This window comes from Fundulus heteroclitus, chromosome 14 (assembly GCF_011125445.2).
Source record: "Fundulus heteroclitus isolate FHET01 chromosome 14, MU-UCD_Fhet_4.1, whole genome shotgun sequence".
Lineage (NCBI taxonomy): Eukaryota > Metazoa > Chordata > Actinopteri > Cyprinodontiformes > Fundulidae > Fundulus > Fundulus heteroclitus.
This window is the reverse complement of record NC_046374.1, coordinates 27,457,787-27,601,965: the sequence shown is the minus strand read 5'-3', so window position 1 is coordinate 27,601,965 and position 144,179 is coordinate 27,457,787. Positions and strand designations below refer to the sequence as shown.

Here is a 144,179-nt window from a genome sequence, read left to right as displayed (position 1 = left end):
GCCAGCTTTCTGTTTATACTTGTGTTCTTTGCATGAAAACCCCAAAATAACATCCTAATAACTTTGAGAAAATGTAGTATCAATATTACAAATTATAAAGCTGTCACATTCCTTCCAAAATTTCCCCATGATGTTGCAATTTCAAAATAAAAGACTGTTTACAGTGGGGTTCAATTGTTTCAATATATTTTATAAAGTACAGGTATGTGTTGTGTTAACAAATGGTGCCTCTTCTAGGCTCAATCTTAGTTGAGTAATTAGGCAGGGCTGCCCAATTTCCCCTTATCTCTTCCTTTTAACCACTCAAATTCTGGCTGATTACATTTCTCTAAACCAACTGCAAAGTACTTCTGTTTTTGGTAAAGACATCCGAATTAGTCAACTGACCATACCACTTTTTTTTTTTTTTTTTTTTTTTTAAGAGACAGCAGTCAAGTTTCCCCGGCTTTAAACTTAATCCAAGCTTTCTCTGATGTAGAAATGATCCTAAGTATAAAAAACTGAACTTCTTCCGGTTAAAGATTGTGCTTTACAATCCATATGTAATATTCCTGTCAAAGAGTGTCACATATATAGGCATAATTATCTCCAAGAATAAGCCAGAAAGATATCTATTAAATTTTGCTCCTTTAATCAATAAAAACCAAAAACATCTTAATTTATGGCTTCAAAGAGACCTATGTTTTAGAGGATGGGTAATGTTATAAACAGTAAAGTGGATATCACAACTTACTTCTACGATCTCCCTGCATGTATAATATCAAACTCTTAAATCTATATGACCAGATATTATTCAATTTCTTATGGAAAAATTGTATACCTTAAAAAAATCAGTGGTAATGAACCCTTCTGAAAAATGAAGGTTAAACTTTCTTGATTTCACAACTCTAAATGATACCTTTTAAAGTGAATTGGATGAAATTGTGTCTAAATAAAAATCCATTCTCCATCGGGAAAGATTTTCCCAATTACATCTGAAGCTTAGGTGGCCTTGACGTCCTTCACTGTAATCACAATGTAGAGAAAATACCAGTTAAATTCTCTGCATTTTACAAACAAGCACTTCATTCATGGGCATCTATATATGTATAAATATATTTTTCTCCTAATAAATTCTTTATCTGGAATAACGAATACATCCATTAAAATCCTACTGGTGTGTCAGGTATTTATTTTTTTTAAAAAACGGCTGTTTACTAAGTTATAATAAATGTAACCTTGATATAATTTCTAAAGAGTGACATTGTGTTTGATGCTGTAAATTAATGAAATGTGTGAAATAATGCTGTTAATAAAGATATGTAAAGATATATGAACTTGTTTTTCTTCAACCTTTAAGAACAACAAAGTGATTGGTTCCCTCTTTCAACAAGATATTATTTCTATACCTTCAGCTGTTTTCTACTGGGAAAAAAATGTTGTTCCTGATTCTCTCTTGAAAAAAAGGTGTGGACATTTCATCAGAAACGTTTTATTAATAAAATTAAAGTTCCTTTAAATTGTTGCACAGAATAACGTAGCAAACTATGAAAAACTTTTTTCCTTTTGCCATCAGACTGTTGAACTGCTGAACTATAACCCATAGACTCTGCACAACATTCGCATATCTGCATTTTGCATCATTGCATCTCCATCCAGCATTACAAATGCTGCTGAACTCTTAGTTTCTAAATGCATTCTTGCACAAATGACCTCTGCACAAATCAAATTCTGTACATACAAATTTTTTTTTTTTTTTGTTTTTTTTTTTTTTAAATACTCACCGGTACACTGTGACTTTCTCCTGTATTGTTTACACTTAAATTGTTTACTTTTAAATCACTGCTGCACCTCACACTGTAATTTAAATTTACTTTAATTTACAAACTGTATTCTTGCACAAATGCCCTCTGCACAATCAATTCTGCACATACAAATGGTTTTAAAAATATTCACCTGTACACTGTGACTTCTCCTGCATTGTCTACATTTAATTGTTTAACTTTTGAATCACTGCTGCACCTTATACTGTAATTTAATTTTTACTGCAAATTACAAGCTGTATGCAACGACATTTCGTTCTGTACGCACTCTGTGCATACAAAATGACAAATAAAGTTGTCTAAGTCTAAGTCTAAAATGTGTTTAAAGTCAGTTGTGACAAGCTCTCCCGATCAGCAGGTGGCGGTAGTTCTAAATCCTACCGAGCGGACTTACTTACAGACGAAGAAGAATCGTTGCCAGGCCCCGTTCTTAGGCATTGAATCCGGAGCCGTCCATGTAAACAGTGCAGGAGAAAACCCCAAATAAAAGGTAAAACGAGTCATTAAACAGTGTTGTTCACTTTGCAAATATTTGCCCGCTAACAAATGTTTTTATTTGACCGACATTGACGGTAGACTAACGACCACGGGTAGCTTGTTAGCTAGAACTTGCATCCAGCGGAAGAATCTAGACGACAAATAACTCCCCAGAAATTAGTTTTGCCGATAAGAAACTTGCTTCTGATGTAGAATAAGGTCATTTTTCTGAGCTGGCATGTATTCCCCTAAACTTAAACGCGACAGAATGTGACAGTAAATACTTTGAGCTGGTTTAAATCGAGCAGGTTTGCATGCATCAGTTGTTATTAAGGGATTTGATCTAGTTTATAAACAGTAACTTGGGGTTGTTGTCAACAGAAATTAAGCGGATTCACCGTAATTATCACCACGTGGTTTGCAGCAGGGGCGAAACTACCTACTTTCTGAGGAGTATGCAGACACAGGCAACCCCACCCCATCCCACCCTTCTTGCCTTGCAGCAAGAAGGTTCCAGGGTCAAGTCCTACCCATGGGTCTTTCTGCATGGAGTTTGCATGTTACATGGTACTCCACCTTCCTCCCACAGTCCTAAAATGTGACTGTTAGATTAATTGGCCCCTCTAAATTCTCCTTATTTTTTGTGTGTGAATGGTTGTCTGTCCTGTTTGTCTCTGTGTTGCCCTGTGATAGACTGGTGACCTGTCCAGGGTGTACCCGCCTTTCTCCCATTGACAGCTGGAGATGGGCACCAGCACCCCCATCACAACATTTCTGTGGGTCGTTCTAAACCATGTACTGCTCAACCAATGTACTAATGTAAGGTGACCGGATTTCGCTTATAAAAAACAGGGAAATCTCTCATTTTGTTGAGCTCGGGGGTGGTGACAGGAGCCCAGTTCTTCTACTACATCAGGGACAACAGCAGGCCCGGATAAATTCTATTCAATTTTATTTATATAGCGCCAATTCATGAAATATGTCATCTCAAGGCACTTTACAAAGTTGAGTTCAATCATGTTATACAGATTGGATCAGATTATACAGATTGGTCAAAAATTTCCTATACTATAAGGGAACCAGTTGATTGCTTCAAAGTCCCGACAAGCAGCATTCACTCCTGGAGAAGCGTAGAGCTACAGGGAGAGTCGTCTGCATTGTCCATGGCTTTGCTGCAATCCCTCATACTGAGCAAGCATGAAGCGACAGCGGAAAGAAAAACTCCCCATTAACGGGAAGGAAAACCTCCAGCAGAACCAGAACCAAGCTCAGTATGAACGGTCATCTGCCTCGACCGACTGGGGGTTAGAGAAGACACAGCAGAGACACAACAAGAGAGACAATCAAGCACAGAAGCACACATTGATCCAGTAATCTGTTCTACATTAGATGGTAATAGCGGGTGATCTGTCTTTCCTTGGATGATGTCACATCTAGCAGAACGACAGACCAGGTGTACCTACTATGAAGGAAAAAAGAGAGAGGACAAAAAGTTAAAAGCAGAAATAATGACAAGCAACGCAAAACTGGAGTAACAGTAGGACAACTCAGCAGTGAGAAAAATAGACCCTGGTGTCCTCCAGTAGCTTAAGCCTATAGAAGCATAACTGTAGAGGTAGCTCAGGGTAACATAAACCACTCCAATTAAAAGCTTTGTCAAAAGGGAACGTTTTAAGACTAGTCTTAAAAGTAGACAGGGTGTCTGCCTGACAGACCAAAACTGGGAGTTGGTTCCACAGCCTGATAGCATTCTACTTTTAAAGACTCTAGAAACCACCAGCAGACCTCGGGACATGCAGCGCTGGGATGAAATGTCTTTAATGGAGGGTAGGGGAGCCCCGATGAACCCTTCTGCTGTCCTCACCACTCTCCTCACGTTGCTCCAGTCAGAGGCGCTGCAGCCTCCACAACACGCAGAGAGACAGCTGCTCACAATTAGGGCTGAACGATTTTGGAAAATAATCTAATTGCGATTTATTTTCTTAATATTGCAATTTAATGCGATTTTTTTTTTTTTCCCCCAGTTTAATTTATCATGTGTTTTAAAATATATACAAACATATATACAAACAACAAATCAATTTGTTTCCTCGCCATGTGGGTTAGTTGCTAAAAGACCCACAGCATCTAAACTCGGAGCAGAAATTATTGTGTTCTGCCTACGATATATTTCAACCAAAATTGCAATTTTGACTTTTCTCCGCATTAAACACAAGCAACAAAAATGGCTTCTAAATAAAGATGTTTGTAAACAAGGACTATTTTAAATATGAACTTTTAATGTTTCTATTGATCAGAATATTATTCAAGAGAACAGCTTTTAATCTAATTGGACATCAATCCTTGTTGAACATAAAGTGCAAAGTCCAACCAACAAGCAAGTCTATGTATTAAACTGATTGACCAGTACTTAATGCTATGTATGATTATACAAACTCTAAAACAAGTAATAAAATTAGATTGTCTCACAGCTGCAACTGTCTTCCCTTCCATGTGGAGGCAAACCCACTTCAAACATTTTACTGACACCTAATGGACGTGTCTAATTCCCTAATTGTTACATAGCCAAAAATTGCAGACCTCTGCGATTTGGAAATTGCGTTTTTTTTAAATCACGATTATACTGAATATGCGATTAATTGTTCAGCCCTACTCACAATGCTCTCTATGGTGCTTCTGTAGAAGGTCGTGAGGATGGGCGGGGGCAGGTGGGCTCTCCTCATACTCTGCAGTAATTGCAAGCGCTTCTTTGCCCTCTTCACCAGTGACATGGTGTTTACAGACCAGCAGAGGTTGTCTGTGATGTGCACCCGAGGAAGTAGGTGCTCTTGACCACCTCCACAGCTGAGCTGTTGATGAGCAGTGGAGCATGGCGAGGCCGGTTCTTCATGAAGTCGACGATGATTTCTCCACGTTCAGGATCAGGCTGTTGTCTCTGCACCGGCCCACCAGCTGCTCCACCTCCTCTCTGTAGTCCTGGTCGTTGTCGTCTGTGATCAGGCCCACCACCGTTGTGTCGTCTGCAAACTTCACGATGTGATTGGTGGTGAACCTGGGGACGCAGTCGTGTGTCAAGAGGGTGAACAGCAGGGGGCTCAGGACGCAGCCCTGATGGGAGCCCGTGCTGAGGGTGATGACATCAGAGGTGTTCTGTCCGACCCGGACCAACTGAGGTCTGTTGGTGATTAAGTCTAGCAGCACGTTGCGAAGGGGTGTGCTGAAGCCCAGATGTTCCAGTTTTTCCACCAGATGCTGTGGGATGAGTGTGTTGAACGCTGAACTGAAGTCCAGGAGCATGCTCAAAGCGGGCTTGGAACCCGTCAACTGCTTGCAGTTCTAGTATATTTTTTTGTTCTTTATTTTCAGTGCAAAACCACATGTCTACTGACCAATTGTGTTTCTGTCTGAACTTATCTGGTTGGCTAGGACACAGAGACCTGCCTGATAACTGGTTTCATTTTCCAGGAGATCCATTGCTACGACGGGGAGCCTCAGGAGTCTGCTGACACCATGTCTCATCCCCTCTTCAACGCTGACCTTTTGGGAAAACAGCGATCCACCCAGATTCATAATGGACCACCAGTGAATGACCTTCCCAGTGGATTTCCTAGTATTGGACCAGGATCTAGATTGACTTCTTCTGGATCTTCATCTGCAACTCTTCCCAACTACATGTCAGGTCAAAACACAGCCACATCACATAGCAATCCAGGGACTTTATCACACTCAATCCTTCAGAGTGTCAAAAGCGTGGAACATCAACCTGTGACGGCCAATTTTACCATCAATCAAAGTAATGCATTTCCTTCCTCCTCTGCAATACCATCAGCATCTCAAGACCACCCACAGGCCATCGCTGCCATTGACAGCACTTCCTTGGACTGGTTGCCCGTCTCCAAACCAGCTGCAAAGACTGAAGCACCAGAAAGTTCCTATTCATACTTTGTAACTGGTTTCAATAATAATCAGAGGGTTTCTTCTGGTGAACAGGTGGACACTCGTGCCTTTGGTCATCATGACAATCTAGCTCCAGATAAATCTGTTTTGTCTGAGTCCGCTCAGCCAAAGCACCGTACAGAATCAGCAGCTGAGATTCTTCAGAGGTTTGGCCTCGATGTAAACGACTTGAAAGAACTTCAGTCTTATGATTTGGGTCATATTACTCCTGAAAATCTGCCTCATATTTTGCAGCAGATTTTTGTTCAGAAGCAGAAAAGAGCTGCTGGAAAGTCTTCTGAAGCGCACCCTCAACTACGAGGGATTCTGAAGCCTAGTAAAGTGTCTGACTGTGGGCATTCTGAGATGGAAAGGACCAGTAGTGAAAACAGTGGTCAGGTTATAGACAGCGTACCACTGGATGAGCAAAGGGCGAGTGCTTTGCACTCAAAACAGACATCTTCAAATAAACCAGATAGTGGCCCGTCTGAACCATCGGCAGCAGAGTCCAGGGAGCAGGCCACGAAACGTCTCGGACCTAATGTCCTCCAAGCTTGTCCTTTAAAGAAGCCAAGGTTGAGTCCCCTACCAGTTTCAGAAACCCAAACATCCTCCTCCAAGGTGTTTGATATTCTTTACAGTCGTGTAAATGTTGACAGCTCAGGTTTGAAGCATCAAGGTTCTTCTAAAGCTTCATCCAGCAAACTGCCTGAGTTCAAGGAGTCTAGTGCCAAAGGTTTGCCAACGCTCGGCATGACTGAAGACTACAATGGCACCCAACCGAGAACAATGCCCCACCAGTGCTCTCTCTGTTTCAGGATAATTGCTGACGAAAAGGTAAGTTCCCCAGGTCATATTTATCACAAACTAGTTTAATTATGATTATTATTTATAATTGGATTATTGAAATGATTTTCAGCTGATTTAGTGATTTGGGTCGGTAATATTTCATCTTTTTATTTTTTTAATATAAAGCTCAATGTCATTCGAATTAAAGTGAGATGAGTACTCCGATGGTTTGAAAGCTTCGGCACTGGCCCCGGTCATTTTTACTGCCAAAATGGTGTTCCGAACACTGGTAGTCACGTGGGGTCCGGATCTCTATACCAGCCGGTGGGGGCAGGGCTGTGATCTGACGGTGCCACAGCTGGTCAGGTCTAGGTTCAGCAACATTATAGACCCAAAGATTGAGATCAGCCAAGTGGCACAGGGCCATATTCCTGATGATCCTTTCCAGACATGGATGGGCCACCATGGAGTCCAGACCTTCCCCCCACAGACTCTTTGGGACGTGATAGAGAAAGCTTTCAGGCAGTGGTCAGACTCCCATCATCAATACAAGATCTTGGTGTAAAATTAATGTAACACTGGATTACGTTTTTCTTTTCATAAAGTATTTCTAAAAAGTCATCTCTGAATCAAAACTTTATCCCAAAAGTCACACTGGCACATTTTGAACAAACAGCTGTAGATAATTATGATAAACAGCTGAAAAATAAAAAAATCATTTTGAATAATTTTTTTTCTTTTATTCTGCAAGAATTGGCTCATCCACCGGTGTAGCGAGCTCCACCGTGAGAACTGCAGACTCTTAAAGAAAAGGTCAGTCTTTACTTAGATTCTTCTCTCAGATTTCTGTTCATTCGTCTACATATTTAAACTGGTTTCTTTCCACACAGTCCTTTGACATTAAGCAGTATAGTAGTTTGCCTGAGGCAATGAGTTTTATCTTTATGGCACTTCATCATGCTGAATGATTTATTTTATGGGTTTAATAAATATTTTTGGCTCCCACAGATATCCTGAGTGGTTTGGTGAGACGCAGCCGTCCCACAGGTGAGTCTTCATCTAGGATAAAAGTAAACAGGAGCAGATGTGAGTGAAAGCTTTTTTTTTTTAAATCATCTGTTGCTTTACCTGTTCCCCTTTTGTTTTTAATTTCTCAAAGCAAAAATGCAACGGGATCCTCTGCAACTTCTGACAGTTCGCAGCGTCGTCGTGAAGAAAGTAACCCTGAAAGCAGCTCCTGTTTAAGCGGTGCCAGCCGCAGCCAGGGCTCGGAGGCTCTAAGGGACGAGTCCAGCTGCAACGACCCACACCGGCACCACAGCAGGGGGTCACGTTCCAACTCACACAGCCCTGGGTCTAATCCAGGGTCTGAGGAAAATAGGCCAAGAAGCTGGTCCCCTTCCAGCTACAGCCCAGAGTGCACATCTGAAGACGAAGGACGATCCAGATCACCTCACAGCATAGGTAAAGCTGACCCATCTGTGGGGAGAAGAGGTGGTTATGAAAGTCCAGAGACTTCTGTTAGTCCTGTGGAGACCCATCAAGCTAAATATACTCCAGAATCCGCTGTTGAGATCCTTCAGAAGCTTGGACTTGACAAAGAGGACCTAAAAGAGCTCGAGTCTTATCCCTGAGGATCAGATCACTGTCGAAAATCTGCATCTGATTTTGAGTCAGATCGCCCTCCGGAAGAAGAGGAGAGCCACGGCTGCCGGGATGAGTTTGGATCAAAGGCCTCAAAGTCCTGACTGTGGCCCTGCTGCTAAATGTACTGGTGCTGGAGACAAGCTAAAGGAGAGCTGTGCAGGCAACAGTGAGGCAGGCGGAGCTAAATTACCGCTGGATAATCCAAGTCTCAGTTGTTGCAAAAAGAAACCGTTAAAAAAATGTGTGAAAGGCGTCAAAACTACCGGTTTGGACTCAAAGAGTCGCCCCCTAAAGAAAAAAATGAAACAGAAAGACGGACAGCCTCTCAAGGCTCCAGCATCCAAACGCGTTCCTTTGAAAAAACCTCAGTCGGCATCAAAAATGGAACAAGGGAGTCCTCCCGGCGCTTTGGACCCGGACAATACAATGAAAAAAGTTGGAGCAAAAGCAACGGCGCCTGCTGGTCAGAAGTCAAAGCTGCAGGCGAAGCAAAAACTCATCAGGCAGAAGTTGAAGCAGAAGAATCGACTGAAGTGTGACGGTGAAGCAGAATCCAAGAAAGCTTTCCTGTACAATGCTGCTTCTGCAAAACTAGCTCCAACCAAACCGCCCGTCGTCAAGGCTTCAGTGTCCAGTCGTATGCCAACCCAAGCCAATGTTAAAGACTACGTAGGAATCACGCCGACAACCTTCCCACATACCTGCTCCATCTGTAACAAGAAATGTTGGGACATGCAGGTGAGTGAACCCTGTTTGCTGTGTCTTGTTTTAGTAAAGGTCATTTTCCTGTATTTTCTCAAGGCTTTCCTTTGAGCCATCCTGGTACTGTTGCTCTGTTCATGCCAGACAAATTTTTATTTTTTACATTTTGTGATTTATTTATTTTTTTAAGTAGTGGACCAACATAAGAGGAAAATAATTTACAGATGTAAGGAAAATGTTGGATTTTCTGCTCCGGTAGCAGTGTAGGTCTTTGGGTCTCTGCCAGTTTTGTATATCTTTTTGGCTGTCTTGTTTTCTTTGCAAAACAAAGTCTGTACTTTGACTAGGCCATTCTAACGGACAAATAGGCTTTGATCTCAGTTAAACCAGCATTGGCTCAGTGGGTAGAGTAGTCGTCTGGTAGTGGCAAGCATTAGGGTTTAATTCCAGCCTCCGCTTCTTGCATGTGGATGTGGCCCTAAGCATGACGCGTAACCCCAAGTTGTTTATTGATCTGCTTAACAGCGTATGAATCTGCATTTGGGAGAATGTGCGTCTAGTGTAAAGCACTTTGACGGTGCGCCTCCACACCAGCCTCAGACTCTTAATAGATTTTCTTTCAATAAGGTCCTGTATTTGGCTCCATCCATCCTCTACACACATTGTAATATTGAAACCTAGAAACTTTAGTTGGGACTAATTGTGGTTTTCTTTCAACACTTGCTTTCTTTTTCCACTCTTCCATGAAGGTCAGATTTGTAGAGAGTACTAGTTGGCCCCTCAACCAGCACCACCCAGCTCATGTTGGGAATTTTTGCAGCTCTTCCAAAGTTACCCCAAGGATCTGCATCCTGTGGCCCTAGAACCACAAGGGACTCTTTGAAACCTCCTCTTAGTAGCTTTGGCCATAAATGCTCAACAATAAAAGAAAACATTTTAAAATGAAGGTCATTTAAAAGGAACGCTTCAGGGTTTTTCCAAAGTCTTTTCGTCGAATACACGAGTGGCATTATTATCAGTAGAACTATTGTTATAGGGCTGTTCTTTAGGGAAATAGCTCTGTTACAGCGATTTAACAATAACGGTGTAACAAATATTGTTCTTTTAAAAAAACTTCCCTTTTTGCCTTTTAGTTGCAAACTGTGTTTTCTTAATCATATCCTATCAAAAAATAACCTGCCATTTAAAAAAGGTTTCCTTTCACTTTTATGTACAAGTTTAAATTCTTAATTTTAAAACAAAAATAAATGTCCTTTTAATTTTAAATATTGTTAAAATAGCCAAAACATTATGTTTGATGTACTGGGGAAGATTCTCAGTCATCCAGGTCATGGTCATTCCAAAAAAAAAGGAAAAAACAAAACAACTGGACTTGTTTTCCGAAGTTTGAAGACGTTTCGCTTCCTATCCAGGAAGCTTTCTCAATTCAAAAAGTCTGGAGTAATGTGGAGTATCAAGTTTTATACTACTGTCCAGCAAAGGCCTATTAACATGCAAATTCAACATAAACAGGTCCACCCCCTTAGTAATGGGCAGTCGTTAAAGTCATTAAGGCAGTTTCGGTTCAATCTGCTGGCTGGAAAACAGGTCCAGTTGTTTTGTTTTTTTACTTTTTTTGGTATGTTTGATGTAGATTTTCTGGCTCTGGACTGGTTTAGTTCACCTAGATGGAAGCAGAAATGTCTCTATGAAGGTTTCTGATGCCTGGTTTAGATGGACAGTTGTGTCTTGGTAGGTTCACTGATGTTTCCGGCTGGATCCATTTTCAGATGAGGGATTGAACAGCTCTCTGGGAGGGTGGTAGATTGTTTTATATCCTGATTTACTTTTCCCAACAGGTTTTTTCCTGACCGGTCTGCTGTGTTTCTTGGTCTTAATGATATTGTTTGTTCCCTAATGTTCTATAGAAGACTTCTGAGATCTTCACAGAACAGTTGGATGTATATTAGTTGGAATAAACTATACACAGGGCCTGGAACTTGTTTAGTAGATGTCAAAGTAAAGGGGGTTAAATAAAAAACACATTTTTTATTTAATAAAACATTTTTGTTGTAGTTTGATATCATGAATTCTTTTGTGTTTGTCAAATAAAACCTCATTAAAATTCATTGAAGTTTGTGGCTAAAATGAGACAAAACGTGTGAAAAGTTCAAAGGAATACCTTTGTAAAGCACCATATCTAAAGCACTATAATGTTGAATTACCATATGTAACAAAAAACATTAGGTACCTGGTTTTGATTTAAGGTTGTGAAATGTGTAAAGACAGAGACGCCTCTGTACTTAAGCTGTGATTTTGGCTCCCAGGCCTGGCTGTCCCACCAGAATAGCAGCTTTCACCTGGAGAGCTGCGGGATCCTCCGGACACAGTAAGTCCTCTCCTGACCTCTTCCTTTTAAATGTCTGTGCTCATAATGACCTTCTGTTGGTTGGGGTCGTTGGCCGAGAGGCGGGGGTACACCCTGGACAGGTTGCTGGTCCATCTCAAAGATACACAAGACAGACAACCATGCACGCAATTACACATAAACCCAATTTACAGTGGCCGGTTAATCCAACGGTCATGTTTTTGTAGCCTTACCAGACTGATTTACTCCATAGTCTGGTAAGGAGCCGGTAGAGCCCGATTTCAAAGACAGGACTAAAAGGGTCAGCATCATCAGGTTAGAATCAATCGGATAACTACGGATCAGACACAAAAAACTCCAAACTCCTCTGTTTTTTTTTTTTTTTTTCAATTTGTAACATGTCATGTCATCGAGCAAACTCTCCAGTGAATGATTTTTGTCCATCCCTCCACCTTCTTCCGCTTATCCGGGGTCGGTTCGTGATGGTAGCAGCTTCAGTAGGGAGCCCCAGACGTCCCTCTCCCCAGCCACTTGGGCAAGCTCCTCTAGGGGAATCCCAAGGTGTTCCCAGGCCAGCTGAGAAACGTAGTCCCTCCAGTGTGTCCTGGGTCTCCTTTCGGTGGGACGTGCCCGGAACACCACACCAGGGAGGCGTCCAGGTGGTATCCTAATCAGATGCCCGAGCCACCTCAACTGGCTCCTCTCAACGTGAAGGCGCAACGGCTCTACTCTGAGTCCTCCCCGGATGACTGAGGTCCTCACCCTATCTCTAAGAGAGAGCCCAGACACACTACGGAGAAAACTCATTTCGGCCGCTTGTATCCAGAATCTCTTTCTTTTGGTCATGACCCAAAGCTCATGACCATAGATGAGGGTAGGAACGTAGATCGAGAGATTTGCCTTTTGGCTCAGCTCTCTCTCCACCACAACGGATCGGTACAGCGCCCGCTTTACAGCAGACGCCGCACCAATCCGCCTGTGGATTTCTCCCTCCATCTTCCCCTTTTTGTCACTTTTGTCTAAATCAGAGGATACATACACTTTCTTGATCTTCCAAGGCACCAAGCAACATAAATCTCCGTATCTATCTGGACTGTTATGAGAGCTAACAAAGGGCTAATGCATTAAGGGTATGGTGGTTGTGTGAGGGGTCCCTGATGATGTTACGGGCTCGGGACACAGAGCGCTGAGAAGAAATGTCTTTTATGGAGGGAAGAGAAGCCCCGATGATCCCTTCTGCTGTCCTCACCACTCTCCTCATGTTCTTCCAGTCGGAGGCACTGCAGCCTCCACACCACACAGAGAGACAGCTGGTCAGAATGCTCTCTATGGTGCTTCTGTAGAAGGTCGTGAGGATGGGTGGGGGCAGGTGGCCTCTCCTCATCCTTCGCAGGAAGTACAAGTGCTTCTGTGCCCTCTTCACCAGTGACGTGGTGTTCACAGACCAGCTGAGGTTGTCCGTGATGAGCACCCCGAGGAACTTGGTGCTGCTAACCACCTCCACAACTGAGCTGTTGATGAGCAGTGGAGCGTGGTGAGGCCGTTCTTCTTGAAGTCGACGATGTTCTCCTTCGTCTTCTCCACGTTCAGGATCAGGCTGTTGTCCTGCACCAGCCCACCAGCTGCTCCACCTCCTCTCTGTAGTCCTGGTCGTTGTCGTCTCTGATCAGACCCACAACCATTGTGTCGTCTGCAAACTTCACGATGTGATTGGTGGTGAACCTGGGGACGCAGTCGTGTGTCAAGAGGGTGAACAGCAGGGGGCTCAGGACGCAGCCCTGATGGGAGCCCGTGCTGAGGGTGATGACATCAGAGGTGTTCTGTCCGACCCGGACTGACTGAGGTCTGTTGGTGAGGAAGTCTAGCAGCCAGGTGCGAAGGGGTGTGCTGAAGCCCAGATGTTCCAGTTTTCCCACCAGATGCTGTGGGGTGATGGTGTTGAACGCCGAGCTGAAGTCCAGGAACAGCATCTGCACGTGCGTGTTCTTCTCCTCCAGGTGTTCCAGGCTCAGGTAAAGAGCAGAGGAGATGGCGTCCTCAGTGGAGCGGTTCCGCCGGTAGGCAAACTGGAAAGGGTCAAGTGTTGGGGTGAGACTGGAGACGATGTGTTCCTTTACCAGCCTTTCAAAGCACTTTATCATGATGGGAGTCAGTGCAATAGTCCGGTAGTCGTTGAAACAGGTGACTTGAGGTTTCTTCGGCACCGGAATGATGGAAGCAGACTTAAAGCACGCTGGCATTGTGGCTTGGTCCAGCGAGGTGTTAAAAATGTCTGTGAGGAGACCAAACCTCCCAAAGAAGTTATTTAGTCCATTGAGTAAGTCAGCATCAACGTCACCCACCGGGGCGGGGGCGGGGGGTATTCTGTTATTGCCCGTATGCCTTTCCACATGCTCCTGGTGTTGCTGGCGTCATGGAAAAACTCCTGGATTTTCTGACTGTGGTTCCGCTTCGCTAGCCTGATGGCACGGTTCAAGTTGGCTCTCGCTGTCCTCAGTGCCTCCTTGTCCCCAGACTTGTCGGACCTCCACAGTAATCCAGGGTCCATGGTTGGCTCGGGTGATGATGGTCTTTGTGGTACTGACGTCCTCAATGCATTTGTTGATGTAGGCTGACACAGTCATGGCGTACTCGTCAATGTCAAGGGACGAAGTGACACTCCGGCAACTTGGGAATAATATTTAGTGTGCCTTATGTGTCTGAAAAAATACTTTAGTGTTCCCTCATTGACTTGATTTGAGTTCCATGGAGGCACAGCTGTTGATTTATTTTAGGGCAACAGATCCAACACACTGCTGCCTTGTGAGATATTGTGCAAAAATCACCAGGAATCACCGGGTAACACAAGGGAAAGACCTTGTGACAGTGCTGGCTGAAACTGCTAGGAGCAGATCCTTAAATCCCAACGGATGTGGGCTGAACGGTCACTCGTGTTTTCTCCAAAAAACAGTATTACAGTTGGTGTATTGTAATATTAAAGGGCATTTAGCAAATGTATGGCTTTCCTTATGTGAGTGAGCATCTATTACTGTTCATGGTCAGTCACTGACTAGTGGTTTAAGGACGCTTTTGTTTGGAAGAGTGTGGTTGGAATGGAAAACCATAAACCAGGAACTCTGCCTACATTGTTAGTTGGTGGTCAGTAACCTCTGTTTTAGTTTAAGATCTACATGACAATATTTTGTTTTCCCTGCTCCACAGATATCCCCAATGGGATGGGGAAGTTCTACCACTACTCAGGTAAAAGTCCCCTACTAAGGAACATGTATTCATAAATTTATTAGTGCTAAAATTAAAACTTTATCCACATCACCTTTCCTCTGGCATAACAGCAGTCGTTCCCCATCAAGTAGCCCCTACCTGGATTATGGCTCAGACAGTCAAATGAGCAGGTCTGGAAGCAGGTCCCGTTCTCCATCATACAGCCCGCCTCCGGGTCGTTTCTTCAATAGAGAAAGGTCAAGGTCCAGAAGCAGATCATGGTCCAACTCCTACCACCATAGTGGGCCCAAAGGCAGAAGAGAAGGGAGCATCAGTCGATCCAGATCACCTTACCACTATGGACACTATCAAAGGTTTGTCAGAAGATAGGCAATTTAGAAATAATTGGAATCCAATTAAACAGTAGAATGTTATTGTGGCTGAAAAGGTTATTGTTGAAGATCAATGTCATAAATAACTCTACCAAGTCATATTTTTCTTGTCTGTTAGGTTTCAATCTCAATATTGCTCTTCCCGGTACATGTGCCCATCTTCCCCTCACAGTCACTTACGTTCAAGGAGCCGTGAGAGACTGTTTTCATCAAGGAACATAGACGAGAAACCCATTTCACCGAAGAGAAGCCAGGAGAGACTGTATTTGTCCAGGAACATTGATGAGAAACCATTGTCATCGAAGAGGAGCCAAGAAAGATGCTCTTCATCCAGAAACATAGACGAGAAACCACTGTCACCAAAGAGGAGCCAAGAGAGAGTGTCCTCATCCAGCAAGATAGATAATGCAGTCTTTATTGATCTCACAGTCGAGAAACCTTTCTCACCGAAGAGAAGCCAAGAGAGATTGTCCTCATCCAGCAAGATAGACGAGAAACCTTTGTCACCGAAGACGAGTCAAGAGAGAGTGTCCTCATCCAGCAAGATAGATAAAACAGTCTTTATTGATCTCACAGTTGAGAAACCTTTCTCACCGAAGAGAAGCCAAGAGAGAGTGTCTTCATCCAGGAAAATAGATGAGAAGTTGTCCTCACCGAAGAGGAGCCAAGAAAGATTGTCCTCATCCAGGAAGACGGATGAGAAACCGTTGTCCTCATCCAGGAAAATAGACAAAAAAACATTATCACAGAGGAGGAGCCGAGAGAGACAGACATTGACAGAACAGGGCGACGAGAGACGGCCGTCCAAAGAAAGTTCGATTCATCGTAGTGAGAAGACGGGCAGTGCAGCGAGAAATATAAGAAAACCAACAGAATCATCTGGTAAAATAGGCGAATCATCAGGTAAAGTAAAATAATATATATATATATATAATAGATAGATAGATAGATAGATAGATAGATATGCAGAAGCCTAGATCTTTTGTTTGTTTTAGCTTACAGTTGTTACAGTAACTTTTTTATGTTCTGGAAGGATTAGGACCAGGGCCCTAAGCAATAGCCTTGCTTGCCTACAGTATCACAAGGGCTCTGTTTCTAACTTCAGCCGTGTTAGCTAGTTAAAGGGGAACTCCGGTCAACAAGGAAAAATCAGGCGATCATTATTTATAACTAAAACTAATACGTTTGTGGTGATTTAATGAATTTAGCGTTAATCAATAAGAAAATAAAAGCATAAATTGTCGTCTGGATCACTGTCTACTGATATTGCCCATATTTGGGCAATAATGGCCACCTAACATCACATCCTGTGACGCAACATCGCGGTGAGCTGAGGGTAGTTCTCTACGCTTTACAAGCAAACTCAATAGGAGCTGTTGCACACAGCTGCGATTAGCAACAAGTATTTCGGATTTCGAGAGGACTTCACTATTGAAATTCGCGAGAGCTATTGTTGAAGCAACAATGCTCATGTGCATGGCCGTTGGATGTTCCAATACATCGGGTAAAGACAGAAAAAACATTAGTTTTTTTCACCTTTCCATTTCATGATCCACTGGTTCTTTTGTTGAAATGCCTACTTGAAGAGGATGGATTTACCATCGTGCTTCTGGCCAGAGAGAAAACATGTCATCTGTAGCCAAGATTTGAAAGAGGAATGTCTTCAGGATGACATGAGAGCGAGACTTTTCGGTAGATTTTTATTTATTTTTTTATAATGTAGAATTTGCTGGGACATTTGTTCACCCGATCAGAGCGACGGGGTGATACAACACTTAGAAAAAAATGGTCACTGTGGCATATCCCCCTTATTTTATGCGAATTTGGTCTTATTTTTTCTAACGTCGCTTGTAAATTTCATGAGTTGCGGGTTACAGGTTTTTTTTGCCTTGTTTCTGAAAGTGAAGTGGCTTGTTTTGGCTCTAAACTAAGTGATTCCGAAATTTCCCTCTGCCTCATAATGCGCTGCAGCTCATCTTGACAGGAGCAGAGAGTAAACTCAGAAAGAGCCGCTCTGCCCGTATTTTCTGCAGTTTACGGTTGCAATAAATGATGAAAGTAGATTAGGCGGTGCAGATCACCATTTTGAGCAGAGATTGGTTCTGAAGATGAGCTTTATACTTATCTTATAACATTGCAGAACCCAACCCATAAACCATACTTTAATGCTTATTCGTTGTCTTTTTATGTCTCTAAAATGTAAAATTAGAATTAATTTAAATGCTTAATACAATGTCTATCTTTGTTTAGGGGTTAAAAATATATTTTGGCATGAAAACGGGTATTTATTTACAAGGGGACAGATAGGGCACTGGGGCTTGCTCTACAGCCGATCCCGCGACCTCACGTCACAAACTGGGAGGTGGCAGTACTGTTCTTCACCAAGATGGCAGCCTCCATAAAAGGACCTTCAAATGAAAATTACTCTAAATTATAAAATGTTATCATTTATTGAACAGTATGTAATAATTTCATATTTAAAGTACTTTCAGCAGTTTGAATTCTGATTTTGACCGGACTTCTCCTTTTAAAAGGGACTGAAATGGAATTTCTCATAGGAGTAGCTGGTCCTTGCCTTTGTTCTAACATATGTAAACTAACATTTTCAACGGCTAATTAGAGCAAAAGCAGGTGGACCTGCAAAGGGAAAATAAATTAGCTGGACTCAGAATTTACTCGGCAGCTTTCATCCTAACAAAATAGCAACCACTCCACTTCCTGTACCTCAAATCCTGTGTCTATCATACACAACCTAGAGTGTTGTTCGGTTTACAGCCCCCGCTAACACCAAGTGGAGAAACAGTAAAACAACTCTTGCCTGTTACCAAATAGAGGACACAACAATATATATTAGGACTGGGCAAATAATCTCTTTTGCAATACAATCACAACTTAAAAAAAACACACTGTCCAAATTACTAATATATATAATAATAATATTAATAAAATATTTTTAAGTGGGCTTGCCTCCACATGGAAGGGAAGAGGGTAGCTGCAGTGAGATAATGTAATTTTAGACTTGTTTTAGAGTTTATATAATTATACTCTTTACCAAAAACTTTCAGGAATCTCACCATAGCATTAAGTTCCAGTCACACTGTTTAATACCTATATTTTTTTGCTGGTTGTACTTTACATTCAATATGGATTGATGTCCAACTCGATAAGCTATTGTCATGAAAAAAATATTTGGATTTATAAAAAAACAAAAAATCTTGTTTTAAATAGTGCTTGTTTACAAACATACTTTATCTACAGGCCATTTTTGTTACTTGTGGTTAATGCAGTATAAATGAAGTATAAAGTATAAATGAAATCGCAATCGTGGTTTAAAAAAAATAACAATTTTGATTTTTGGCAAACTCACAGCCGTTGTGTGAGTGTTGGTATATACATGTAAATACACAACATGTGTTGATGCATGTGTGTGTGTGCGTGTGTATGTATTTATGATTTATGTATATATATATATATATATATATATATATATATATATACACACACACAATCTTGCCAAAAGTATTTACTCATCTGCCTTGACTAACATATGAGCTTAGTGACATCCCATTCCTAATCCATAGGGGTTTATATATATATATATATATATATGTATGTATGTATGTATGTATGTATGTATGTGTGTATATATATATATATATATATATATATATATATATATATATATATATATATATATATATATATATATATATATATATATATATATATATATATACTGCTTTTTTTCTTTCCAAGGTTCTGTGATCACATCTGGCAAAGGTGAACCAAAAGCTAAAGAACTGAGCAAAAGGCAGCCGCCACAGGTTTTGTCAGATGATTGGACTCCAGGGGAGATGATAGGAAGACTTTTTTCTTTCAAGAATCTAGGTATGTAAATTTTACGTTCCTACAGATCATTCCAGCAATTTTTTTGTTCTTTAATTTGCCATTTCTTTGCCTCTCCTTTCCAGCGACTGTGGCTCGGAAAAATTTAATGTCACACCCAGATGTAAGCCTTTTTTTTCTTTTTATGTTGTTTTTATTACTACTAATCAAAAGAGGGATCTTAATAAATATGTATTCATGTTGTATTCATTTAATGCAAAATGCTGCTGAAAATTAATTGTTAGCGAGTGCAATCTTTTTTTTTTTTTTTGATGGGGACCTATTATTAACTGACCAAGAAGGCAGATCTGTGAGCTGCACCGTGACTCAGCAAACAATGAAAGTCTGAAACCAACGCCTCTAAACGTCTCCTCAGTGCAGTGAAAACGTATCTGCCCTCTTAACATGATTAAATTGTAATAAAGGCTTGAATGAACTGTAATTAAACATATTTTGAGAACGCTAAATTGGCTTTTACAAGTCATACCCTAACCTGTAAAATCAAGAAGTTACCTAAATAAGATAAGCTTACCTGGACAGCCAGCTCTGACCTAGGATGCTCCCTTAACCCAGTGCAGGTGGTGTGAGACAGAAGGCAACAATAGCATTACCATTACACAGTTCCTGTTGGGAGGCCCATTACCAAGATGTGGTTGGTGTTGTCAACCATCTCCCAAAATCATATTTGTATGTATCTCTGATGTTTGGAGACAGCATCATATTACAATTGATGTGACCAGTGGGTTTTTTTTCACTGATGATGTTACCCTACCCAAAAACTAGCATAAAACAGTCCATTTTCTTAGCTGAGGAACTTTATGTTCACAAACAAACCCTCATGGTTGCCTCTGTGGACTGACTGTACATATATGAGGCGTCTGTCATTGATGTGTCACGAGCTGTGTCCTAACCAACATGGTTTTACAGTAAATTGACTGCTCATGTACTCATCCTCTTCGTTTTTGATCTATCAGGTTTCAAAGTGGAAACATCTGCTGCTAATATCCAACCTTCCTGAGTATTTTGATGGCTGTTACACAGAGGATGAGATCGTCAAGATTCTCCCGTCTTTTGGATTCGAGAACCCCTGTGACATTTTTGTAATTCCTCACAAACAAGCGGTAGGCTTCTGCTTGCATTTGATCTTTTATTAGTTGAGCACTTTTGATACATGGCTATAACCCAAGACCTGATTTCCTGTGTTTCATTTAGGTTGTTGCTTTCAAACAATATACGAAAACACTGAAGGAAACGCTGGAGAAAAAGCTTGCATCTTGTGATGACATCTTTCTCAAAGGGTCTAAACTACAATTTCAGACTTGCATATTGCCAACAGATGATTCACCGGTAAGCTCACGTACCAGGCAATAAAGCGGCAGCTTAGTGTGAATGAAGACTAGCTGTTAGTCAATACACCGATCAACAGCAACTTTAAGAGCCTCATATCAGAACATTTACTCACATCTATCAACTGTCTGGTCACATCTGAGCCTCTGCAGATTTAGCATCCGGTTCAGTGAACACCAACATTCATACTGTATTCCCAGCGACATTCCAGTCTTTTCCATCTGGAAAGATATATTTTTTTTAAGCATTTTTATCACTGGACTTTGGACCATTTTGTATTTTTTCGCTGGGAGATGCTAATAGTCGTAACCCGCTTCCTTGTTTTATCCCCTGCTTTGCATGTGCAGTGTTGGACTTCCTCTTTTATCAAAAATAAACACAAAGGACTTTTATTTACCAGCAAATTGAGCAAAAACAAAGCGTAAAATGGCTAAATAATAACTAATATGCCAGCTGGACATGTTAATACTTCATAAAAACTTTGTATCCAACCAGAGGGAGCTGCTGACATATACATAAAAAAAAAAATCATACAACGTTATTGGAAAATTATACTAAAGTCATGGCTAAAGTCATATACTAAAGTCGGACATGTGAACAGTGGAGAAACGAGAGCGGCTGCTCCTTGGTCCTGCTGATTGCCAAGGCCAAATTCTTGCATTTCACTGTGCAGATAATGAATGTCTGGGATATTACTGTCTTTGTTTTGTCTCACGGCAAGGCCACTGTTTGGTATTAGGGAGAGCAGAAAAGGGGGGGAGGGGGGAGGCAGAAACAGTGCAGACGGTCTGGCTACTGGAACGTGGGGAAACTGATCCAAGTGCGCCTGACGTAAAAAAGAAGTATTTCCGCACTGTTGAGTGGCGGAAATACGTCAGGAAGCAAAATTTGTTGGGGCTCCCAATACAACCTTTGTATTCAAAACATTAAAAGAGCTCAAAATTGTTATTTTTTCAGTACTGTTTCAACCATAGAAGCAAGTGCTGGTCCAGGGGTCCGTTCATCGTACATCGCTAACTCAGTTAGCAGGATTTCATTGTTGACGATTTGGCATGATCTTGGATCGTTTGGTTCTTCGAAAGACTTCCTGCACTTGTTGTCATAGCAACTTGTGCGCCAGCTTAAGCCTGCTCGAGAGCAGGCTTATTTCATGTAAACAATATTAAATCGCAGCTTTATAAGCGGAGGAGATAGGGAAGTCTGCCGTAGCCATGCCCATTTTTACGACTGCAACCTGAATAATTTGCAGAGTTTTTCTAATTAATCGCGTATTGCGCAATAGACAGGATCCTTTAGCGCAGCGCAACAGTGTAATTGTTGTAAGATTTTCTTGGTGGCTGTTATAAACAGACAAACACATCATTTAACAGTGGCTTTTAAAGAGGAAAAAGTGATGTTAGAGCCATAAATCTAAAATATTTAAGTTATTTGTATGATGGTTTGCTTTTTATTTTTATCCTTTTCAGTAAGAAGATTTGTTCGGGCCATTTTATTGTGAAGTTTAGTTTACTTTGAAAGGCTTGCTTCCTGTCGAGCCGTATATGGTATTAGAAAAAACTATGGATGGATTATCTAGACATGGAGCAATACAGTTTTACCGTGTGAACTGTGGATGACTTGGAAAAGGAAAATTTTCATCTTTTATGGATAAAGATTTTTTTTGTTAAAATTCCCAGTTTGCACGTGTCCTTTACTTCTAGTGTCTAAGGAATGACACTGAAATTTGGATCTCTTGACATAACAAGTGCCTTTTGAAAATAAAGTATAATAATTAAAGGCTACCATTTTGTAGAATATTCTTGTATTTCACTTTTACTTGTCCCCATGTTCTAGTGGGTCCCGTGGAGGCTCTGACATAAAAGAACAAAGTAAATATGAGATTATTTAAATGCAAAAATTAATACTGTAGAAAGTGATAGAAACAACTACCATGGACAGTATTTACGCATTAATTTGTCTGCTGCTTTTTGCCAGCCCTCTCTCCTGGCTTTAACAGATTTTGAGGTGTTTTAATTAATGACTCAAATTCGGTATAACCTTCCATTAAAAGCTCGTGTTCTGCTTGGGAGAAAAACTGTGGGCGTTCTTTAGCCATGCTGAACAGCCAATAGCAGCGCTGCTGATCATTGTTTCTACTATCGATACATTTCCCCTTTTAAACAAACGCATTAACGCGCAGTTGTCTCAGATAACTCAATCCAGCCGTACTAATCGTAAACAACAGGTGTGTTGGAAGAACCCAATTAGCCGGATCATGATTAGCCGGAGGAAATCATCTTGGATGTGTCATTTGATCTCGGATGTTTTAAGCAACGTACGAAGAACGGACCCTAGCCTAGGCGCTCGGAAAACAAACAAACTCGTATAATACGGCTTAGTTTGCTATTTCTTTGTTCAGCAAAGAAGGAAGTTCATCCTCTTCTGTGTTTTTTGTTTTTTTGTTTGGTTTCTAAGGAAAATTTGAAACCTCCGCATTTCAGTGTTTATATTCTGAATAAAACCATGTGCGAATACACACACATTATGTTTGGATTAACTGATTGTGTGCCCATACAAACAGTACAGTCTGATAATTTTTGGTTTTTTCTTTTATTCCGAATACATGTCAATACAATCGTAAAATTTTGTGCATTGAAGCATAGCTTATAATATTTACTTAGGATACTCTGTTTCTGTTTCAGCTTGGGTTCTACAAAATACTGATGAGGCTCCTGTCTTTCGTAAGTATAGCTCAAACACGTTCAAATAAAATCTTTAAAAGTTGTTCTTTGTTTTAAGCTGCTGGGTTCTGATCATAGGTTGTGTGTTCAGGTGGCTTTTCAAACCGTATCATGTTCCTCTCAAGGTTTCTGCAACATGTAATTGATCATGGCGCACCACCACAACATCAAAGCCGCCACACCTTCAAAATGCCTTTTTTTTTAAAAAATATATAAGTTGAACTTTTTGAGATGAACTCAAAGATTTAAAAGTTTTTCCACATACAGAATATCACCATTTCCCTCCAATATTGTTCACAAACCAGTCTAAATCTGTGATAGGGGGCACTTCTGTGCTGAGATAATCCATCCCACCTCACAGGTGTGCCATATCAAGATGCTGATTAGACACCATGATTAGTGCACAGGTGCGCCTTAGACTGCCCACAACAAAAGGCCACTCTGGAAGATTCAGTTTTATCACACAGGACAATGCCACAGGTGTTGCAATGGCATGCTGACAGCAGGAATGTCAACCAGAGCTGTTGCTCGTGTATTGAATGTTCATTTCTCTATCATAAGCCGTCTCCAAAGACGTTTCAGAGAATTTGGCAGTACATCCAATCAGCCTCACAACCGCAGACCGTATGTAACCACACCAGTCCAGGACCTCCATATCCAGCATATTCACCTCCAAGATAGTCTGAGACCAGCCACTCTGACAGCTGCTGAAACAATCTGTTTACATTCTGCTTCGACCGACTGGGGTTACAGAAGACAGAGCAGAGACACAACAAGAGAGACAAAAAAGCACAGAAGCACACATTGATCTAGTAATCTGTTCTACATTAGATGGTAATAGCGGGTGATCCCTGGTCTTCCCTGGATGATGTCACAGCTAACCCAACGTCAGACCAGATGTACCTACTATGAAGAAAAAGAGAGAGGACAAAAAAAGTTAAAAATCGCAATGACGACAAGCAATGCAAAATGAAGAACAGTAGAACTCAGTAGAGTGAGAAAAATAGAAAAACAATTATAAAGATAGACTCTGATGTCCTCCAGCAAGATTCTTTGGTTTCGTCTTCCATGCTTCCTCTTTCATTCTACACATGACATCCTCAGTGATGTTCATGTCTGTTGACTGGGCTGGCCAGTCCTGGAGCACTGTGATCTTCTTTACCTTGAGGATCTTTGATGTGAAAGTATGCGATGGAGCACCATCCTGCTGCAAAATTTGACCCCTCCAGTAGGCTTCCTGCAATACTTGCGGCAGCTGTGATGTAATTCAACCGAAGATTCATCTGAGAAATACACCTTCTGACACTTTTCCAGCATCAATTATTTTAGCAGGCTGGGCCTTGGCAAATGCCACACAGTTTTTTTTAATTGGCTTTTGTTTAGTGCTGGTTCCTGCCCACTAATTCTACCATGGAGGCCATTTCGAGACAGAATCCTACAAGCTGGTTGACACGGGTTACCTGAGGTGACCAGGTCTGGTGGAGCTTTGCCTCACTGGAAATGCTCGAGCCAACACATTGTCCTCCCAAGCAGTTGGCTTGCGGGCTCTGCCGGACCTGGGCTTGTCAAAAACATTTTCTTAATCTTTGTACTTGATGCTGAGACACATTGAAGGCGTCTTCAGCCTTTTGAGAATCAACGCTTTGGTCTCAGGGTGACTCCTAGGTATGTTGTCAGAGGTCAAGTTTCAGTTGATGTGGAGGTCTGGTGTGCTGCGGTTCTTTTTATACACACCCACTAATTGACTGGTCAATTATTGATCACAGGTGAGGCTGTAATCTAGGATAACAGGATCCAGGAAGCTTCCTGGATAGGAAGCGAAACGTCATCAAACTACGGAAAACAAGTCCAGATGTTTTGTTTTTACTTTTTTTGGAATGACTCTGACCTGGATGACTGAGAATCTTCACCAGCACTTTCATATGAGCCATTTCTAAAACCAATGGATTAATTAAAAATCAGGTTATAAGATGTTGTTTCTACAAAATGGAGAAGTGATAAGACTTTTGTCGGGGACTGTATAGACTTTAAAGTAGTGTTTTTTTGTCCATAGAACTGTTAATTCTTGACATTTGATTCACACACAGCTTCAATCACTTTGTTCATGTTGTGGGCCCCTGAAAACTGTCTTGTTGTTACAGTTTGTTTTGTGTAGCATGGATTTGGGCAATGCATTATTCATAAATCATTTTATAAAGGTGATTTAGAAAAAAAAAGAGGACATTTTTAGATCTAAACTAGTTTAATCAGTATTGGGTTTTTTTTGGAGTTTCTTGTCTTTGCAAAATGCTGTCCTATAGCCTGAGTCCCCCCTGCCCCCAAAATAATATAAAATTTCTGCCTCTACAAATGAGGTGGGACCCATCCGCTCTGGCTGTTGCAGGGTTGTTGTGTATCTGCTGTTTAACGTTCACTGTTCTCGTTTTAGAAGGGGAATAATTGGGGAGAAAAATTAACCTACATCCAGAATATCTCACCAAGTGAGGCCCGCAACCTCAGGAAGGCTCTGAGAAAGATTGGGGGTGTAAGGAACTACCTGCCTCTACTCAACAAGGTACAAACACACACCAAGACCTATAGGCATCGAGGCTGAACTATGCATCCTTAATATATTGCAGTATGTTGTAAAGCAATGTTTGGAGCCCAATCTTCCTTGGCTGATATGTTATAAGTATTATGAACTTGCAGTTTACATGCTCAGACACAAATGACATTGCCCAAAAGGCTAATGGTCACAGAGTGATGGAAGCACAGATGAGAAAGAGAGACAAGAGAATAGGCATTTGTTGCGACTCATGTAATCGTCACCATATTTACCAGCTTTATAAACATTACAGAGGTTTCTAATATAAAGCCCTAATGGGTTGCGCCTTAAAGTAAACTTTAAACACATTATTTTTTTTCCCCTTGGCACCTGTGAATCTTTCAGGTTTATGTTGAATTTGAGTCGAATCACGATGCGGATCGGCTCGGAGTTTGGTACAGCTTCCTGAAACGAGGCTGTGAGCACAATGTACGAAGGTTAAATGTAGAAACGTCCTACAAAGTATCTACTGGTAAGTTTATGTTTAAAAAATCTTTTGAATAAAATTTGCATGAGCCATATTTAGATGTCTCTAAAAATAAAAAATAATTGTTTAAACATCAGGGCGTTATGATTAGTGATTTAGCCATTATTGACTAAATCCGCATTTTTTGGCACTAGGATGTTTTCACTCCAATTCCGAAAAGTGCTTGAAAATAAAAAATAAAATATGTTAAGTATGTTTTTTTTACTAGAATAATTTATTACAAAATTGCATATTAAAATGTCCAAATAGGCTTTTACAATTTCAGAAATAAAACAGATAAAATATGCAATTAACTTGCGATTAATATCGAGTTAACTATTGACATTCTCCAATTAATCGCGATTAAAATTTTCAGTCGTTTGACAGCCCTAATGAGAATTTATGTTTTTATTATTTATGAGTGAGTCACCTGAAACCCTTTTCAACTCATGAGGTAAATAATGCTACATGTTAATGTTCCATCTTTGTTTTTTGTTTTTTTGTGTTATTTGTTTCTTACTAAAAGGTGACATACAGGCTAAAAGGTTGATGGAGACAATTTGAGTGACACTTTTGTGGACGATTTTAGCGCATTATTTGGTTGCCAAGATGGCAGCCTCCATCCCAGCACAGAAAGGATAAAAAATATATTATTTTTTCTCTATATAGGTTCACATTGGTGCAAAATTACTACTAATAATACTTTAAGTTTACTATATAATTAGTGTAAAAAGAAAATTCCCAGTGTTTTGTTTGACTTTAAAACCTAATAGAGACAAGAAAGTGGTACAACCTGTTCTGTATCATTTTAATTTTAAATTACTGATTAACAAGCCAGCTGTCTCATGTAAATTAAAAAAACGTTGGGCCTAGGTTACATCCTCCCGATGTTTCCAGACCCTAAAAATGCCCCTGGTTAATCGTATAGGGCATTGTCAATAGAGTTGTATGAATCTCAAAACTAATTTCCCACCTGCCTCCCTCTCATTTTTTTCTAGTTTCTCCTGACTTTCATTCCTCTGCTCTCCTACTTGATAACAAATTGCGGTAGAAATGAAACACGTTTTCTACACAAGTGTGCTAGTTAATGAACTTGCTCCAACTCCTTGTTTGTGCAGCTCCTAGTCTGCCTGAACAGGCCCTGCCTGACCCCCGTGATGCTGTCGCTGATGCAAGGATCCCAAAAGCCAACGGTGGCATTCCAGTTGGTACTGTCCCACCATTTTGGATCACCATGCCAAATCCACCGTACATTTTTCCCACTTACGCACCGTGGTTTGACATCCCTGGTAACAAGAGCTACTTTCTACTACACCTTTAGAACAAGTTAAAGTTGGACCGACTGAATGAATGTGGTTATTTTTGACTCCTAGATTTCCTGACGGTGATGGGAGTTGACGACATAGAGGTGATTGCATTTTTCTGCTTTTATCTTACGTCAGTCTTACAATTTTAATCCAAGTTTTTGATGATATTAAGACTTCCTCAAAATGTGCTGCAATATACAGCCTTGCCAATTGTTGTGGGAATTGGGAAATAAAACATATTTTCCTGAATTATCAAAGAGATCAGGAGATCGGACACCTCTCTCAAATGGGTGACCTGCAGCTGCACTAATTTAAATAGTAAAACACTGTCCTTTTAAAGCCATACCAGGTACCGTATTCTTCAGGCCAAAAGGTGCGCAGTGAATTAACGTAATATGTGTGTCTTTGTCCACATATATGCCTTACCGGATTATAACGTGTGCTAAATATTCTTCCCAAGTGCGTAATATTACTCCACCTTTTCACGTGCACTGCACGTGGAAGAGTTATCCACCTCTGCGGGATGGAAAACTTGGGCTACACTGCCCTGTTTCTAACATAACTTTTATATTGACATAACTTACTAGGTTTATTGTTGTTAGCACGTACTCCAGGCGCGGGCTGCCTTACATGAATCCTTTTTTTTGTTTTTAACAGTGTCCTGTCTGGTAATGTGGCAATAAGTATTGTCTTAATGCCAAAATGAGCTCAACAGATTTTACTTTCACAAGTGGAGCAGTACGGCTTTTGGCACAGTGGTCCTCTTGATTTATGAATGTGAATAGTTTTATTATGATTCATGCGGGGAATATCTCAAATTACATGGACACTACAATGGGAAAGTAGGAGAGGAAAGGAAGAACAAGAAGGAAAAAAAAGAAAAAGTGAAAGAAAGAGCAGATAAAAGGGAGAGAATGATTAAATCTGCCTTTAAAAATTAGATACAAATTTTATCTGACTTACATGAATCCACTTCTAGTTTAGACATACAGTCAGGCAGTCTTGTAGACAGCTCAGATGTCCGATCAGCTAGTGACACAGTGTACCACAGTGCTCCGAATATCAATTGAGCGGAGCAGCTTCATTGCTTACCAAAGTCATACACAGGTTAACAGATTTTTGAGCAAATTGTACCACCTTAAATCGGTCAGTAAGCACAACTTTAATCATATATGAGGCGCATCATCAATTTTTTAAAAACGTTTGAAGACCATGGTCTCGGATTTGGAGGCACTGATTTTCATCCCGGCCGCTTCGCACTCGGCTGCGAACCGCTCCAGTGAGAGCTGTAGATCACGCCCTGATGAAGCCAATAGGACCACGTCATCCGCGAATAGCAGAGACGCAATCCTAAGGCCACCAAAACGGATCCCCTCAACACCTTGGCTGCGCCTAGAAATTCTGTCCATAAAAGTTATGAACAGAATCGGTGACAAAGGGCAACCTTGGCGGAGTCCAACTCTCACCGGAAACGAGTCCGACTTACTGCCGGCAATGCGGACCAGACTCTGACACCGGTCATACTGAGCAATATGGCTTAAATTATTATTTTTTATTATACTAAATCTGATTAATCAAAACATTTTCCCTCCTTTTCATTTCACAAAAAGAAATCAATTATTTTAAAAACTTGCTTTTATGTCAAACATTGTAAACTATGAAAATATAGCAAAATGTTTTCTGCTATTGGTATTACACAATGAGCCAAGAACAGGCTTCCCTTGGGTAGCTTCAAACTCGCTTAAAAAAGGGAATTAAATAAATTAAAGATAGCCCACGTACACCGGGTCCTTCAACTGATATAGCCCCTGTACAGACCTAGACCTGTGGTCACTGTTGTGAAAAAAGTGTGCACCCCTAAAAAAATGTTCTTTTAATCTTGTCCCCTCCAGAAAGCTCGCCCTCAGGCCTCCAAATTCTCTACCATCATGCTGACTGGTTTCTGTGATAAGAGTTGGCAACCAGGCGAAGTCCATAAGTTTATGACAGAATACAGCCTTCATCGCTTCAACGTGATTTTCCTGCCACTGCAGAGAAGGGTGAGGAATGATCGGAAATCCTTCAGATTATCCAGTTTAGCTTTGCATGCAGCTTTATTAATGTGCAGCTGTTATTCACTGTTTTCGTGTAGTTAATGGAATGTAGATAATCAAATTGTAAATCTAAACATCAATTTGGTGCAGCCCAATTACAATTTTGTGCTTTTAAATCATCGAACATTCAAATTAAAGCTGGCTTTTCCAATAAGCTTTTTGGAATTTAATTCAAATCCTGATCAAGAGGTAAAGGACACTGTTTTCTGTTTACGCCACAGAGACATTTATTTTGAAAAGGTGCTTCATCTTCCTGTTTTGATTATTAAACCTTACTTTGTGCTTAAAAAAAGTCTCCTCTGTTTTCCCATTACCCACAGGCCTTTGTGTATTTCAAAAGCTGGGATTCGTGCTGCTCCTTCATCCAGAATCACCTCAAAAGGGTTTTTTCTGAAGGATGCTCCTCTTTCTGCGTCCACTTTGTGTTAGAGGACGTCCGTCCAGGAGCCGCTGAGGTAAAGGGACTGGCTGAAGCCTCAGAATCCTTCACACTGAGCCTAATGAGCCCCGTTTCCACTGCATGCAAATGTGGGCCAAATCAGATTATTTTGCAGGTCAAGTGACCAACAAAAACATTTTAGGACAAGTGGAAAAGCTTACTCCTAGTATACACTGCAATTTTGAGCTGCCGCAGACGACAGATGAGGACTGAAGCAAAATTGTGGAGAAGTCTTTGGTCGTGGCTCTAATCTGCAGTCTTACGTCGCGCTACGGGTTCAATGACGGCCACTGTTAGCGTCTTGCGACATTTCGAAAAAATTTGCTCAAAGTTTGCATGACAATTGGATGGAAACATGGCTTATGACTCCGTAACTGTTCTGTCTACGCCATGGTTTTACTTTTTCTTATTGCCACAAGAGCCATGTTTCCATCGCTGTTTTTTTTTTTTATTATTAATTTTGAAGTAGTTCTTTTGAAAAAGGTAAAATTCAAAATAGCGTAAATAATTTTGCCAAATAGTTTCTGCACTCACTTTAGGTTGCTTTTGACTAGGGCTGAACGGTTAATTGCTTTTAAAATAATATTGCGGTATGAGAAAATTAGATTTTCTATCTGCAAAGGCCTCAATTTGACTGGTCACATCATCTGGGGTGACTCGTGATCAAAAGAGCATGGAGGGAGAAGACTTAATACTTAACCTGTTGAACAGAGGTCTCGTGTTGGACAGAAGCTGAGACGGAGGAAACTTTGGTACCAAAGAGGAGCAGTACGTCATGTAATCATTTTGGATATAAAAAAGAAGATACTAGGTTACGTCAGGTATTGTCCAGAACCAGCCTTGCTACTGTTGCTCCCTCACGAGTAAACACGACCAACCTTTATCAACACTTCAAAAACACCACGAAGCCATATTTGCATGGCTAGAATGCCACCTACTAGTGCCTCGATTACAGGTAAATAAGTACCAGCCAACAGGGATCGCTGACTGAACTGTTTGAAAGCGTTACTCCTTATGAACATAATTCAAAACAGCACACCGAAATAACTCTGGTAATAGCAGAGTTTAAAGCGAAAGACATGATATCCATTAGTGTAGTGACCAGGCCAGGGTTTATGCTTTGGTAAGCACAATGGATACACAGTACACAATGCCCTCATGCACATATTTTAGCCTAGCTATGCAAAAAAGGCAGAGTAGCAGAGCTGAAAATAGTGGAGTTTTTTTATGTATCAACTATTGACTTGTGGTCAAGCCGTACGGCAGAGCTAATACCAGAGACTAACAGTGCATTGACGAAGAGTTAAATCTCTTCAAACCACTTACTTCCCGGACAACCACACAAGGGAAAACATTGCAGCCGCATTGAGAGACGTACTTGATAGCTGGGATTTACAGGCAGAAAATCACGTCTGCATGCACAACAAGATAAGTCAATCAAAGCCAAGGTCCTGAATTACCTCAATGATGAGTACAACTAGAAAATTTCTGTAGAAATTTAGCAAGGCGACTGTCTCGTGGTGCGTACCGTACCCTAACTGAGTGGAATGTGTGATTTTCTTGTCTTTGGAGCATTTCTGCAGCATGTAGCAGAGGCAAAAAGGGGGTGAAAAATGAATGTTTGACACCTCGTAAAATAGACATGCTTTATCCGACATGGCCCAGATTTGTTGTGGAGCTTTCTCTCTAAAGGAAGTACAGACTCTGTCAAGCATAAGTTTGTACGACCTTCCTAGAGCTACTTCCGGTTAGCAACATGCTAACCGTTAGCCGCTAACATATTTGTGTTCAGTATCACCGGGTGATGGTAGTCTGTTAGTTTGGTCCAAATTCTCCACTGGAAAGTGCCTCAAAAAGGGAGATAATAAGATTTTGCATGGTTCTTGTTTATTACGTCGCCATGGTAACTCAACATGGCAGCTTATACAAAAAGAGCACCTGACTGGATGAAGAGGCACTTTTTGACATGTATACTACGGGGGTGAAAAAGTAATCTACTTAACCTGCCACACCAGGTTTTGATCCTGCAACATTGGGAGTGCCAGTCCCACAACTTAACCAGGTGACCAAACCCCAGCCATATATGGACATGCATTTGGCGGATGATAACTGTATACATGGTGTTAAAGATTGGGTTTACCAGCCTGCTGCTACATGTCTATTGAAACCCATTTTACCCTGGTTCCAGATTTCGCCGCAAGTGAGAAAACATTAATCAAGAGATAGAACAGTTTAAATGCATATTTAATGCATAGAAATTAAATATGGAGACAGAGTTTACATTACCAATCAAGATGATTTCACCGTGTGGTCGAAGTCTGTCTGAAGTAAGTTTTACCAAGACATTCCTTTTTATCAACTTTATAACTCCTCCTGCTCGCTCAGGGGGAGGATGAATGACCCCCTCTCCTTCTGACCCCCCCCATGGGCCCCTGACCTCTGGCCCACCACATCTGTCTGTTGATGACCTTAGCACGCACTCCTTCGAGGTCGGGGGTCGGTGGACTCCCCCTCCCATTCCTGGACCCTCCTAATTTTATGTCTCCAATACAACCTGAAACTTACACGACAATCTTTTAGATATCACATGTTGTGTGCTACCTGTAATTCCGGAAGTTGACTTCGGTCCCAAAAAGCTCCTTTCAATCATATGGAATCGTATCCTGTAATGAAATTAACTGAACACTCCCACAAGAAACAAACTTCAAAGCTTTTGACCCCATTTTCAATTTGTACTTTGCACAGAATTTTAGCCAATTGTGTTTAGAATTATCCCCATTAATCCTTACCACCTTCCATTGTTCCATCTCCATCCTATGGGAAACCTATTTTAGAAATGTAATAGTTAATGAGACACTTTATCACAATTTCTCTTTCCTGACGCTGGGCCTCTGGTTGTCCTGTAAAAAAATGCAGCAAGCACACATACTTTAATCTCTGGTGAGGATCACCTTGTCTGTAAAATCAAAAATTAGTTAATGCAGTTTTGAAATCAAAGTACATTTATCCTGTAAGAATGTCTGCATGCTTTTTGGATAAAAAAAAAGACCAGTTTTGCACACAAAACATCTCAGCATGTCACCACTGCATTAAACTCTGTAACCTCTGCTCCAATTTCAGATGTCCACTCTGTGTGCTGCGAAAAAGTTCCTATTTTTAATCTGAGAGAAAAAGCAAACCCCCATTTTGTTCACCTTTCATTGTATCAAGTGTTTAAACCCTAAACCAGTTAACTCCAACACGAGATATACGGCTTTGAATCCTATTTAAACAGGGTCTTTAATATAATTAGTTTACATTAAGTTACCCTCTGTTTTTCTCTGTTTTTCTATTTTATCCCGTTTTTCTTAGTTTATGTAGTTGTTCTATTTTATTTAACATTCACTTTATTGTACTGCTTAAACTGTGGGCCTTTTTCTAAGAACTCATCTGTTTAACCCTTCTAGAACCTTCCTCCAGCCGATATGGGCTTTTCTGACACTTCACTCATTAAATCTAATTTATGGTCCAGGCTTGTGTCTTGGGAGTCAACTAAACCAACATTCAGAGAGTTCTTTGGTTGTTTTTTTTTAAACAACCGTTATCTAATTTACAACGCAGTCACGCACCTCCCCTTGGGTCCTGCAAAAGAACCCTTCTTCCAGGTTAATTAACGGTATCCCTTTTTCACTTATTTTAATACCTCCTTAGTGTAACTGTCGTGCTCCAGAATCCCATTCTGGAGCTAGGGAACAATCCAAATTGTCCCCCTGGGGCCCCTTTAAAATCTCTTATTCTTCTATAACAGCTTCACTATTTAGGATCTTAACTGTTCTTAGCCTCAACTTTTAGATGTTATGTATTCTCGGCAGTTCCTATCCCCTGCTTCTTTTGGAGTGTCCTATTTCTCAAGAGGTAGCGCAGCCCCTCAGCCCTAATATCACTAGTTTGACAGGCTAGTTTCCGTGTGGCCAATCCCCGGACATATTGTTTGCCTTTATGTTATATCTTTTTTATTTTGTTTTATTGTATTTTACGACAGCCTCACCACTTACGGCTTCTTGGCTTTTATTCTCTTTTAAGTTTCTACCTTATTTTACGTTTTTCTGACATGGACATACACATAAATCCCATTCAATCATTTCTCAGTTTCAACACAAATTCCATTCAAACCTAGTTGTACTGTTCAGCCTCTGATTGTTTGAGAAGAGAATATCTTAAATCACAGCACCACTTAATTTAGCCTACACATCTAACATTTTGCCAATGGAGAAAAATTTCCTTACTTTTTTCGGTCGACCTGTGGTGCTGCAGAAAAGTCCTCTTTTCGTGTCCAATTTTCAAACGGTTCCTCTGCTTACTGCCAAAATCCGAAGGTCACGGCACCATGTTAAAGATTAGGTTTACCGGCCTGCTGCTACATGTCTATTGAAACCCATTTTACCCCGGTTCCAGATTTGGCAGCAAGTGAGAAAACATTAATCAAGAGGTAGAACAGTTTAAATTCATATTTAATTCATAGAAATTAAATATGGAGACAGAGTTTAAATTACCAATCAAGATGATTTCACCGCGCGGTCGAAGTCTGTCTGAAGTAAGTTTTACCAAGACATTCCTCTTTATCAACTTTATAACTCCTCCTGCTCGCTCAGGGGGAGGATGACTGACCCCCTCTCCTTCTGACCACCCCATCGGGGGCAATAAAACTCCATGTTTATCTTACACTGGAGCAGGGAGAGACAGACACCACTCTGTTTGACTAAGATATTTTCTTAACAATGGTCATTAAAGAGCATTGGGTGAGGGATGGCGGCACTTGGTTTCTCTGGAACCGTAAATGCTAGAGATGTAATTTTTTCTGTGTTTATTTCGTAACGGATAGGGGAACAGGACAAGCTATGGGTTTTTGCTGGAAATATTGTATTGGACTTTTTGGCATGTTTTTTTTGCTATTTACGTCACCATGGTAACTTGAAATGGCGTGAAGTACAAATAGAACACTTCACGGCATCGAGGCGCACGTTTTGATATATACTTTATGGGGGTAGACCCTACGGTTCGGGTTGTATTAACAGTGAAAACCCTTATTAGGTGCATAGTAATAGGCACTGCCCATGCAGTCCCAGCTTGTAACATCGCCAATCAATGACAGAACAATTACAAGTTGTCTGATAGCGAAACATTCCTGGAAACCTCTCTCTTTTAAATGTGTGGTCCATGCTAGTTTGCAATCTGTACTTCCTGTTTATTTTCGTAACGTCAACTTCTAACGAAATAATGTTTTGCGTAGCCTGGGTAATTTGCACCAAACTAGCGGATTTAAACATGCCTTATTCACCTATTGTTATTGGCAACATTTTAGAAGTTTGCTCAAAATTTGCATGGCAGTTGGACGGAAACATGTTTAATCCTTAATACTTTTAGGGTAGCCGTCATTGTCTCCCTAGAAGTTCCCAGCAAATGCATTTAATGTCAGACTGGATCAATTCGTAACGGTTTTCAATCCCTAGCGATACGGTTGGCCACCCAGTTTGACGCCATCAACGCGTTGATTTATGTGTCCGATGCATCAAGACTAAGGCCTAGACGGACGTAACTAACAGTAGCTGGTGATTTTTCAAAGTAAAACATTGTTCAGATATTATATAAAACTGAAGTAATGGAAGTTATTTATCCTTTCTGAGCGACCCGGTACCAAATACCCGGGGCTTAGTGTAGCGCTGCTCTAGATGTCTGTGAACAGAGGCTGTAATTGTGATCGCTGCGTTTAGTTTCAGTCCTGAAGAGAAGAACGACATTTTAAGAAAACTTGAGTTTTGCCAAACGTTTCTACTTTCTATAGAACTAAACGTTTGTACATTTTTCTTTGAAGTTCTTCTGCAAAGATTATAAAATAACCCAGTCATCAAAATAGATACAAAACAAGCTCCTGCTGCAATATGCCTGCTGTTGATCCTGTGTGACGTGAAACATCTCCTGTTTTTACAGGACAAGTTGTACACGACTGTGATGAGACTAAGCAACGCTGTAGGTTTTTGCTTATTTATTCCAGTCTTCCTCCAACTTTGTCTTTCATTTCTTTTTACGAATCATTGTTCTTTTTGCAGCACATTTCCAAGCCCGAGTCCCTCACTGAGCGACTCATCTGTGTGGGTGTCTCCGAAGTCTGGTTGTCTTTCATCACATGCCTTCTGGAAGTGGTTCAATGCATCGCTCCTTTTGTCAACTTCCTGGTGCTTTCTGATCGAGTACGTCCGCCCAAACATGCTGCAGCTGCTTTGTCTACCTGATCCTGTTGTCACATATTCAAAACATGCATTTTATCTAGCTTCAGGGGTTTTAGTAAGATGAAACACCAGAAAAACTAAACTTTTAATGCAGTACAATATTCAACAAGAAATCAACTAAACACTTGAATTAAACCTTATTAACTTGTGTTTCTGCCTCAGGTCTACATAGAAATGAGGGAATCCAGCGGTGTAGCTCAGGTGTTGGAATCTCACTCAAGGCAGAGTCTGTCTAAGAGGCGTGGTTGGTAAGTCTGCAGCCGAATGTTTGATCAGGCATCAATCCCAGCGTTAAGACTGTTTTAACCTCAATAACTTTTTCTTTCCGATCCATAGCTGGAGGATTCTAAAAATCCGTCCGTGAGTATCTGAACCTATTGTTCTTTTTGGGGAGATTACGGGTAAAATGTCCATCATCAAAGTAAAAATTAATCCATTTATCTTCAGTTCATTCATCTGTCCATATGTCTGTCTATCCAACTATCCGTATCCGACAATCCATCCTTCCCGTCTTTAAAGAGTACCTCAACCCAGTATTGACTTCTTTTTGATAATAAACTGTATACAAGCACGTTTTATAGTGCTGTCTACATGTCCTGGTCATTATTTGTTGGAACCCTGCCATTGTGTCTAAAGCCTTCTGTGTGGCACCCTCCCCAGGTTTAACGAGTGTAGGCCATTCAAAGTTTTTATTGCGCCATGAACCTAACCTGACTCCGCCAGCTGTATGTCGCTCCGCCTAGCTTCACTCACATACATCTGGGACACCTCCATAGGAATTGCCTTTTTTGAAGGCTGAGCCTTATCAAAAATCCTTGCATATGATTGGATAAGCCACTTGTCTGTCATCTTGATCGACATGCTATTTCAACCACTCACACCGAAGCCAACCCGTGATGCTGTGAGAGCGACCCAGCGCCGCGGGTCGGAGTCGATCCCGGGCCGACCGCGTTGAGGACTAAAGGCCTCCTAACATGGTTCACGCTAACCGACAAGACGTCCGCTGCGGACGAGCCCCGGAAAACAAAACTTGCCAAATCCGGTCGGGAGAAGGGCGAAAACATGGTTTCCACCAACGAAAGCCTTCAGAGGCGTTCTCTGAGGTTCTTTTAATGAAACAATATTGGGTAGATTGGACAACACGGAAGAAATAGCAGCATCAATGTTAACGCTTGCTTCCTCGATGCGAGCCGCCATTGCTGTCTAAATCAAAACAGTCTCACGTCATGGTCGCATCTCCACTACGTCACATCTATGAAACTCCAGCCCTGCGCCCTGATTGGCCAGACAATAAAATTGGTTGGAGAAATCACTTTCTATGGTCGATGTCCCAGATGTATGTGAGTGAAGCTAGGCGGAGCGACATACAGCTGGCGGAGTCAGGTTACCGTGAACCAGGAAAACGCAGTAGCTCTGCTCTGTAGGGTATAAAGTCGGGTCCACCTTGTACATGTCTCCGTAGCCTGCTTGAGTTGGAATAGTGATCTTTCTCTTGATTTTCTGGCTAGCGATTTATTAGCTTAGCTTTCAGTTTGTTTATTTAGCATTTATGTTGCTTGTTGTAGTATCCCAGACCAAAACTCCAGCATTCACCCCCCAACATGTACCCTGGTCCACCGGGCACCGCCTTGTTTAGGCACATTTTTCAAATATTAGATGTGGGTGGAGTATAGATCTGGCGGTATGGAGATGAGTTACAATTTAATGTATAGAGCCATTATTATTATACATCCATCCTTGCATCGATCATTTTGTCCAATCCATTTTTTCAAGGATCTATATTTACATTAATTATTGAAATATCTTGGTAATGTGTTATAGTTATAATTTTAAAAATATAGTTATGGAAGACAGCAAACTGGAATTGCAACAACAAAACATCTTAGGATCACTGTGGTTATAGTCAGGAAGGCATTTAGCTGTCAGGATTTCAGCATAGGAAACTTCTGTTTTAATTTAAAGATATTTTAAAATATCTCTTTTCAGATATATTTTAAGTGTTTTTGCATAAAAAGTAGAGTCGGCTATTTTCCAGAAGTTCCCCAAGACTTCCAAAAGTTTTTTGTTTTTTTTACCTTTTTTTGGATTTCCCAAGTCCCTTTTTTAATTAACAGCCCATGCCCAAGACCGCTTTACATGGTCTTCTGTTCCTCAGGGGAATTGCGTGAAAAAAAAAAATGAACAGCTAACACCGAAGCTAACTGCTAAGCTAACCGGATACAGAAACACTAGAAGTGCGCAGCCAACAAGTGGAAACTAACCAAGAACATGCATACACACAGGAACAAAAGAAATTATATTCTGCTTTTGCAAAAAAAATTATATTTTTTTTTATCCAAAGTTGTCTTTTTTTCAAATACTCTTGTTAGCTATGCAGCTCTACAAAAGCAAATGGAATATGTCAATCTTAAAAGCCACAGACTTTAGCTACCCCAGGAAACCAAAACCTGTAGCTTTAAATCCTGGAGTTTGTAATTGAAAATTGGCTAAGGTTGTAGACCTGTGAGTTAGTATGATTGACAATAAGAATGATCAGTTGAATATTTAAAGGATGTGGAAAAATGAGTTAGAAATTTTAACTGTAAAGGCTCTGTTGCTAAATGAGAATTTACTGTAAAAATTTTAGAAGCAACATTGACATGTCAGTTATGTTTGTTAGCGGCCCATTAAAATATTTTCCCCTTTTTTTCTTTCAGCATGAACAACAAATTGAGTTCGTCGTAGCTCTGAAACCTCCTGGACCTTGTGGACGAAGCTTGTGAAGAGCGGCAGAGAGAACCTGGTGCTTCTGTCACTGAGCCGGAGGACTTCAGGAGAGCAGATTTAGTTCATTATCTGACTGAGAGAAAAGAGTTACCTTCAACTTCCTGAGTTGTCTCCTGGCAAGTTACCTGAGGCTGATAGAGAGGAAGAGGAAATGGACAAAGAGCTGATTGATTCAGTTAAGAATCGGCCAAACAGAAAACAGCTAAAAAATATGAGACATGAGGACGAGGAAGCCTTGAAGAAAGAGGGGATAAGATGACCATGGGCAGCTTTGATAAAGACGATGCTCCGGCTGAAACAAAAACTCCCAGCCACATGTAGAGCTACAGCAGAGGAGGTGCCTTAACAGGAGCTGGCGGCTCCAAATCTGGTGAAACTGTTGCAGAAGATGTCGACACCGTGATACATTACTCAAAGTTCCTAATCTGTTGTTACGTTATAGCCACAGACTTTAAATGTTTTATTAAGATTCTATGTGATGGAGCAACAAAAGGCAGAGTTTAATTGGAAAACTAACAATAAAGTCTGTCTGAAAAGTCAAAAAGTGTGTAGAACGAGGCTTTTTAAACTCTAGTTCCTACTGTATGTCTGTAACAGCTTTGGGCGTGTAGAGACAGATGATTTTGTCTGTTGAGCTCAACCTCAGACTGGATGGAGACCATCTGTGAGTTTGAATTGTCTTTAGGTGCAGACTTTGACTGGACCATTCTAGCACCTGAATATGCTTTAACCTCACCAGTCTTATTTGAGCTCTGGCTGCGCACACATTTTAGCAGAGTAAAAAGTAGCAACAAATAGTTATAGATGATAAATAAACAAGAGCAAGGAAAAAGTAAATAGGGAAATAGAAAAGTGGGCTTTGCTAGCTGACAAATTCATTTTACCAATGCAATATCGGCAGATGGAACACCAATGTTAGCTTGAACCTGCAGCTCCAGCGTCTCTAATCTTATAATCCTTAAACTTTTTAATTTTATTTGGGTGAAATTATTATAAAACATTTCCCAATAAACCTTTTAACTTCTCCCTGAGGTTTCTCTGCCCAAACCTGTCTTTTGCCTCGTGTGAGTTCTGTCCACCGTCCAAGGAAGGAGCACTGAAAAGCAGGGACAATCATTGGTTTTTTCTTGTCAGGCTAGTGTTTAGCTCTGCGGCGGGATTGGAGGCCTGGTCTCTGCCACGTTCTCTGACCCGGTTGCAGTCTGATTTAAGCAGGTCCTCCTCAGCACAATTGTTTTTCATTATTTAGTAGCAGTACTGCAGTAAAAAAAATAACCCCTATTTGGGAAATCTGCATGTTTAATCAAATCATTTATGCATGTCATGCTTCCGGGACTCTACTTTTCCAGCATGAAATCGAACGTCTCACCCTGGGGTAAGGCTTGACCCTGGGAACTCTGCCTTTGACCCATTATACTGAATACTCCACCTCCCAGACTTTTTCCCCCTTTTTTTATAATCATTATTATTTGTCCTCCGTGAGATCGACCAACATGTAAGGCCTCACATCTGATGGTTGTTTTAATATAATGATCGGGATCACCCTTATCAAATCTGCGAAAGTCTCTGCAGAATTCAGGAACTTCAGAATCCCTACCGCTTTCACCCACTACACTAGTGGACAGCCTCTTGTGCAAAACAAGACAAGGCAAGGCAAATTTATTTGTATAGCACAATTCAGTACAGAGACAATGCAAAGTGCTTCACGTGATTAAAATACAGGAAAATAAAACAGAATATAAGCAAGTAGAAATAAAATGCAGAAACAAAATAGAACATCAAAAAACTGTTGGACTAAAAAAGTTGAACTAATGATGTTTCAGTAAAACGGTTTACTTAGAACAGTCAAAAGCAGTCCTAAACAAATGTGTTTTTAATCTTGATTTAAAAGAACTCAGGTTTTCCGCACTTTTACAGTTTTCTGGAAGTTTGTTCCAGATAAGTGGAGCGTAGGAACTAAATGCTGCTTCTCCTTGACAAGAGGACTTTAATTGACCAGCTGCAAATCGCTCAGCCCGGTCACCCGTTCTCCAGTTGGAAATCATTCTGCCCCTCCTCCTCCCAGCATGAGAGTCCGTATTTCAGCTGAAAATGTATTTTAATTAAATTTTGAATTTTAGTTCAATGTTAAAACGCTAGTCACTGTTCTGTATTGCAAATCCTGTTTTATTAAATGGGGTTTAAAATGTATTAGCTTGCAAGCATTTGTGAGCAATTGCATTTGTTTTTTTTAAAAGAGCTGGAAAATAATCCCCTTACCGTCTCATGAAAGAAAGGTTCGGATCTTCGCGTCGACGCCCCAGAAATGCTCTGAGAACAGGAGCTCCTCCACATCCCTTGAAAATCCATTCGGGGTACCAGAGGCCGGATAACCTCTCCGTGCCGTCCAAAGCAGGTCCTGTCCCCGGACTCCCTGGCTTGTCGGCCGGAGATCTTGTTCGTTAACACCAAATGTTATGGGAATTCTAGATGGAAATCAACAATAGTAACAGAGTTCCCATCTTTACTAAATGAAGAGACGGCGGTGATGAAGTTCCAGCACTTTTATTGAGAAACAGAGCAGAGATCACATAGATGGAAAGTAATCGCACCCCACAGTACTGCTGCAGTCTGCGTCTGCCCTGTCTCTGCCTGTCTCGCTTTCCAGCTCTCCCTAATACCACACAGTGGCCTTGGCTTGAGACATAACAAAGACAGTCTATCATAGACAAAATCAGATCAGAATCAGATATACTTTTATAATCCCAGAGGGAAATTACTGTTTCAGTACCATCACCATAACATAAACATAACAAACATTTCAGGGGGGAGACGGTTCACTGAGGCCGTGCTGCCAAGGACACTGTTACACAGCGTCCACAAGGCGCTGCCCTTGGATCTGTTGAAAGAAGATTACAACAACATGGGGGAAGTGGAGGGAGAAAAAAAGACAGATGCTTGACAATTTATGCTGCAACGAATAAAGAGTGAAGCATCCGACAAAAAACCTCATTGCACGAGAAGCACAAATAACACGAGACACATATATGCAGAAGGTCAACATTTGAGACTGGTCGGGTAAAGTCATCTGTATTTGTCAGTTATGTGTGTCTGTATGGGTGAAAATTTTTATATTTCCGTGGAGCTCTCCAGAGGCCATTTGTCCTTGGTCTTATCCGGCAGCCAACAGTTCAGAATGATGCCCCCCCCCCTACCTTCCATGCAACACAGCAATCATCTTCACCATTCATTTTTCCGTACTGACATCGTTTTTCTGAGCAATAACTGAAGTACAAAAAAATTTTTGAGACTGAGCTTCAAACACCTTCAGGACCTAATACAGGAGCATAAATTCTGTTTAAGTTAAAAAAAGGATTATTGATAAGTTACAATTTATAGACAAGAAAGTAAAAGGTTTTATGTGAAAGGAACAAATGTGCATATTTAGTTGTGCATTAGAGAGTTTCTGGAGTATTAGGGGTGTGGCTTCGGCTATACATTAGTCAGGCAATTGGAGTGGAGCCACACAGTTTTTTGACCTCGTTCACATTTCTCCTAAACTTCTTTTATTGTTTTATTTTTGCTGGGTATTTCATTCCTGTATCGTTTATATTTTTGAAGTAAATGGTTGAACCTAACGGAGAGGATCCTGTTTGGTTATTTTTGCCAAGAAGTGAATTACGGAGGGAAAAAAAGAAGAGCGTCAAGTTTATGGCTTCATTGATTAGGAATCTACATTAGTCAAAAAACTATAACTCTACACGGATTAAATCAACATTGGAACGGCCTGATTAGGATTATACAAGGAAACTTCACGGAGACTTTGAGAAGGAGTTAACTGGATAATGACCGACACCTACGGGTTGCAACGGCTCGTTAATTGACTCGGACTAACCGAGGACAGATAGAGCTGAGTGTAAAAAAAAAGGGAAGGAGCTTGGCTCTGTGTGACGATAAAGTGAATGCTAAGGTGCTGTTAACATTATTATCAAATAGAAGTGGAAGTTTAGCTTGTTGTGGAGGAACAAAAAAGTGAAAAAAAAGGACTGTAAAAATGACTGAAAAGGCGGCAGAGGAACACAAAGCTAATCTCATCCAAGCACGCAGATCCAAGCTAGCTCAGTTATCCAACTTAAAGAAGCTAACTGAGCAATTAATGGAGAACGATGCAGATGGTAACACTGTAAAAGATAAGCTTCGTGTGGATTTTGGTGGGTCGCAAGAAGAATTTAAAGATCTTAATTCTGGTCTGCAGAAAGTAATGAACGAGGAAGAAGACATGGATTATCAAAAGAGCTGGTTCCAACCTAAGCATGATGTTATGAAGTTTTTGGAGTTGTGAAGAATGGATGAAAGATGTTTTAAGACGTGCTGAGCAGGCTGAGGAATGTGATACACAAGTAGCACCTGCAGATAGCAGGTGTTAAAGATTGGGTTTACCGGCCTGCTGTTACATGTCTATTGAAAACCCATCTCACCCCAGTTCCGGATTTGGCCGCAAGTGAGAAGACATTAATCAAGAAGTAGAACAGTTTAAATGCATATTTAATTCATGGAAATTAAATATGGAGACAGAGTATACATTTACCAATCAAGATGATTTCACCGCGCGGTCGCGAAGTCTGTCTGAAGTAAGTTTTGGACAAAGACTCGTTTTATCAACTTTAAAACTCCTCCTGCTCGCTCAAGAGGGAGGAGGACTGACCCCCTCTCCTTCTGACCACCCCCTCGGGGCAATAAAACGCCCTGTTATTCTACCCAGCAACAGAGAGGGGAGACACCTCCACTAAGATATATATTTTTAATTCTTAACACAGGTCTACATTCAAGCTGACTATCGCAATGTGGAAGCACAGTTTCATCAGTATGTTCTGTGAGATTAAAGGCAATTGAGAGGGCTTAGTTAAAGGCAAAGGCTGCAGCTTTGCAGGAAAAGTTGGCCATAGAAGAGGAAGAAGCAGAGTGGCATGCAGAGAAGCATTTCAGAAAGACTGAACTAGAGGCTGAAAAAAAGAAGCGAGAGGTAGAATTTGAAGCTCAGCAAAAAAGGTTTGAAGCAGCTTTAAAGGCAATGGAAGGAAATGCATGCAATGCAGACAGCGTTAGCTGAGTCTGGTGCCAAGATGGAGGTTCTGCAAAAATATGAAAGCAGCCAAGAAGATAACATATTCCAAGCTGATCAGAAGGACATTAAAACCGACACAAAAGCCTACGTCACAGCTACCATCACAGGCCAACTTTAAAGCAGCTGGCTTTAAATACAGCGCTCAACCAGTGCACGTTCAAATGCCCACATCTGCTCCAGAAGATGACATTAGCAATCAGCAGGGACCAGCGCTTGATGGGATTTGCCAAGTTATCTCACAGCAAGCCAGTGTTACGGAATATCTGGTGAAGAACCACAAAGCGTCACTTCTTCCAGATCTCACCATACCAATATTTAAGGGTAACCCACTGGAATACAAATCTTTTATTGGAGCCATTGAACGTGGAATTGAAAGTCGCACTGATAACAATTGCGATCGACTTCAGTTTTTGCTACAGTACACAAGTGGACAACCACATGAGTTGGTTAAGAGCTGCATTCACATGGGAGCCTCAGCAGGATATTTTAAAGCTAAAGAGATGTTAAAGGAGTTCTTTGGTGATGATTTCAAGATCTCGGAAGCCTACATTAAAGAGGCTTGGGATTGGCTGTCATGGTGCAGCTTTCCTTGCTGCACCATGGACATTTCAGGGCACTTTTCACCCGTCATGCATCCCAGTCTCCTCTCCAGTTCAGTAATCATTCACACCTGTCAGCCTCACTATTTAAGCTCCCTGTATTCAGTCCTTCATTGTTGGTTTGTCTGGTATTCCTGTTTACTTCTGCTGCTTACCTCATTCAGTTCTCGTCCAGCCCGAAGTCTCTTCATCTTCGCCTGACTGCTTTGGTTCTGGTTTAGTTATTTCTCCGTTCCTGCAAGTATTCACCTAGTCGTGCTGCTTTATACTGCTGGTCAAGTTCTGGTTCTCCAAGTCTTCACTCTGCCGTACAATTGGTCAATTTCTGGTTCTCCAAGTCTGCATTCTGCCGTGCTGCTGGTCCTGCTGCCTCTGTGCTCTGTCTCCGTTCCGCTTGTCAGTTCCTGCCATCAACATCCCCTGGCTCCAGTCCTGTTCAGTCTCTCTGGTCTCCTGCTTCCACTACTCATCATCATTCAAGAAAGACTCACTAACAACTACTCTCTGCTTATGGTGTGTTCGGGTTCAGTCTACAAAACGTGACATTAGCCAACAATTAAACCAGAAAATGGCGTTGCTCTAAAGTCCTTTGCATTATTTCTCTCAGGCTGCTCCAACACAATGATGGATATTAACTATCTGGATGACTTGGACAACACAGCTAATATTAAGGCATTGGCGAACAAACTGCCATACAAACTTAAAGAATCATGGAGAAAGCATGCCTGTGACATGCAAGAAAGAACAAAGAAAATAGTTTAATTTAAGGACTTTGTTGACTTTCTGAACCATCAGGTTAAATATCTTTTGCACCCACTCTATGGAAATTTAAAAGACACCATCGTCTTCACTAAAGAGACTACAAAAACAAAACAAAAAAAAACAACAGTACACGGCATCACCCAAACAAAGGAAGATGTTTACAACAGCAGTAGTGCCTCTAAAGACAGAAAACAAACAAACACCATCAAAAACTCAACCTACATTGCCGGAGGTTGCCAGCAGGCCTTGTGTGTATTGGGATGGAGAGCAACACAGCCTCACAGTTTGCCACAAATTCAAGAGAAAGTTGTATAAAGACAAGGTTGAGTTCTTGAGAAGTAAAGGCTTGTGTTTTTCATGTTTGAAGCATGGGCAAATGAGTAGCAGATGCAAACAGAAGCTGCAGTGCCAAGAATGCTCAAAACTTCACCCCACATTTTTACATATTATAAGCAAAAACTCTGAGAATGAAGCGGTAAAGGAAACTTGTGAACAGCAGTCGGTATCAAGTGCCCTTGTGCATAACATTTGAAACCTTTGGTGTCACTGGGGCTGGTAAGGAGGATAGTGTTCTTTCAATCATACCAATGTGTGTCAAAGCACAAAAGGGAACAAAGATAGTGACAACGTATGCATTTTTTAGATCCAGGTAGCTCTGCTTCCTTTGCTACAGAGTCACTGATGAATGAGCTGAACATGAATGGACGCAATGTTAGCATTTTGTTGCAAACAATGGGAAATAAACCAGTTCTGAACACACACATAGTGACTGGTCTTGAGATCAGTAGCTTGGATAGCAACCAGTTTGTGGAACTCTCTGAGGTTTATTCACAGAAAGACATTCCTGTTAATATGGACAATATTCCCTGTCAAAGGGATGTTGATGGGGGGGCCCCACCTAAAGGAGGTGAGAATTCCCACTATCCAAGCAGAGGTTGGATTACTCATAGGAGCAAACGTTCCCAAAGGTCATGGAACCACTGCAAGTGGTTAACAGCGTGAACAACGGGCCATATGCTGTGAAAAAAATCCTATGCTGGATCGTGAACGGACCTCTCAGAAGTACAAGTGACAAAGGAGTTAAAACCAGGTTGTTGACAGGAGTTGCTGCTAACCGGATCTCAGCTGCTAAGCTAGAGGAGCTCTGGCAACTGCAGTTCAAGCAGGATTTTCCTGATGCTGGACAAAAGGAGGACATTGAGATGTCCAAGGATGATCATAGTTTTATAAGCAAAGTGTCCCAATCTGCAAAACTGGAAGATGGTCATTATAGTGTTTGCTTTCCGTTACGGAGGACATCTTTGAGTATGCCAAATAACAGAGCAGTTGCTAAGCAACGTGCCTTGAACCTTCGCAGAAGATTTTCAAGGGATGTCAAGTTTTTTTGAGAATTTGTTGCATTTATTGATGATCTTCTCAAGAAAAACTATGCCGTGAAGCTCGACAGTGCTACACATGGACCGGAAGGGAGAACATGGTATCTGCCTCACCACGGGGTTAGACATCCAACCAAGCAGAAGTTGCGAGTTGTGTTCGACTGCGGAGCAAGCTTTCAAGGTACAGCATTAAACCAACAGCTCTTACAGGGGCCGGACCTTACAAGCTCTCTATTGGGTGTTCTCATTAGGTTCCGTCAGGAACCCGTGACAGTCATGGCTGACATGGAGGCCATGTTCCACCAAGTTAGAGTCAGCAGTGAAGATACAGATCTGCTTAGGTTTCTCTGGTGGCCTGAGGGGGACTATGACCTAGACCTGGTTGAGCACAAGATGTTGGCGCATATTTTTGGCACAACATCCTCTCCAAGTGTTGCAACAGTTGCACTTCAAAGGTGTGCAATGGATTTTGCAGGTAAAACAATAATTTTTATGTTGGTGACTGTCTTAAGTCAGTTTCTGATACAGCTATTACACTCTGTAGTCCATGCATTTGTTACTTCAAGGCTGGACTATTGTAATTCTTTACTATCAGGAAGTCCACAAATTGCAGTTCAAAGCCTTCAGCTGATCCAAAATGCTGCAGCAAGAGTTCTGATGAAAATCAACAAGAGGGACCATATTTCTCCAATTTTAGCTTCCCTTCATTGGCTTCCTGTTAAATCAAGAATAGAATTTTTAAAATTCATCTTCTAACATATAAAGCCTTTAATAATCAAGCCCCATAATAGCCTATATCAGAGCTCTGATTACCCTGTATGTTCCTAACAGAGCACTTCGCTCTCAGACTGCAGGTCTGCTGGTGGTTCCTAGAGTCTCTAAAAGTAGAATGGGAGGCAGATCCTTTAGCTATCAGGCTCCTCTCCTGTGGAACCAACTCCCAATTTTTATACGTGAGGCAGACACCCTGTCTACTTTTAAGACTAATCTTAAAACTTTCCTTTTTGACAAAGCTTATAGTTAGAGTGGCTCATGTTACCCTGAGCTACCTCTATAGTTGTGCTGCTATAGGGTTAGGCTACTAGAGGACATCAGGGTCTATTTTTAAATTTTTCTCACTCTACTGAGTTCTACTGTTTTTCATAGTAGGTACACCTGGTCTGGCGTTCTGTTAGCTGTGACATCGTCCAGGGAAGACAGATCACCCGCTACTACCATCTAATGTAGAACAGATTACTGGATCAATGTGTGCTTCTGTGCTTCTTTGTCTGTCTTGTTGTGTCCCTGCTCTGTCTTCTGTAACCTCCAGTTGGTCGAGGCAGATGACCGCTTATACTGAGCCCGGTTCTGCTGGAGGATTTCCTTCCCGTTAATGGGGATTTTTTCTTTCCACTGTCGCTTCATGCTTGATCAGTATAAGGAATTGCTGCAAAGCCATGTACAATGCAGATGACTCTCCCTGTGGCTCTATGCTTTTTCAGGAGTGAATGCTCAAAAAGTAAATATAAAAGTAAATATACACACACACACACACACACACACACACACACACACACACACATATATATATATATATATATATATATATATATATATATATATATATATATATATATATACAATAAAGTATGAAATAAGAACAATAACAACAACACGCAACGCTATATTTTTAAAAGGGTAACAACAATTATGTGGAAAACCTTATTTTTAATTGAAACAAATCTTTACAAATACAAAGATTCAACAAGGACTAGACCACAGAATAGCAATGCCAGGGGAATAGGCTTCTACAATAAATATCAGACATCAGAAATACTTTAATCAGAAGTACTTTAATAATCCCAAAGGGAAATTACTGAACCAAATATGTACCAAGTATATCTGATACAAAAGATTCAGTATGATAAATTAAAAATATTTGTTGTTCTATTACAGTCATATGTGTTTACAGCTTTTTGTTTATATTATTAAAAACAGCGTCCAAACACAATTTGATTTACTTATTTAAAAAAAGGGTAAAGATAATGAAATTTTACATTTTTGAATATGAAAAATAATTTAATTTGTTTAATTTCCAGCCTTCTGTTTATATTTGTCTTCTTTCCATGAAAACCAAAAATAACATGCTCATACCTTCGAGAAAATGTAGCATCGATACTACAAATTATAAAGCTGTCATGTTGCTTCCAAAATTTCCCTGTGATGTGACAATTTCAAAATAAAAGACTGATTGTTTACTGTGGGGTTCAATTGTTTTTAATATATTGTATCATGTACCAGTATGTGTTGTATTAACAAATGGTGCCTCTTCTAGGTTCAATCTTAATTGAGAAATTAGGCAGGGCTGCCCAATTTCCCCATATCTCTCTCTTAACCACTCAAATTCTTGCTGATTACATTGCTATAAACCAACTACAAGGTACTTCTGTTTTTGGTAAAGACATCCAAATTAGTCAGCTGACAGTACCACTCTTTTTTAAGAGACAGCAGTCAAGTTTCCCCGGCTTTAAACTTAATCCAAGCTTTCTCTGATGTAGGACTTCACCTAAGTATAAAAAATTGTGAACTTCTTCCGGTTAAAGATTGTGCTTTAGAATCCATATTTAATATTCCTGCAAAGAGAGCGTCACATAACTAGGCATAATTATCTCCAAGAATAAGTCAGAGAGATATATATTAAATTTTGCTCCTTTAATCAATAAAAAACAAAAACATCTTAATTAATGTCATCAAAGAGACCTACGTTTTAGAGGATGGGTAATGTTATCAAGAGCAAAGTGGATATCACGACTTACTTATTCTACGATCTCCCTGCATGTATAATATCAAACTCTTAAATCTATATGACCAGATATTATTCAATTTCTTATGGAAAAATTGTATACCTTACTTAAAAAAAAATCAGTGGTAATGAACCCTTCTGAAAAATGAAAGTTAAACTCTCTTGATTTCACAACTCTAAATGATACCTTTAAAGTGAATTTGATGAAATCTTATCTAAACAAAAATCCATTCTCCATCTGAAAAGTTTTTCTCAATTACATCTGAAGCTTAGGTGGCCTTGACGTCCTCCTTCTCTGTATTCACAGTGTAGAGAAAATACCAGTTGAATTCTCTGCATTTTACAAACAAGCTCTTCATTCATGGGCATCTATATATGTATAAATATATTTTTCTCCTGATAGTTTTCTCCTTTTCCTACTCTAGCACCTGCTTCTGACTATTGACTATTGAGCCGATGTGACAAGTAAATTTCTCCAATGTGAGATCAATAAAAACTATCTTATCTTAGATAAATTCTTTATCTGGAATAACAAATACATCCATCACAAAAACAAGTCATTATTTTACCATAAATGGTTTAACAACAAAACAAAAAATTCCTTCTGGTGTGTCAGGTATTTTCTTTAAAAAAAAAAAGGGCTGTTTACTGAGTTATAATAAATTTAACCTTGATATGATTTCTAAAGAGTATGACATTGTGTTTGATGCTGTAAAATAATGAAATGTGTGAAATAATGCTGTTGACAAAGATATGTAACTGATACATCTGTTGACAGAACTTGTTTTTCTTCAACCTTTAAGAACATCAAAGTGATTGGTTCCCTCTTTCAACAAGATGTTATTTCTATACCCCTCAGCTGTTTTCTACTGGTAAAAAAAAATGTCCCTGATTCTCTCTTGAAAAAAAGGTGTGGACATTTAATCAGAAACGTATTATTAATAAAATTAAAGGCGTTTCTTTAAATTGTTGCACAGAATAACGTGGAAAATATGAAAATGTGTTTAAAGTCAGTTGTGAGAAGCCCTCCCGGTCAGCAGGTGGCGGTAGTTCTAAATCCTACCGAGCGGACTTACTTACAGACGAAGAAGAATCGTTGCCAGGCCCCGTTCTTAGGCATTAAATCCGGAGCCGTCTGTGTAAACAGTGCAGGAGAAAACCCCAACTAAAAGGTAAAACGGGTCATTAAACAGTGCTGTTCACTTTGCAAACATTTGCCCGCTAACAAATGTTTTTATTTCACCGACATTGACGGTAGACTAACGACCACGGGTAGCTTGTTAGCTAGAAATTGAATAATCTAGACCACAAATAACTCCCCAGAAATTAGAAATGTGCTTCTGGTATAGAACAAGGTCATTTTTCTGAGCTGGCATGTATTCCCCTAAACTTAAACGCCACAGAATGTGACAGTAAATACTTGGAGCTAGTGTAAATTGTGCAGGTTTGCATGAATCAGCTATTAAGTGGTGTAATGTAGTTTATAAACAGTAAATTGGGGTTGTTGTCAATAGAAATTAAGCGGATTCACCGTTATTAATAACCACGTGGTTTGCAGCAGGGGCGCAACTACCTACTTTCTGAGGGGTGTGCAGACACAGGCACCCCCCTGGCCCTAAAAAAAAACACACTCTTCTTTTTATGGACTTATGAAATACAAGACAGTTAATATTATAGATTTCTGTTTTGTCACATATTAGAGCTGGTGTTAATCTAGTCAAAAGCAAACAGTTAATGTAACGTAGCAGCAGCGGCACCCAGTGCTCAATGCATCCTCCTTAGTAGAAATAAGAAACCCTAGCTTCACCAAATAGTAGTGATGGTGAGATGAAGCCTCATGAGGCATTGAACCACTTGAGCCAACTGGTTTAAGAAAGGGTTAATTTCTTGGAGCTTCATGTGCACACGGAACCACCTACTGGCCAGGTGTATAATCACAGCCAGCTGTATCTTAACACGTGTGATGCATTGATTTTTTGTCTGTTATGGCTCTTGGGAATGACTTCACAAAAGGTGTAGGATGAAATCATTTGTCTACATAAATTATGTATACACATATGTGTATAATAAAATATTGTTTGAATGTATTCTCTGTGTGTAATTATTCCCAAAATAGTAGTGTCATTTGATATGGCATGTTGTGTAATAATGTTTTTCTGTGACTCTAGAAAAATGGCATGGGCTTAATCAGGCAGAGGACAGTGAAAGTGCTTGTGGAACTAGGGAGGGGGTAGTGAATAGGCTAATGCTTGTGTAACTTGGATGATTTCATGCATTTTTATTAAGAAACAGCAATTTCTCCAAAGTTTTTGGTTTCAAACAATATCTCTTTTTTGACACTACTTCTCCAGCCTTTGAAAAGACACGCTCACATGGCACAGATGATGCCGGGGTGCATAAATAAATAAGTGCAAGTCGGGGGGGTCGGTGAAGTCGCTTCTTGCTTTAAGTATCCATGCATTTTTGCCTGTTTTTTCCCTGCCATTCACTATATGCATGCGAGAAAGCAACAACAAAGAACCGCGTGTTAACGTCAAATAAACATGCAAGCATATCGAGTTAGTTTTTTATTTTTATTTATTTTGGAATGTTGACGAGGCGGTAGCGTGAGTTCGGCGAGGCGGTAGCCATGGACCCATTAGAACATGGACCCATTAGAACATGGGAACAAGTAAAAGTGAAATACAAGAATATTCTACAAAATGGTAGCCTTTAATTATTATACTGTATTTGAAAAAAAAGCACTTGTTATGGCAACAGATCCAATATCAGTGTCATTCCTTAGACACTAGAAGTAAAGGACATGTGCAAACCAGGAATTTTAACAAAAAATTATTTATCTATAAAAAATGAAGTTCTTCCTTTTCCAAGTCATCCACAGTTTACACGGTCAAAAACTGTATTGCTCTGTGTCTAGATAATCCATCCATAGTTTTTTTTCTAATACAATATACGGCTCGACAGGAAGCCAGCCTTTCAAAGTAAAACAAAACTTCACAATAAAATGGCCTGAACAAATCTTCTTACTGAATATGATAAAAACAAATCTATCCATGTGTAGTGTTGCCACAAGGTAACTCACAGTTTTTTTTCTATATCTAAATATGTTGCTTCTCTGATGTCCACAGTTTCAGTGTATCATGTGTTACTTTCCCAGTAATTGCTTTCAACAGGGGCTGCAAAGTGGGGCAGTGGGTAGCGCTGTTGCCTTGCAGCAAGAAGGTTCCAGGTTCAAGTCCTACCCTTGGGTCTTTCTGCATGGAGTTTGTATGTTGCATGGTACTCCACCTTCCTCCCACAGTCTAAAATCATGACTGTTAGATTAATTGGCCTCTCTAAATTCTCATTTTTTGTGTGTGAATGGTTGTCTGTCCTGTTTGTCCCTGTGTTACCCTGCGATAGACTGGTGACCTGTCCAGGGTGTACCCGCCTCTCTCCCATTGACAGCTGCAGATGGGCACCAGCACCCCTCATGACACCAATAGGGATAAGCGTGTTAGTTTCATATAATATCTAACAGCCCATCACAACATTTCTGCGGGTCGTTCTCAACCATGTACTGCTCAACCAATGTACTCATGTAAGGTAACCAGATTTCACTTATAAAAACCAGGGACATCTCTGATTTTGTTGAGCTCGGGGGGGGGGGGTGACAGGTTCTTCTACTACATCAGGGACAACGGCAGGCCCGGGTAAATATCTCTTGTTCTGCTACATTTTTTATTCCATCATGATACACTGACATTGGGGACACTGACATTGGGGACAGTTCCAGTGACGGCTTTTGCCGGGGACAGGTCATCCAAAATGGGGGGCTGTCCCTGGAAATCGGGAACATCTGGTGACCCGATCAATGAGTCCCCTATTTCATGTTGTGAAGGCCATTCGGACGGTTTTTCGTCCCTGTGACATTTTTATCCCCTGACCGTTTTCTGTTGGCTAGCGTGGCAAAGAGGCCGAGGCTTGGAGCTCATCACGAACAATCAAAACTAAGAGAGGAGTGAAAGGCTCGTCAGCAAATATAAAAAGTGTTTCACTGCCATGATGGCAGTTAGGATTTTTTGACTGACTATTGAGAGTTAAAGAAATCTTATTTTGAAATGCCGTTTTATGTTAAAGTTTAGTTAGAAAAAGAGGAAAATGTGATATAATGTCACCAATTTAAAACTTAGACATAAGAACATTTGTTTTACAAATATTTTAGGCTTTTTATGACTAAGTTTAGCTTACTTATGGGATGAGAGACTTGCTTTTTCACCCATTTTAATGCTTATACATTTTTTTGTTCTTTATTTTCAGTGTAAAACACGCATCTACCGACTGATTGTGTGTTACTGTCTGAACTTATCTGGTTGGCTAGGACACAGAGACCTGCCTGATAACTGGTTTCATTTTCCAGGAGATCCATTGCTACGACGGGGAGCCTCAGGAGTCTGCTGACACCATGTCTCATCCCCTCTTCAACGCTGACCTTTTGGGAAAACAGCGATCCACCCAGATTCATAATGGACCACCAGCGAATGACCTTCCCAGTGGATTTCCTAGTATTGGACCAGGATCCAGATTGACTTCTTCTGGATCTTCATCTGCAACTCTTCCCAACTACATTTCAGGTCAAAACACAGCCACATCACATAGCAATCCAGGGACTTTATCACACTCAATCCTTCAGAGTGTCAAAAGCGTGGAACATCAACCTGTGATGGCCAATTTTACCATCAATCAAAGAAATGCATTTCCTTCCTCCTCTGCAATGCCATCAGCATCTCAAGACCACCCACGGGCCATCGCTGCCATTGACAGCACTTCCTTGGACTGGTTGCCCGTCTCCAAACCAGCTGCAAAGACTGAAGCACCAGAAAGTTCCTATTCATACTTTGTAACTGGTTTCAATAATAATCAGAGGGTTTCTTCTGGTGAACAGGTGGACACTCGTGCCTTTGGTCATCATGACAATCTAGCTCCAGATAAATCTGTTTTGTCTGAGTCCACTCAGCCAAAGCACCAAAAAGAATCAGCAGCTGAGATTCTTCAGAGGTTTGGCCTCGATGTAAACGACTTGAAAGAACTTCAGTCTTATGATTTGGGTCAGATTACTCCTGAAAATCTGTCTCACATTTTGTATCAGATTTCTGTTCAGAAGGAGAAAAGAGCTGCTGGAAAGTCTTCTGAAGCGCACCCTCAACTACGAGGGATTCTGAAGCCTAGTAAAGTGTCTGACTGTGGGCATTCTGACATGGAAAGGACCAGTAGTGAAAACAGTGGTCAGGTTATAGACAGCGTACCACTGGATGAGCAAAGGGCGAGTGCTTTGCACTCAAAACAAACATCTTCAAATAAACCAGATAGTGGCCCGTCTGAACCATCGGCAGCAGAATCCAGGGAGCAGGCCACAAAACGTCTCGGACCTAATGTCCTCCAAGCTTGTCCTTTAAAGAAGCCAAGGTTGAGTCCCCTGCCAGTGTCAGAAACCCAAACATCCTCCTCCAAGGTGTTTGATATTCTTTACAGTCGTGTAAATGTTGACAGCTCAGGTTTGAAGCATCAAGGTTCTTCTAAAGCTTCATCCAGCAAACTGCCTGAGTTCAAGGAGTCTAGTGCCAAAGGTCTGCCAACACTCGGCATGACTGAAGACTACAATGGCACCCAACCGAGAACAATGCCCCACCAGTGCTCTCTCTGTTTCAGGATAATTGCTGACGAAAAGGTAAGAATTTAGGATTTTTAGTTTTCCCCAGGTCATATTTATCACAAACTAGTTTAATCATGATTATTATTTATAATTGGATTATTGAAATGATTTTCAGCTGATTTAGTGATTTAATCATCAGTAACTACAGGATTCAGACTGTAAAGCAGCCATTAGCTGAAGGAACAGCCCACTCAGAGCAGTAATTAACTCAGAACTGCACAACAAATATATACATTTTGCATTTTAGATGATTAACCTTGCTTGGCTGGAGATATGCTCTTTTATTAATTAGATCTTAATGATGAAACGAAATGTTGTGAGAACTACATTGAGTTTTTTTTAACATGTTATGCCATTTACATTTCATTTACAATGTGCATTATGTTTAGGGTGTTTTATGTTGAAAAGTATTTTTTTTTGTTGAAATATGTTTACTGATTTATTTGAATATTTATTTATTTATTTATTTATTTATTCAATAAATCAACACTTTAACATCTTTTTGGTCTTTTAAATGTCCTCTTCACAAGTCGTTGCATTTGACAGGTAAATGGGTTGAATGAAGAGTCCCGTTTTTGTTTTTTTACTGTCACTTTATTCATCAACAGGGTTGCATCTCAGATACAATTTAATTTTAGTGAGTTTTCGTCGGCGGTAGGTAAATAAGGCCACATTTAATACATGTGTTTCCATTTCTTTCTATACGCTGCCTGGAACCGTCAATTGAGGAAGAAATGTGATCGGAAAATATCTGTGAACGATTGTTATAATGGTTTGTCCAAATGAAAGGAAAACAGCAGTATAACTCAGGGATGTATTTAATAATGAAGTTAAGCATATTTCCATACGCAGAATGTGAAAGGAACTCATGGTATTGGGACTGAACAGCTGTGTAGCCGTAAGAGAACCACTAATCAGTGAAGCTAACTGGACTGGACTCTGGAGGAGTGGAAGAAGGTCCGTAGTTTAACACACCTCTCTGCAGCTTCTGTACTGTTACCCATCCATTATCCTATTGAGACGGTGTCTTTCCCACGGCCAAAACTTAACAGATCAAAAACTGATCTAAAAGGAACAAATCATAAAAATCTAATACAAATCCATACGGATCACTTTGAACCAAAAAATAAAAGAATTAAATGTGGTCTATTAAATATAAGGTCTCTCCCTCCAAATACTTTGTTAGTTAATGAATTGATTTCTGATAATCAGATTGATTTGTTTTGTCTCACAGAAACCTGGCTACAAGAGGACTACGTTAGTATAAATCAGTCAACCCCCTCCAGTTATTCAAATTTCCACATTCCCAGATCTGTGGGAAGAGGAGGAGTGGCAACTATCTATCAGTCTGATTTATTAATTAGTCCCAGGCCAACTAATAATTACAGTTCTTTTGAACATTTAACCCTCAGTTTCCCTCATCCAAACTGCAGAGCAATAAAACCTCTTCTGTTTGTTGTTTTGTATCGTCCACCAGGCCCTTACACTCAGTTTTTGGATCAGTTGTCAGATTTCTTATCTGATTTGGTGATAAATACTGCTAAGGTTATTTTAGTGGGTGATTTTAACATCCATGTTGACACTGAATGTGATAACCTTAGTGTAGCCTTTAAAACTATCCTAGATTCAATTGGTTTTGCTCAAAATGTGCATAAACTGACGCACTCTCGGCTCCATACTTTAGACCTTGTTTTAACATATGGCATTGATTGTGAACAGTATTCTCTCACAACCCTGTCCTGTCTGATAATTTTTTAATAACATTTGAGTTTAATCTTACTGAGTTCTCCACCCCCAAAAAAGGGTTCCATTATAGTAGATCTTTATCGGATAATGCTGTATCAAAACCTAAAGAGTCTGTCCCCTTTTTAATATCCTCAGTATTGCAGAAATGCCCTGTAGATGGCAGCAATGCTGTTTCTTCCCATTCACAAATCGATACCTTTGCTAACAGTGTGACTTCCTCATTGTGTTCTGCATTAGACAATGTAGCTCCCTTGAAAAAGAAGGTGATTATTCACAGGAAGCGTGCTCCTTGGTTTAATTCAGAGCTGCATTCCTTGAAGCACAATGTTAGGAAATTGGAGAGAAAATGGCGCTCTACACACCAAGAGGAATCCTACTTAATCTGGAGGGACAGTCTATTGTTGTATAACAAGACCCTTCGCAGAGTTAGAGCAGCATATTTTTCATCATTAATTGAAGAGAATAAAAATAATCCTAGATTTCTCTTTAGTACAGTTGCCAAGCTTACCCAGAGCCACAGCTCTGTTGATCCATCCATTCCCTTAGCTCTTAGTAGTAACGATTTTATGGGATTCTTCATAAATAAAATTGATGCCAATAAAAATAAAATAATTGGCATCCTCCCAAACATGATTACCTCATCCTCAGTAAGTGAGGCAGAATTGGAGGAATCTTTAGAACCTGCACAGTGTTTGAACTGTCTAGAAGCAGTAGAGCTTTCTGAGCTATCTAAAATTTTAGCTTCATCTAAACCTTCTACCTGTATGTTAGACCCAATCCCAACCAAGTTGTTTAAGGACATATTCCCTTTGATCAGTGGCACTATTTTAGACGTGATTAATCTATCCTTAGTAAATGGATATGTACCACAGGTTTTTAAAGTAGCTAAACCTTTACTTAAGAAACCTTCTCTTGATCAAGATGAGCTGGTAAACTACAGACCTATATCTAATCTTCTTTTCTTATCTAAAATTCTTGAGAAAGCAGTTGCTAATCAACTTTGTGAACATTTACAAAGCAATGAGCTACTTGAGGAGTTTCAGTCAGGCTTCAGAGCTCATCATAGCACTGAAACAGCTCTGGTGAAGGTCACTAATGATATTCTCACGGCCTCAGATAATGCACTTGTGTCTGTACTTGTCCTGTTAGATCTCAGTGCTGCATTTGATACAGTTGATCACAATATTCTCCTACAAAGACTTGAACATACTGTAGGGATTAAGGGAAAAGCATTAGGCTGGTTTAAATCTTATCTGTCGGACAGATTCCAGTTTGTTCATGTCAATAATAAATCTTCAAACTCTAGGGTCACCTGTGGAGTACCACAGGGTTCAGTCCTTGGACCAATTCTCTTTACTATATATATGCTTCCGATCAGCAAAATTATCAGACAGCATGGGATTAATTTCCACTGTTATGCTGATAACACTATATTTATCCATAAATCCTGATGAATCCAATCAATTACTTCGACTGCAGTCATGTCTTGATGACATCAAAAGCTGGATGACTTTAAATTTCCAGCATCTAAATTCTGACAAGACCGAAGTTGTAATCTTTTTGAGTCCTCAAAAAATAAACTTCTTAATCAATCACTTAATCTGGATGGCATTAACTTGGCCTCTGGTAATAAAGTAAAAGAATCTTGGTGTTATTTTTGACCAAGACATGTCATTTAAATCCCACATTAAACAGGTTTCCAGAGTTTCCTTTTTTCACCTCTGGAATATCGCCAAAATTAGAAACATTCTGTCCAGGAGTGATGCTGGAAAACTGATCTATGCATTTGTTACTTCAAGGCTGGACTATTGTAATTCTTTACTATCAGGAAGTCCACAAAATGCAGTTCAAAGCCTTCAGCTGATCCAAAATGCTGCAGCAAGAGTTCTGATAATATTTGGACCAATAGAGGAAAGATCAAAAGTTAGCACACAGCTTCAGTCGCTTCAGCTAAAAACCACAAATCAGGCCCGAAACCTGGGTGTAGTGATGGACTCAGACCTGAACCTTCAAAAGCATCTAAAGACAGTTACAAGGTCGGCTTTCTATCACCTGAGGAACATTTCTAGGATTAAAGGACTGATGTCTCAGCAGGATCTAGAAAAACTAATCCATGCGTTTATTTTTAGTCGAATTGATTACTGCAACGGTGTTTTCACAGGTCTGCCTAAAAAGTGGATCAGACAGCTGCAGCTGATTCAGAACGCTGCTGCCCGCGTCCTCACTAAGACTAAGAAAGTAGAGCACATAACCCCAGTTCTAAAGTCCTTACACTGGCTCCCTGTATCTCAGAGAATAGACTTTAAAATACTTCTGTTAGTCTATAAATCCTTAAATGGCTTAGCTCCTAAATACATCACAGACTTGTTATCAGCGTATAAACCATCCAGACCACTCAGGTCTTCTGACTCCAGCCTGCTCTGCATACCTAGAACCAGAACCAAACATGGAGAAGCAGCTTTTAGTTCCTATGCTCCAATTATCTGGAACAAACTTCCAGAAAACTGTAAAAGTGCGGAAAGCCTGAGTTCTTTTAAATCAAGATTAAAAACACATTTGTTTAAAATTGCCTTCAACTGTCCTAGTTAACTGAATCACCACTTTTTTGTTCTATTTTCTATCTATATTTTATTCCTACTTGCTCTTATTCTGTTTTATTTTGCTATGTTTTAATCATGTAAAGCACTTTGCATTGTCTTTGTACTGAATTGTGCTATATAAATAAATTTGCCTTGCCTTGCCTTGATGAAAATCAACAAGCGGGATCATATTTCTCCAATTTTAGCTTCCCTTCATTGGCTTCCTGTTAAATCAAGAATAGAATTTAAAATTCTTCTTCTGACGTATAAAACCCTTAATAATCAAGCTCCATCATATATCAGAGCTCTGATTACCCCGTATGTTCCTAACAGAGCACTTCACTCTCAGACTGCAGGTCTGCTGGTGGTTCCTAGAGTCTCTAAAAGTAGAATGGGAGCCAGATCCTTTAGCTATCAGGCTCCTCTCCTGTGGAACCAACTCCCAGTTTTGGTCCGTGAGGCAGACACCCTGTCTACTTTTAAGACTAATCTTAAAACTTTCCTTTTTGACAAAACTTATACCTAGAGTGGCTCATGTTACCCTGAGCTAACTTTATAGTTTTACTACTATAGGCTTAGGCTACTGGAGGATATCGGTATCTAATTTTTTCACTCTATAGAGTTCTACTATGGGGAACTCTACAGAGTTCTACTATGGGCGACGTGGCACAGAGGTTAGGGAGTTTGTCTTGCAATTGGTGGGTTGCTGGTTCAATCCCCCGCACTGACTGTCTCTGTCGTTGTGTCCTTGGGCAAGACACTTCACCCGCATTGCCTACTTGAGGTGGTCAGAGGGCCCGGTGGCGCCGGTGCATGGCAGCTTCGCCTCTGTCAGTCTGCCCCAGGTGTAGCTGCTTAACTTTTTTTGTTCTCTCTCTTCTTTTTCTTCATAGTAGGTACATCTGGTCTGGCGTTCTGTTAAGTGTGACATCATCCAGAGAAGACGGCTCACCCGCTACTACCATCTAATGTAGAACAGATTACTGGATCAATGTGTGCTTTTTTTGTCTGTCTTGTTGTGTCTCTGCTCTGTCTTCTGTAACCCCCAGTCGTTCGAGGCAGATGACCGTTCATACTGAGCCCGGTTCTGCCGGAGGTTTTCCTTCCCGTTAATGGGGAGTTTTTCTTCCCACTGTCACTTCATGCTTGCTCAGTATGAGGGAATGCAGCAAAGCCATGTACAATGCAGACGACAAGAGTGAATGCTGCTTGTCAGGACTATGATGCAATCAACTGGTTTCCTTATATAGGACATTTTTGACCAATCTGTATAATCTGACCCAATCTGTATAATATGATTGAACTTGACTTTGTAAAGTGCCTTGAGATGACATGTTTCATGATTTGGTGCAATATAAACAAAATTAAAGTGAATTGAATTGAATGTGGGGTGATGGGCCCAGACTTACCCTGGTCCAGAGTGATGGTTGCATCAGGGTAAGAAGAGAGCAGGTGAAGTGATGCACCCATCCTCCCTCGTGCGTACTATACCAGCCAGTGAGACTGTGATCTGACGGTGTCACAGCTGGTCAGGTCTAGGTTAAGCAACATTATAGACCCAAAGATTGAGGTCAGCCAAGTGGCACAGGGCCATATTCCTGATGATCCTTTCCAGACATGGATGGGCCACCATGGAGTCCAGACCTTCCCCCCACAGACTCTTTGGGACGTGATAGAGAAAGTTTTTAGGCAGTGGTCAGACTCCCATCATCAATACAAGATCTTCGTCTAAAATAATGTAACACTGGATTTGGGCTGGCCGATGCAGACCAAAAATATTTTTTATTATAATATTTTTAAGCTAAATGCCGATATGGGATATTTATCTCGATCTTTTTTCTTTTCATAAAGTGTTTCTAAAAAGTCATCTCTGAATCAAAGCTTTATCTCAAAAGTCTCACTGGCACATATTTGAACAAATAGATGTAGATAATTATGATAAATATTTTTTTTTCTTTTATTCTGCCAGAATTGGCTCATCCACCAGTGTAGCGAGCTCCACCTTGAGAACTGCAGACTCTTCAAGAAAAGGTCAGTCTTTACTTGGTTTCTTCTGTCAGATTTCTGTTCATTAGTCTACATATTTAAACTGGTTTCTTTCCACACAGTCCTTTGACATTAAGCAGCAAAATAGTTTGCCTGAGGCAATGAGTTTTATCTTTATGGCACTTCATCATGCTGAATGATTTATTTTATGGGTTTAATAAATATTTTTGGCTCCCACAGATATCCTGAGTGGTTTGGTGAGACGCAGCCGTCCCACAGGTGAGTCTTCATCTAGGTTAAACTCACACAGCAGCAGATGTGAGTGAAAGCTTCTTTTTTTAAATCATCTGTTGCTTTACCTGTTCCCCTTTTGTTTTTAATTTCTCAAAGCAAAAATGCAACGGGATCCTCTGCAACTTCTGACAGTTCGCAGCGTCGTCGTGAAGAAAGTAACCCTGAAAGCAGCTCCTGCTTAAGCGCTGCCAGCCGCAGCCAGGGCTCGGAGGCTCTAAGGGACGAGTCCAGCTGCAACGACCCACACCGGCACCACAGCAGGGGGTCACGTTCCAACTCACACAGCCCTGGGTCTAATCCAGGGTCTGAGGAAAATAGGCCAAGAAGCTGGTCCCCTTCCAGCTACAGCCCAGAGTGCACGTCTGAAGACGAAGGACGATCCAGATCACCTCACAGCATAGGTAAAGCTGACCCATCTGTGCGGAGAAGAGGTGGTTATGAAAGTCCAGAGACTTCTGTTAGTCCTGTGGAGACCCATCAAGCTAAATATACTCCAGAATCCGCTGCTGAGATCCTTCAGAAGCTTGGACTTGACAAAGAGGACCTAAAAGAGCTTGAGTCTTACCCTGAGGATCAGATCACTGTCGAAAATCTGCATCTGATTTTGAGTCAGATCGCCCTCCGGAAGAAGAGGAGAGCCACGGCTGCCGGGATGAGTTTGGATCAAAGGCCTCAAAGTCCTTTCTGTGGCCCTGCTGCTAAATGTACTGGTGCTGGAGACAAGCTAAAGGAGAGCTGTGCAGGCAACAGTGAGGCAGGTAGAGCTAAATTACCGCTGGATAATCCAAGTCTCCGTTTTTGCAAAAAGAAACTACTAAAAAAATGTGTGAAAGGCGTCAAAACTCCCGGTTTGGACTCAAAGAGTCGCCCCCTAAAGAAAAAAATGAAACAGAAAGACGGACAGCCTCTCAAGGCTCCAGCATCCAAACGCGTTCCTTTGAAACGACCTCAATCGGCATCAAAAATGAAAAAAGGAGGTTCTTCCAGCGCTTTGGACCCAGACAACACAATGAAAAAAGTTGGAGCAAAAGCAGCGGCAGCTGCTGGTCAGAAGTCAAAGCTGCAGGCGAAGCAAAAACTCATCAGGCAGAAGTTGAAGCAGAAGAATCGACTGAAGTGTGACGGTAAAGCAGAATCCAAGAAAGCTTTCCTGTATAATGCTGCTTCTGCTAAACTAGCTCCAACCAAACCGCCCGTCGTCAAGGCCTCAGTGTCCAGTCATCTGCCAACCCAAGCCAATGTTAAAGACTACATAGGAATCACGCCGATAACCTTCCCGCATACCTGCTCCATCTGTAACAAGAAATGTTGGGACATGCAGGTGAGTGAACCCTGATTGCTGTGTCTTGTTTTAGTAACTGCCAGAGAAATTTTTATTTTATACATTTTGTGATTTTTAAGTGATGGATCAACGTAAAAAGAAGATAATTGCCAGATGTAAAGAAAATGCTGGATGCTTTTTAGGCATTTTTCTGCTCCGGTAGCAGTACAGGTCTTTGGGTCTCTGCCAGTTTTGCATATCTTTTGGCTGTCTTGTTTTCTTTGCAAAACAAAGTCTGTACTTTGACTAGGCCATTCTAACAGACAAATAGGCTTTGATCTCAGTTAAACCAGCATTCACTCAGTGTGTAGAGTAGTCGTTTGGCAGTAGCAAGGATGAGGGTTTGATTCCAGCCTCCGCTTCTTGCATGTGGATGTGGCCCTGAGCATGACGCGTAACCCCAAGTTGTTTAATGATCTGCTTAACGGCGTATGTAAACGTTTCCACGTCCAGGAATGACAAAGTCAAAAGATGCACCGTTTTCAATCCAGGAATGTAGGGTGTATCCCACGAAATGAGTCAAATCGGGACCGGACGGGTCCCCTTTTCGTTGCCTGCCTGTTGAAAAAATTTGATCAATAGCATTGAGAGACCAGCTTACCAGATCCATGGTTTTTCAGAGTTCAAGTGATATGAAGAAAGTGCTCAGAAAGATGAGTCATAGCAGCAGAAGCAGGGGAGGGGGAGGGGAGGGGGTGAAAGCTGGAGAGGAGAGAAAAAACACGATCGACCTCGAAGAGAGATAGAACAGAAAAACCTTTGAGGTCTTCACAGAACAGCTGGATGTATATTAGTTGGAATAAACTACACACAGGGGTTTACTAATTAGGGCCTGGAATTTATGTCAAAGTAAAGGGGGTTAAGTAAAAAAAAATATCGATAACCAATATTTTTCTGCTTTTCATGGCAGATACCGATTCCGATACAGATAAGTTCATATTCAATATAGTTTTTGCATAATCTGCAGCTTGTGCTATGAAAAACAAATTATTTAGCAGCTGTGGCTTATTTATAACAGCAAACAAAAGGTTTTGGCTCTTCAAATGTTTATTTTTTTTATACCATCACACAAAAAAGTTGTAATTTGCTTTTAATAACAAAAGACACAAATCAATTTAGAATACAAAGAGCATCCCTTAAAAATTACTGAACAAATATATGGCTTAACTGCAAAGGCATTTGTGAAGTCAAAAAATAATAACCACAGCAAAGGTCAAAGAAAAAAGTTAAACTTCTTAAAAAAAATTTAGAAGGCTATCAGCAAAGGTATTTCTGGAGTCAAGTCAAATAATTTTCGAATATGAAATATCTGTACTAACATATGCATATAAAAATTCAATAAAGTCAATAAAAATGCATTCTCAAAAATGAGGTGCCACGATGACAATCTTTCAGGTGAGCTATTAGGTTTGTTGTGTTAAAACCCAAATCCTTCTTTCCTCCTCTCCAAATTTTTGCTGAACAGGTTTTGCAAACTGCAATGCTATTGTCATCTTCTAATACCCAGTTTGTTTATTTATAGTCAGGTAATAACGGAGCCAAGCCTGGGTCCTGATAGTAAGGAACGCAAAATCCACAGGTCTTGTCCCGCTTTGGGGCTACTCTGCCTGAATAAAATTCCACCGCATTTAATTAATTTATCGGCTATTTTTATCGGAAGAATTTACTTATTTTACTTATGGGCCGAAATATAAAATTCCACCATATTGGCCGATATTTTATCGGTCCAATATATATTGTGCATCCCTAGCTAAAATGAGACAAAACGTGTGAAAAGTTAAAAGGAATACCTTTGTAAAGCACCATATCTAAAGCACTATAATGTTGAATTACCATATTAAAAAAAACCATTAGGTACCTGGTTTTGATTTAAGGTTGTGAAATGTGTAAAGACAGAGACGTCTCTGTATTTAACCTGTGATTTTGGCTCCCAGGCCTGGCTCTCCCACCAGAATAGCAGCTTTCACCTGGAGAGCTGCGGGATCCTCCGGACACAGTAAGTCCTCTCCTGACCTCTTCCCTTTAAATGTCTGTGTTCGTAGAGGCCTTCTATTGGCTGCGGTCGTTGGCCGAGAAGTGGGGGTACACCCTGGACAGGTTGCTGGTGCATCTCAAAGATACACTGGACAGACAACCATGCACACAATTACACATAAAGCCAATTTACAGAGACCAGTTAATCTAACGGTCATGTTTTTGTAGCCTTACCAGACTGATTTACTCCATAGTCTGGTAAGGAGCTGGTAGAGCCTGATTTCAAAGGCAGGACTAAAAAGGTCAGCGTCATCAGGTTAGAACCAATCGGATAACTACGGATGTGTTGCAACAAAACTCCTAGCAAGGGCCTCTTGTTTTTTTCAATTTGTAGTCTGTGAAACATGTCATGCCATTGAGAAAACTCTCCAATGAATGATTTTTGTCCATCCCTCCACCTTCTTCCGCTTATACGGGGTCGGGTCGCGGGGGTAGCAGCTTTAGTAGGGAGGCCCAGACGTCCCTCTCCCCAGCCACTTGGGCCAGCTCCTCAGGAGGAATCCCAAGTGTTCCCAGGCCAGCCGAGAAACGTAGTCCCTCCAGCGTGTCCTGGGTCTCCCTCTGGGTCTCCTCCTGGTGGAACGTGCCCGGAACACCTCCCCAGGAAGGCGTCCAGGACGCATCCTAACCAGATGCCCGAGCCACCTCAACTTGCTCTTCTCGACGTGAAGGCACAGCGGCTCTTCTCTGAGTCCTCCCTGGATGACTGAGCTTCTCACCCTATCTCTAAGGGAGAGTCCAGACACACTACGGAGAAAACTAATTTCAGCCGCTTGTATCCAGGATCTCGTTCTTTCGGTCACGACCCAAAGCTCATGACCATAGATGTGGGTAGGAACATAGTTTGACCGGTAAATCGAGAGCTTCGCCTTTTGGCTCAGCTCTCTCTTTACCACTATGGACCGGTACAGCACCCGCTTCACAGCAGACACAGCACCAATCCGCCTGTCGATCTCCCCCTTTTTGTCACTTTTGTCTAAATCAGAGGATACATGTACTTTCTTGGTCTTCCAAGGCACCAAGCAACATAAATCTCCATATATATATATGGACTGTTATGAGAGCAGAAAAGCGCTACTGTATTATGGGTAATTCTGCCACTGAGAGTGACGAGGCGCAAAGTCCCGCTCCCCGCGCTGTGATTGGTCTGGTCTGTTTTGGCTGGAGGGAATGGAGTCTTACCAGACTGGCTGGCTAGGCTAACGTTTCTGGACTGTGGGAAGAAACCGGAGTACCTGGAGAGAACCCACGCATTGACAGGAAGGATATGGAAACTCCATGAAGAAAGACACCAGGCTGGGGTTTAAACCCAGGACCTTCTTGCTGCAAGACAACAGTGCCAACTGTGCAACCCCTATAAAGTAGTACAAACGGGAAATGTATGTAGCAATAACCCAAAAGAGATCGAATCAAGTGAACAAACTGCAAGGAGGGCGCTACTCATAGTTGTATTGAGTTTTGAGAAATTGTCATAATCCATGTGAAGGATCATTAAAACTACCATATTTTTCGGACTACCTTATATATGATTAAAGTTGTGCTTACTGGGCGATTTTGTACAATGCCCTCAAGTACGACTATGGCAAGCCCAAAGCTGCTCCGCTCAATGGATATTGGGAGTCCGATCAGGTAGCGACACGGTACACTGTGTCACTACCTGATCGGACCCCTGAGTTGTGTACAAGACTCCCTGACTCATGAGTCATGTCGAAACTAGAAGTGCATTCATGTAAAGACCCCCGCATACTTGGCTGTAGTTCACTCCGCCGAAGTCCGCGCGTACTCAAGGCGAACTCAGGCTGGACTCCTATTATACAGGTATGTGTCACACTATAAACTTCTCAGAGGAGAGAAGTCTTTTCATCAAACTGTTTTATATGTGACACTGAGCTTAATACACTGAGCTGTGCCAAGCAAGCCGTCTCCAGGATGCGGCATCACAGTCTCTCTCGGTTCTCACTGACAGGTGGGACAAGAAACCGAAAGAAACGGCTTTAGGTTTTCAGCTAGCTAAACACACATTTTACCATCTGTTCCGCTGATTTGTCCCACTGGCAGAAAGTGTGGGAATTGTAGGAATTTGCCACACCAAATGTAGGCAACAGTACGCTCGAACTATGAAGGGTAAAACGTCTGCGAAGAGTCAGCAGGGAGTCCGCCAAGCTCACAGTATGCCCAAGTATGTGGGAGCCTTTAGGCAGCCTGCCCCCAGAGTAAATGCTAGCAACAATAAACGTAGTAAATTAATTCAATATAAAAATTGCTTTTATTTTGGCCTTATGTTAGAAACAGGGCAGTGAAGTCCAAGCTATCCACCCTGACAGACGGTTAGTGCTCTCTCTCAGGAGAGAGCTGTGTATCTGAAGGGGCAAAGTGACACTCGGGAAACTTGGGAATAATATTTAGTGTGCCTTATGTGTCCGAAAAAATACTTTAGTGTTCCCTCATTGACTTGATTTGAGTTCCATGGAGGGACAGCTGTTGATTTATTTTGGGGCAACAGATCCAACACACTGCTGCCTTGTGAGACATTGTGCAAAAATTACCAGAAATCAACCGGTAACAAAAGGGAAAGACCTTGTGACAACGCTGGCTGAAACTGGTAGGAGTAGATCCTTAAATCCCAATGGATGTGGGCTGAACGGTCACTCGGGTTTTCTCCAAAAACCAATATTAAAGTTGGTGTATTGTAATATTAAAGGGCAGTTAGCAAATGTATGGGTTTCATTATGTGAGTGAGCATCTATTACTGTTTATGGTCAGTCACTGACTGGTGGTTTAAGGACGCTTTTGTTTGGAAGAGTGTGGTTGGTATGTAAAACCATAAACCAGGAACTGAGCCTACATTGTTAGGGGGTGGACAAGAACCTCTGTTTTAGTTTAAGATCTACATGACCATATTTTGTTTTCCATGTTCCACAGATATCCACAATGGGATGGGGAAGTTCTACCACTACTCAGGTAAAAGTCCCGTTCTGGGGAACATGTATTCATAAATTTATTAGTGCTAAAATTAAAACTTTATCCACATCACCTTTCCTCTGGCATAACAGCAATCGTTCCCCATCAAGTAGCCCCTACCTGGATTATGGCTCAGAGAGTCAAATGAGCAGGTCAGGAAGCAGGTCCCGTTCTCCATCATACAGCCCGCCTCCAGGTCGTTTCTTCAATAGAGAAAGGTCAAGGTCCAGAAGCAGATCATGGTCCAACTCCTACCACCATAGTGGGCCCAAAGGCAGAAGAGAAAGGAGCATCAGTCGATCCAGATCACCTTACGACTGTGGACACTATCAGAGGTTTGTCAGAAGATAGACAATAGAGAAATAATTTTAATCCAATTAAACAGTAGAATGTTCTTCAGCCTGAAAGGGTTATTGTTGAAGATCAATGTAATAAATAACTCTACCAAGTCATATTTTTCTTGTCTGTTAGGTTTCAATCTCAATATTGCTCTTCCCGGTACATGTGCCCATCTTCCCCTCAATGTCACTTACGTTCAAGGAGCCGTGAGAGACTGTCCTCATCCAGGAACATAGACGAGAAACCGTTCTCCTCGAAAAGGAGCCAAGAGAGATGCTCTTCATCCAGAAACATAGATGAGAAACCTTTCTTACCGAACAGACGCCAAGACAGACAGTCCTCGTCAAAGAACATAGACGAGAAATCCTTCTCACCGATAAGGAGCCAAGGAAGAGAGTGTTCCTCCAGGAACATTGATGAGAAACCCTTCTCACCGAAGAGGAGCCAAGAGAGAGTGTCCTCATCCAGCAAGATAGATGAGAAACCCCTGTCACCAAAGAGGAGACAAGAGAGAGTGTCCTCATCCAGCAAGATAGATGAGAAACCACTGTCACCAAAGAGGAGACAAGAGAGAGTGTCCTCATCCAGGAAGATAGATGATAAACCATTGTCACCAAAGAGGAGACAAGAGAGAGTGTCCTCATCCAGGAAGATAGGTGAGAAACCATTGTCACCAAAGAGGAGCCAAGAGAGAGTGTCCTCATCCAGCAAGATAGACGAGAAACCACTGTCACCAAAGAGGAGCCAAGAGAGAGTGTCCTCATCCAGCAAGATAGACGAGAAACCACTGTCACCGAAGAGGAGACAAGAGAGAGTGTCCTCATCCAGGAAGATAGACGAGAAACCACTGTCACCAGAGAGGAGACAAGAGAGAGTGTCCTCATCCAGAAAGATAGATGAGAAACCATTGTCACCAAAGAGGAGCCAAAAGAGAGTGTCCTCATCCAGCAAGACAGACGAGAAACCGTTCTTACCGAAGACGAGCCAAGAGAGATTGTCCTCATCCAGGAAGACTGATGAGAAACCTTTCTCACAGAAACTGTGGTCACTCAGGAAGATAGACGAGAAGTTGTTCTCACTGAAGACGAGCCAAGAGAGACAGACATTGACAGAACAGCGCCACAAGAGACGGCCGTTCAAAGAGAGTTCGATTCATCATAGTGAGAAGACGGGAAGTGCAGCGAGAAATATAAGAAAACCAACAGAATCATCTGGTAAAATAATTATATATTTTTCGTATCTATATCGAATTTTTATCAACCCTTTTTTTTCTATTGCGCCACATATATATATATATATATATATATATATATATATATATATATATATATATATATATATACACTATATTACCAAAAGTATTTGCTCATGTACCTTGACTCACATATGAGCTTTAGTGACATCCCATGTCTAATCCATATGGGTTCAATATGACGTTGGTACACCCTTTGGAGCTAGAACATATGCAACTCTTCTGGGAAGCCTGTTCACAAGGTTTAGGAGTGTGTTTATAGAACTTTTTGACCATTCTTACAGAAGCACCTTTGTAAGGTCAGATACTGATATTGGAAGAGAAGGTCTGGCTCTCAGTCTACGCTCTAGTTCATTCCATAGGAGTTCGGGGTTGAGGTCAGTACTCTGTGCAGGCCAGTCAAGCTCACCTACACCAGCCTCTCCCATCCATGTCTTTATGTACTTGGCTTTGTGCTCTGGTGCACAGTCTCGTTGGAAGAGGATGGCGGGCAGCTACAGAATGTTCCCACAAAGTTGGGAGCATGGAGTTGTCTGAAATGTCTTGGTATGCTGAAGCATTCAGAGTTCCTTTCACTGGAAATAAGGGGCCTACCCCAGCTCCTGAAAAACAACCCCACATCATAATGCCCCCTCCACCAAACTTTACATTTGGCACAATGCAGTCAGACAAGTACCGTTCTCATGGTAACTGCCAAATCCAGACTGATCTATCAGATTTCCAGATGGAGAAGCACGGTTTATCACTGCAGAGAACACGTCTCCACCGCTCTGGAGTCCAGTGGCGACGTGCCTTACACCACTGCATCCAGTGGTGATGTATGGCTTGGATGTTGCTTTTTGACCAAGGAAACCCATTCAATTAAGCTCCCTGTCCCTGTGCACTGTTCTTGAGCTAATCTGAAGCCCACATGAAGTTTGGTGGCGACCACTTCGCACTACCAGCTCCATCAGTTTACGTGGCCTAAAACTCCCTGGCTGAATTGCTGTCGATCCCAAACACTTCCATTTTCCTATGATAGAGCTGACCATTGACTGGAATACGTAGGAGCGAGGAAATTTCACGGCTGGATTTGTTGAACAGGTGGCATCCTATCATAGTTCCACACTGGAACTCATTTAGCTTACACCTGTGGCCATGGCAGTGATTGAAACGGCTGATTCCAAAAATTTAAATGGGTTATCAAATACTTTTGGCAAAAAAATAAATAGATAAAAAAATATATATATATATATATATATATATATATATATATATATATATATATATATATATATATATATATATACCTTTTCTTCTTTCCAAGGTCCTGTGATCTCATCTGGCAAAGGTGAACCAAAACCTGAAGAACTGAGCAAAAGGCAGCCGCTACAGGATTTGTCAGATGATTGGACTCCAGGGGAGATGATAGGAATCCCTGTTTCCTTGGATAAACTATGTATGTAAATTTTACTTTTCTACAGATCAATCCAGCATTTTTCTTTATTCTTTAATTTGCTATTTCTTTGCTTCTCCTTTCCAGCGACTGTGACTCCGAAAGATTTAAAGTCACACCCAGATGTAAGCTTTCTTTTTTCTTTTTATGTTGTTTTTATTACTGCTAATCAAAAGAGGGAGTTTAATAATTATGTATTCATGCTGTATTCATTTAATGCAAAATACTGCTGAAAATTAATTGTTAGCAATTGCAATCTTTTTTTTTGTTTGTTTGTTTTGATTGGGACCTATTATTAACTGACCAAGAAGGCAGATCTGTGAGCTGCACCGTGACTCAGCAAACAATGAAAGTCTGAAACCAACGCCTCTAAACGTCTCCTCAGTGCAGTGAAAACATATCTGCCCTCTTAACTTGATTAAATAGTAATACAGGCTTGAATGAACTGTAATTAAACATATTTTGGGAACGCTAAATTGGCTTTTACAAGTCATACCCTAACCTGTAAAATCAAGAAGTTACCTAAATAAGATAAGCTTACCAGGACAGCCAGCTCTGACCTAGGATGCTCCCTTAACCCAGTGCAGGTGGTGGGAGACAGAAGGCAACAATAGCATTACCATTACACAGTTCCTGTTAGGAGGCCCATTACCAAGATGTGGTTGGTGTTGTCAACCATCTCCCAAAATCATATTTGTGTGTATCTCTGATGTTTGGAGACAGCATCTTATTGCAATTGATGTGACCAGTGGGTTTTTTTTCACTGATGATGTTACCCTACCCAAAAACTAGCATAAAACAGTCCATTTTCTTAGCTGAGGAACTTTATGTTCACAAACAAACCCTCATGGTTGCCTCTGTGGGCTGACTGTACATATATGAGGCGTCTGTCATTGATGTGTCACGAGCTGTGTCCTAACCAACATGGTTTTACACTAAATTGACTGCTCATGTACTCATCCCCTTCATTTTTGATCTATCAGATTTCAAAGTGGAAGCATCTGCTGCTGATAACCAACCTTCCTGAGTATTTTGATGGCTGTTACACAGAGGATGAGATCGTCAAGATTCTCCCGTCTTTTGGATTCGAGAACCCCTGTGACATTTTTGTAATTCCTCACAAACAAGCGGTAGGCTTCTGCTTGCATTTGATCTTTTATTAGTTGAGCACTTTTGATACATGGCTATAACCCAAGATCTGATTTCCTGTGTTTCATTTAGGCTGTTGCTTTCAAACAATATACGAAAACACTGAAGGAAACGCTGGAGAAAAAGCTCGCATCTTGTGATGACATCTTTCTCAAAGGGTCTAAACTACATTTTCAGACTTGCATATTGCCAACAGATGATTCACCGGTAAGCTCACGTACCAGGCAATAAAGCGGCAGCTTGGTGTGATCGAAGACCAGCTGTTAGTCAATACACCGATCAACAGCAACTTTAAGAGCCTCATATCAGAACATTTACTCACATCTATCAACTGTCTGGTCACATCTGAGCCTCGGCAGATTTAGCATCCGGTTCAGTGAACACCAACATTCATACTGTATTCCCAGCGACATTCCAGTCTTTTCCATCTGGAAATATTTTTTTAGCATTTTTGGCACTGGACTTTGGACCATTTAGAATTTTTTGCTGGGATATGCTAATAGCCATAACCCGCTTCGGGGGGAGTGGTGGCCTAGTGGTTAGAGTGTTGAGCTTGGGTCCCAGAGGTTCTGAGTTCAACTGCCACTGACTACCCCTCTGGGTCCCTGAGCAAGACCCTTATCCCACCAATTGCTCCCCGGGCGCCCCACTGTGGCAGCCCACTGCTCCTCAAGGGGATGGGATAAATGCAGAGGTGAATTTCTTCATTGTGAGATCAATAAAGTATCAATTATTTTTTTATTTTTTTCCTTGTTTTATCCCCTGCTTTGCATGTGCAGTGTTGGACTTCCTCTGTTATCAAAAATAAACACAAAGGACTTTTATTTACCAGCAAATTGAGCAAAAACAAAGTGTAAAATGGCTAAATAATAACTAATATGATTCGCTGGTAATACTTCATAAAAAACTTTGTATCCAACCAGAGGGAGCTGCTGACGTATACATAAAAAAAAAGTCATACAACGTTATTGGAAAATTATACTAAAGTCATGGCATGACGCTACTTCGGACATGTGAGCAGTGGAGAAACGAGAGCGGCTGCTCCTTGGTCCTGCTGATTGCCAAGGCCAAATTCTTGCTTTTCACTGTGCAGATAATGAATGTCTGGGATATTACTGTCTCTGTTTTGTCTCACGGCAAGGCCACTGTTTGGTATTAGGGAGAGCAGAAAACGGGGAGGGACTGAAACAGGGCAGACGGTCTGGCTGCTGGAACGTGGGGAAACTGATTCGAGTGCGCCTGACGTAAACTGAAGTATTTCCGCACTGTTGAGTGGCGGAAATACGTCAGGAAGCAAAATTTGTTGGGGCTCCCAGTACAACCTTTGTATTCTAAACATTAAAAGAGCTCAAAATTGTTATTTCTTCAGTACCGTTTCAACCATAGAAGCAAGTGTTGGTCCAGCCTAAGCGCTCGGAAAACAAACAAACTCGTATAATACGGCTTCGTTTGCTCTTTTTTGTTCAGCAAAGAAGGAAGTTCATCCTCTTCTGTGGTTTTTTTGTTTGGTTTCTAAGGAAAATTTTAAACCTCCGCATTTCAGTGTTTATATTCTGAATAAAACCAGGTGCGAATACACACACATTATGATTGGATTAATTGATTGTGTGCCCAAACAAACAGTCCAGTCTGATAATTTTTTGTTTGTTCTTTTATTCCGAATACATGCCGATACGATCGTAAAATTTTGTGCATTGAAGCATAGCTTATAATATTTACTTAGGATACTCTGTTTCTGTTTCAGCTTGGGTTCTACAAAATACTGATGAGCCTCCTTTATTTCGTAAGTATAGCTCAAACACGTTGAAATAAAATCTTTAAAAGTTGTTCTTTGTTTTAAGCTGCTGGGTTCTGATCATAGGTTGTATGTTCAGATGGCTTTTCAACCGTATCATGTTCCTCTCAAGGTTTCTGCAACATGTAATTGATCATGGCGCACCGCCACGACAACATCAAAGCCACCACACTATCAAAATAGCGTGTGTTTTTTTAAATATATGTTAAAACAATGTAAACTGTTTACACTCAACAAAAATATAAACACAACACTTTTGGTTTTGCTCCCATTTTTTATGAGATGAACTCAAAAATCTAAAAGTTTTTCCACATACACAATATCACCATTTCCCCCCAAATATTGTTCATAAACCAGTCTAAATCTGTGATAGGGGGCACTTCTGCCATCCCACCTCACAGGTGTGCCATGTCAAGATGCTGATTAGACACCATGATTAGTGCACAGGTGTGCCTTAGACTGCCCACAACAAAAGGCAACTCTTGAAGATTCAGTTTTATCACACAGGACAATGCCACAGGTGTCGCAATGATTTGAGGGAGCGTGCAATTGGCATGCTGACAGCAGGAATGTCAACCAGAGCTGTTGCTCGTGTATTGAATTTTCATTTCTCTACCATAAGCCGTCTCCAAAGACGTTTCAGAGAATTTGGCAGTACATCCAACCAGCCTCACAACCGCAGACCGTATGTAACCACACCAGTCCAGGACCTCCACATCCAGCATATTCACCTCCAAGATAGGCTGAGACCAGCCACTCTGACAGCTGCTGAAACAATCTGTTTACATAACCAAAGAATTTCTGCAGAAACCGTCCAGTTGATCCAGTAATCTGTTCTATATTAGATGGTAATATAGAACAGGGAGGTTTAAATAGGAAGACTAACAGGTGGAAAAGGATCTGACTAATTGATTACTAAATGCTACCAGGTGTGACTGAGTGCAGAGGAGATGAAGTGAAGGCTGACTGAAAATGGGTGATGACTAAAAAAACGAACAATAAATAAAGTCAAAACCCAACTAAAAACCTAAGCGAGGCGAAAAATTAAAATTAAAGAAAAACCAAAGCCAAACCAAAACTCAACCATGACAGGGACTGTATAGATTTTAAAGTAGTCTTTTTTTGTCCTTAGAACTTAATTCTTGACATTTGATTCACACACAGCTTCAATCACTTTGCTTACGTTGTGGGCCCCTGAAAACTGTCTCGTTGTTAGTTTATTTTGTGTAGCGGGGATTTGGGCAATGCATTATTCATAAATCATTTTAAAAAGGTGAATTTGAAAAAAAAGAGGACATTTTTAAATCTAAACAAATTTAATCAGTATTTATTTATTTTTTTTGGAATTTCTTGTCTTTGCAAAATGCTGTCCTATAGCCTGAGTCCCCCTTGCCCCCAAAATAATATAACATTTTTTGCCTCTACAAATGAGGTGGGACCCATCCGCTCTGGCTGTTGCAGGGTTGTTGTGTATCTGCTGTTCAACGTTCACTGTTCTCGTTTTAGAGTGGGAATAAATGGGGAGATAAATTAACCTACATCCAGAATATCTCACCAAGCGAGGCCCGCAACCTCAGGAGGGCTCTGAGAAAGATTGGGGGTGTAAGGAACTACCTGCCTCTACTCAACAAGGTACAAACACACACCAAGACCTATAGGCACCGAGGCTGAACTGTGCATTCTGAATATATTGCAGTATGTTGTAAACCAATGTTTGGAGCCCAATCTTTTTTGGCTAATATGTTATAAGTTTTGTGAATTTGCAGTTTACATGCTAATGTAATGTTTAGCCAGTCGGATGGAGTCGCCTGGCAGTAGAGCCTTAACCCAAACACAAATGACATCGCCCAAAAGGCTAATGGTCACAGAGTGATGAATGCACAGATGAGAAAGAGAGACAAGAGAATAGGCATTTGTTGCGACTCATATAATCGTCACCATATTTACCAGCTTTATAAACATTACAGAGGTTTCTAATATAAAGTCCTAAAGGGTTGCGCCTTAAAGTAAACTTTAAACACATTATTTTTTTTCCCTTTGGCACCTGTGAATCTTTCAGGTTTATGTTGAATTTGAGTGGAATCAAGCTGTGGATCGGCTCGGAGTTTGGTACAGCTTCCTGAAACGAGGCTGTGAGCACAACGTACAAAGGTTACAAATAGCAACGTCCTATATACTATCTACTGGTAAGTTTATGTTTTAGGAATCTTTTAAATTAAATTAGCACAAGCCATATTTAGATGTCTCTAAAAATAAAAAATAATTGTTTAAACATCAGGGCGTTATGATTAGTGATTTAGCCATTATTGACTAAATCAAAATTTTATGGCACCAGGATGTTTTCACTCAAATTCTGAAAAGTGCTTGAAAATAAAAAAAATTAAATATGGTAAGTATGTTTTTTTTACTAGTATAATTTATTGCAAAATTGCATATTAAAGTGTCCAAATAGGCTTTTACAATTTCAGAAATAAAAAAGATAAAATATGCAATTAACTTGCAATTAATATCGAGTTAACTATTGACATTCTCCGATTAATTGCAATTAAAAATTTCAGTTGTTTCACAGCCCTAATGAGAATCACCTAAAACCCTTTTCAACTCATGAGGTAAATAATGCTACATGTTAATGTTCCATCTTTGTTTTTTGTTTTTTTGTGTTTGTTTCTTACTAAAAGGTGACATACAGGCTAAAAGGTTGATGGAGACAATTTGAGTAACACTTTTGTGGACAATTTGAGCGCATTATTTGGTTGCCAAGATGGCAGCCTCCATCCCAGCACAGAAACGATAAAAAAATAGAATTTTTTCTCTATATAGGTTCACATTGGTGCAAAATTACTAGTAATTAATACTTTAAGTTTACTATATAATTAATGGAAAAAGAAAATTCCCAGTGTTTTGTTTGGCTTTAAAACCCAATTGAGACAAGAAAATGGTACAACCTGATCTGTATCATTTTAATTTTAAATTACTGATTAACAAGCCAGCTCTCATGTAAATTAAAAAAACTTTGGGCCTAGGTTACATTCTCCCGATGTTTCCAGACCCTAAAAATGCCCCTGGTTAATCGTATAGGGCATTGTAAATAGAGTTGTATGAATCTCAAAATTAATTTCCCACCTGCCTCCCTCTCATTTTTTTTCTAGTTTCTCCTGACTTTCATTCCTCTGCTCTCCTGGTTGATAACAAATTGCGGTAGAAATGAAACACGTTTTCTACACAAGTGTGCTAGTTAATGAACTTGCTCCAACTCCTTGTTTGTGCAGCTCCTAGTCTGCCTGAACAGGCCCTGCCTGACCCCCGTGATGCTGTCGCTGATGCAAGGATCCCAAAAGCCAACTGTGGCATTCCAGCTGGTACTGTCCCACCATTTTGGATCACCATGCCAAATCCACCGTACATTTTTCCCACTTACTCACTGTGGTTCGACATCCCTGGTAACAAAAGCTACTTTCTACTAAACCTTTAGAACAAGTTAAAGTTGGACCGACTGAATGAATGTGGTTATTTTTGACTCCTAGATTTCCTGACGGTGAAAGGAGTTGACGACATAGAGGTGATTGCATTTTTGTGCATTTATCTTATACCAGTCTTACAGTTTTAATCCAAGTTTTTGATGATATTAAGACTTCCTCGCAATCTGCTGCAATATACAGCCTTGCCAATTGTTATGGGAATTGGGAAATAAAACATATTTTCCTGAATTATAAAGGAGCTCAGGAGATCGGACACCTCTCTCAAATGGGTGACCTGCAGCTGCACTAATTTAAATAGGAAAACACTGTCTTTTTAAAGCCATACCAGGTACCGTATTCTTTGGACCAAAAGGACACAGTGAATTAACATGTCTTTGTGTCTTTGTTCACATATAAGCCGCACCAGATTATAACACATGCTAAATATTCTTCCCAAGTGCTTAATATAACCCCACCCTTTCACATGCACAGCTCTCTCCTGAGAGGAAGAGTTAGCCACCTCTGTCAGGAGGATAGAGTAGTTGCACTAAACTGCCCTGTTTCTAACATAAGGCCAAAATAAAATTTATATTGAATTAACTTACTAGGTTTATCGTTGTTAGCACGTACTCCATGCGTGGGCTGCCTTGCATGAATGCACTTCTAGTTTTGACATTATAGTCAGGCAGCCTTGTAGACACCTCAGGGGTCCGATCAGGTAGTGACACAGTGTACCGTAATGCTCAGAATATCCATTGAGCGGAGCGGCTTTGTTGCTAACCAGTCATACTTAAACGGGTTTTTGAGCGCATTGTACCACCTAAAATCGGTCAGTAAGCACAACTTTAATGATATGTAAGTCACACCGTCAATTTTTGAGAACATTTAAGGATTTTTCGTGTGCCTGATCGTCCGAAAAATACGGTAATTTTCTAGTGGTGCTCCACCTAGAGGACCTTTTCAAAATAGCACTGTATTAAGGTAAAAATGTTCTTTGTGGGCTTTAAACCGTCTTATTTTCCAGCCATTTACCTACACGACCAGACTCCTTGCAGCCTGTACTTCTCTAAAATAAACAGAGACATAATTAGTTTAATCAGGTGCTGTGCAGAATAATCATAGATTTACCTGAAGTCATGAGCCAGGCCTAGGATAAAATTGAATTTACACCCTCCTTATCAAACAGCTTCCTTGCATGAAATGTAGCTTTGACCATAAGTGAAACACTTAATTGTGTCTTTTTGTAGTGGTGGAGGAATGATGCGAAATAAAAATGTCTATATGTCACGTGCAGATAAATGGCAATAAAGTTATTTCATATGTGATCAAATAACCTAGATGTTTCTGGTATTTTTCTGTGAATACCAACCCATTTTTCATTCCAAAAACGTAGAAAAAAAACAAAACAAAAAAAACAACTGGACTTTTTTCTGAAGTTTGAAGAGATTTCTCTTCCCATCCAGAAAGTTTTCTTAACTCCAAATGTCTGGAGTAGTCTGGAGCTTCGATCTTTATAGTATTGCCCAATAAAGGCCTTGTTATGGCTTAGATACCATGCAAATTGAACAGAAACAGGTCCACGCCTCTGCAATGGGCAGCCGATATGGTCGTTATTGGCCTGGCTTACAGGAGCGATGTTTTGATCACCTGCATGGAGGTGAGGATTGAGGTGACAATTGGAAGGAATCAACCTTATAGACCAGTTCATTGTTATTGTTTTGATGCGGGTTTTTCGCGCATGCGCGCCGGACTGGTAGGCAAAAGGCGAACGCAATGGCGGACGCAAACAGAGAAACTGACGAGTTCTCCGCGTATTTTTCTTCTTTAGATAACGTACCACAAGATCGTTTTAAGAGTAAGTTGATAGTTGTTGGTATCAGATTGCCAGATCCACACAGCAAAAGCCTGAAGGGACGGAGCGAGTCTGTGAAATGCTGGCCAAGTGTTCCGTACCGCGACATATACAGCTGCCTTATAAACACGGCAGGCCAGTACAGACGAGAGAGCACGAAAGCCCCTGAAACCACTGGACGGCTACAATTATTTTATATCGGGACATAGGCAGCAGCGACCCCATGAGGGATTAAGCGGGTCAGAAAATGGATGGATGGATGTTCAGACATGTTTGTTTAACAGCAGAAAGCGGAGTCGGACACAGACCTCGCCTCAGCAGAGAGGAAGACCCGCCCGATAGGTTAAAAAAAACATTGTTCACTATGGATTATTTTGGTGTTTTTGTCTTGTTAAAATGGGTGGGGGTGTCGGTGACATTGCAGAGTAAACACAGACATACTAGCGCGCATGAACAGGGGCGTAAGGCAGCCGCTGTCTGGTGAACATTATTGTACACTGATTGCACGAAGAAAACTAAAATGATGCGGCGTGCTGCTGCTGCAGCGCATCGACTCCGTTTCTCCCGGCCCCGTCTTCTCCCTCCGCCGCTATTTAAGTAGAACAATGACTAGAGCAGAATTAAGTTGTATTTACCGGAGATGAAGTGTAGACTGCAAATTCTGTCGTTGTACGATGGCTCCCACAGTCCATTGGGAGTGTCTGCCTGCACTCTTTTCATTGAAATTATCCATTTCTTTCTTCGTCCTTCGGTAAACGACAGACACGTACATCCGACGATTTGGAATGCCTCTCTGTGCAACCGGGAGCACAACAAGTCATAGGCATTGTTTAGATTCCAAAAATAAACTAACTAAAAGTACGCTCTAAATCACCCATTTTGTCATGTAGTAGACGAGAACAGTACTGTTTTTTGCCTACCCGCGGGACCCAGATGTATGAAATGATTCAACTTCAACTCAAACATATTTCAATCAACAAATCTTCTCTACTAGCCTAGTGAATCTCAACTAATACCACTAAACAAAGTTAAAGGAGCAATAAGCGTGGTTTCATTATTTTAGATAGTAAAAAATAAAAAATAAAGTTTTCTTTTTAGATGCACTATGGTATGACATCACACACCACTCTCCAGGCTGTTGTTTACATAGCCGGGCCGGCTGCGCATGCATGTACGTGTGCATGTGAACAGCTGTCACTCAGGTCTTAGCCCCTCCCTGCGCAACATTTTAATTTGAGTGGGAAAAGCAATTAGAATTATTCCTATTAACAAAAATGCCTCACTATTGGTATTTTCAGAATCTCTTTTCCTACTTTGTTTTCTACTTGTTCAGTGTGTAAGAGCTCCTAATTAGTAACCCATTTGTTTCCCGGGGTATTTATAAGAAATGACTCCAAGGTTTCTGTCTTTTAACTCTTTGCTTCGCAACATAGAAAAACATCTTAAGTGTAAGGACTGTAGCCAAAGCGAAAGTGCGTCAGTGGTCGCCATGATAAGTGCTCTCCGAATAGTGCAGTCAATGAGGAAGGAGGTAGTAAAAAGAAGCCAGTATGCTTTCTATCATAGTCCCTTTAGTATAGGAACCTAGTGAGGTCTCTTAAAATTCTAAAATTAAAATTTACTACAAATTCTAGAGTTGCGATGTTCAAGGTGGCTGCATGTTGGAGTAGCTCTGTTGTCTTTATTCTACAAATATTTTAAGGAACTTTTAATTCCTCCTTTTTTGTTGGAATCAAAAGCTGCCTTTTTTGGACATTTTTCTTAACTGGTGTTGGATACTGTGCTGCTTAAAGATCTTTAAAGATTTTTGTTTTGTTTTTCATTTTTGGAATATTTGTTTTGATGTGTAACCATAGCAGCCAGTTAGTTTTGTACAACCAAGAGCAGCTGATTAAAACCTCAAAAGTTTAAATACTATTCCAACTACATCCCCAAATCCTAGATAGGCTGAAAAGAAAGGTGTAGAGGATGCAGAACGGGAGCAAGAAGAGAGAGAAGGATCAAATTTAAGCCATCTCTTCTATCGATTATTATGAGCAATGTGCGATCCAATCCCTAACAAGAACCCAGCCAGAATATCAGGAATACAGTATTATGCATTTCACTGAAACATGGCTGCAGGATCATATCACCGACTCCAGCGTCTCTCTGGCAGGCTTTCTGACCATATGACAGACCGAGTTAAAGAAGAGTGGCAAAAGCAAAGGAGGTAGATTGGCAGTGCTAGTGAGAAAGAGGTGGTGTCATCCAGGACATGTCACTGAAGATTTGTCTATGCAGCCTGGATATACAAATGTCCGTAGTGGGTTTTCGTTCATATTAACCTCCATTCCGCCTGTCTGCAGCGCCTCCTCAGGGTAGGTGTGGTGTCATTAAGCCAGGAATCTGATTCTGAATGAATCTAAATTTGATAGACCTTTACTTAAAGGGTGCAAAACAGGTAGACCGAAAAGAGGAAATAAATTCCTCTGGGCATTGAGAAGATGTTTCAACCTGAGTTGATCCCATGAAAGGTCAAGGAACAGGAGCTAGGTGCTATAGTTAGTAATGTGGCAAATTTGTCCTTCTTTTCCTCTGATTTGAAGGATGGGTCCATCCAGTGTATCCTTCATGGCCAATCCTATCCCATGATTTATTGCAAGTTGAAGACAGTTGTTTAGAAATAGCAATAGTTTAGAGGAGTGAAAAGCTGTGAGTAAAGTTGGACATATTATGTATTCTGTGACATAAAATGAACTTTTGAAAAGTTTTTTTAGGGCGAAGTAGCCTATGTAAACCCGAAATATATGCTCGGTGTGTTGACATATCGCTTGATTTTTAAAAGGCTCTGATATGCTCGGACCGCAGCCGGCATATCTCTTCGGCTTTCAGCTGACTGGGCAGTTTAGGCTTACTACACCTCTCTCCCAACATGTTGTTTTCAGACTTCCTCTGGCTTCCAGCAATGAGAAATTATTCAGATATCTAACATCAATGTTTGGTTAGTTCATTATTATTATTCTCTACAAATAAATGTATTTAAACCTTGCTCAGAAAGTCAACGGGTTAGTGTTTAAGTAAGACTGAGCAATATGGCTTAAATTATTATTTTTTTATTATACTAAGTCTGATTAATCAAAACATTTTCCCTCCTTTTCATTTCACAAAAAGAAATCAGTTATTTTAAAAACTTGCTTTTATGTCAAACATTGTAAACTATGAACACATAGCAAAAAGTTTTCTGCTATTGGTATTACACAATGAGCCAAGAACAGGCTTCCCTTGGGTAGCTTCAAACTCGCTTAAAAAAGGAAATAAATTAAAAAATGAAAGTGTGTCGTCTTATGGTAAAAAAAAAAGGTAGCCCACGTACACTGGGTCCTTCAACAGATCCAGCCCCTGACACATCCACTGTGAGCAGGATGCTAGAGACCTAGACCTGTGGTCAATGTTAGTGAAAAAAGTTGTGCACCCCTAAAAAAACGTTCTTTTAATCTTGTCCCCTCCAGAAAGCTCGCCCTCAGGCCTCCAAATTCTCTACCATCATGCTGACTGGTTTCTGTGACAAGAATTGGCAACCAGGCAAAGTCCATAAGTTTATGACAGAATACAGCCTTCATCGCTTCAACGTGATTTTCCTGCCACTGCAGAGAAGGGTGAGGAATGATCGGAAATCCTTCAGATTATCCAGTTTGGCTTTGCATGCAGCTTTATTAATGTGTAGCTGTTATTCATTGTTTTCATGTAGTTAATGGAATGTAGATAATCAAATTGTAAATTTAAACATCAATTTGGTGCAGCCCAATTACAATTTTGTGCTTTTTAATCATCGAACATTCAAATTAAAGCTGTCTTTTCCAATAAGCTTTTTGGAATTTAAATTAAAATCCCGGTCAAGAGGTAAAGGACACTGTTTTCTGTTTACACCACAGAGACATTTATTTTGAGAAGGTGCTTCATCTTCCTGTTTTGATTTTATAAACCCTACGTTGTGTTTAATAAAAGTCTCTTCTGTTTTTCCATCACCCCCAGGCCTTTGTGTATTTCAAAAGCTGGGATTTGTGCTCCTCCTTCATCCAGAATTACCTCAAAACGGTTCTTTCTAAAGGAAGCCCCCCTGTCTGCGTCCACTTTGTGTTAGAGGACATCCGTCCAGGAGACGCTGAGGTACAGGGACTGGCTGAAGCCTCAGAATCCTTCACACTGAGCCTAATGAGCCCCGTTTCCACTGCATGCAAATGTGACCCAAATGAGATTATTTTGCAGGTTAAGTGACCAACAAAAACATTTTAGGACAAGTGGGAAAGCTTACTTCTAGTATACACTGCAATTTTGTGCTGCCGCAGAAGACAGATGAGGACTGAAGCAAAATTGTGGAGAAATCTTTGGTCGTGGCTCTTAAACTGTGGTCTTACGTCGCACTACGGGTTCAATGACAGCCATTGTTAGTGTCTTGCGACATTTTAAAAATTTGCATGACAATTGGATGGAAACCTGGCTTATGACTAGGGTTGGGAATTGAAAAGATTTTCACGATTCCGATTCCCTTTTCGATTCTGTGAAACGATTTGATTCCTTATCGATTCTTTTTTCGATTCCAATTTGGGGGAAAAAGGAGAACAAACAGTTTGATGATCAGCATCAACTTTGTTTACTTAACTATTGCACGATCTTACAAACTCAACAAGATCAAGATGTCCACAGGAAATGTGAAACTGGAGTAACATCTGTGTTTAAATGAAAAATGAATACAAGAACAAACCTAATAACCAATAATGTCTAATAACAAATGATGTGATAATAACCAATTTTAAATAATAAAAACATACTAATTATTGAATAGTAGTAGGGAAAATTAACAGTTCTTTTGCAGAAAGATGAGCAGATCTGCTTTTTCTGGAAGGATACGGGATCTTTCGGCGCTTAATGTGTCTCCAGCCGTGGAGAACACCCTCTCAGATGGGGTGGAGGAAGCCTGCACACAGAGGTAGTTTTCAGCCAGTCCAGATAGCAAGGGCAGCGTATCTTGCTTGTTCCACCACCACAGTGTGGCGCTATCCCTGCAGGGGATGGAGGGTAAGCTTTTATAGAGCTGAATTTCCTGATCTACCCTCTGGGCTAAGGAAAGACGGGGCTGTGATTCACAAAGTGACAATAGCTCGTTGTCTTCCTCCTCGAATAGTTCTTCCAAGGCTGTCTTTTTTGATGGTGGTGGCAGTGCCTAAATTTAAATGAGCATGATGTAAAATAATAAATAAATAATATATATATAAATCAATAATCATGACAAAACAGCATCCAAAGGTCATTACAAATAAATGAGCCAACTTACATAGTCCTCCTCTTCTTTTTCCTCCTCCCCATCTTTGCAGCCTTCTTCAGGGAGCTTGAGAAGTGATGTAAACATTGTGTTTAAAACGCATCAATAACTTTTAACACACTGAGCCGTAGAAGGTCTCAATCACAATGGAATCAAATGCAATCAAAAGACAAACAGAATTGAAACAGAAATTAATTAAAATACCTCATCTGTTGCTTCCACTGTATTTGCTTTGATTGCAGCTTCCCTGATCCTGTCCCAGACTTCATCACTTTTCAATTTGTATTTAAATGGTGGCTTCCTCCAGGAATCTCCGAATATCAGCTCCCTTCAATTTCAAAAAGGAGGACAGGATGGTATTAGACTAATGGCCAAAACAGAACACAGCAGGAAATGGAACCGATACAAAATGCCAGCCTTTAACATAGATGGCCAGTTAGATGGCGATAACACACTGTGAACTCAGAAAACAGACCAAGAAATAGGATGAATGAATGGACCACTGCATAAGACCATACTGAATAGTTTACTATTGTTCTTTCATTTCACCCTTAAATGAATAATGTCACATGGAAGGTCACATTACTTTTTTGACATTACACATTTTGTATGGGATTATGCAAATTTGCCAAGTGTCAAGATAAGATTAAATGTAGCTGTGCTTGCCTGGTAGCGTTTGGAGAGATCATTCCAAATGTTCTCTTTGATGCTCCTTGTGAACGCAGAGTCACGTTCCTGCACAGTGTACTGTTGCTCTAACTTCATGGGCAAAATCTCACCGCAGGTTGGACTTTTCTCACTGGAGACAGCCAGTGTGGAGGTGTAATGCTTCCGCATGAGCTGCACAAACGCCTCTGCTTTTCCTAAGTCCTCATTGCCTATTTAAAAGCATTGAAAAAGTTGAAGAATTTGAACATGAAAGAACAATAGCTGAATAATTAGAAGAAGAAAAAACTGAGGGAATGGCACCAAACATCTCCTAACTCATTCTAAACACTGACATGTTTTGATATACACACTGTGGGGATTATAATATAAAACTCTTAGTCTACCACACCGGGATTGGATCCCATGACCTCTTGCTTGCAAAGCCTACACTTTCCTTCTGAGCTATACTGTAGCCATATATGGGCATTTATTTCTTGGAGCATAAGAGGTTTGGTCCCCCATTGAAAAGCATTGGATGTTTGACACCTCATAGCTTGGAGATGCTTTATGCGATGTAGGCCAAATTTATTGTGGAGCTTTCTCTCTAAAGGATGAACAGACTCTGTGAAGCAGAAGTTTGTACAAGCTTCCTAGAGCTACTTCCGGTTAGCAACATGCTAACCGTTAGCTGCTAACATGGTTGTGTTCAGTATCACCAGGTGATTGTACTCTGTCAGTTTGGTCCAAATCCTGTACTGGGAAGTGCCTCAAAAAGGGGTGCCAATACTTAATGTCACCAAACGTGACCAAGGTTCATGGGTCAGATCGGCCTCCTTTCTCAGCCTCATCACATCTGGGCCCAGAACTCAACATTTGACCAAAATGGTGCGTAGCGCCATTTCCCACAGGTGGGTGGTGCTGTATTGGCCAATTGGATCGTGTCTGGGCATCATGCCAGGTCCTGTTGGAAGCAAAGGTCCAATAGGAAAGCATGTGAAATCCAAAATGAGACAGAAAAGTGGCACATGGCTGATAATCACTTGAAAATTTTAAAATGTTAAGAGGAAGTGACTGTGCAAATTTCAGATTCCTACATTAATCACAGCCACTGCAGTGGGTGTCGAAAGTTTCCATTCTATCCCAATGGAGCCTGTCCCTCTGGTCAGCAGAGTTCCGTCGTCATGGAAACTTGCTCACACCTGCAGCGGGATTCCACCAAAGTGCAGACACTTTGCTCAGAATATGTCCCATTGGGTTATAATATAGAACTTTGCCTCGCACAACGCTCCATATCTCCTGATCCGTAAATGGTAGAGACGTAATTTTTTCTGCGTTTATTTCTTAACGGATAGGGGAAGAAGACTTGCTATCGGTTTTGCTGGAAATATTTTAATAAAGGCGTAAAAAATTATGATATAAAGGGGATTTTTAAGGAATTCAAAAATCCTCTAAAACCGGTCCCGCACAAATCGCTCTAGCTGAAAAAGTATAAGAGATATCAAAATAATTCTTTCACTGTGAGTATCAGCAGGCTTTTGAGGACTATGTTGCTCATTTTTATGTTTGTACAAAAATCGGTGTAGGCACAGCGACGATGTAAAAAAGTGGATCATGTGGAAAAATGCAGCTCTAAAGCATTTTCAGGATTTTGCACATTCGCTACTCGCGAACAAATTGTTCCTGCGGCAAAACCGTAACAGTTATCCAAAAAAGTCCTTTTTTGTGAGTGCCAGAAGGGTTGGGACATTCATGTGTGAAAGTCTCATGCCTGTACATCAAACGGTTTAGGAGTAGCGACGATGCGAAAACGTGTGATGTTTTGGATTTTCAGACGTCATTTTTCAAAACCGCTCCATAGGAAATGAATGGGTAGGTTTCGGTTTTTGCCGCTCTGATGTGATTTGCGAAAAATCTATAAATGCTACACCAATGAGGGTTACATTTCCTGAATCCATACAAAAATTCCTACGTTTTGATGTATGATTTCTGTGGATAGGTTGAAAATTGAGCGAGTGAGAAGAAGTTGTTCGGAGAAGAAGAATTTGTTGAATTTCTACAGTGTGCCTACTGCATTCACAGTAATAAAGAGAAACAGGATCTCAAGAACTGTGAATGCCTAGTTTAAGCTATATTATCATTCAAATATATATCACCTTTCCTTCTCCATGGACTTTCTTATACGTGGGTTTATGGCTGCTGCCTGGATAGCAAGGAACTGCTCACATCTATATTTTCATGTATATAATGCAATGTTATGACAGTATCTTACTGAGCAGGTCTTGTTTCTCTTTTAGAACAACTTTTGCCATGTGTGACCTCTTCTTCCAAACTGTCACTGCTCGAACTCATGCTGCCAAATTTGAAATTGTGGTGCAATTGTACAGCTTCTGCGCTCCCAGATTGAGCGTGTGGGCATTGCTAGCAAACATGGTAGCAACGAAGGCCTGGATTAACGACAAAGGCACACTCCCTTTTAACCCCAAAGAGAGGTTGGAAATTTGTTTATTTCTAGAAATGGGATATGATTTGCTAGGAACAACATTAAGAATAGCCAGTGATGTAAAACTTGCTACTTACCAGAGTTGCCTTCCATCCTAGTAGAAACTTTAGCCTCTTTCCGGAAGGCATCAAAAACACGGCACTCATTAAAATTTATCCCATGTTGTGCGCGCAGGTGTTTCCACATGTTTGAAGTATTTCCTCCCGCGGTTGAAATTGTAGCTTTGCAATGATTGCAAAGAGCCTTCTTGCCATCTTTTTCATTCTTAAAATGAAGCCAAACTTTCAATCTCTTTACTTAGTGTGGCGCCATTTTTTTCCTTTGCTTTTTTGCCTGGTCATGTCATACTTGCTTACTGAATGCCGTGTGCGTAACTTGCGTAATAAACGTGACGTAAGTCGTGCTCCCCCTTGCCGGCGCTCTAGGCTCTGGTGCTGCCGGGAATCGAAAAGAGAATCGTTAAGTGAGCTGCCAAACGGTGCCATGGAATCGGAAAACACGGAACCGGTTTTCGATTCCCATCCCTACTTATGACTCCAGAACTGTTCAGTCTATGCCATGGTTTTACTTTTTCTCATTGCAATAAGGGCCATGTTTCCATCATTGTTTTTTTTATTAATTTTGTAGTAGTTATTTTGAAAAGGTAAAATTTCAAATAATGAGGGGGGGGGGGGAAGAAAGAAAAAAAGGGGAAAAAAAGAAAAAAAAAAGAAAAAGGGAAAAAAAGAGAAAAGAAAAAAAATTCCAAATGTAAATAATTTTGCCAAATAGTTTCTGTGCTCACTTTACGTTGCTTTTGACTTGGGCTGAACGGTTAATTGCAATTAAAATATTGCGGTTAGGGCTGGGCAAGTTAACACGTTAATTTCGCGTTAATTCATTAGATTATTAACGGCGATATTTATTTTATTGCGCATTAACGCATGTTGCTCACATGCTTTCAGTCAGTGTCAGTCAGCACGCGCGCTGACTGCAGCGCGCTGTGTCACGGCAGCACTCTGGTGCTCCCCCTCCCCTCTCGTACATGGCTCAGCCAATCAGCACGCAGGCTCAGCCTGGCCCGCCCACTCAGCTCTCACACAAACTCAACACACAAACAGCTGAGAGAGACCGCAGCGGCGGAAAAACATGAACAGGGGAAGTAGCATCGTTTGGCTTTATTTTAATACCGTAAATGAAATCAAGCTGTATGTTTTGTAAAAAGCTGGTTAATTTCAGTGGAAACACAACAAATTTATCTAAGCACGTGAAAAAACATGAGCAAGAAAACGTCGAGCCACAGAAACGGAGAGAGGAGACGAAACTTCTGTCATTGCCCCGACAGACCCACAGACGTCTCTGACTGAGGCATTTCAGTCCTCCATGGAACATCCAGGTAGATCAGTGGTCATCTTCAGCAGCAGTTCATGTTAACTTTCAAAGTGTCAGGAGTTATCTTCATGAACCCAAGCACGACCACACAAACTGAACTCAGTTAGAGAGAGTTTATTTAAGAAGGTGAGTTGTGGAGGATGAAAACCTGAGACTTTACAGGGCTGGAGCAGACGATGAGTGCTGGAGCTGGAGAGAGTCCGTTAAAGCTGGGTGGCATGGTATAGATCTGAGCTTACTCAGAGTAGCTTGTCAGGTTAGCACTCCATAGCAGACAACAGGGCACAGAGCAGAGTTTCTCCAGGGCAGCTTGTCAGGTTAGCAACTCACAGGATACACCAGGAAACAGAGCAGAGCTTCTCCAGAGTAGCTTGTCAGGTTAGCAGCCCACAGGAGACACCTGGACAAAAAGCAAAGCTTCTCCAAGAACGAGCAGCAGAATATAAAGACTTACAGAGGGACTGGCATGGAGAGGGTGTAGAATGATGACGGACTGGCAAAGTAGTGACAGCAGAGTGAGGCTTAAGTAGTGAGGCTGGCAGGTGAAATGAGTCTGGCTAATTAGTGGCTGGCAGGTGTGACTAACTGCAGTGGAAGGGAAGGCTGAAGTGAGGGGAAGGAGAAAATAAAAACAATAAATAAAGTCAAACCCTAACTAAAACTAAAACAAGGTGGAAAAACCGAAAACCAATGGCAACAAAAGCCGAATCAAAACTAAACCATGACACAAAGTAGATATTATCTATCATATGTTACTGGAGCCCACACAGAAAATGTAATTAAGACCTTGAAAGAACCCAGTACATATATTAAAAAGTGTTATTTAAGATAAGATAACATTAGCTAATCCTTTTTTTTCCCACGACGGGGAAATTTATAGGATTAAAGCAACAGGCAGGTTCACACAACACAGACAAAATTACATAAGGATTGAAATATATAAGAGGTGGATTAGCGAAAAAACACTGAACATAACATTATTGTTATTATTATTATTATTATTATTTAATTGTAATAATAAAATAAAAACCACAAAACCCAAAAGGTCAACAGTTTCATGATACATCAAGCTTAGGGACTGGCTAATATACAGCAGGTCAAAAAAGGCCATATTTTGGCTGCAGTGCTTGCTGTTCTCTTATGAAGAAAAGATCAACTAGTGCACTAAATTCAATAGATGGGTTGAAAATATCCAGTATAAAATAAGTGCTACAAATGTTACAACACATTTGTTCATATGGCAGCAGAACATTAAAATAAAAGTGCTCTTTACACTACTTTTGAATTCATTCTTGGAGTTTGCGCATACAATGCAATTAATCATGATTAATCGGGCAAATTATGCGATTAATCGCGATTAAAGATTTTAATCGTTGCCCTGCCCTAATTGCGGTATGAGAAAATTAGATTTTCTATCTGCAAAGGCCTCAATTTGACTGGTCACATCATCTAGGGTGACTCGTGAGCAAAAGAGCATGGAGGAAGAAGACTTAATACTCGTCTGCGCTTAACCTGTTGAACAGAGGCCTCGTGTTGGACAGAAGCTGAGACGGAGGAAACTTTGGTACCAAATAGGAGCAGTACATCATGTACTCATTTTGGGTATAAAAAAGAAGATGCTGCTCAAAGTCAGGTATTGTTCAGAACCGGCCTTGCTACTGTTGCTACCTCACGAATAAACACAATCAACCTTTATCAACACTTTATCAACACAAAAAACACCACAAAGCCATACTTGCATGGCTAGAATGCCACCTACTAGTGCCTCGATTTGAAGTAAATAAGTACCAGCCAACAGGGATCGCTGACTGAACTGTTTCAAAGCGTTACTCCTTATGAACATAATTCAAAACAGCACACCGAAATAGCTCTGGTAATAACGGAGTTTATAGCGAAAAACATGACGCCCTTTAGTGTAGTGACCAGGCCAGGGTTTATGCTTTGGTAAGCACAATGGATACACATTACACAATGCCCTCATGCACATATTTTAGCCTAGCTATGCAAAAAAATGCAGAAACAGAGTTGTAGCAGAGCTATACTATTTATAATATATATACTATATACTATTTGTATCAACTACTGATTTGTGGTCAAGCCGTACGGCAGAGCCATACCAGAGAGTGCATTGACGAAGAGTAACTTCTTACTTCCCGGACAACCACACAAGGGAAAACATTGCAGCCGGCTGGAGAGACGGACTTGATGGCTGGTATTTACGGGAAGAAAATCACGTCTGCATGCACAACAAGATAAGTCAATCAAAGCCAAGGTCCTGACTTACCTCAATGATAAGTACAATGACCCCAGCATTAAGGGGCTTTTTGGATATTGCATCATTTCATGGTCCCAGGTTCAAAACCCAGTACATCGCTGCAAACAATATTCCTACCATTAAGACGGGACTCCAGATCGAAACGCTGCAGTCAGCAAGGCGTGCATATAACCAGGTTGGTAATAATTATCCATCTCTGATTTCACAAACGCACTTTATATATATATATATATATATATATATATATATATATATATATTTTTTTTTTTATTTTTTTTTTTTTTTTGTAATATAGCATCAGTACTATTTTTTTTTATCTGATAGGAGAAGAGGTCATGTACTGAATCCACTCCGGTGCCTAAAATTGCACAGCCCTCTAGTGAAAAGGTGAAGAAGCCTCATAGGAGTTTCTTCTAGGCTGCTGCGGCCTCTTATGCTTCTCCAATGCAACCTGAAGATGTTGGTTGAGGCAGAGTTAAACCGCTTCCTCCTGAGTCCTGCCACTGATGGAGAGGAAGACCCCTGGGCCTAGTGGATGGTGCACAGGATCAGCAATACGGCTCGCCAGTATCTCTGTGTCCCTGCCTCAAGTGCTCCCTCTGTTCATCTTTTCAGTGCTGGAAGGAACACAGTGGTTTGTTCCTCTTTGAAATCAGCAAAAGTTGACATGCTGGTTTTCCTCGCAAAAAAATCTGTGAGCGCCTAAAAACTACACAGAAGAATCTTTCCGGCTGACAGTGCTGTACTTACACTGCACTTGACAATGTTGTGTGCTGCTGTTGCTAAGTTAATATATAATTCACATTATTGTTTAAAGCGTTTTATGTTCAGTTTTAGGATTAGAACATACACTCATTTATTTTGTGTTCATTTGAGAATTTGATTCACCTATAACAATTGCAGTTGGTTGAAAGAATATATTGGTTCTCCTTACTTGTCCGGCACTTTAGTATGTCACTGACCGGAGATCAGGAAGCATAATTTTTGTCTCAGTATATTTTATTTATTTGTTCATAGACTGTCCTGTTAAGTTCTGGCAGTGTTTAACGAGTGCAGTCCACATATTTACATGTCGCGTTTCCTGAAACGTAAAAAGATAGACGGTAACGAGGTAAAGCCACAGATTTGTTTCCTTTGTTGTTGTAATCTGTGCTTTAAACAAATCTAATATTGTCTATTATTGAACAGATTGAGTTTATTGTTTGTATTTGTGGAAAGGTACATGACTGAATAAACTGAAAAAATTGAATTGCAATAAATCACAATATTGAGGTAAAAAAAAAATCGCAAATTGATTATTGCTCAAAATCGTTCGGCCCTATTTTTGACTTTTGCTGAAAAGAGTTGATGTGTTATACGGGAATGGAAAACATTTCCTGAATGAATTCTGACGTAGCAAACATTTACCTCACATGACTGGTTAGCTTTTACCGTTGCTTCCTGGATAGTCCCATAACGCGCATAGAGTTGCATTTCTCTCACTATGTCTCCGGACAGCTTGTAACATCGCCAATCAATGACAGAACAATTACAAGTTGCGCAAGAGTGAAAAACTTCTCTTCTTTAAATGTGTGGTCCATGCTAGTTCGCAGTCTGTACTTCTGATGAAATTATGTTTTACGTAGCCTGGGTAATTCGCACCAAACTAGCGGATTTAAACATGCCTAATTCACCTTTTGTTATTGCCAACATTTTAGAAGTTTGCTCAAAATTTGCATGGCAGTTGGACAGAAACATGTTTAATCCTTAATACTTTTAGGGTAGCCGTCATTGTCTCCCTAGAAGTTCCCAGCAAATGCATTTAATGTCAGACTGGATCAATTTGTAACGGTTTTCAATCCCTAGCGATACGGTTGGCCACCAAGTTTGACAACATCAACGCGTTGATTTATGTGTCCGATGCATCAAGACTGAGGCCTAGACGGATGTAATTGACAGTAGCTGGTGATTTTTCAAAATAAAACATTGTTCAGATATTAGATAAAACTGAAAGTAATGTAAGTTATTTATCCTTTCTGAGTGACCCGGTACCAAATACCCGGGGCTTAGTGTAGCGCTGCTCTAGATGTCTCTTTTAACAGAGGCTGTAATTGTAATCGCTGCGTTTAGTTTCAGTCCTGAAGAGAAGAACGACATTTTAAGGATGCTTGGGTTTTGACAAATGTTTCTACTTTCTATAGAACTAAACGTTTGTACATTTTTCTTTGAAGTTCTTCTGCAAAGATTATAAAATAACCCAGTCATCAAAAGAGATACAAAACAAGCTCAATATGCCTGCTGTTGATCCTGTGTGACGTGAAACATCTCCTGTTTTTACAGGACAAGTTGTACAAGACTCTGATGAGACTGAGCAACGCTGTAGGTTTCTGCTCATTTATTCCAGTCTTCCTCCAACTTTGTCTTTCATTTCTTTTTACGAATCATTGTTCTTTTTGCAGCACGTTTCCAAGCCCGAGGCCCTCACTGAGCGACTCATCTGTGTGTATGTCTCCGAAGTCTGGTTGTTTTTAATCACGAGCCTTCTGGAAGTGGTTAAATCCATTGCTCCTTTTGTCAACTTCCTGGTGCTTTCTGATCGAGTACGTCCGCCCAAACATGCTGCAGCTGCTTTGTCTACCTGATCCTGTTGTCACATATTCAAGACATGCATCTTATCTAGCTTCAGGGGTTTTAGAAAGATGAAACACCAGAAAAACTAAACTTTTAATGCAGTACAATATTCAACAAGAAATCAACTAAACACTTTAATTAAACCTTATTGACTTGTGTTTCTGCCTCAGGTCTACATAGAAATGAGGGAATCCAGCGGTGTAGCTGAGGTGTTAGAATCCCACTCAAGGAAGACTCTGTCTCAGAGGCATGGTTGGTAAGTCTGCAGCCGAATGTGTGATCAGGCATCAATCCCAGCGTTAAGACTGTTTTAACCTCAATAACTTTTTCTTTCCGATCCATAGCTGGAGGATTCTAAAAATCCGTCCGTGAGTATCTGAACCTATTGTTCTTTTTGGGGAGATTACGGGTAAAATGTCCATCATCAAAGTAAAAATTAATCCATTTATCTTCAGTTCATTCATCTGTCCATATGTCTGTCTATCCAACTATACTGTCCGACAATCCATCCTTCCCGTCTTTAAAGAGTACCTCAACCCAGTATTGACTTCTTTTTGATAATAAACTGTATACAAGCACGTTTTATAGTGCTGTCTACATGTCCTGGTCATTATTTGTTGGAACCCTGCCATTGTGTCTAAAGCCTTCTGTGTGGCACCCTCCCCAGGTTTAACGAGTGTAGTCAATTCAAAGTTTTTATTGCGCCGTGAACCAGGAAAACGCAGGAGCTCTGCTCTGTAGGGTATAAAGTCGGGTCCACCTTGTACATGTCTCTGTAGCCTGCTTGAGTTGGAATAGTGATCTCTCTCTTGATTTTCTGGCTAGCGATTTATTAGCTTAGCTTCCAGTTTGTTTATTTAGCATTTTTGTTGCTTGTTGTAGTATCCCAGACCAAAACTCCAGCATTCATCATGTACCCTGGTCTACCGGGCACCGCCTCCTTTAGGCACATTTTTCAAATATTAGATGTGGGTGGAATATAGATCTGGCGGTATGGAGATGAGTTACAATTTAATGTATAGAACCATTATTATTATACATCCATCCTTGCATCGATAATTTTGTCCAATCCATTTTTTCAAGGATCTATATTTACATTATTTATTGAAATATCTTGGTAATGTGTTATAGTTATAATTTTAAAAATATAGTTATGAAAGACAGCAAACTGGAATTGCAACAACAATTGTGACTCTCAGCTATGTTCAAAGATTACAGTGAGAGCAGCGGAGCTACAATGAACTGCTAACACCAAAGCTAACTGCTAAGCTAACCAGATACAGAAACACTAGAAGTGCGCAGCCAACAAACGGAAACTAACCAGGAACATGCACACACACTACCGTTAGGTGATCGCTCATCAGAATAAAAGAAATTGTATTCTGTTTTTGCAAAAAAATTACTTATTTATCCAAAGTTGTCTTTTTTCAAATAGTCTTGTTAGATATGAAGCTCTAAAAGAGCAAATGGAATATGTCAATCTTAAAAGCCACAGCCTTTGGTTTACCTCAGGAAACCAAAACCTGTGGCTTTAAATCCTGGAGTTTGTAATTGAAAGTTGGCTAAGGTTGAAGACCTGTGAGTTAGTATGATTGTTAGTATGACAAAAAGAATGATCAGTTAAATATTTAAAGAATGTGGAAAAATTAATTAGAAATTTTAACTGTAAAGGCTCTGTTGCTAAATGAGAATTTCTGAAGGTTTTAGTGTCAAATTCTTAGAAGAAACATTGACATGTCAGTTATGTTTGGTAGCGGCCCATTAAAATATTTTCCCTTTTTTTATTTCAGCATGAACAACAGATTGAGTCCGTCGTTGTTGCTCTGAAACCTCCTGGACCTGGTGGACGAAGCTTGTGAAGAGCGCCAGAGAGAACCTGGTGCTTCTGTCACTGAGCCGGAGGACTTTAGGAGATCAGATTTAGTTAATTATCTGACTGAGAAAAAAAGTTACCTTCAACTCCCTGAGTTGCGTCATGACAAGTTACCTGAAGCTGATAATGGACACATAGAGGAAGAGGAAATGGGCTAAGAGCTGATTGATTTGGTTAAAGATCGGCCAAACAGAAAACAGGTAAAGAATATGAGACATGAGGACGAGGAAGTCTTGAAGAAAGAGGGGATAAGATGACCATGGGCAGCTTTGATAAAGACGATGCTCCGGCTGAAACAAAAACTCCCAGCCACATGTAGAGCTACAGCAGAGGAGGTGCCTTAACAGGAGCTGGCGGCTCCAAATCTGGTGAAACTGTTGCAGAAGATGTGGACACCGTGATACACATTACTCAAAGTTCCTAATCTGTTGTTACGTTATAGCCACAGACTTTAAATGTGTTTAATTAAGATTCTATGTGATGGAGCAACAAAAGGCAGAGTTTAATTGGAAAACTAACAATAAAGTCAATCTGAAAAGTCAAAAAGTGTGTAGAACGAGGCTTTTTACAACTCCAGTTCCTACTGTATGTCTGTAACAGCTTTGGGCGTGTAGAGACAGAGGATTTTGTCTATTGAGCTCAACCTCAGACTGGATGGAGACCATCTGTGAGTTTGAATTGTCTTTAGTTGCAGACTTTGACTCGACCATTCTAGCACCTGAATATGCTTTGACCTCAACAGTCTTATTTGAGCTCTGGCTGCGCACACATTTTAGCAGAGTAAAAAGTAGCAACAAATAGTTATAGATGATGAATAAACAAGAGCAAGGAAAAAGTGATGTTAGAAGTCATTAGGAAAATAGAAAAGCGGGGTTTGCTAGCTAACAAATTCATTTTACCAATGCAATATCGGCAGATGGCAAATCAACTTTAGCTTGAACCTGCAGCTCCAGCATCTCTAATCTTATAATCCTTAAACTTTTTAATTTTAATTGGGTGAAATTATTACAGACAGGTTATGATCTTAAGACATGTTGAGTGCAACACAATGGATTAAATTTTCAATAGCCATGCTTTTTATATTCTCTTTAATTTCATAGTAAATAGGACCACATGTACTTGAGGCCTTTCATTTAAATGCAAACATTTGTGCATTAACAGCTGTTTTGAATTAATTTATTAAAATAAGCTAAGTACGACACGTGTTTTTAGTGCTGGCCCAAATCCTGTTCTCATTTTGGTAGACCAAAAATAATTCAAACATTTTTTTTACATTGAGTCTTAAAGGCATACTATGCAACATTTTTCAGTTAATTAATGTGTTCCATACCGTTTTGGATGATTAAATGAGTCATTTCAGGTCGAACAAAGGTTTTCTCGGCCGCCCTGGTGGTCTGTGGGGGAAATACCCATAGACATATATAAAGATAATATATATATATATATATATATATATATATATATATATATATATATATATATATATATATATATAGATAGATAATATATATCTTATATCAACCCCGGTTGCATATTATACCTTTAAAATAAGCTAAGTACACATGTTTTTAGTGCTGGCCCAAATCCTGTTCTCATTTTGCTAGACCAAAAATAATTATTAATTTTTTTTACATGGAGTCTTAACATAATTTGCAAACTGGGTGACCATATTTTAATAGAGCAGATGAGCAAAAATGTTATTGGAATATTTTATCGTTTTATCTGTGGAAATGCAAAATAAAATGCTCATTGCCCGAGCCAGAACTGAACACACATTGGCATCCAGCTGAATCATCTGCCTCTAGTGGAGGAACAAGAAGAGGACTGACGAAGCTTGGGAAGGAGAAGCCAGAGAACTATGATTTCTTATCCTGAAATGGAGGAGAGTTGCCTGAGAACCCTAAGCAGATTAAGCATGATTAGATTCACATCTGCCATGTGTTCTGAATAGCCTGAAGGCTTTCTTTAAATTTCCTTTCTCAAAATACCGACTTTTTTCATATTGTATTACTGTGTTTTTCAATTACCCTGTTCCCCTGACTTACATGATGCTGTTTGATTTTTTATTTTTTATTTTTTTTGTGTTGACATCTATACTGTGATGGTGCATTATCCTGATCACTATGGTTTTATGAGAAAAGAATGGAAACTGCCTGCTTCGGACCCACACAATGCAATCTTTTTGCTTTGATATAGGGAGAACCAGGATCTGAGTTTTTACAACCATTTTTAACCTTGGATCTACAGTGATTTAATGTCCCTTTCCTTCAGAAAATCGGGCTAAATTGTATAATTAAAATTATATTTTGTAGCTTAGGTTAAAGAAAACCTTGGGTATTTTGTTTTTTATGCATTTTTTTTTTTACCGTTGTGTGTTTTTGTTTTGATTTGGTTTTGGTCACCCCTATAGTAAATAAACCACAGAAATCGGGGAAAAAAAGGCCCTTCCGAAAGGTAAAACCAACCTAGAAATCCTGGGAGAAAACCAAACTCAGCAGGTCAACTCATCGTTAGAATCATGTTGGTATCGGCGCTGATGATTTAGGCTTTTTATCATCACCGGACCTGGAACCTCGTACTCAGCGATGATTTCATTTACAAAGCAAGCACATGAGGGACTGACCGCTGAAGCTGAACCCAAACCGCTGTTTCTTTTAGGCCGAGAACCCAAACACTGCAGCAAATGGGCAAAAATTTGGCTGAAAGAGGACTGAGGTTTTGCAGTGGCCTAGTCAAAGTTCAAACCTCAACGAGCAAAGGAAATGTAAAACAAAACAAGCTAAAATTGGCCATGGTTACGACTGCTTCTAGTCATAGTTGCTAAAGGTGGCTCAACTAAAGCTTATGTACTTTGATTTGCACAGAAAGACATTCTGTTGAAGCTTCACCGTTTTTCAGTGAGTGATGACAAAATAGAAAATTGTCCTTTTTTTTTCTTCTCCAGGCTAGATCATTTTAGAGTAACATTGTTTTTTTTTCTTTCCTGTTCTATTCATTTCACTGTAAGCCAAAGTTCCTGGTAATTGCATGAATATTAAATTGTAGTACTGTGGAAAAAAACGTTTGTCTAGCAAGCACCAGAATACGCTTCCTGTATCAACTTGTCTTCATCATCTTTAAGATTTCAAAGTCTGGGGAGTCGGGTCTTTGGCCCCTCACAACCACTATTGGTCCTTAGACCCACAGAAATAACATCTACGTTAATCAATGCTCTGTTGTATAGTAAAGCAATGCAGGTTCTTACTGTATTTATAAATGTTTCAAAACTGGCAACTTACCTAAGAACCTCTTTTACCCTCGCAGACGATTTGACAGATGTGTGCTGCATCTGTAGCATGGAAAATCTGGACAATCAAGAACAGGATGACAATACCACTTGGTAATGGTGTATAAAAAATCTTGTAGAATTCCTAAAGTTCCCCAATGTGGGACAATAAAGGAAATGTCAACACTATAAGAAAACTATTTCATATAAATCTTTACAAATTCATTTGTCCATTTCCACGTATTGTAAGTTGCTATCATGAGGCCTATGTTCTGACCAATGACACATTTTCTGCATAATATGATTTTGTTTCACTCAGGATTGTATAAATCTTGCTGAACACACACCTAAGGCTGAGCCTTTATCGTATTGTTTTCTTATCATGATAAGATATCATGAAAGTGGTGTCTGAAAACCCCAAACCTGTCAGTATAGTTACTTTTGCTATTTTATTATCAAGAGCATCAATAAATATCCATACATTTCAAAATATAGTTAAACACAGTTACTATGTTAGGTTAGGTAATATACATTACACTTCTTTGTATAACCAGTATCCAGTTGAAAAATATTTCGAATTTAGTTTTAATGTTACATTTTTTAATGTTTTTTTTAAGGACATTGTGCTTATTGGGCTATAATATACATGCACCAGGGGGCGCATGGGCAGCGTATGTAGCCTACGTTAAAAGTCCAATCGTTGTGAAAATTTTTCACAAAGTTCTGCTAGTTTTCAAACTAAATAATAAAAAGTATTATTAATCAACTGAATCAAAAATAAAGTCTGTAGGAAAATATGTCCTTTTATAGTAAGCAATGTTTTAATGAATGCGCTATACATTAAAAATGTTACATTTTATAGTTAAACTTTTTATTAACTATGTTAACGTTTATTACTACTATGTATATTATATAATAACTGTTTTTACAGGATATTGTTCAGCAGGTCTAATTAAGGCGCATTCCATTGTGATCCGGAAGTACTTTTGCGCATGCGCAAATCAGATGATAGGAGAAAAGTGCTTCCGGGGCACTTGGTGCATCGTCAGGGACTGTTGTTTCAGTAGTATTAACTTGTTTATCGTTATTTTTCAAAGGTTTTGTGCTGCTACTTTGCACGAGGTTCACCAGCGACCCGATCCGAATGTTTTTGATTATTTAAAGTAGGTGAAATATGTTTCTTTTGGTGCGAGGATAAAAAAAAAAAAAACAATTTTTATTCGATCCAAACAGACACTAAAACGGAAGTGGTGCCAAACTTTTAGTTGGACATGGAGCTCCACTGCTACATGTGTTAAATATGTTATACACCAGCTTGTTGACTAAGTAAATTCTCTTCACCCTCATTCATTGAGAGTTTTTTCTTTTTTTTCAAACACAGCAGAGACTTCCTAATGTCATCTCCTCCTCAGGGATATCGCCACCATGATTATTGTGAGGCTGACAGTGACGTCACCTCCTTGGCCTGGCTGTCAATATGCAAACAGACCAGAAATGAGGACAGCAAATCAACATCTGCTGCATCTGGCTTTGGTGGCAGCAGGGGAAATGTGTCCAGAGAAGCGGCAGACGACAGGAAGTCCAGGTCAGGTTCAGGCGTTGCTGAAAATCCAGCACCAGACGGATCGGACCAGCCCATCTACTCTGCGGCATGGGTTGACGACATCCTTCAGCGGTTTGGTCTCCAGAAGGAGGACCTGGATGAGCTGAACGCCTACCCCGAGGATCACATCACTCCTGAAAATCTGAACCACATCCTGGCGCGGATCTCCCTCCAGAAGAAGAGGAGAGCTGCAGGAAGCTCCGAGTCCCATCCCGACATGGGTGAGAGCTCGGAGGACAGATTAAACAGTGGACGGCCATTAATAAGGCAGGAAAACATGCCAAGAAGTCACCTGGGATCAAATACAGCGATTGACAACGGTCATGTTGGCAGAAGCACGGTTAAGACTGTGGAAAATCCTTTCAGTAAGGAAGTACTTCCAAAACCTCTGGTGGAGGTAAAAAGCAAACCTTCGGACTCTGATCCGAGCCACAGCTCGAAGATTAGTGACCAAAATGAAATACTTTTGTCCAAAGGCAAACCTAAACTCTCCAAATGTGCGATTTCAAACCAACCGGGTTCAGGTAACCTTTCCACATGCGAGTCCCCCAAACCCAGCTCTCAGGGCCCTGCTGTTCCTCCCAGGCCTCCAGAACCGAACCGTCCGAACGCTCAGAAAAGTGAAACTAAGTCAAAGGAAGTGGACAAAAAGCCTCCCAAGAAGCAGAACCCTGATGATGGCACGGAGCTGAAAGTCGTGCAGCAGGAGCAGACTAAGACAGTGTCGACGACCCAAAAGGGCTCGAAGGAGCCGGTTTTAATCGCCAAAGCAGCTTCCAGCAAACCGTCTGAGTCTAAGGCGTCAGGTTCTAAAAGTCAGCCTCCACCGGCCACCATCAGAGACTATGAAGGAGTCAAACCGAAGGTGTTTCCACACACCTGCTCGCTCTGTAACAAGGCGTGTTCTCACATGACGGTGAGGCTATTAGTTTAAACTCGTTTTGATTTCTGATTTCTTCCTCTCTCTCTTTTTTTTAATCTGTATAATCTTCTGTCTGTTGCTTTCTGTAGGGGTTCCCAAACTTTTCGGCCTGCAACCCCCCCCCTGAAATAACAGTGCCAGAGACTGGCGCACTCCTTTGGTGTGTGATTTTTTTTTTATGAGAACTTTTACAGAAAAAAAAGTTATCTTTTGGTATTGGTTTTCCTAATAAGAAAACACAGAATCCTTTTAGCACATCAGCACCAAACTCTTAATTAGTAAAAGGACGTTGACTTTATTCTCCTGATATTACGACTTTGTTCTTGTAACGTTAATTATTCTTGTACACCTAATATTATGAAAAAAATAATTGTGTTAGGGTAATAGTAGATTAAAGAAATACATTATTGGCCACGGACGAGTAAATTTACACACAAAAAACATTATTTTTAACATATTTCTAAAGGAGACTGGCAACCTGTCCAGGGTGTACCCCGCCTCTCGCCCATTGACAGCTGGAGATAGGCACCAGCACCCCTTGGGACCCCATGAGGTATAGACGTGTTAGAAAATGGATTAATGGATATTTCTAAAGGGAAAAAATGGATATTCTCTGATATCAAAGTTGTAAATATCCATCCATCCACTTTCTAACACGCTTATCCCTATGGGGGATTGCAAGGGGTGCTGCTGCCTATCTCCAGCTGTCAATGGGCGAGAGGCGGGGGTTCACCCTGGACAGGTCGCCAGTCTGTCACAGAAGTTGTAAATATTCAAGAAAAGAAAACATATTTTCCAAATTCATTTGCTATATTATAATTAGAGTGTTTTAATCTAATCTTGCGCCCCTCCTGGGGGTCCCGACCCCCCCCCCTTTGGGAACCACCTGCCTCTAGCTAACCCATGTATCTTGCATCTTCCATTGTTTCTCCTTCCTGGCTGCTTCATATTCAGCGTCTTTTTTTGTTTGCCCAGATTTCCTCCTCTGGACTTTTCCAGAACCTCTCAGCTTTATTCCTCTAGCTTTCATTCAGAGCCACTTTATTCTTTTGATTTTTTTTTCCCAGACTTTCACTTCAGAGCTTAACATTTCTTTAAGCCGCCGCCTTCCGTCCGCCCTTCTTGCCTTTTGTTTCTTACACCCAAACTGATAAAGATCTTGGTGTTTGAATGTGTTCTCTAAATGTTCCACCGATGGTGCATGTAGCCTCCAGATATTAGAGATCTTGATGTAGGATTTTCTTCTACAATATGTTGCAGCGACCTCAGTTCTGCTTAGATAGGATCGTCTTTCTCTTCATGTTTAAATGTTTCCTCGTTGTTGTTCTGGCGTACAGGTTTGGCGTTCCCACCAGGAGACAGAATCTCATCGTGAGAACCGCAGATCCCTCCGGAAAAGGTCAGACACTTCTTCGGTGTGATATTCTCACAGGACGGTACTGGTTGGAGGTAGTTGCGTATTTAAAGGAGCAATAAGTTATACTAGCTAGCAGCTAGCGTTGCTAATTGGAACAACGCCTACTCAACGCCTTCACGGAGAACAGCCGTTCCTCAACAGTCCGTTGCTGCTGTGAAACCCCACTGAAGTTTTGCTTCCACAGGATATGTTTATGATGTTGTATTCTCTTCTATTTCTGGTCCGCTTCTCTTACTGACTTCCATGTTTGCCAGCTGCTGCTCTTTTGCCAAGATAATATACCAAATACTGCACTGAACTCTGAGAACTCTCGTATGATTGGCTCAGGAACCAGGAAGTAAACACGGGCTACACTCTGAACCAAAGTAGTTCTGGACCATAACTCTAGGTTTGAAGGGAGAAAAATGTGACTGAGACATTGTTGTTGGAGAGGACAGATTGTTCACAGGGAATGTTACTAACATCCTGGGTGATAAATGAGAATGATTTAGGTTGATTTTACAGAAAATATCTTATTGCTCCTTTAAATGTATAACATGGTCTAATTGCTGTTATTTAAACTAGAAATGTGTCAATTGTTCCTATTGATGCTAGAAAATAGTACAACACAGCTTTAGTGGTGTTATCTATAACGTGTTTATTTATATTATTTATTTTTTAACACCAATGACTCGAGACCTGAATTGGATTTGAGCATGTTTGCTTGGAATGACTTGATATTTTACCCAAAATCTAAAGCTTAGGACATCTATCGTTTAAAAAAGTGTGCAACATTAATTAATTTCACTCAGTCAGTGTCTACAAACACAGACCTTCTCTCTCTTTCCCCACTCTCTATATGTTTGTGCATGAGTTCAGCACAGCCAATCAAAGTGACCAGATAAAAAAAAAATTATAATAAATAAAAAAAGCTAAAGGACGAAAATGCTCCCACCAGTTATTTCTTATGGGTCTGAATATGAAGTTCTGCTGTTGCTATTCTGGAAAAATATAAATCAGAGCAGGACTATTGTTGAAGCCAAGTTTAATTTTACTGTACTGGTTTCATCACATTTTGACATTCTCTATTATTTACATTTAACATGTATTTCAACATTGTTAAAGACTCGAAATGACTGGAAATTAGAAGTTTCAGACTTGGGACCTGACTTGAGAAATACCTGTTTTGACTTGAGACCCGACTCAAGAGGATAAAGACTTGAGACTTACTTGTAAACCAATGACTTGGTCCCACCTCTGCTTGCTGATCCACTCTGGTCTCCACAAAGCAGCTCACTCAGTTTTCCCAACCATTGTTCATTTAAAACTTTTTTTAACCCTTATCTTAAAGTCCTGAGAGCCTCACAAAGTCATTACATCAAGATCTGGGCGATCCGAAATTGTGCACTGCAAAAATGGATCTAAAAATAAATAAAATGTTCTTAAAGTTAGTGTATTTGTCGTTGATTTGAGCAGATAAATAAGATTATCTGCCAGTGGAATAAGTATTTTGACCCCTAAATTAGACATCCTGCACTTGAAATAAGATGATGGAGATGAGTTGTTCCTATTTTAAGTGCAAAAATCTAATTCTATTGGCAAATCAATAGAATTAAACATAAACATACCTGCTCAAATCAAGGACAAATGCACTAATTTTAAGAAGATTTTACTTATTTTTAGTTCCGTTTTTGCAGTGTGCAACCCTGTAACTCCAAATGTATATTTTTCTGATACAAATATTTCTCAGACCTCCACGTCTTCAGCAAAGTCAGTATCTTTCTGAACATACACATGATTCTGTTTTACACACCCTATATAAATATTCATAAAACATGAGGAAAATGTATTTTATGGTCTAATGTATCACTTACTATACGAAGAAAACTTTTAATTTTTTTTTTTTTTTATGTGAAGTTTCCTCACAGTTACCTGCATCAGGCTTTAAAGGGTTAAAGGCTTCTTAGTAATTTTAAATAACGTTTTTGACTCACATTAATGAAAATAATGTAAAGGCCTTGTTGAAACCGTGTGAACATGTTTTTATATTTCTGTCGTCCGTAGATATCCAGACTGGTGTAAAGAGCATCCTCCGTCTCCCAGGTAAAAGTCCGTCTCCAATAAAACGCTCTCTGTTGTCTAACTCTGTTCCATCGCCTTTTTTTAATGTGTTATAATAGAAATGCTGAGAGATCGCCCTCAGCATCTCGCTCTCAGCGTCGTCGCCAGAAGAGCGGACGCCGGAGTCGTTCTCGCTCCCGCAGCCCAAGCCGCCCCCGCCGCCGCAGGTCTGAGGGTCGAAGGGACAGACGCAGAGCCGTCTCCCGGTCCAGCTCCAGCAGCTCCGAGCGCCGTCGCAGTAAAAGCTCCAGTTCTGGCTCAAACATCCCGGCGGCGTACCGTGACTCGAAGGACGAGAGGCGCAAATCCTGGAGCAGATCATCCTCCAGCTCAGACAGCTCCTGCCGCCGGCGTGGATCCGAGGACAGAAGAGACGGGCGGAGGAGCCGATCCAGATCTCCTTACGGCCACAGACGCTCTCGCAGGTGCGTTGGAGGGTTTGCATTCGATCAAAACGTCCCGCACTACAAAAAGGGAACTAAAAGTAAGTAAAATTGTCTTGAAATTAATGTATTTTTCCATGATTTAAGCGGGTAAATAAGATTATTTGCCAATGCAATAAGATTTTAGCACTTAAAATGTGAATATTTCATCTCTATCATCTTATTTCAAGGGCAGGATATCTAATTATCTTATTGCACTGCAAAAACGGAACTAAAAATAAGTAAAATTTTCTTGAAATTTGTGTGTTTGTCCTTGATTTGAGCAGGTAAATAAGATGATCTGCCAATAGAATAAGATTTGTGCACTTAAAATAGGAAGAATTCATCTCCATCATCTTATTTCAAGTGCAGGATGTCTAATTATCTTAATTTAGGGGTCAAAATACTCATTCCATTGGCAGATTATCATATTTACCTGCTCAGATCAAGGAAAAAAACACTATGTTTAAGAACATTTAGCCTATTTTTAGATCCGTTTTTGCTGTGTGTAGAGGTCAAAATACTAACTCCATTGGCAAATAGTCTTATTTACATGCTTAAATCAAGGGAAAATACATAAATTTCAAGAAGATTTGACTTACTTTTGCTTCCCTTTTTGCAGTGCGGTGGACTGTTTTGATGACTGGTGTGAGTAAATGTGATGGTTTTGACGTCTAAAGAAGTGATCTGACTCACTTGTTGCTCTGTTAGGTCTCGCTCTCCGCGTTACACAAAGCTCACCTCCGCTCACCGTCGCTCCCGAAGCCCGAGGAGACGTTATCCGTCCAGCAGGAGGGACGAGGAGCGGCGCCCTGAAAGACGGCCTCTCAGGAGACCGTCGTCACCCAGGAGGAGCCGCGAGAGACGAACGTCCGCAGAGAGATCGGCCCGTCGGGACGAGAGGTCGAGCAGTGCGGAGAGGCTGACCAAGACGCTGCTGGAGTCCTCAGGTTGGGCACAAAGCAACATTTATATGTGACTTTATCAGGCAAAGAATTTAAATTAGGGCTGAACCATTTTGGAAAATAATCTAATTGCGATTTTTTTTTCTTAATATTGCGATTTAATGCGATTTTTTTTTTTCCAGTTTAATTTATCATGTCTTTTTAAACATATACAAACAACAAATCAATTTGTTTCCTCGCTGTGAAGATTAGTTGCTAAAAGACCCACAGCATCTAAACTGGGTACAGAAATTATTGTGTTCTGCCTACGATATATTTCAACCAAAATTGCAATTTTGACTTTTCTCTGCATTAACCACAAGCAACAAAAATGGCGTCTAAATAAAGATGTTTGTAAACAAGGACTGTTTAAAACAAGAACTTTTAATGTTTCTATTAATCAGAATATTATTCAAGAGAACAGCTTTTAGTTGATTTGGACATTAATCCTTGTTGAACATGAAGTCCAACCAACAAGCAAGTCTATGTATTAAACTGATTGACCTGTACTTAATGCCATGTATGATTATATAAACTCTAAAACAAGTAATAAAATTAGATTATCTCACTGCTGCAACTGTCTTCCCTTCCATGTGGAGGCAAACCTACTTTAAACATTTTACTGACACCTAAAGGACGTGTCTGATTCCCTAATTGTTATATAGCTAAAAATTGCAGACTCTGCGATTTGGAAATTGCATTTTTTAAAATCGCGATTATATTGAAAATGCGATTAATTGTTCAGCCCTAATTTAAATCAGTTTATTTCTGATTCTTTGGTCCCTGCGGATTGACCTCTTTTTATGATCCTTGGACTGTTTTTTGTCCCTCCAGCTGTCCAGGCTCTGTCCCGCCAGATGGACGTGGAGAGCGTGGTTAAAACTCTGGCTCCGGTCTTGTTAGCCGAGCTCGGCAAGATGAAGGCGCCGAAGCAGCCCTGCGACACGGCGGAGGCGCCTAAAGCGAAGAGCGCCGCGTCTTCCTCTGCAAAGCCTGAGGTCTGAACACATGAGATAAGATCTATGTGTCCCTCTTTGTTAAGATCACTGGCATTGATGAGCATTCAGACGCCACCGGGATCCTTTATCAACCCCAACAGTTAAATTATCGCTTAAAAAGATAAAGTTATCAACAGTTTGTATATTTCATTATCTATTAATTAGATATTTTTATTTTATTTTATTACTATTTTCTTGAAATGAGTGTATTTGTCCTTGATTTTAACAAGCAAGTTTAAATTATTTGCCAATGGAAGAAGATTTTTGCACTTAAAATAGGAACAGTTCATCTCCATCATCTTATTTTAAGTGCAGTATATCTAATCATCTAATTTTAGGGGTCAAAATACTCATTCCATTGGCAGATCATCTTATTTATTTGCTTAAATCAAGGAAAAATACACACATTTCAAGAAAGTTTTACTTTTAGTTCCCTTTTTTTTCCAGTGCATGTGTCTGCAATAAAATCCATCCTTCCATCCACTCCAAAAACACGACTAAAAATAAGTAAAGTTTTCTTGAAATGAGTGTATTTGTCCTTGATTTGAGAGGCAAGTTTAAATGATCGGCCAATGGAATAAGATTTTTGCACTTATAACGGGAACAACTCATCTTCATCATCTTATTTTTTAGTATAGTTTATCTAATTATCTTATTTTAGGTGTAAAAATACTCATTCTATTGGCATATCATCTTATTTACCTGCTCAAATTAGGGACAAATTCGCTAATTTTAAGAAATTTGTACTTATTTTTAATTCAGTTTTTGCAGTGATCCATCCATCCACACAGCATAATAACGCCACCGCCATGTTTCACTGAGGGGATGCTGTGTTAAGGGATATCTGCAGGCTTAGATCTCTGTCCACATGGACTATTGGAGATTTTGTTTTTAATTTACATGACTTCTGGAAATTAAGGACTTCTTTTAGCTTTCTTCAGGCTTTGGATGTCACTCTTCCTTAAAACTGTCGCCCGTAACGTTTCTTAAATGAGGAGACGAGGGGGGAGACTTTTAAATTAACCTTTAGCTCCTTCAACCTGCTCCTCCTCCCCTCCTGAAGGAGCTGAAAGCCGCGGCTCTTATACCTCTGTGCATGCGCAGGTAGATCTTTGGAGCATTCAACACTGCAAAAAGGGAACTAAAAGTCAAATTTTCTTGAAATTAGTGTATTTTTCCTTGATTTGAGCACGTAAATAAAACTATTTGCCAATGGAATAATATTTTTGCACTTAAAATAAAAACAATTCATCTCCATGCTCATATTTCAAGTACAGGATATCTAATTATTTTATTTTAGGGGTAAAAATACTCATTCCATTCACAAACAGTCTTATTTAGCTGCTCAAATCAAGGAAAATATACAAATTTCAAGAAAATTTTACTTACTTTCAGTTCCCTTTTTGAAGTGAAGCTAGCACCATAAACTCATCATATTACAATTATCTGCAGCATTAGTTGTCTTATTTATAAAAATATTTTCTGTAACTTGCAGAAACACTATCATTACGTAATTATTCTCTGTTCAGAAGAAACTTTGCCAACTCGTCATCAGTTCTGAGCCGTTGCATGACAGATTACTACTTTACATCCCAGAATAGGGTCAGATAATAAATTTTAAGCCTTTTTAAGCCTATTTAAGTAAATTGTTTTAACATTTAAAAGTCACAGATATCAGCTTTAAATGCCAAAACAGACAAATTGAATTTCCAGTCAATGCACTGCAAAAAGGGAACTAAAATTAATTTACATTTTCTTGTAATGAGTGTATTTGTCCTTGATTTGAGCAGGTGAATACGATTTATTGTCTTTTGACCCCTAAAATAAGATGATTAGATATACTGCACTTGAAATAAGATGATGGAGATGAGTTGTTTCCATTTTAAGTGCAAAAATCTTATTCCATCAGCCGGTCATTTAAATTTACCTGCTTCAATCAAGGACAAATACACTAATTTCAAGGATGTTTTCTTTACTTTGAGTTCACTTTATGCAGTGTATAGTAAATATGAATAACTCACCATGAAAAGAAGTGAAAGCACAGAACAAGAAAAGCAGGAGGAAAAGAAAACAGGAAGTAAAGAGAGAAAAGGACAGAAGAGAAGCAGCTTTAGCTCAGCAGGAAACTATAGATTAGAAACTGAGAAACTAAAGGCTGCAGCTTTAGATGCATTAAACTAAACGAAATAAAACAGTGAACACAATAACGGCATCCATTTTTCTGTAACTTCACAGCTATGCGCTACTTCATGTCAGTCGCAGTAAAATACAACAAAATTCAACTTGTAAGAAGAGATTCAAACAGTGTCTTGGGGTTAAAAATGAACACACATTTATTCTTTTAACACGCATTTATTCTTTAACACGCATTTATTCTTTTAACACACATTTATTCTTTTGATCAATTTGTTTGTTGACCATACTGCAAAAAGGGAACTAAAAGTAAGTAAAAATTTCTTGAATTTAGTGTATATTTACTTGATTTGAGGAGCTAAATAACACTATTTGCCAATGCAATGAGTATTATTACCCCTAAAATAATATAATTAGACATACTGCACTTGAAATAAGATGATGGAGATGAATTGTTCCTATTTTAAGTGCAAAAATCTTATCCCATTGACAAATAGTCTTATTTACCTGCTCTAATCAAGGAAAAATACACTTATTTCAAGAAAATTTCACTTACTTTTTGTTCCCTTTTTGCAGTGCATAAAGTAATTTCTGACTCCTTTTTATTTGCAGTCTCCTTCGGCTGAGCGGAAACAGGCTGCTGTAAGGTGAGCGACTCTGCACATCACCTCTGTTTTGGGGTCGCATGGCTGGGAGGATTTAGCGGCTGTTTAATGTGGAGCTTGTTGCACACTTTGCTTGTTTCCTCACAGAAAACCCGGGCCGTCAACAGCGGAGCGCAAACCGGCGGACGAAGCGGAGCCAAAACGTAAGCGGTACTCTTCAGTGGGTGGAAGAGGACTCCGTGCTGATAATTGCTGGCTTTTCATCTCGGTGGTTGTCTTGGAAATTTGTATTTTATCTGTGCTGAAGGAGTGTTTTTTCACGGGCACGGTGTCCATAGTGGAGCAATTTACCTTTTGGCATACGCGAACCGATTCAGTTCTGGTGTGGGTCTAAGGGTTTATCACGTCAAGAAAGCCTGACCATGGCAGCCAGGAAGAACGTAAGATCACAAAAAACCCGACTGCTGCTCTCACTCCTGGGGGAGAGTTGCTAATTTCTAAAACAGACGGCAGGAATCCCCCCCACCAGGGATCGTTCAGGGTGATGAGGAGGAGATTCTGAGCCGTCAAAGCTCAGATAGAGAGTTCACACTGCAAAAAGGGAAATAAAAGTAAGTAAATCTCTCTAGAAATGAGTGTATTTGTCCTTGATTTGAGCAGGTAAATAAGATGATCTGCCAATGGATAAAGATGTTTGTGCATAAAATAGGAGCAACTCATCTCCATCATCTTATTTCAAGGGCAGTACAGCTAATTATCTTATTTTAGAGGTAAAAATACTCATTCCATTGGCAGATCATCTTATTTATCTGCTCAAATCAAGGACAAATACACAAATTACTTAGTTTTAGTTCCCTTTTTGCAGTGCAGTGTGGGTGGGGGTGGGGGGTCATGACTCTAGGGTCTGGATCTAGCAGGAGCACTAGTCCCTGCGAGACGTTTTAGTCCGTGCTGGACTCTTCCACAGCTGTTTGTGTCCTTTTTGAGGCCCATTCATCAGTTTTTTGGCGAGTCTTAACATAATAGGGAAAAGCCACGCCCAAAAATCCCATAGGAATGAATGGAGTCAGGTAGAGAGAAAGCCTCGAAAAATCACTTTACTGTGTCGTCATACTTTCACCTACAAACACCGTTTAACTTACAGTTTGTAGATATATCTTTGATCTATTCATAGATCAAGACCCCCCCCCCACACACACACACACACACACACACACACACACCTCTGTCCCACACAACACGCCCTCTGACTTTAGGGAGAGGTGTATTTAAGCGTAAAGGCGTTTAACAGCGATACGTTTCTCTAAGAAGTTGATCTTCAGCAGCCACTGATCCAGTCGTCATGTTTCATATAAGCCTGGTGGGAGTTTGATCGTATTTATTTAATCTCGGACGTGCTTTCTCATCGAAAGGTCCTGCGATCACATCCACAGCTGCAGCTGCAGCTGCAGCGCCGAACAGAGAGCTGTTTTCTGCAGACGGTCTGACTCCAGGGGAGCAGATAGAAAAACGCCTCGATCCCAAAGACCTGCGTACGTAATCTGCTCCGTTCCTCAGATCCTTCCAACAATGTCTTTTATTCTTTAATTTGACATTTCTTTGACTCTCTTTTACAGGTCCTCTTGAATTTGAAGGTGTCCTATCACTGCCAGATGTAAGCTATTATAATTTTTTTTATAATTTCAATATCTAATCTGGAGTGTAGATATACATTTATGCTGCATTCGTTAAAAAAGCGCTGCCAAAAATGATCTCTTAGTGAGTGGAGTATATTTTTACACATTTTTAATGAGGATTAGCATCAGCCCACACTGCAAAAAGGGAATTAAAAGTAAGTAAAATATTCTGATTGGAGCAGCTAAATAAGACTGTTTGCCAATGGAATGAGAATTTCTACCCCTAAGATAAGATAATTAGACATCCTGCACTTGAAATAAGATGATGGAGATGAATTTTTCTTATTTTAAGTACAAAAATCTTATTCTATTGGTAAATAGTCTGATTTACCAGCTCAAATAAATGAAAAACACACTATTTTCAAGAGGATTCTACCTACTTTTAGTTCCCTTTTTGCAGTGCAGGGAGGCACATCTGTGAGCCGCATCCTGTGACTCCGTAAACAATGAAAATGTGAAACCAGGCGGTCAGCGGAGGTCCAGAACCTGTGCTGCAGCAGCCTGAGCAAGCTGGAAAGCATCTGTTCCCCGTATCACGATTTAAATCATAGCAAAGCCACAAATTAACTCTGATTAACATCACTTAGTCACACCCTGGCCTGTAAAATCATGAGATGGCTTCAGGAGGACCTGTCTGACAGGATGAAGTTGGCCAGATCACTAAAGGAAACACGCCGTGACCCAATTAAATAAAAGTTTATCAGGAAAACAATCAAAAGCCACTTCTAAGGCTTTTAAACCTTCTCAGGAGTTGCTGGCCGAACAAAATTGCTCCATGAACAATTTGACGACTCAGGAAATAAATCAAAACAAGCCAGAGGAGCATCTAAGGCGGAGCAGATCCTACTTTCCTCAGTTAAGTTCAGTGTTTATGATGCAATATTGAGAAATAAAGTGAGAACATTTGCACACGTGAGAAAGTTCAAACACAAACACCTTGAAAATCATCCAGAAAACAACACGAACGGCCATCAAAAAAACACAATTAAACATCCTTCTGTGTGGCACACCGCTCAGCCAGAGAGAAGCTGTGCACCTAAAGGCCGGGCTTCACACTGCAAAAAGGGAACTAAAAGTAAGTAAAATTTTCTTGAAATTAGTATATTTTTCCCTGATTTGAGCAGCTAAAGAAGATTATTTGCCAATGGAATAAGTGTTTTACCCCTAAAATAACATAATTAGATATCCTGCACTTTAAATAAAATGATGGATATGAATGTAGTATATTATTCTGTCGGCAAATAGTCTTATTTACCTGCTCAAATCAAGGAAAAATACACTCATTTCAAGAAAATTTGACTTTTAGTTCCCTTTTTGCAGCAGGTCAGAGGGGACGATGGGCCCACTCTCTACCCACTGCAAAAACTGAACTTTAAAATAAGTGTATTTTTCCTTGATTTGAGCAGGTAAATAAGATGATCTGCCAATAGAATACGATTTTTGCACTTAAAATAGGAACAATTCATCTCCATCATCTTATTTCAAGTGCATTATATCTAATGATCTTATTTTAGGGGTCAGAATACTCATTCCATTGGCGGATAATCTTATTTATCTGCTCAAATCTAGGACAAAAACACTAATTTTAAGAACATTTTACTTATTTCTAGATCCGTTTTTGCAATGCCATTCCTCGCCCTGGACAATCATAAAATCATATCTGAGTGTGTATCTATGGTGTTTGGAGACCGAAGTTTATTAAAAGTTAAAGTGACCAGATGTGATGGTGCTACCTGAGCCAAAAGAAATAGTAGAAAACTATGGTTTTCTCAACGGGGGAACTTTATGTTCACAAACAAACCCCAATGGTTGCCTCTGTGGGCTGACTCTACATATATGACGCATCTGTTACTGCTGTGTCCTAACCAACACGTTTTCACAGTAATTAACTCCTCATGTTCTCATTTCCTTACTTTTTAACTTTTAAAGACGCATCAGCTGCTGATAACCAACCTTCCTGAGTACTTTGATGGCCGTTACACGGAGGATGAGCTCGTCGAGCTTCTCCGACCTTACGGATTCAACAACAGCTGTGACATTTTTGTGATTCCTCAGAAACAAATGGTGAGTTTCTTCTGCTCATAAATCAGCATTTTAGGGCACATTTGACGGACCCATCAGCTGCAGTTTTATTTCCTTTAGGCTGTTGCTTTCATGCCGCATGGAGACGGGCTGAAGGATGCGCTCAGAACCTCGTGTGACGGCGGCATCTTCCTCAAAGGAGCTAAGCTTCATCTTCAGGCTTGCAGATTAACAAGTATTTCAGCGGTGAGCTCTTGCATTTAGGTAGTTTCAGAAGGTTGAACGGTCCTATCAGTGTGTCATTAACTGCGCTTTATACTCTCTATATTCTGTTTTTTAGGATTGTAGCAGTGCTGAGGACCCTCCATTGGTGAGCATCTGTATCACACTGCAAAAATAGAACAAAAAATAAGAAAGTATTTCTTGAAATGAGAGTATTTTCCCTTGATTTGAGCAGGTAAATAAGAATGTTTGTCAATGGAATAAGTCTTTTTACACTTAAAATAGGAACAACTCATCTCTATGTTCTAATTTCAAGTGCAGTATATTTAATTATCACATTTTAGGGGTAAAAATACTCATTCTATTGGCAAATAATCTTATTTACCTGCTCAAATCAAAGAGAAATACATTAATTTCAAGAAAATTGTACTTATTTTTAGTTCTCTTTTTGCAGTGCACGTAGTTCCTCTTTTTATTTTTCCCTAAAGAAACAAGCTTGATTTTGATGAGAAGCAGCATCAACACCAGGGTACAAAGTTAGCAGCAGCTCCTCCCACCTTAAGAATGTATGCATAATCATGCTTAAAAGGTGACCAAATATTTTACATATTTATTGGAGATAATAATATACATTTAGTTTTAGTTCTGGTGAAAGCTAAAGGCCACATTGGACTTAATTTCAGGGATGTCATCAGAATAGTTCAGTGATTGTCTCGTCTTTCTGCGGTTAGTTTGCCAATAATGCAGATCGCACATTTGTTCAACATATTCCTTTTAGACTGGTCATTTTTGGCTGGAAAACAAATATTTTTTCTTTCTGATTTGTGGCAAAACTGAACGGTTTAAAAATATGACCCAAACAGAAAATAAAGATATTTGTGCAACTCCTGCACTGCAAAAAGGAAACTTAAAATTAGGTAAAATTTTCTTCAAATGAGTGTATTTGTCCTTGAATTGAGTAGGTAACTAAGACTATTTGCCAGTGGAATAAGATTTTTGCATTTAAAATAACAACAATCAATGTCCATAATCTTATTTCAAGTGCAGAATATCTAATTATCTCATTTTAGGGGTAAAATGCTCATTTCACTGGTAAATAGTATTATTTAGCTGCTCAAATCAAGGAAAATTAAACTAATTTAAAAAAAATGTTATTTACACTGCAAAAACAAAACTAAAAATAAGTCAAATCTTCTTGAAATTGGTGCATTTATCCTTGATTTTAGCTGGTAAATAAGATAATTTGCCAATGGAATGAGATTTTTACACTTAAAATAGGAACAACTCATCTCTATCATCTTATTTCAAATGCAGTATATCTAATTATCTTATTTTAGGGGTAAAAATACTCACTCCATTGGCAGATCATCTTATTTACCTGCTAAAACCAAGGATAAATGCACTAATTTCAAGAAAATTTGACTTGTTTTTAGTTCCGTTTTTGCAGTGTAGTTCCCTTTTGTAGTGTGGGGAGACTAAATTAACATTTTCTGCATTCTTAGAGACTCCAAGTACACAACAAGATGTACTTGGCTTAAATAGTGAATTTTGGATAATACGTCCCATTTAATAAAAGGTTAAATGGGACGAAGGTTTTTCTGTTTTGTGGGTCTAAAAAAAGTTTGTAGTCTATTCCCAGCATCACGTAGGAGAACTTATAAAACTCTTGCTCTATTTAGCCAGGTTTAATGACTAGGAGTGCCGAGGTCTGTGTTTGAGTAAAACGTCTCCCTACTTTATACAATATCAAAAATCAAAGCGAAAAAACTGCGGTCAGCACTGTGGACACCTTGCCCTAAAGTGTTTTTGTGTCAGTAATTCATGTTTAAAGTGACATCAGTTTGAAAAAGCAATGAGAGTGGCTGGTAAAAGCATTACTTATAGGCCTGTGCATAAAAATCGCTACAAAGATTAATATCAATGTTTTTAAAAACAATTTAATATCTATATTGTGGCTTTCAATATCGATATACCTCCCAACCGCTAGGGGGCGATATTACAGCGCACCATTGCTGTTCACAGCGAGGAAGAGGAAGTGAGACGAATTTGCAGAATGGCCGACAGGATTTTAGAAGTGCCTTCGTCCTTAAAATCAGACGTTAGGGCACATTTCTGGTTTCTGTGATACGTTAAATGCATTGAGCCAAATGCACTTTATTTTCCTGATAATATATCAGTGTTCAATAAATTTAACATAAATATAGTATTTGGCTGATTTTGGTGATTGAATGACTATGGGCATTAATTTACAAAGTAACAAATATCGATATTGGAGTCAAATCAAATCAAGCTGAGGTATATTGACAATCGTATTGTATCGTGAGCTACGTATCGAGAGTCGCATCGTATCGGCTTGTCGCAGATGATACCCAGTCCTAATTACTTATCTCTCATACCTTTAACATTTTTAGATTTTCTGACAGCAGAATATTTACTCTGGATACTGTTGTTTCTGTTCCAGCTTGGGTTCTACAAAGCTCTGATGAAGTGCGTGCATTTCGTAAGTATCGCTCAAACACCTTCTAATAACATTTTTTGTTTTAAGCTTTTGGGTTCTGAGCAGAGGTTGTGTGTTCAGGGGGCTTTTCTCAACTGTGTGACGTTCCTCTAGCCATGAAGTGGGACCCATCCGCTCTGGTTGTTGCAGGGTTGTTGTGTATCAATGTTCACTGTTCTCGTTTTAGAACGTGAATAATTCGGGGGGAAATATAATCTACATCCAGAATATCTCACCAAGCGAGGCCCGCGACCTCAGGAAGGCTCTGAGAAAGATTGGGGGCGTAAGGAACTACCTGCCTCTACTCAACAAGGTACAAACACACACCAAGACCTACAGGCACCGAGGCTGAACCATGAGTCCTGAATATTCAATTCAATTTCAATTCAATATTATTTATATAGCGCCAACTCATGAAACATGTCATCTCAAGGCACTTTCCAAAGTCAAATTAAATCATATTATACAGATTATACAGTGACGACTGTCCACTGTGGCTCTACGCTCTTTCAAGAGGAGTGAATGCTGCTTGGAGAGACTTGATGCAATCTGCTGGGTTTCCTTAGAGAGGAAACTTTTTCACCAATCTGTATAATCTGATTGAATTTCACTTTGTAAAGTGCCTTGAGGTGACGTGTTCCATGAATTGGCACTATATAAATTTAATTTAATTGAAAAAGGGACATATATAGCAATGGGCTCCTTCCTGTGTGCAGCTCCTCAGACTGAAATCAACTGCAGAACGACTTGAAGGCAAAGGATTTTACATCTGTTAATGTATTTAGGGCCATTTTAAACCTGTTTACAAAAAAGGTTTTTGTTTGTAAATGCTTTAATTGATTTCAAATCATATTATAGGTTGTTAATTAAAATTTGTATTACTAAAATAGTAACTTAAAAGTATTTTCTTGTCTTATTGGCCAGGTCTCGTTTGAAAAAGGGCTTTTTAATTTAAAAGTTCATACATACATTTACCAAAACATTTACCAATATTATTGCCATCACGTGATTTTCTGACAGGGTGCAGCCCTAATAGGGGCTTGTCTTTAAGTAAACTTTACACACGTCTGTTTTTCCTCTTTGACCCGTGTGCATCTTTCAGGTTTATGTCGAGTTTGAGTCGGATCAAGACGCGGATCGGCTCGGAGTTTGGTACAGCTTCCTGAAACGAGGCCGTGAACACAACGTGGAGAGGTTAAGACTACCAAAGACCCCCGCAATAACACCCAGTGAGTTTATGTTATAAAAGAACATTTTAAAGTACGTAATTTTGCAGGTAAATAGGTTTGTCTGCCAATGGAACAAGTATTTTACCCTCTAAAATAAGATAATTAAATAAAATAAGAGGATGGAGATGAGTTGTTCCTATTTTAAGTGCAAAAAATCTCATTCCATTGGCAGATAATCTTATTCACCCGCTCAAATCAAGGACAAATACACCAATTTCAAGAAGATTTTACGTACTTTTTGTTCCCGTTTTGCAGTGAGCTCTATGTTCTGCCTTCTAGTTGGAGTTAGGGCTGGGCGATAAATCGATTTAATCGATTAATTCGAATTTACAATTCTTTAAGATTTCATTTTTGGAAAATTTGGATTTTATTTTGCCAATACACTCATTGGGTTTCCATGAAGAGAACAGCATGTGATGCTGAATATATGTTTAGACAAATGCATTGTCAAAATATTGTTAAGTAGAAACTTTTTTTTTTACCATAATACGAGGTACTTCATTTACTTATTTACTTTTTTTTGTTAACTTAGTTTGAAGTTCACAAGTGCAGTGAAGCCTGTTCTTAGCTCAATGTGTAATACCACTAGCAGCAAATGTTTTTTTATATTTTCATTGTTTATAATGGCACGGCTGCCATCTTGTTTTACAGCTTGTTTTTAGTTGCACTTTGAATTCAGGTCAACTCCCTGACGAAATGCTTGACATAAAAAGCAAGGTTTTAAAATAATTTCTTTAATTTCTTTTTATGAAACAAAAAGGAGGAAAAAAATCGATTAATCGGATTTAGTATGATAAAATCTGAGATTTATTTTTTTAATCCAAATCGCCCAGCCCTAGTTGAAGTCCTTCTGCTCTCTCTACCTTCTCTGTCCCACCTGCCTCTCTCTCATTCTTTCTAGTTTCTCCTGACTTTCATTCCTCTGCTCTCCTGCTTGATAACAAATTTGCGGTAAAAATTAAACACATTTTCTACATAAGTGTGCTAGTTAATTAACTTTCTTGTTACGCAGCTCCTAGTCTGCCTGCACAGGCCCTGCCTGACAGCGGTGATGCTGTCGCTGATGCAAGGATCCCAAAAGCCAACAGTGGCGTTCCAGCTGGTACCGTCCCACCATTTTGGATCACCATGCCAAATGCGGCGTACGTGTTTCCCACTGTGTCGCCCTGGTTCAACATCCCTGGTAACAAGAGCTACTTTCTACTAAACCTTTAGAACGAGTTAAAGTTGGACCGACTGAATGAATGTGGTTATTTTTGACTCCTAGATTTCCTGACGGTGACGGGAGTTGACGACATAGAGGTGATTGCATTTTTCTGCTTCGTAGTTTTTATTTTTTGCTGATCGTTTTATTTAGTGCACTGCAAAAACAGAACTAAAAGTAAGTCAAATTTTCTTGAAATTAGTGCATTTATCCTTGATTTTAGCAGGTAAATAAGATGATCTGCCAATGGAGTGAGTATTTTCACCTCTAAAATAAGATAATTAGACATCATGCACTTGAAATAAGATGATAGAGATGAGTTGTTCCTATTTTAAGTGTAAAAATCTCATTCCATTGGCAAATCATCCTATTTACCTGCTAAAATCAAGGACAAATGCACCAATTTCAAGAAGATTTGACTTATTTTTAGTTTTGTTTTTGCAGTGTGTCCAGTGTTCTGATAATATCAAGGCTTTCTTTAAACGATTTAGCAATAATACAGCCTTACCATCCGCCTCCAAAAGTTTCCTCAACGCTCGCTGTGATGTGCCGTATTTTAGGGGTTAAAGTGAAAAACTGGACTTAAAAGATGTCCACGTCTCAAATCTAAAGGATTTTTTGTTGTTGTTGCTGTTGTTAGGTGTTAAAATAATGCAATAATTCACTCTCTTTATGCTTGAACATTGTTAAATCTTAGAGGAGACGCCCTGTCGTCAAAACTGGGAACGTCCAAAGTATTAGCAGCAAAGGTGCCAATATATGAATAAATTCATATAAATTCATATAAGCCAATATATAAATAAATAAAATGAGGATGTTATATTGTTCTCTCACTTTTTTCTCTTCTACCTTCCTGTTTCTGTGTCCATTTAACATGAAATATTCCCTGCATAGATTATAATAAAGCTTCTTGCATGGATAAATTAAGTAGAGCACCATGGCAAAAGCAGTAAGGCTCCACTGGTGAAAGTAAAATTTGTCGGGCTCTTTTTGGCATTAAGACAACAATTCTTATTACCACATTGCCAAACATGACACACAAAAAAACTATATATGAATAAGTAATGAAAAAATATATATATACAATGCAATACAAAAAAAACAAGATTTTTTTTTTCCTTCTCAATAAATGTTCCTTAAGTTAAAGGTTTGATTTTCCTCCTGAGGTTTCCACTGTAAGATTACAATGTTGATTTAATATGTTAGTTGATTTTAGGGAAGGGTGCACTGCAAAATTAGAACTAAAAATAAGAGGAATTTCCGAGAAATGAAAGTATTTTTTCTTGGTTATTCTCAGGTAAATAAGACTAAATGCCAATGGAATAAGATTTTTGCACTTATAATAGGAACAATTCATCTCCATCATCTTATTTCAAGTGCAGTGTATCTAATTATCTCATTTTAGGGGTAAAAATACTCATTCCATTGGCAAATAGTCTTATTTACCTGCTCAAATCAAGGGCAAATACATTAATTTTAAGAAAATTTTACTTATTTGTAGCTCTCTTTTTGCAGTGTGATGGTCTATAAGTCACAGTATTTTTTTAAATGTATGATTTTTTATGCATTAATTCTTACTTCCTGCCTGTTAAAATGTTTTTTTTTTTCATTTCTTTTAATCCTTCCCCCTGCAGAAAGCTCGGCCTCAGGCCTCCACATCCTCCACCATCATGCTGACTGGTTTCTGTGGATCAGCGTGGACCCAGGACCAAGTCAGTAAGCTGGTGTCGCCTTATTTCCCCAAAACGGACCTCGGGTCTTCGGGCTTCGGCGTCGCCTTCCTGCCGCTGCAGAGGAGGGTGAGAAAAAGGAACAACGTCCAGTCATCCAGCTGTTTTTTGTTTGTTTTTGTTTAAATGGAACGTGGAGCATCAAACTGTGAATTTCCAAACCATCTAATTGCTCTCAGGGAATAGGTTTGTTGCGGCACAATTACAATTCTATGCTTTTTTAATCATCAAAGATTCAAATTCAAACTGTCTTTTCCAATAAACGTTTTCTAATTTAATTTAAATCAAGAGGTGAACGAGTTTTCGTTCCGTTTACGCCGCAGAGACGTTTATTCTGAAAAACGTGCATTAATTATCAAGCCTTACTCTGTGTGTGATAAAAGCCTCCTCTGGTTTCCCTTCACCTCCAGGCCTTTGTGTTTTTCTCCTGCTGGGATTCCTGCTGCGCCTTCGTCCGGGATCACCTCAAAAATCCCTTTTCTGAGGAAAGCGCCGCCCTCAGCGTCCACTTTGTGTTAGAGGACGTCCGTCCAGGAGCTGCTGAGGTACAGTTTGCGTTCTGGGCATTGATGTTCGGGTCCCTGGGGATCAATCGGCTGATATTTCTGCTCCGCCTGGTTTGTTCGGATTTTGGTTCAAGCGACAAAAATGGTCTGTAGATAAAGATGTTTGTAAACAAAGTAAAACAAGTAATATAACTGTGTTTTTTTCTTTTTATTAATCAGAATATTATTATTCAAGAGAATAACTTTTAATTGAGTTGGACGTCAATCCTCGTTGAACATAAAGTGCAACCAACAAACAAGTCTATGTAATAAACAGTCTGACTGCTACTCAATGCTGTGGTGAGATTCCTGATAGTTTCTGGTAAAAAGTATTGATTATATAAACTCTAAAACAAATAAAATTAGATTATCTCACTGCTGCAACTCTCTTTCCTTCCATATGGAGGCAAACCCAATTAAAACATATTACTGACACCTAAACACTGCAAAAACAGAACTAAAAATAAGTAAAATGCTCTAAAAACTTGTGTATTTTTCCTTGATTTGAGCAGGTAAATAAGATGATCTGCCAATAGAATAGGATTTCTGCACTTAGGAACAATTCATCTCCACCGTCTTATTTCAAGTGCATTATATCTAATTATCTTATTTTAGGGGTCAAAATACTCATTCCATTGGCAGATCATCTTATTTACCTGCTCAAATCTAGGACAAAAACACTCATTTTAAGAACATTTTACTTATTTTTAGATCCGTTTTTGCAGTGAAGGGTGCGTCTGATCCATTCACACAGCAAAAAGAGAACTAAAAATAAGTAAAATTTTCTTAAATTAATGTATATCTCCTTGATTTGAGCAGGTAAATAAGATTATTTGCCAATGGGATGAGTATTTTTACCCCTAAAATAAGACAATTAGATATACTGCACTTGAAATAAGATGATGGAGATGAATTATTCTTATTTAAGTGTAAAAATCTCATTACATTGGCAAATAATCTTATTTACTTGCTCAAATAAAAGAAAAATACTCTCATTTCAAGAAATATTTTCTTATTTTTAATTCTATTTTTGCAGTGCATTGTTACATAGACAAAAATTGCAGACCTCTGTGATTTGGACATTGCGTTTTTAAAAAAAAAATTGCGATTAATTGTGCAGCTCTGGTCGGGTGCCTCTGGCTCGTGGGTTTTGGTGCATGACGGCTCTTTAGCTGCTTCTCCCAGTGGCTCTTTTCTGGCCTGGTGCTGTGACAATAAATACTGATTAAAGTGTTTGCAAAAGGATTGAATCAATTATAAATACTTATAACTGAAGGTAACATGTAACAGAAAGATAATGACACAACAGCAAGCAGAAACTATAATAATTCAGTGAATAAAATGATTCAAAACAGGAAAGTTTGTACACTGCAAAAACAGAACTAAAATCTTCTTGAAATTAGTGTATTTGTATTTTATTTGAGCAGGTAAATAAGATAATCTGCCAATGGAATAAGATTTTTGCACTTAAAATAGGAAGAACTCATCTCCATCATCTTATTTCAAGTGCATTATATCAAGGACAAATACACTAATTTCAAGAAAATTTTACTTATTTTTAGTTCTGTTTTTACAGTGTAAAGAACAATCTAAAATAGTGAAGCAGTCTCTGCTGCCTTTGTGTGCGTTCAGAAATCTGCTGAACTCTATTAGCTATTTCTCAGAGGACGGCATTTTAATTTGTTCAAATGTTCCTACTTTCTATAGAAGCAAACGTTTGGTTGCAGGAAGAAATGCTGGCCGAAAAAATATTAATCGTTTACGCTTTTAAAAATGTTTTTGTTATTGCAGGAGGCGTTGTACGCGACTCTGATGAGACTGAGCAACGCTGTAGGTTTCTGCTCATTTACTCCCTTCTTCCTCCAACTTCGTCTTTCATTTCTTTTTAACAAATCGTTTTTCGCTCTCCTTTTCCAGCACGTTTCCGAGCACGAGTCCCTCACTGAGCGACTCGTCTGTGTGGACGTCTCCGATGTCCACTTGGACTTCGTCACATGCCTTCTGAAAGTGGTTGAAACTATCGCTCCTTTTGACAACTACCTGGTGCTTGCTGATCGAGTACGTCCGCCCAGAGAAGCTGCAGCTGCTTTGTCTACCTAAACCTGTTGTCTTTAGGTGTTTTGGAAACGAAAACGCTTTGATTAAACCTAATTACCTTGTGTTTCTGCCTCAGATCTACATAGAAATGTGTGAATCCAGCGGCGTAGCTCAGGTGTTGGACTCTGACTTGTTGAAGCGTCCGTCTCAGAGTGGTGGTGGGTAAGTCTGCGGCTGAACGCGTGATCAGGCATCAATCCCAGCATTAAAAGGCTGTTTTAAATTAGAATAACTTTTTCTTTCCGCTCCACAGCTGGAGGGTTCAAAACGTCCGTCGGTGAGTATCTGAACCCATTGTTGTTCTTTTTTTTTTGTTTTACCGCGGGTAAAAAAAAAAAGTCCATCGTCACAGTAAAACTCTGGGGTTTTCATCCATCTGTTTTTCCATTAATTAATCCATCCGTCTGTTTTGGTTTTGGTCCTGTTTTTTTTTTTTTTTTCTGGATCTACTGTATATGTAACGTCTGATCGCTCCTGATATATTTGTAACATTAAGTATGTTTTATTTAAAAATGTTGTTATGAAAGACGGCAACCTGGAAATTTGAGTCTTGAAAGGTCTGGAAATTTCAATGACAACTAATTGGGAGCTCTGAATACAATTAAAGGAAAACATATACAGCACTTTTTCAGAGCTTTTGTCTTTTTAGTTTCTACACAGCAAAAACGGATCTAAAAATAGGTAACATTTTCTCAAAAATTATGTTATCATTCATAGCATTCGTTTCGATGTCTCACTATGGGATACGCCCCTGCTGCGTATTCCTCAGAAGCATATATCTCATTACGCCAATCCTGATTGGCTGGTGATCGCGACGTCTGCGTCACTCCTCCTATAAGTAGCCTTGCGCTACGACGCTACGTCATTCAAAAACCTCTTCTCGCTTCGAGGCACATCTCAAGAGCAGTCTAGCTTAACGGTCCACGGTCGGGGTACTTAAGCTAACCCCCTTGACAACGGGCGCTAGCTGCTACCGCTCCAGCCTTCACCATAGTCTGGAGCACGGTTCGCCAATATTAGCACGCCAGCTAATATCCGTTCTGATCTGTCACACCAGTCAGCTCAGATTTTCATTTCGGCTAGCACACCAGCTACCGAAATGAATCCTGCTTCTCCTCACACCAGTGGAGGCGGCAGCGCGGAGGCTCGCATCTGTGGCTGCGGGAACAAAATTTCGAGCAAGGACCCACACCAGGTGTGCTCGCAATGTCTGGGGCTGGAACATGCCCGCCTGGCGGTGGAAGCCCCAGGCTCATGTGCGGACTGTTCCCGCTTCACTATGAAGAGCCTCCGGAGACGGCTAGCGCGCCAAGCTAGCCTCTCCGGCAAAGACCCGTGTCTGTCTTCGTGTGGGCCGCCGCCCAACGACGACGACAGGCTCGAAGAAGACGTCACCCACGGACCAGACGCCGTGGCCAGCTGGGGTTCCCAGGCAGATTTGGCCACGGCGCTCTCGCCCGCGGAAGATGTCTTGGTGCTGGATTACGAGGATGAAGATGACGCCATCTCGGAGCTCCTCATTTCAGAGGAAGACGACGAGGATGACGGATTTTTCATCCCGAGCCCGCAGGCTGCAAAGCCGTGCGCGCCGTCGGTTACCCGGGAGGGCGGGGAGAGTGCGGCAGCCTCTCCCGCCATGAACCTGGACATGCAGTCAGTGTGCAAACGCGCTGCATCCAGACTCAACATCCCTTGGCCTGAAATCGTAGCGGAGACCTCCAGATCCCGCTACGAAGGGAAGAGATTGCCTCAGGCCACCAGGGCGACCAGACAACTGCTCCCCGTTTTCCCTGAGCTTCTGGACGAAGTAGCGGTCTCCTGGAAGGACCGCCCGTTCAGCGGGAAAACACAAATTCAAGGAGCCTCTTCCCTGGACTTTGAGGGCATGGAAAAGCTGGGCATCCAGCGTATGCCCCCAATGGAGCCGTTGGTAGCAGCACACCTGCATCCACGGCTGCCAACGTCCTCGAAGAGCCCCACGTTACCGTCCAAGGCAGACCGCTTCCAGTCCGCCCTGACGGACAGGGGGTATAAGGCGGCGGCGGTCGCGGTGAGAGCGCTGAACGTGTCCTCCATGCTTTCCGCATACCAAGCGGAACTGTGTGAGGACATGGCCGCCAAACCGGACCCTGACGTGTGGGACGAAATTACCGTGATTACGGACCTCTGCCTCCGCGTACAGCGCTGCGCAGTCCAAGCCACGGGAAAATCCATGGGGATGATGGTGCTGCAGGAGAGAGCCAGGTGGCTCAACCTGACCAACCTGTCGGACCGAGAGAAGGAGGAGATCTTGGACATGCCTATCGTGCCGGAAGGCATCTTCGGGTCCGCGCTGGCTTCAATGCAGCAGCGGTGCGAGGCCCGAAAGAAGGAGGATGAAGCGCTCCGTTTCTGCCTACCAAGGAAGACGGAACCTTCCCCTCAGGCGACAGCAGGGCAGTCCTATGCCCAGGCGACGCCCCGGCCCCCTCCCTTCAAGATCCCCAGACGGCCGAAACCCCAGCCCGCTCCATCGGTCCCTTCCGCCCAAGGAGGCAGACAGGGCTGGTCGGGAAAACCGTCAAGGCCTCCGGTAACTCCCCCTGCGGGCCAGCCGGCGCAAGCCTCCAGCCACCAGGTCAGGAGGAAGAAGAGGACGGCCTGACGACGCGGCCCTCTCAAGGGTGCTAGAACTGGACGTTCCCCGTTCACCGGTTCTACACGACCCGCTAACGAATGTGTGTCCCTCGAGACCTCGGCTGCGAGCGGTTTCCCCAGCCAGAGGACGAGGAAGCGCGAGAGATGCGGCGGCTGTTCCTGTCCCTGCGAGTTGCGCAAGCACGCACACATGTTCGAAAATAAACCTTGTTGTCCTGTCGCATCCAGACCGATGGTCGAGGGCGCAGATGAAAACACAAAAAATAAAAATAAACGGACCGGTCACATCACTGCTCCTGCGGGGGACACCTCATCCCCACAGGCAGCAGGTTGGGACCGGCTCCGTGATGCAGTCGGCTCCCTGCGCAGGCGCAGTACCGTCCACTCGCGACGTCCCTGCCCTGCCGCTAGGGGGCCCTGTAAGTCCGCCTTTGAGACCGGAGGGAGACCCAGTAATGACGTCACTCTCCGCCCAAAGAGACAGATGGGCTTCCCTCACGACGTCAGCCTGGGTTCAGCGGACCGTGACACGGGGTTACCGGCTTCAGTTTGCCAGGATTCCCCCTCGCTTTTCGGGCATAGTTCCCACTCAGGCGGAGGGAGAATCTGCTCGCGCGCTGCAGGAGGAAATCTCCTCGCTGCTGAGGAAAGGGGCTATCAGTCCTGTCCCCGCAGAGCAGAAACACAGCGGCTTCTACTCCAGGTATTTTCTGATCCCGAAACGGGGAGGGAAAGGAATTCGCCCTATCCTGGACTTGAGAGCTCTGAACGGTTATCTCCGGAAATACAAATTCAGGATGCTCACACACGCATCCCTGGTGCGTCTGGTGCGTCGAGGCGACTGGTTCACCTCGATCGACCTGAAGGACGCGTATTTCCATATTTCTGTGTACCCACCACACAGGAAATATCTGAGATTCGCTTTTCAGGGCGTCTGTTACGAATACACAGTGCTCCCGTTCGGGCTCTCCCTGAGCCCAAGAGTGTTTGTGCGCTGTACCGAAGCGGCGATTGCTCCGCTGAGGAAGCAGGGTATCCGCTTGGCCACATATCTGGACGACTGGCTCCTTCTGGCTCGGTCACAGAGGGAGGCGGTGACGCACACACAGATACTCGTTCGACACCTGCTCGATCTGGGTTTTGTGCTGAACCACGAAAAGAGTGTTTTAGCCCCGACACAGAATATCATCTTTCTGGGTCTGGAGCTGAATTCGGTCTCGCTCACCGCTCGTCTGTCCTCAGACAGAGTGCTCAGGCTGAGGTCCTGCCTCGCCTCATTCTGTCTGCTCAGGGCAGTCCCTTTCAGATTGTGCCTGCGGCTGCTAGGTTTGATGGCTTCCGTCATTCTGGTTGTTCCCCTCGGCCGTCTGCATATGAGAGGATTTCAGCGCTGGGTAGCCGCACTCAGGCTTCATCCCGCGCGGCACGGGGCGCGACGGGTGGTTGTCACCTCGGAGTGCATCATGGCGCTGCGCCCCTGGCGCCGTCCAACTTTTTTAGAGCAGGGTGTGCCGCTGGGTCCGATTGTGTCACGAAAGGTGATCACGACGGACGCGAGCATGTCAGGATGGGGTGGAATTCACGAGGGTCGGTGTGTAAGAGGCCTATGGAGCCAGAGCCTCCGACAGTTCCACATAAATTATCTGGAGCTCTTAGCGGTGTTTCTCTCGCTGAAGCGCTTCCTACCGCTCATCAGCGGTTGTCACGTCCTTGTGAGAACCGACAACACGACAACAGTGGCTTACATCAACCGTCAGGGGGGATTGCGTTCCCTTCGGTTGCATGCACTAGCTTACAAGCTGATTTTATGGAGCAGCAAGCATCTCCTTTCACTCAGAGCTACCCATGTACCGGGGGTTCTGAACTGCGGGGCGGATATGCTGTCCAGAGGCGCCCCATTATACGGGGATTGGACTCTGCATCCAGCAATAGTGGAACAGGTGTGGTCCCGTTTTGGCAGGGCAACAGTGGACCTGTTCGCCTCCAACGAGAACACTCAGTGTCCGCAGTTCTTCTCGATGCGCGATCAGAACGCACCGCTCGGCGTGGACGCGCTGGCGCACAAGTGGCCCCACGTTCTGCTGTACGCTTTTCCTCCGCTGGCTTTGATTTCCCCCACTCTCGCCAGAGTGAGGGAGCATCGCCACTTGCTGATCCTGATAGCTCCACATTGGCCAGCAATGCACTGGTTAGCGGAGGTATATCAGCTCCTGAGAGGACAGCCTTGGCAACTCCCGCTACGAGTAGACATGCTGTCTCAGGTGAAGGGGACGGTGTTTCACCCTCACCCAGAACACCTAAAACTATGGGCCTGGCCCGTGAGTGGTATAATTTAAACACAGCAGGGTTGCCTCAGAATGTTATACATACCATTCAGAGCGCTAGAGCTCCCTCCACCAGGTCCCTATATGACTGCAAATGGAGCAATTTTGAAAGATGGTGCTCCAACAGGGATTCTGTCCCTTTTCAGTGTCCCGTTGGGGAAATTTTGTCATTCTTGCAAGAGCTGATTGACAAAAGAATGTCTTTCTCCACAATTAAGGTTTACCTGGCAGCTATTTCCGCATGCCACGTGGGCTTTGAGGGCAAAACGGCCAGCCAACACCCCTTGGTGGGCCGTTTTATGAAGGGAGCGCGTAGGCTTCTGCCGGTGACCAGATCCCTGGCACCTCCATGGGACCTGACAATGGTACTGGATGGCCTCGCGAACCCTCCATTTGAGCCTTTGGAGGAGGCTGATCTCAAGCATCTGTCCCTCAAGACAGTTCTGCTGTTAGCGTTGGTATCTACTAAACGGGTAGGTGACCTCCATGCTCTGTCGGTGAACCCCTCCTGCACCATCTTCGGTCCAGGAGATGCTAAGGTCTCACTGCAGCCCAACCCAGCCTTTGTACCTAAAGTGGTGGGCTCGTTTTCTCCAATTATTCTCACAGCCTTCTCTCCGCCTCCCTTTTCCTCTTCAGAGGAACAGCGGCTGAACAAGCTTTGTCCCGTCCGGGCCCTACGGGCCTACGTGGACAGGACTAGCGGTTTCCGAAGGAGTGATCAGCTCTTTGTGTCCTGGGCAAAGCCTTTTAAGGGTAAGCCCATCTCTAAACAGCGGCTCTCCCACTGGATTGTGGGGGCAATTGCGCTGTCTTATACAAGCCAGGGTCTCCAGGCCCCGGGTGGTCTACGGGCCCACTCCACTAGGGGCTTGGCGACGTCCTGGGCCCTCTTTAGGGGAGTGCCCATTCAGGACATATGTGCAGCAGCGAGTTGGTCTTCACCGCTCGCTTTTGCTCGGTTCTATAAACTGGATGTCTCAGTTCCTAGTGTGGCCTCAGCTGTTTTGGACTCTGAGGCATTACTGGGGCAGGCACATCCTAGTGCTGGGGGTCGCTAGAGATAAGAAGTCTGGCAATACGGGAGTCTCCATATCCCATAGTGAGACATCGAAACGAATGCTATGAATGAGAACTATAGGTTACTGGCGTAACCCCGGTTCTCAGAGTAGCATGAGTGAGATGTCTCACCAGACAACCCTTCTTGCTGGGGCGAAGCGAGAAGAGGTACTTATTTCGAATGACGTAGCGTCGTAGCGCAAGGCTACTTATAGGAGGAGTGACGCAGACGTCGCGATCACCAGCCAATCAGGATTGGCGTAATGAGATATATGCTTCTGAGGAATACGCAGCAGGGGCGTATCCCATAGTGAGACATCTCACTCATGCTACTCTGAGAACCGGGGTTACGCCAGTAACCTATAGTTTTTGTCCTTGATTTGAGCAGGTAAATAAGACTATCTGCCAATGGAATGAGTATTTTGACCCCTAAAATAAGATATTTAGACATCCTGCACTTGAAATGAGATGATGGAGACGAGTTCTTCCTATTTTAAGTGCAAAAATCTTATTCCATTGGCAGGTCATCTTATTTACCTGCTCAAATCAAGGACAAATACACACATTTTAAGAAAATTTTACTTATTTTTAGTTCCACTTTTGCAGTGTAAGGCCCCAGTTTATTTTAAACTGCATCTCTTTATAATATACTACACTGCAAAAACTGAACTAAAAATAAGTAAATGTTCTTAAAATTAGTGTATTTTTCCTTGATTTGAGCAGGTAAATAAAATGATCTGCCAATAGAATAAGATTTTTGCTATTAAAATAGGAACAATTCATCTCCATGATCTTATTTCAAGTGCAGTATATCTAATTATCTTATTTTAGGGGTCAAAATACTCATTACATTGGCAAATAATCTTATTTACCTGCTCATATCTAGGAAAAAAACACTAATTTTAAGCACATTTTACCTATTTTTAAATCCGTTTTTGCAGTGTACTAATAATAAGTATTTTATGGCACTTTCTTACAGTTAGAATAAGAATAAACACATGAATGTTTACAGGATGTGGTAAATTAGTGAAAATTTTGGACAAACTATATTAGCTCAGATGCTAAAGAAACATTTGCTAGAATAATAATTAAATATTCCAGGAGTGTGTTTCGCCACATAACATCTTTTCCCCTTTTTTAATTTCAGTTTGAAGAGCCTAGAGGAGAGCAGACCTGCAGATGGAGTCCAGCCTGGTGGCTCTGAAACCTCCGATAGCCCTAAGATCAAAGATGAAGGTTGTGAAGAGCGGCGCAGCGACGCAGGTGCTTCTGTCACTGAGCCGGAGGACTTCCAGAGACCAGATTCAGGTGGTAATCAGACTGAAAGCAAAAGTTACCATCAACACCCTGAAATTCCTTGTGACGAGTTATCTAAAGCCGACAGTGGACCCATGGAGGAAGAGGAAAAGGACAGGGAGCTGATTGTTCCTGTAAAAGATCAGCCGGCGAGGACGGAGGAGGGTTTGGAGGGTAACGACAAACGGGAGCGAACGATTGAAGAAGAAGTGACGATTCAGGAAGATAGTAGATCGACCAGGAGGAGCAGCAGCAGGATCAGGAGGTCTGAAGCCAAACCAGAAGAGAAACCATCAAAGAAACAGAAAACAGCAGGTAAAAAATGTAAGACAGGAGAAAAAGAGGATAACGAGACCAAGGTGGAAGATAGAGGTGCTGCTCCAGCTGAAGGAGACGTCACGTGTGGCGCTGCGGCCGAGGAGGAGCTAGAACAGCACCAGGAGGCTAAGAGATCCGATCCAGCAGGGAAGGAAAGGAAATCCAGAACAAATCCAAACAAACAACCAGGAGGTGACACTGGAGAAGATGAACGGGCCTCCGTGAAGCCTGAGGTGAGGAGAACAGTCCCGTGTGTGGTTTTCTTTTCTCGTGGAACATTTTAAAAACTGTAAAAACGTTGGTGCTTTCCATCAGGCGTGTCTGTTTTTTTTTTTTTTAGGTCACAGCTGCTCTAAACGAGGACCAGGAAGACAGAGCAGATACTCTGAGATCTGCCGACAGCACAGATACAAACCGCCCAGGTTTGTTTTTGGGTTTTTTTTATACCTCAAATCTGAACTACAGAGCAGAATTAGTGACCTCAAATAGATTATTTACACATTTCGGATCACGATTTACCGATAAACCTAACCCGCTCCAGAGCAGATTAGATTATCCACACTGCAAAAACGGAACTAAAAATAAGTAATATTGTCTTGAAATAAGTGTATTTGTCCTTGATTCGAGCAGGTAAATAAGAATATCTGCCAATGGAATAAGATTTTTGCACTTGAAATAAGAACAATTCATCTCCATCATCTTATTTCAAGTGCAGTATATCTAATTATCTTATTTTAGGGGTAAAAATACTCACTCTTTTGGCAGATAATCTTATTTACCTGCTCAAATCTAGGATAAAACACTAATTTTAAGAAAATTTTTCTTATTTTTAGATCCATTTTTGCAGTGCAGAGCCTGATCTACAAGTTTGTTCCTGTCAAATCTCACAGATCAGAAAAGCAAAACATTGTGTTAGTACAGCTTAACTTAATAGGCTGATTTTTTTTTTGTCACATTGACAGTTTTTTCATCCAAATTTCAACACATTCTCATTTAGTAAATAAGGCGTTCTCAAACTTTTCATGGCCAGGGACCCCTTTAGATTCCTCATGCTGATAGTGTTTTTAAACAGCCTTTTTTTACTGTTAAATACATTAGGAATTATGTTTGTTTTTAAAAAAAATATATATAAATTCACCTAATATTAGAGATGTGGTGGAAATTAGATCCTCATTCTCGATGCAACCGTTGTCATACTTCCTAATTTCAGCTGATTTTACCTTACTTGATGAAGAGTTAAATATTCGCTGTGTTACTTAGCTCAACCCAGACGCATCCTTAGCAGCGCCTCCTCAGAATCAGACAGAATCAGAATCAGACATACTTTAATAATCCCAGAGGGAATTATTAAAGTAAAGTAAAGGCCTGACAGCATGTGTTTCACAGACCCCCAGCCCGTGGTTCTCGGACCCCCGGGGAGTCCGGGTACCACAGTTTGAGGGCCGCTGTGGTAAATCATAAACTGTAACAAGCAGTCCAATCCGGTTATTTTACTATAAGTAATGTAGCCTAAAAAAGATTTAATTACCAATACATATAATGAAAATCTAGTTTTATATATAGTCTAGTTTGATATAGGTTCCTTTAACCCCATTTACAATACCCTTGTTAAACTGATCCATGCCGAGTTCAGACCGAGCTTGGATCAGTTAACCGTGCCGAGCTTGGTTCTTACGACCGTTTACACATCATGCTAGCACGGTTCCTCGCCTCCTAGTGACGATCTGCGGTACTACAGCTCTCTAGAATTGAAGGAAGGACTCAAGCAAATCAAAATAGCGGCGCCCGTAACATTTAGGAAGTTATGTTTGGTTATAATTGTGATACTTCGTTGTTTGTGGAGAGTCAGGAGAAGAATGCAACATTTGGTGAATTTACTTGACAGAGTCGGTTCAGTTCAGTTTGCGTTCCATTTACACTCGAAAGTTATCGGCATGGTTAAAAAATGTTAGTGTAAAAGGGGTATTTACACTGCAAAAAGGGAATTAAAAGTAAGCAAAAGTTTCTTAAAATGTGTATATTTTTACTTGATCTTAGCAGCTAAATAGGACTATTTGCCTATGGAATGTGAATTTCTACCCTTAAAATAAGATAATTAGATATCCTGCACTTGAAATGAGATGATGGAGATGAATTATTCTTATTTTAAGTGCAAAAATCTTATTTGGTTGGCAAATAGTCTGATTTACCAGCTCAAATCAATGACAAAGACACTAATTTTAAGATGATTTTACCTACTTTCAGTTCCCTTTTTGCAGTGTATTTAATTGGGGTCCAATTTATTCAATTTCCAGCCAGTTTATTTTTACTCACCAGAGTCAAGTTCAGTCCAATTATATTTCATTTACTGCTGAATACAATCAGACAATGAGCTGCGTCCAATTTTTAAAATTGACGTTTTTTAATATGTTACGTTTCAGATCAGAGTCTGAACGCTGAAGCTGAAGTGAAGGTGGAGGAGAAGGAAGACGAGGTGACGCCGACCAGAAAGAGAGGCCGACCCAGGAAGAAAAGCAGGAAGACTCCCGGTAGCTGACATCACAGTCTTCTCCACGCTGACGTCAGAGCGTTAAAATGCAAATATTTGACAACATTCAATCTTGTTTTCAGTGAGAAAATCTGCCAGAGGAAAAACTGAGAGCAATGACGACAACAGAGAAGAAGACGACGACGAATCGAGGCCTCCTGGTTCCTCTATAGCTCTGGATGTCGACGTGTCGGCTCTGTCGGGTGACGTCCAGCTGGAGATCCAGGAGGAGGAGGAGAAGGAAACAGACGCTGAAGGTCCTGACAGACAGAACCTGGACGGATGCTTGGGGGAGGATGAAGGACACGGCAGAGCCGATTTAAAAGGTTTGGAGGAGAACACAGAAACACTAGATCACACGTGTGAATCCAAAGGCCCGCGGGACGAATCCGGCCCGTCAAGAGAATTTTTCCGGCCCTCAAGAGCCAAAAAAGGCATATAATGTCATAAAGTAGAGGCATATATTCTTTAAAAGTGTATAAAGTAGCTAAAACTGTGCCTCCTGTGGCGAATGTTAATTTTTAAACAGTGTAGTAACAGCGTGCTTCGCTGCGCCGCTCTTCACAACCTTCATCTTTGATTTTAGGGCTATCGGAGGTTTCAGAGCCACCAGGCTGGACTCCATCTGCAGGTCTGCTCTCCTCTAGGCTCTTCAAACTGAAATTAAAAAAGGGGAAAAGATGTTATGTGGCGAAACACACTCCTGGAATATTTAATTATTATTCTAGCAAATGTTTCTTTAGCATCTGAGCTAATATAGTTTTTCCACAACACATTAAAACACTCCAGAAAGGTCCAAAAAGAGAAAAAGTGATGCAGAATGATGAGTTTAAAAAGTAACTCACCCCAATAACATTTTTTTTTTTGCAGATAAACTGTATAAACTGAGCCTAAGGGTGCTACTTTTATGTTACTGTGCATTTTTTATACTTTATGTGAACAGAAATTAAATCAGAAGTATCCTCTATACAGGTGCAACCGGCCCTTTTAATGACTTGATGATGCCAAAGTGGCCCAATATAGAAATGAGTTTGACATCCCTGCAATAAGTTGTTTTAATCGCCAAAATAACTCTTGGTTAAAGTAAATTTTTCCCCATTTGGTAAAATGTTGTAGCATATCGCTACATTAAGCCACCCTGATAAATTATTCATAGCTCCTGTGCTTTTGCCATATTACAGACATTTATTTTAATGAGATTTTATGGGATAAGGCAACAAAAAGCAGCAGTTTCACATTTTTTTTATGTGAAAAGTCCCAGATTTTCTCCCACTGTGTTGGGATTCGTCCATACCGGCTTTAGACATGGAGAGACGGAGGTTTTTGTCCATTTGTTTGCAAAATAGGTGAGATTGGACGGAGAGCAAGAACTGCACTGCAAAAACAGAACTAAAAATAAGTCAATTCTTCTTGAAATGAGTGCATTTGTCTTTGATTTGAGCAGGTAAATAAGATGATTTGCCAATGGAATAATATTTTTCCACTTAAAATAGGAACAGTTCATCTCCGTCATCTTATTCATGTTAATTTTCTAATTTTAGGGGCAAAGATACTCATTCCATTGGCAGATAATCTTATTTACTGGCTCAAATCAAGGACGAATAGACTAACTTTAAGAACATTTTACTTGTTTTTAGATCCGTTTTTGCAGTGATTCAGGTCTGGACTTTGACTGGACCTGAGGTCAAAACAGATCGATGTGCTTTGAGCTCAGCCATCTTATTGTTGCTCTGACTGTACGCTGCGTGCACAAGTATTAGACAAGTTGTATTTCTGAGGGTTATTTACTTATTGATTAACCCCAGAGCTCTCCAGTCAATCCAGAAATGTGTTGAATTAACTCCTCAGTCAGGCAGTCAGGTTCTGCAGAGTCCAGCTAATGACCTAATGTTTAGATTCAGAAGTGCTGAAACGGAGACAGATCCGAAAGCAGCCGGGCTGCTGTTGGCTATTTGCATCGACATTTATAATATAATATAATCAGCATTTTTAATGGTGCCACGTCTCTAAAAGACATTTTTCTTTTTTCAATTTTTGACTTTTCAAAAAGTCAGTTGTACATCTTTTTTTTTGTCCCACTTTACCTGATGAATAGAAGCTGCCTTATAAGGTTAGGGTTTCTCATCCATTAAGTCACATCCTCCTCCATTACACTGATACACATCATGTGATTCGTTTAAATCCAATGAGTGTTCAGGTTTATGCAGCTTTGAGTTGGAAAATATGCACAAACATGGTGAATACTCACTTGTCTAATTATTTTGAGCACATTGCATGTTTGGAGTCGCCACCGCGCTGAAAGGTGAACCTCTGCAGGGTTTGGCTCCATCTAGATCCCCACAGCATGATGCAGCCACCACCATGCTCACTGTGTGCGTGGTGCTTGGGCTGAGCTGCAGTGTTGCGTGACTAGAAAACCTCAAAAAATACATTTGTTTCAATAACATTTATACATATGTTAAAGTATGTTTAATGATGCTGCGGTTGCTGCAAATACACTTTCATTATTTAGAATTGAGTCTCCATTAAGCCGTAAAATGTGGTGTTTTACTATGAGAGCTTTAGGACAAGGAAAGCAGACTGATGAAACGTTTAACAATCTTTGCTGCTTCAGAGTGAATGCCTGTCAGAAATGTGCGTTTTTTTCCTTCGTGTTCTGTAGCAGGCGGTAGAAAACGAGGGAAGAAGCTCGTTGAACCTGAGAAAAAGCAAACGCGTCAGTCTTATTGTGGCGCCGACGACTTCAGCCTGCCGCCGTTCAGCCCCGACCGCTCCTTTGGTGAGAAACAGACGTTCATCTTTATGCTCATCGGATTGAAACGCTCGCTTCCTTTTGATGTCTCTGCCTCTGCTCCTCTTCAGGTGAGGAGTTTACTGTCCGTAAACTGGGATACTTCTGCTCCCTCTGCTCCGTTTTCTTTCTGCTTAAGAGCGCCAAAGACGAGGATCACTGCTGCAGCGAAACGCATTACGAGAACCTGCTGGTAAACCCAGATATGAGCCGCAACGCTCCAAAAACACACACTTCTGCACGTCCTGGTCTCTAAACCGGTGCTTTTCGTTTTTCAGAAACATTACCAGGTGAACGGAGAGCCACCTTCACCGCCTTCAAGAAGGAAGACCAGACGCTCTCGATGATCCTTTGTTTGTTTTTTTTGAACAATCAGAATCGTCCAAGTTTGGTGCACAAACAAGGAATTTGATTGTGTTCAGAGAGACTGGAATATATATATATATATATATATATGTATGTATGTATGTATGTATGTATGTATGTATGTATGTGTATATATATATATATATATGCTATGCCATAAGCTGGTTGAATATGCTTATTATTATTATTAATTATAATTTGGTATTATAATTTAAATAATAAATCATTCAACTCAAAATTTCGCTATAACAAATATAGTTCAAATGGTGGTGATGTTAGCTATAAGCTTATAAGTATTTATACCACTAATGCATTAGTTAACTTGCTGTTATGAACTCATTTATGCTGGAATAAATGATCAGGTCGGACTGTTCACCGACCAGGTTTATCCAGCAGGCTGTGAGAACCCCAATGTAACTGCAATTAGAGTTTAAATCCTTATTCCTTATCACCATCCAATGATATTGTCTCTGTATTAATGTCAGATGTTAACTCCAAAGGAGGTTAGCTCTGATTTCTGAATACCCAGGCAACTGTGAATTGGACTGAACACAAAACAATGTCTATTCCGCAGTGGTTGGTTTTATTGAACCAAAAGCAATTCCCTGTTACAGTAATTCTCTGATTCAAACAACTTTGGAATTCTTACTCATTACTAAACTAAAACATGCAAAATATATATGTGGAAATAAAGAATAAAACAAAATAAACAATGGATTAAAATGAGCGGTTAGCAGATCTTAACTTAACTCAAAGTTGTTTAACACCGCCCTCGAAACACCGGCATTTCACGTATCAGCATTGATAGACAGAACAGCTTCGGGAATCTCACTGGACGCTTTGATATCTTACGAAAGCTAATTCAGCTAAGCTACCTACAGTTCAGATACACGTGACCCTCCCAAGATGGCTGCTACGATGACGTATGAGGGGAGGTCCTAATGACGTAACCACGCTTACGCTGATGGGGTAATGCCTCGCTTCGAGGGGCGTAGCTAACTGGGAGTTTAAAGCAAAGCCCGCGACTTGCTCGGACAAAGAGATTAAACTGATAAGGAGAAGCGAAAAGAGAGAGGGGGGGGGAGCAGGGAAAAGATGCAAAGAAATAAGGCGGTAACCCACGGCGGGGTTATTGATGAATCACAAATCAACACAGCAAAATCAATTGTAAAATACATGCACATACAAAGAAAATGTTCAACAAAATAATTCCAACTTCGTCGTGGAATAAAAGCATTAACCAACACCTACAAAGTTCTACCGCCTGCCCAGGCACTTCTAAACACCCTGTTGGTGAGACAGAAATTAAAGGGGAAAAACCCCGTTACTTTGAGTTGCCTCGGGGCTGGTCCGGAACGCTCCGAGTGTGGCTTTCTGGACGCGCTTCGACGAGCGCAGTTGTCCACAGGCTGCAGCGGCACGGGGAAGAAGCTCCTTCGTTTCTTCCTCCGGGTTCACAGTCAGTCGCTTTGTTGGCCAGACAAAAGCGGGGTCCTCTTCGATCAGTGGGAGATGCGGCGTCTCTCAGTCTTTTGATCAGAGGGAATTTAAAAGTACTTATTTAAGTCGACCTCCTGTTATAAAGCAGGGAATAACCGTTGCGTCGAAAAATCTCGGTCCAGCGAGCAATCGAACACGTGGCGTGGGAATCAGCTGTGCGTGTCTTCTCGGGTTGGCTAAAAGCCAGGGAAGAAGGAAGCTCATCGTGTGTGATCGGCTTTTATAGCTATCACCATAGCAACCTTATCTTGATCGGCGGCCATTTTGCCGTGTTGCGTGATGGGAGTTGGTGGCCATTTTGACCACATTGCATCATGGGTAACGCAGTCCGTTACGTCCCGAATTGATGCTGTTTCCTTGATCGGCGGCCATTTTGCCGTGTTGCGTGATGGGAGTTGGTGGCCATTTTGACCACATGAGTTGGTGGCCATTTTGACCACATTGCATCATGGGTAACGTAGTCCGTTACCGCTTTCTGTCACGTCTGAACTGGCACAACATACCCCCCTTTAGCTTTGAAGAGTGGGATGCTGGTCACAGTCTTTAAAGCTACAACCAAGTCCATTCTGGCGTGACGAAAATCCGTTGTGCATGAGTGGAACAACCTAATAGTCTTTCTAGTAGTCCATTGGGATTCATGCAGTTCAGTTCATCATCCAAGAGGAGGAAAAACGAAGCATTCATTGTGCCTGGGTCAGTGACCTAGCCTGGGCAGGACTAAGCTATAGCTAGTCATTTCTATTGGCTAATAAGGCAACAATAAAGTAATAAAAAAAAGAAATGCAAACTTCACAATCACCATTGTCAATACATTCATTGGTCATCAGGTTTGAACTTTGAACCAAAGAAAGGAGAGAGGGAAAAAGGGAAAGGAAAGAGACCGCGGTTCGTAGTCTAATCAGCTTATGACCTTCAAGGAGCTGGTGCTACGAACCTGGGAGCGACAAAGGTGAGGGCGTCAATCCTGGTTTGCAACTGTTTGATCTGCTTGTATGCTGCATACGCCATCGCGGTAGTGATGGCCCATCCAAATACAAGGAGAACCACAATAATGGTCATAATGTGAGTGTCGGTCGACTCTGTAGCTCTGGGGAAGCGAAGCAGAGGGACCGAGCTCAACTCTGATGGAGTGAGACTGAATTTAATCAGCTGGGTGCCTGCAAGTAAAAGCTGTCTTTCAATGCCGACATCAATGCTGAAATTGTATCCCTTAAAGACATCTATTATTTCAATCTCTGAGTCATATTTATCAATGTCAAGGTGATGCAGAACCATGTTTCCAATGTGGACTGGAGCACCTTGAGGTGGGGAACAGAAAATGGTTTGGTTGGGCAGTTTTAGTCTAGTAACTGTGTCATGCTGCTCGTAGGATAACAGGGCTTCTGCCTCTGGGTTGCTAACGAGCCAGCGGTTACCTGCCCGCTCAATTTTGGTTTCCACACCTGCATCTTTAAGGGTCATTCTAGCCTGACAGTTTTGTTCAGGAGATTCATTAGACCACACAGGTAATTGGTAACGTCTCTGATAAATGGGTTGCTTGGGCATACCCAGTGGATGTCTTTGGTTTTGGTACACAAATCCAAATTAGTGACTAAATAAAGTTTGGGGTCAGCATCATGATAGGCCAATATTGAGGGAGTTTGTAGGTGTACGTGGGTCTCACCTTGCCAAAAACCGACATTCAATACTGATTCAAACCTATACACATTAGCTCTTTCAATGATGGGAAGGTTTAGCAGAAATCCTCTCTCCAAGTTGTCAGGATTTACAAATATCGGAATTGCACTACCTAGGCTGTACGCCAGGTGCGTTTGTGGTGGTTGCAGTGTTTCACTAGAGGCAGATTTGAGAACCTTTTCGACCAAATCTACTGGTACCAGGTACGGAGGAATCCGTCCTTCAGCAAGGCTATTTATGGATGAGCTAACCTCTCGAGTGAGGTCCTGCATTAAATCTCTAACAACCTGAGTATACATCATGTCATTCTTTACCACTTCTGTGAGCGTTTCCAAAGCAATGCATGGTGTTATGGCTGAGTGTGAAATTATAGACGTGAAGTTATGTATGGACACTTGCTTTATTAGTGCATGTTTAAAGTGTCCTGATTGAACATGCACTTGTCCTATTTAATGCTATGCATCGTTCTCTTCGGCGGGGGCGGAGTTAGGCTCCGTTCCCTGTGAGGAGAGTTTAGTGGACGGTTTAGTTTGGTTCGCTTGAACCCATGTGTACTCTGGACTTTGCACGCTGGCTTCTAGGTTCTTTCGAGGCCACGCGAAAGTCGTTCGGGGACGGTCTTTTAAATCAGTGACGCACTGGTGGGCAGTGTAGACGGTTGTCATACTGACGTCTTCGGGCTGGTAGATGAGATTCAGGGGAAGTGTCCTTTGCCTTCCTGTCATCATCTGGAAAAGTGTCACCCCTGTGGAGCATGGTGAGGTAGAGCGGACTAGCATTAGGACCAGGGGAAGCTTTGCATCCCGGTCCCCGTCATGGCTACTGGCATGTTCCTTTGACATGCTGGCCACGGTGCAGCTCATTCGCTCCACCTGTCCGGATGACTGTGGGCGGTAGGTGATGTGGAATTTAACTTCCACGCCCAACATGTTGAAAAGCACGGTCATAATGTTTGACGTTCCTCTGTCCGAGTCGATGGACAGGGGAAGGCCCCACCGGCTGAAAACGTGATTTAGCAGCAGGGCTGCTGTGGTGACAGCGGTGTCATTCGGTGCCGGCAAACATTCGACCCATTCTGTGAAACTGCCTGTTATTGTCAAAAGATATTTGTTATTTCTTGACGATTTGGGGACTGGACCGATCCAGTCAGTCTGCAAATGTGACCATGGAAATATAACCCCCCTTCGCTGAAGCAGGGCTTGGTCTAGTGGTCGTGTGGGTTGTAACTGGCTGCAGGTTAAGCAGCCTTGTACATACTCCTGGGTGTCCTGGACCGTTGAAGGCCGGGACGTCACCTGTGGGAGAGTTGTCAGATTAGCTTTGCAGCTTCTGTGTTCTCCTACTGGTGAGTCATGGACGTGTGTCAGTGTGATCCCAAGTTCGTTTGAATCTTTGGGCTGAATGGGCTGAAACTCATAAAACAGCTCCTTAAGTGCCATTTCCTCTGTTTCAGTGGTCAGTGCATCAGCTTTTTCCAGCTGTTGCATAATTTCTGTTTCGAAGCCAGGGTAGGGCTCAGTGGTTGAGTCCCGGTTCTCTGGTTGATTTGGTGCTGGTTCTGTTGGGTCGGTTGCTGTCGCATACACCAACAGATTTCCTTCAGCTTCAAGCGTTGCACCACAAATAGATCCAGCAGGCCGAGCTTCATGTCGCCTGATTTGGATCATGTTGGAAGGAAAAGTAAACACGGTGTCTGGAGAGTCCTGTCTTGTGCCAATCTGTGCATAAAGTATGCACACCCCCGTTGCTTTCAGAAGCCGGCGAGGCCAGTCTGCTGAGAGCAGGTAGTGGCTGTGTTTTGTTTCAGCCAGATGGGGCTTTTCACGGCACAGAGAGCTGTACAGATCTCTGCTGATCGCAGAATTCTCTGACCAAAGAGCCAGCAGCACATCTGGAATGAATGTGCTTTCCAGGTGGACACCTTCAGCCACTCTGGGGTTATAGGGTTCAACTCCAGAGTGTTTAAGTGAACAGAGGAAAGGTGTGTGGCTGCAGAGAGAAGTTCTCTGATCGCTGAGAAGCGGTGGTGTGTCAGAGGATTTGGAAATCGGCTCTGTTGAAGGCAGAAATGGTGCTAAAAGTTCTTTGGGCTCCTCGGAGCATGTCACCTGGTTGATGGGGACGGACAGTCCACTTCCAGAAGTGAGGGGCTTTGGAGTCCCCACTTGGGCCCAAAGATGACCATGATAGCAGTCAATGAGTGGGGCTAACCTGTTCAACAGGTCCTGACCCACAAGAAAAGGTTCTGTGTCCAAAGTACATATGTAGATGGGGTGCACCAGGGTCATGTCACGGAAAGTGATGTCTAACCACGCCCGTTTGGTGATGCATGACTGATCCTGAGTGTAGCTGGTGATGCCCACGTTACAGGTCTCCACCTGGAACGGTTTCCCAAAAGACACCATAGCTCTGGTCACCTCATCAAACAAATCTGAGCACATTAGACTGATCTCGGAACCCGTGTCTAAAAGAGCATTTGCAGTTACACATCCTCCGATAACTGTCGAGCAGTATAAGCGGTGTGCATTTTCATGATTGTTTAGCTCACCTAAAAACCTTAGAAAAGTGGCATTCTGATCACCTGTTGATGGGATCTTAGAAGGTTGTTGGTGAATTTTCGGTTGGTCCCCCCCTTTAATCAGATAAACTCTGTTAGAAGGGGAAGCCTGTTCCACGCCTAGTCATGCTGGCGGGGGTTTTGGGCCTGGCTTACCTGGAGGGTCGGCAGGATTGGGTGATGGCTGGGACGGCTGCGGCGCGATCTGATGCACTGTTTCGGCTAGCACACTGCGAAAAGTCTCCTCTATCTCCTTTCTCATTGACTCCTCCATGCGCAGGTTCCAGCCTTTGTTGTCATGTGTGCTTTTCGACCTATCTGACCTGTCAGTTTGCTTACCGCCTCGGGCTGGATCCGGCCTGTGCCATTTTTGAAACCTCTCACCTTCCATGCTGCCATGCTGACCTCTCCTATCCTGGGAAGCTTCCTTCTGCTGCGGCTCAAAACCATGTTGCTTCTTAGGGCCAAATCTAGTTTTAGGTTTGAAGGGAGGCATCTCATGTCCCTCCAGACCTAAACTCTTTTCTGGTTTGGCTCGAATCTGCAGAACCTTTTTATCACTATCGGCTCCTTTGTTGGGCCGGACACGTGTTTCCCATGCCACCTGCGCATATTTCCTGATTTCCTGCATGGTAAGTTTCTTGGTTCTACAATGCATGGTAACCTCATAACGCACGCTTTCATGAAGATTATGGAGGAACAAAGATTTGAAAGTGTGGTCTTCCTCCAAGCCGGGAGCATTTCGTCCCTGAAAGTAAGCAGCCCGCAAGCGACGGTAGTACGCTTTTGGTGCTTCAGTTCTCTTTTGCTGAATTGCAAAAGCTCCAAGAGTTGCAGAAGCTGGGTCTGTAAACACAGAATATTCTTCTCTTAAAGCCTGACAAAGAGCTGAATAACGGTCACGTGTAGCTGGAGGGAGGCTTTCTATGAAAACATGGACACTTCTGGACGTGGTTTTCCAGATAAGCTTCAACTTTTCTCGAGCTGAGGGGCTATATAAGTCTAGCAGACAGCGCTCTACCTCTCTGAGATAGTCATCAATGGTGGATTCTGTATTGCTAGGATCAAAACGCTCTATGTCTCGGGCCAGGGACTCAAGTTGACGCATCCGCAGTCCCTGTTCAGGGATCGGAGCTGGTCCATCTGAGTCCTCTCCTGACGACTCCTGCCTGTGGTAACCACGATAGGAGGGAGGCTCCAGTTCTGACCACCTACCTGGCATCGGCGGCCGTTCGTGG

The 144,179-nt window shown here is 41.0% G+C and overlaps 3 protein-coding genes across 7 annotated transcripts; all 3 read left to right on the top strand.

Annotated features, from left to right (window-relative positions):
* The first annotated feature begins 2,188 nt into the window (after positions 1-2,188).
* On the top strand, positions 2,189-39,710 carry LOC105935942. Its single transcript, XM_036146652.1, has 25 exons — positions 2,189-2,292; positions 5,745-7,052; positions 7,756-7,817; positions 8,013-8,051; positions 8,164-9,389; positions 11,660-11,721; positions 14,902-14,940; positions 15,033-15,275; positions 15,412-16,196; positions 19,050-19,181; positions 19,265-19,302; positions 20,153-20,299; positions 20,391-20,525; positions 23,207-23,245; positions 25,674-25,799; positions 26,175-26,301; positions 27,414-27,584; positions 27,669-27,703; positions 29,495-29,641; positions 30,016-30,150; positions 36,102-36,140; positions 36,221-36,361; positions 36,563-36,648; positions 36,737-36,760; positions 39,097-39,710. Exons 5-25 carry the CDS (start codon positions 8,721-8,723, stop codon positions 39,122-39,124), a joined length of 3,348 nt encoding a protein of 1,115 aa, XP_036002545.1. The 5' UTR covers positions 2,189-2,292; positions 5,745-7,052; positions 7,756-7,817; positions 8,013-8,051; positions 8,164-8,720; the 3' UTR covers positions 39,125-39,710.
* Positions 39,711-50,854: 11,144 nt separating this feature from the next.
* Positions 50,855-96,804, top strand: LOC105935954 (zinc finger protein 638). Of its 5 annotated transcripts, XM_036146648.1 has the most exons (26): positions 50,868-50,961; positions 53,446-53,481; positions 54,189-55,496; positions 61,776-61,837; positions 62,033-62,071; positions 62,183-63,407; positions 65,342-65,403; positions 68,364-68,402; positions 68,495-68,737; positions 68,874-69,955; positions 71,300-71,431; positions 71,516-71,553; positions 72,412-72,558; positions 72,650-72,784; positions 74,322-74,360; positions 75,879-76,004; positions 76,432-76,558; positions 77,642-77,812; positions 77,897-77,931; positions 83,171-83,317; positions 83,694-83,828; positions 94,095-94,133; positions 94,214-94,354; positions 94,556-94,641; positions 94,730-94,753; positions 96,176-96,804. In XM_036146648.1, exons 3-26 carry the CDS (start codon positions 54,234-54,236, stop codon positions 96,210-96,212), a joined length of 5,574 nt encoding a protein of 1,857 aa, XP_036002541.1. In that variant the 5' UTR covers positions 50,868-50,961; positions 53,446-53,481; positions 54,189-54,233; the 3' UTR covers positions 96,213-96,804. The 5 variants fall into 5 exon arrangements, 4 of the variants coding, with proteins under 4 accessions (XP_036002540.1, XP_036002543.1, XP_036002544.1 ...); XM_036146647.1 differs by lacking the exon at positions 53,446-53,481 and having other exon boundaries at positions 50,855-50,961; XM_036146650.1 differs by lacking the exons at positions 53,446-53,481; positions 83,171-83,317; positions 83,694-83,828 and having other exon boundaries at positions 50,855-50,961.
* A 3,737-nt stretch (positions 96,805-100,541) lies between these two features.
* On the top strand, positions 100,542-137,269 carry LOC110369389. Its single transcript, XM_036147042.1, has 31 exons — positions 100,542-102,042; positions 103,386-103,447; positions 105,509-105,547; positions 105,625-105,990; positions 106,699-106,937; positions 107,766-107,929; positions 110,675-110,709; positions 110,815-110,870; positions 112,080-112,199; positions 112,284-112,321; positions 114,273-114,407; positions 114,486-114,611; positions 114,706-114,735; positions 117,049-117,087; positions 117,272-117,397; positions 118,187-118,313; positions 119,326-119,496; positions 119,581-119,615; positions 121,152-121,316; positions 121,658-121,792; positions 123,584-123,622; positions 123,710-123,850; positions 123,966-124,051; positions 124,143-124,166; positions 131,057-131,756; positions 131,864-131,945; positions 133,944-134,051; positions 134,134-134,376; positions 136,713-136,829; positions 136,913-137,034; positions 137,120-137,269. The coding sequence occupies exons 1-31, from the start codon at positions 100,918-100,920 to the stop codon at positions 137,186-137,188; spliced, it is 5,064 nt and encodes a 1,687-aa protein (XP_036002935.1). The 5' UTR covers positions 100,542-100,917; the 3' UTR covers positions 137,189-137,269.
* The last annotated feature ends 6,910 nt before the right edge of the window (positions 137,270-144,179 follow it).

What these genes read in the sequence shown, in the direction of transcription:
- LOC105935954 (XM_036146647.1), top strand. Translation starts at nt 54,234, where the DNA reads ATGTCTCATCCCCTCTTCAACGCTGACCTTTTGGGAAAACAGCGATCC. An exon ending in TGCCAACAGATGATTCACCG is followed by an intron (nt 72,785 to 74,321) that starts GTAAGCTCACGT and finishes TTTCTGTTTCAG; the next exon opens with CTTGGGTTCTACAAAATACT. An exon ending in AGGATTCTAAAAATCCGTCC is followed by an intron (nt 94,754 to 96,175) that starts GTGAGTATCTGA and finishes TTTTTATTTCAG; the next exon opens with CATGAACAACAGATTGAGTC.
- LOC110369389 (XM_036147042.1), top strand. Translation starts at nt 100,918, where the DNA reads ATGTCATCTCCTCCTCAGGGATATCGCCACCATGATTATTGTGAGGCT. An exon ending in TGATGAAGTGCGTGCATTTC is followed by an intron (nt 117,088 to 117,271) that starts GTAAGTATCGCT and finishes TTCTCGTTTTAG; the next exon opens with AACGTGAATAATTCGGGGGG. An exon ending in CGCATTACGAGAACCTGCTG is followed by an intron (nt 137,035 to 137,119) that starts GTAAACCCAGAT and finishes TTCGTTTTTCAG; the next exon opens with AAACATTACCAGGTGAACGG.
- LOC105935942 (XM_036146652.1), top strand. Translation starts at nt 8,721, where the DNA reads ATGAGTTTGGATCAAAGGCCTCAAAGTCCTGACTGTGGCCCTGCTGCT. An exon ending in TAATTCCTCACAAACAAGCG is followed by an intron (nt 20,300 to 20,390) that starts GTAGGCTTCTGC and finishes TGTTTCATTTAG; the next exon opens with GTTGTTGCTTTCAAACAATA. An exon ending in TCCGTCCAGGAGCCGCTGAG is followed by an intron (nt 30,151 to 36,101) that starts GTAAAGGGACTG and finishes CTGTTTTTACAG; the next exon opens with GACAAGTTGTACACGACTGT.